Below are 118,265 nucleotides of genomic sequence, written 5' to 3'. Positions count from 1 at the left end.
GACAAAGACAGTGACAGAAAGACTTATATATAAGTGTGCACATTTTACAGTTTGTGTGTCTGCAAGAGCATATGTAAGTGTGCATGTGGTATAGGTACCATGATTGAGCTGGGTTGACAAGCCAGGGGTCCTCCTGCCCCTCCCTCCCTAGTGGTAGAATTGCAGGCTCCCATCTCCACGCCTGGCTCTACCAACTGGACTTAGCCCCGAATTCTGCTTTGTATACCTCTGTGTCTTGGATGAAGAAGACACGTGACTATGATTATTATTATTATTATTTGTCAAATAACCCCATGAAATGAGTAAATTTTGTCATCATCCTATGAGCGTAAAATATCAAGTGCCTTTCGACACACTTTCAGCAAAATTAAAAGCACTCGGCGTCCCTTTCCCACCCTGCGGGAAGAGAGACCCAGACTTTCAGTTCTCTGTCTGCACGTGCAGAGACTCCAGCTTTGTGCTTCAGGCCCCGCCTCATTTTCCAAGTACTAATACACTCTGCTGTTTATCTGCCTTAAGGTCCTGTGTGTTGTTGGTTTTTTTTTTTTTTTTTTTTTCTCACCTCTTCTATAGAGAGGGGATGGCAGCCCTCGGAGCATTACATAGTTCATAAATACTTCTTCGTCGGCACCATCGTCTGTTAACTGTTAACTTTATGATCTGTTCATAACGTGACCACGCATGGCTTTAAAAGGCAGTGCCCTTTAAAGTAGAAAATTGAAAAAGAATAGGGAGGGGTGACCCACATTTGCAGTGGACTTGGCTAATGGATCTGGCAGCCCTGCTAAAGCAATGTCAAGGATGATAATTATGCTGAGTGCTTGGGACAGGCAGGGATGCCTGTGGGACACAGCGGGCTACACCAGGCCAGCTATTTGGACCCAGCCCAGCTGGGTGTGAGACCCTTGTCTAGAGAAGTCCACTAGGCTTTTGAAGACCCAGCAGAGGCGAACTGGTTTGCAGTGGAAATAGAAAATGCTTGAGTCTAGAGAGAGAAGAATTTCCTCGGGGAGTGGGGGGAAGGACCATTTCAGAATCGTTTACAACAGTGAGGTATTTTTCCATCACAAAATCAAGCAAAAAGCAGTCACAAAGCACCTTGAAGTGGCTGATGGGAGAGGCAGATCCAGGTTGATGCAGAGACTCCTGGTGCCCCCTAGAGGTTGAAATGAGCATTCCATCCTCTCAAGGCTTTGTGGAGCCGGGATGCTTGTGGGCAGCCTCAGCCAGACACTAACTTTGGGTGTTTTGTGTGGGGGGCACCAGGTCAGAAACTCCTTCTTCTGGCCCTTCACTTCGCTTGCTCACGGGTTCTCCATGAAATACACCCCCAGGGGTCGGTCTTTTGTTGTGGTCTGCGCTGCAGCCCTGTGCCTTCCTAGGGTGACTTTAGATACAGTTTTATTTTAGCAGAATGTCCTTTTCTGAGGTTGCCTCATTCACCATCACCAGTACACTTAACATTAGATGGACTGAGAAGGATTGTTTAGGTGTGTGTGTGTGTGTGTGTGTGTGTGTGTAAAACAAGAGCTAAAGAAAAAGAGGCCGTGAATTTGAGGAAGAGCAAGGGGGTGCATGGGAGGTGCTGGTGAAAGGGAAAAAAAAGGGTTGGAAATGATGTAATTATTTCAAATAATTAGAAAATACATTAAAAAAGCATCTTCAACATAGCTAGGTCTTTCCAGATCTCTAAAGTGGGTAAAGAAAGCATCCAAGGTACAAGTTCCTGTCACTCCTGTGAGGCTTTGAATAGTGCTGTCCCTCCTGGTCCTCAAGTGTCACTTGTCAGTGGGAATGACAAGTAGTCCATAGTGTTCTAAGTGATGGAGAAGAGATGATGCAGATCCAGGTCCCAGACCTGACTGACAGCCAGCCTGGAGACACCTCAGGGCCTTTAGCAGCAGGTCACCTTGACTTCCTCTGGAGTAGCCTATGATGGGCCATGAGAGGTATGAGAGGTATCACGGCCGTTATCAGACCAACATCCTGCATGGGTCTCCTGCTGGTCCTGGGTAGTGTGGCCTTGGTTCCTTAGCATCCTCAGCATCCCACTTCTATACACAGCAAGTATGTGTACAGGGCCAATGCAGGTTTAGTCCCTAGCTGGTCCTGATGCTGAGTTAGCCATCATACTGGGACCAGCAGGCAAATGATCTCATTTCCCAAGTAGGCTGGAATCTCTGTTCTCTCTGCAGTGACCTGGGTTTCCAAGTGCCACTGCAACTTAACCACACTTCTTCAAGAAAAAGGCATGCCTCCTTTGTCCACCAGAACATGCTGAAACACCATCAGTACTAGTTTTAGAGGCTACGGGTTGTGTGTATTTTAGCATGAGGAGAAACTCTATCTTGGACATGAGTGATTCACTTCTAGTCCTGCCCATAGATCCTGAAGGCATTCTGATGGGGTCCCTGGCTCACACTGGTCATTAAGGAATGAGAGCCACATGGAGCAGGGGTCACTAGGGCCCACACAGCAAGTTCCCTATGCAGACAGAATCTCTGTGGATTATTTCCACTGGGTATCTCCCATAAAGGTGTGACCAAAACCATGCATCCTGGTTGCAACCTGAGGATCTTCTATTACCTCCCCCACTGCCCCACCCCATTGCTGCTCCACTGTTGCCTCTTCTCCTATGCTTCCCTCTCTCCCTCCCCTGCCTGTCCTTCCATCCTTCCCTCCCTTGCTGCCCTTTCACCCAGACACTTACAGACCTCTCATTTGAGGCCCTACTTTCTTGCCATCCCAGTGAAGGGAACTCTGAATTTTGTTACAAAGTAATAGGTCTACCTTAAGTGTATGGTAGGCCCTGCAAGGCCTGGGCCTGCCCCCATCTAGACCACATCACAAGTTTGATGTATGCAGAGAGGGCCAGTCTCTCTCCACCAGAATGAGGGGCAGGGCCAGGCAGGCCAACCCAGGGTTGGCAGGTTGTCAAGTCACCTTCTCTACAAGCAGTGTCCCTTTCTGTGGATCCACAGACCCCCGGTAAGCCACAGGTTCAAAAATATTAAATGGAGATTTCCAGAAATATACAATTTACAAACTTGTGAAGTTTAGAATAACTTTTATTATATTACTATAATTATTCAGTTTTCTTATTACTTGGTGTGATTTTTTTTCCTGGTCTTAATTAATCTCTGTTGTAGGTGAGTATGTACAGAAAAAAACCCACAAAATATATACATATATATTTATGCAAAAATGCTTTTAAAATCTGTGCATTTATCTCTGTTTTTTAAAATAAAGTTGTTTAAATTAAAAAAACATGGTAAATTTAAATTTCAGTACTATTTTGTGGCCTGTGGCATGTGAGTCTTGGACAATATTCTCTAGGGCTCAGGGCACATTCACTAGCCCAGGTTTATCTCTATAGTGTGATATTCACTAATCTAGGCTTATATGTGGTAGGCACTGTCTCTAACAGCTGTATTCAAGGCACTCTGTCACTGTATATAACAGGCAGAGGAGAACAATTGGGTTTGTTTGTGTTGGCCAGTGTGACCCAGTAAGATTTCATGGGAGAAAACTGATTTTCCTGCTGCCAGCAGTATTAATTACAGACAGCTTCTTGGTTAGGGCTGAGACCCCATGTCCATTTCCCCATCTCAGAGCTGAGACTCCATCTGGCTTGAACCTGTGTAGAAATTGTCTGTTCTGCCAGAGTTTTTGTGAGTTCATATGCACACCAGTTCTGTTGTATCTGGAAGACAGTCCCCTTGGAGTCACCCATTCCCTCTGGATCCTACGACCTTTCCACCTCCTCTTGAGCCTACATCCCTGAGCTCCCTATGTCCCATTTAGGACTGAGTGCTACAAAGTATCTCATTCTCGGAACAGGGGTTTAATAAAGATATCCCATTTAGGACTGAGTGCTACAAAGTATCTAGTTCTCTGTACATTGTCTCTCTGTTAACAATCATAGACTGCGGGATGAAGCTTCTCTGATATGGGCTGAGAATGGTGCTCATCTATGGGTATAGCAATATGCCATTAGGAGTCCTTTTACTGCTATGTCCCTTTAGCAGAACAATAATACTATTAGGTTTTTCTTCTACTGCCTGGGACCAATTTAGTCTCAGGTTTGTGGCCGCTTTGGCAGTGTTAGATCTGGATTCTGTCTCATGGACTGGGTCTTAAATCCAATTTCTTTTTAAAGTGGCTGGTTACTCCTGTAACATTTGTGCCACTATTTTACCAGAACACCTTGCAGGCAAGTCACTGGTGTTTCTGGGTTTGTCATTGGGTGATATTGATAACCTTTCTCCTCCCATAGTATGCAGAGTACGTACCTTTTGGTATCATGAATGATAGTCAGTAGGGGTGACTAGTTCAGCTTGACCTCTCCATGTTTGATGATGTATGTTATAAACGTCTTCAGAACAGGATTTACCATCAGGTTGTTGGGAGCAGCCAATAGGCTTGGCAAGTCTGTGATGTTTCGAGGAATGTGTAGGCATTCCTTGGGACCCTTGGACTTCTGTAACCAAGAAGCTGTCAACAATGATTCATCAAGATGTAACCCATTCCTAACACTACTTGGTGGTATAAAGATGTCTTGTTGGGGCATTGTCTCCCCTATTATATGGTGACTCAATTTAGAGTCTTTTCATATATGTATATATTTTAAGAAGTTTCCATAGTTGTCGGTTTCCATATACTTTTTTAAAAAAGAATTATGTATTTATTTAACATATATGAGTACACTCTAGCTGTCTTCAGACAGACCAGAAGAGGGTATCAGATCTCATTTCAGATGGTTGTGAGCCACTATGTGGTTGCTGGGAATTGAACTCAGGACCTCTGGAAGAGCAGTCAGTGCTCTTAACCACTGAGCCATCTCTCTAGCCCCTCCATATAAATTTTAAGTGGCCTTTGGTTCTAGTTTTCCCTCCTTTACCTTTCTCATCCACTCCATATGTAATCCCTCTATTCTAGCTTCCCCATTACCACTTCATTACACTATAACCTAATTCCTCTTTCTTGGGAGATCCTCTCTCCCTCTCTGGGGTTTTCCTGAGCATGTCGCTTCTGTGGTTATTTGGATTGAAGCACACATATTGAAAGCTTAAAGACCAACATCTCTATAGAAGAGAAGACATATAATATTTGTCTTTTGGGATGATTTTTTTTCTTGAGATCTATCCATTTACCAACAATTTTCATAATTTCATTAAAAAAAACTGGATGGATAATAAAAAATTCCATTGTGCAAATGGGGCACATTTTCATTAGCCACTTATTAGTCAGTGGACATCTAGGCTGTTTTCAATTTCGGCTACGATCATGGCTGAACAAGTCTCCTTGTAGTAGCACACAGAGTCCTTAGGGTAGATGCCCAGGAGCGGCAGCGCCGGATATTGGGGTAGATCTATTCCCAGCTTCCTGGAGCTGTCACGATGATTTTCACAGAGGCCGTACAAGTTTGCACTCCCGCCCGAAATAAATACATGTTCCCCTTGTTCCACACCCTTGCCAGCATGGGCGGTCACTTGTCTTACTCTTCTTGGCCATTCCCAAGAAGTCTCCAAGTTGTTTTAATTTTCATTTCCATGATGACTAAGGATGTCAAACATTTCCTTAAGTGTTTCTTGGCCATTTATGTCTTGTCTTATGAGAACTCTCTATTTCTGCGCCCCGTTTTTTAATTAGGTCATTTGTTTTCCTGATGCCTAGCTTCCTTAAGTTCTTTATATAGTATCGATGCCAGCCCTCTGTCTGATGTGTAATTGGCAAAGCTCTTCTTCTCCCATTCCGTAGGTTGCCACATTGCCTGATGGTGCCGCTCAGAAGCTTTTGTATGAAATTCCATTTATTGTTAGTCGTAGCGTCTGCGCTATTGGTGTTTTGTTCAGAAAGTCTTTTCTGGCATGAATGTTTTAGACAGTGGGATACTGGCATCTGGGAAGGAATCTTTAAAAGAACAGTCATCCAGGAGAGGTGATGAGCCATGGCAGAAAAAGGCCAGACACAGCCAGACCTGGGCCAGATGTTAGAGGACCGTAGCAGAGAACAGCCAGAGAGCAGGTCCACAGTGCTCACAGCACTTGGAGTTCTTTTCTAGATGTGACAAAAGCCACAAGGGGATGGAAATCAGGGGGTTGGCTTCAGTTGATATGCACCCAGAAGGTCCACGGTCAGGGTGCCAGGCTAGTACACTTAGGGGCAACTTTGGGACATAGTCTGAATCCAACTGGCTCATCTGCCTACCAAGAGGTAGTGAATAAATGGCTCCACAATCCTGAGCCTCAGTATTCTTGTCATTATAATGGAACCATAGAGTAAAAAGACTTTAAAGGTGCACGGAAGCTGCCACATGAAGACCCTTCCCTTCCTATCCTGTGCAGTACAGTGATGCTGTTTCCCTTGAAAGTACTCAGTCCCTGTTGCTATGGTGCATGCAGCTTCCTCTTGGAGCAGAGGTTTAAAGATGGCTAAAGAGGCCTCTTTAGAGCAAGTGAATGACAAGAAATTGTTCCAGGACCTGGAGATCTCAGCTGGTCTCTCCCCTCAAAGACCTTTCCAAATGCTGGCACCAGTATCCCGTGGGGCGGTAGGATGGCTTTGATCTTTACTGTCTCCACGGGCATGGAGCACCTCCTCAACCATGCCAGCTGCCAACTAGGCAGGAAGTAGGCTGATGACCAGCAGCCAGTGGAGGCTGGGTGTGTGACACCATTCCTTTCCCAAGGCTGTCTCCCTGGAGACCCATGATGTTTGCACAGGAGTTGCTCTGGGAAGCTCAGTGATGTGCAGGGCCCAGCTGTCATTGAAATAGAAATCTCCACTCCTCCTCAGAACCCATGGCAAGAGTGACGGTGACGATCACTTAAATGGACATCTGAGGGCCCGTTGCTCTTCAGCCGTGCATGGAACATGGACAAAGACCTAGCGTATTTGGCTGTTGCTTGCAGGGAAAATTTGGTACTGTGAAAAGAAAATAGGTTGGGACCATTTCCTCTGGGAGGTTCCCAGGCATGCTTTGACCTATTCGATGATGGCACCCAAATTTCTTTCCCTTCTAAGTCAGAGGGCCAGCTGAATTCTGCCCCATCTGAGGCGTAGCCCAATGCCTGGCAGCAAAAGATCACCCCAACTCTATAAACATGTGTACAGGCAGTCTTACTTTTAAAAGTCCAGGGGTGAGCTGGCTTCAGGTGCAATAGGACCTGAGGACACACTATGTCTCTGTCTGTTTGTCTGTGCCTTTCTCTCCACCCTGTGGAGTTTCCCATGTGGCCCGCATTACAATCCACTGACCGGATGTCCAGCTTCACATCTTTACCATCCTGATCACTCAAGAGAGAAGGGCGGAGCTTTCTGAAGATCTATGAGAAACGTCCTGAGGAGTGACTGAGTATGACGGGCCACATTTTAATGTCATAACCATGAGTCACAGGTTGCTTTGATAATTATATTTTTAAATAGGTTTTTTTAAAAAAAACGCTAGAACTATTTTAGACTTATAGAAAAATTGCTAAGCTAGAACACACAGTCCCCAGATGTCCCAGAGTGGTTCTCCTGACTGCTAACATCTTAGAATAGTAGGGCACATTTGTTAAACTAATGAGCTGACATCGGTACATTAGCACTAACAAGAGCCCATGTTTTATTCAGGCTCCTTGGGTTTGCCTTGTCTTTCCTTTGTGTCCCCAGATCCAGCGTGACACTTTTCATGTCTTCTCCTCGCAGCTGTGTGGCAGCTTCTCAGCCTTTCCCCATGTTTGATGACCTTGGCATCTCTGAGGAGGCCCAGTCAGCCCCTTTGTCAACTCTCCCTTAATTGGGATTTGTCTGGTACTTTTCTCCTGAGCAGCCTGGGGTTGCAGGGCTAAGGATAAGATAAAGAGTAGGTCCCCCGTGTTATATAAAAGACAAGGCCGTGTGTCAGGCTCATTCCTCTTGGCCCTGACCTTGATCAGCTGGCTGGAGGGAGCATTTGTCAAGCAAATTTTCCCGGTAGAATTATTCTTATTTATCTTTTAGTCCTTCCTGGAAGGAAGTGACTATGTGCTGACCATGCTCCACCTCCCGACTGAGCACACAGTGTGCCCACACAAACCTCTTCTCTCCCTCTATTTGTGTCTTCAACCTCTGATTAATATCATCCTGACCTCCTGGGAATTTGTCTTGTACACTGAGTTTAACGGCTGCTTCTTTTTTACGTTATTGCTCAGTTTGCTTCACTCTTCGCTCTTGGCCGTTCAGTTGGCTCTAAGCCTCTATGGTGGGTTTCGAGCAATGGATGGCACCTTCTTTTTCCCTTCTGTAAACAAACATCTCCTCATCCCAGATAGGAAACTGATGTTGGACCAAAGTAAAGACCCCATCAAAGTCCAAACTAGTTAAGTCAATAAGTGTTTGAGGGCTACTCATGGGAGCATGGATAACTCAAATGCAGTTGTATCATCAAAGCCCACTCCAATGTAGGTGAAAAGGCCATGAATCCCATCCCTGGGGTTCTCTGCATAGCCTGTGGGCAGCTCTGTGCTCAGAGAGTCTCCTCATCCCAATAGTTCTTACAGCTTAGATAGCTTTGGGGAAAGAGGAACCTTGTGAATCTGGTGAGTTTTAGAGACTTCCTGATACTTGTGAGTTGTTGACTTTCTGAATTTTAACAAGCTGCTCCTAGGGACAGAATATTTCGATTCAAGAAATTACTACACAGCAGGAGTATAGGGGTGTGTATGTGTGTGTGTGTGTGTGTGTGTGTGCATGTAACACTCAGAGGTCAATGTTGGATGTTAGTCATCCACATTGGTTTTTGAACCAGTTTCCCATAGAGACCTGGAACTCTCCAACTAAGTTAGGCTGGCCAGCCAGCAAGCCCCAGTGACCTTCCTGCCTCTGGTTTCTCTTTGTAACTCAAATAGAGTTTTAAAAATTATTTATTTTATGCATATGCATGCAGTTTACTGAGTTTATGTGTGCAGTGTATGTGTAAGCACTCTTGGAAATCCAAAGAAGGCATTTGGGGAAAGAGGAACCTTGTGAATCTGGTGAGTTTTAGAGACTCCTTTACAAGTGTACATGACCATGAAGGTGGTTTTATAGCAAAGACCTAGAGACTAGTGTAGTCTCTGAGATAGCACAGAAGTCAGCAGGCCATAAAGTACATGTGACATCTCCCATAAGGATGGGTAATGGTCTGGGGGTAGGGAGGAAGAGTCTGGGATAATTGTTTTGGGGAATTGGGGTGAGGTCTGCATCTACAGATAGCAGAAGAGTCACCAGGTCATTATCAAAACCCACTCCCAGCCTTCTGTTGATAAAATAGATATTTTAATCTATTAAAGATTCCACGCGGAAGAGGCCCCTGCATGTTGAAACATTGCCGGCTTCCTTAGTGATCCGTGGGCAAAAGGACCTTTGTGCCTACATCACACCTTTCTGGGGCATGGTGTGAGTATGGGTGCGTGGAAGCACTGTGTGTTCATCTGCGGTTCCCCCACCGTCTCAGACTCTTCCCCATTTCTTAGTGTGCGCCCACGTGCAATCTTCTCCCAGCTGCCTTTGACCTTCTGTATCTGGGTCACTGGGAAGAGATTCTATAATCAGAGACATGAGTCGCTGCGCTTATGCATGTGGGGGAAAATGCACACAACCCGTGCTCCCATCGAATGCCACAGCCTGTTCTGCTTCTCAAGACTTAAATTCTAGCTTCCGGTTCACTCTCCAGCCCTAGAGAGGAAAAGCACAACAGGAGACTTGGCGTCAGGTCGGAAGTCAAACCTCTTTGACAAATCCTATCTGGGATGAGGAGATGTTTGTTTACAGAAGGGAAAAAGAAGGTGCCATCCATTGCTCGAAACCCACCATAGAGGCTTAGAGCCAACTGAACGGCCAAGAGCGAAGAGTGAAGCAAACTGAGCAATAACGTAAAAAAGAAGCAGCCGTTAAACTCAGCGTACAAGACAAATGCCCAGGAGGTCAGGATGATATTAATCAGAGGTTGAAGACAAGCAGGCCAGCCTTGTCTAGAAAAGTCTCTCAGCTGTGGAGTTGAGGTGCCTGAGCAGTGTGGCTTAACAGGTTACACAGTGGTACCTGGCTGGGGAACAGTCTTGATTTGGGCAGACTGAGGACGTAACACTCTGGAGTACCAGGCTGGGTGGGTATCTGAGTGCATTTAAACCTCAAGGGTCTGCAGTTTTATTGCATTGTTTTTTAAAGTGACTTAGGAAGCAAATGCTGAGCTGTTAAGTAATCTAACTGACATCAGGTGTGCATGCTCTGAGGCCATCTGCTTTCTAACCACACAGCACCTCTGCCTCCTGAGTGAGAAATGTCCACTGTACCCCATTTGGTTATTTTGCAGTGGAGATGAGAGGCCACTGTCCCAGTTTGTTTCCTGTTGCTGTGATAAACACCATGACCAAAACCAAAACCAAACAAAAAAAAAAAAAAAAAACTCGAGGGGAGAAGGGTTTATTTGGCGTCCACTTTTACGTCACAGTCTGTCCATCAGAGATGTCAGGGCAGAAACTAAAGCAGAAAGCATGGAGGAATGCTGCTTACAGCCTTACTCTCCATAGTTTGCTCAGCCTGATTACTTATGATAGCCTAGGGTTGGTGCTGCCCACAGTGGGCTGTGCCCTCTCATAAGTCAATCTGAAGGAGGAGGTATTTTCTCAATCTTCCTCTTCTTGGGGGACCATGGCTTGTATCAAGCTTACAGGACCTAACTGGCACAGATGGACTGTCTTGCCTTTTAACAAAGGCAAGGCTATCCTCCCTCTGAGGTTCTGTCTCAGAAGCACTTAGTGATGCTGATGTTTTTTGTCATAGGCTTGTTTGGAATGATGCTGGTGCAGAGAGGAAAGGGGAGAGATATTTTGAAGATGAATGGATTGTGGACAGGCAGGTGAGTGAATGGATAGATGGTGGATAAATGGGTGGGCAGGTGAGTAGATGGATGGATTTGGATAGGTGGGCAGGTCATGAATATATGAGTGGATGGGTGATGTTTGGGTGCTGAATTGATGCATGGATCTGTGCATCTATGAATGGGTGGATGAATGGATACCTACATGCACACATGTAGATGTGGAGGAATGAGGAAATGAAGATGTTTGGTCTGAGTCAGGTAAATATCAGAGCCTTTGCTCACAGAAGCCCAGTGATAGGCAGACATGCGTGCACAGGGTACTTACTATGAGATAGATTTGCATTTAGGGGCTGGAGATTTCTGTCTGGATGAAGCATCCCTTTTAAGAGTTAAGGACCACTACCTCTGGTAAAGAACCAGCCAAACCACTGAGGAGGTGGCAACTGGCCTGAGCCAGAGCCAGGGGCTAGCTTTGCACGTGGCAGAATGCTACCCCAGAAAGAAGTTCTGAAAGATCATGATAGGACATCACCACCACGTAGAAGCCACAGAGCAAGTCCACAAGGGCCCCAGGAACACAGCACATGTTCAGATGCCTCCAATCCCACCTTCTACCTTCTCTATCCTCTGAGGCTTACCCACATGGAGTCACCAAACCACAATGGGCTCAGCCAATGGGGAGCCCCATCAAGAGCTAGGAGATGAGGTGAAAATCAAGTCCTCACCTCTGCCTGGTGACCAAGAGCCACCCACTGTTCAAAACAACCTCCTGCTTATGACTGGAGGCCTCCAGGGCTAGCTCTGGCCCCTTTGACTCAGAGTGGTTCCAGGTCCACTAGGCTTGACCCCTGGTGACCACACCATCCTCTGGACAGCTCTGATCCCCTGCCTGTGTCTTTACCACGGCCTCTTACAGAGAGCATACCTCAATTGTTTTAGTTCGAGCTTTGTGTTCCTTGAGGACAACTGAGTGATGGTCTACCATGACCTTGATCAGAAAAAGTCAGGTCCTCAATGTGGACTGAGGTGGGCTGTCATTTCTTGGAGCAGGGAAGGAGGATCCCCTTGCTGGAGCAATGTGATATAGGTAAACACGGGTATTTTAGCATCTTGATAACTAAGATCGTTACCAGTGTCAGCATGGAAGGAGGAGAGGGGAGGGTGGCGCCCTGGGGGATGCTGGTGTTGCTATGGCAATGGTACTTAAGAAGCCAAGGGACCGATGATCAAGCACTGATGGGATATGACAGTTGTCATGGCTGGGAGGGACACTCCCTGGTGGAGTGTTGCTAATCCTGCTGTGGTGCACAGGACAGACACACAGAGAATTGTTTAGCTCAGAGGTCAACAGTGCCCAGGTCAGGGCAGAGGGGGCAGCACATGGCATGGAGACCTTTGAGTGTGAGCTACTAGCCAAAGCTCCCTTGCCCCTGAGCCAGGATACTAGGGCTCTGGCTACCAAGCAGTTAATGTACATTGCTTTGTGTATCAATGTACCCAAACCTAACCAACAGGAAAGAAAGGCTAACTCTCTGTGCAGGGGTGGAGAGTGGAGACAGGATGGAGCAAAGGACCTCATCTCACTGTGGTGGCGGCGAGGGAGAAGAAAAGAAATAGAGGGAGCGAGAGAGAAAGCCTGTGGTAGTTGGCTCCCCGCTTCTACTCTTTGATGTGGTATCGCAAGACACACTCAGGGCAGGTCTTAGTTCATCTTCTCTGAAAAGGCTCCCTCACATCCAGAGGTGCACATCCGTCTCACAGGGGCTTCTAAACTCAGCCATGAAGATAGTAAAGAGGGGCTGTGGGGACCACAGCCTGGTCCTGAGGGATGGCAAACCTGCTCTGAGGAAGGCCATTTGTCTTGGCCGTGGTTTGTTATGAAGGAGAATTCCTGGAAGGCAGCTGAGTCTGCAGAGGCTGACTGACTGACAGATTTCAGTGACTATGGAGAGATTAGAATGATGCAGGTCCAGACCCTAATTATAATCGATTGCGGGCTAGCTTTAGCCCGCTAAATAGCCATTTCTCCATTCCTTGACTTCTCTGTGTCAGACCTAACACACTAACAAATAGATAAAAACCTTTTATAATGTTTTGATAATCAGAATCCCCTGTCCCCTTTTTAGTGTCTTCTTGACACTTAAAATGGCCTGGTAAAAGAACATTATTTGCTGGATGTAGTGGCTCACGCCAAAAGAAGGTGGATCTCTGTGAGTCTAAGGCCAGTGTGGTCCACAGAGTGAGTTCCAGGACAGCTAGGGGTTACACAGAGAAACCCTGTCTTGAAACAAACAAACAAACAACAACAAAAAAACCCACAAAAACCAGGCTGAAGAGATGGCTCCAAGGTTAAGATCACTGCTGTAGAAATTTTTAATCCCAATCCGGGGTTTCTACCTTGCCTTTGACCATTTAGTTCCCAGACAAAAGACACACACACACACACACACACACACACACACACACACACACACACACACCCTTTATATTTACAATAAGCCTTAAACAGCACTAGTGCTGGGGAGATTCCTACCCTCTATGCCATTAGAATCTACTTTTCTATTGATAACCCTGAGTTATTACTTACTATGTTTCATCTGGGCTGCTCTTAACTCCAATGGCCACCCCCAAGGCCACTTTTTCATGACTTGCCTAACCCATGGAGGCTTCTCTCTCTGACTTACTTCCTTTCCCCTGGTTTCTCCTCTGATTCCCAAGCCCAGGAATCCTAAACCCCACTTATGTCTCTTCTGCCCAACTATTGGCTATTGGCATCTTTATTTACCAATCAGAAATAACTTGGAGCAAGGTCACATAGCTTCCCTTGGGTCTATGTGTGGACTCCAGGTCTTGGGGACCCACACTTAGCATTACAATACACAGCAAGACCAAACCCCAACAGAGCACTGGCTGCTCTTGTATAGAAAGAGCCTCTCAATTCCCAGAAACCACAATGGTGGCTTGTAACCATCTATAGTGAGATCTGGTGCCCTCTTCTGGTGTGTAGGCATACATGTAGGAAGAAATATAACTCTTTAAACAAAACAACAACAGCAACAACAACAATAAAACCAACCAACCAAAGAAACAAACAAAAATAATAATGTTAAGATACTCATGGCAGGGCTGGGCCTCCGTGGCAGTGCCTGGGTTTTAGCTTCAGCACCAAAAAAGTAAAGTGAGCAGAGCTTAAGACACATGTAGAGGGTAAATTACCTACCTCTTTTTCCTCCTGCCCTATTGGGTCAGCTTGGAGGCTCATACGTAGGTGCAGGGCAAGGACATCCAGCCAGTGTTCTTGAGGGACACAGGGAAGGGTCTCTCGAGAACCTCTGCCATTGTGACTGTCCAAGGTTGGAATTTGGGTTGGAGAATAATTTAGGTTTTGCAAGTCCTGGGGCTCTGACAGCCTCTCCCATCTTCCTTGGCACAGCAGATTCTGGAAGGGACTTCCCAGATTGGCATCTTGGAGTAGCATTAGAATGCCACTGTGGCTGAGGCTTTAGGGACTTCGAGCACAGGTGCAGCTGCTTGTCAGATTCCATATGGGGCTTGGTGGGCCCCACAGCAAGTCACAATAGCCAGAGCCATGAAGGAGGGAGGCAGAAGGCATTTAATAAGAGCCTGAACAATGCTGTAGACTGAACAGCTTTCGGCTCTAAATCAATCCTTTGCTGAGTTCCTAGAGGTAGCATAAAATGTCTTCTTTCTGATTTTTATAAACTGCTCCCAGATGGCAGGTTGAAAAGGCAAGACAGCGACCTACTGTAGATGAGGCGGGTCTTGCCCCAGGAAGTCTGTGTAGATGGCCACAGGGAAAGTCAAACTTCCAGTTCTCCCAGGGCCCACTGCCACCCTGCAAGATGGGAACGGCCGGGGTCAGGGAAGATGGGAACCCTATAGTATGTTGAATTGTAGCCCCCTGTGTCCATCTGGCCCGAGACTGTGATGCTATTTGGAGAAAGGGGATGGGCAGATGTGGGTATGTTAGTGTCCTGGTTTCATTTCTGTCTCTGTGGGAAAAAGAGTTTGTTTCAGCTCACAGTATTGTGAGGAAGGCAAGGAGGCAGGAACTTGAAGCATCTGGTCAGGAGAGATCCACACTTCACCGAGTAGACAGAAGATTGTGCACACGTGTCTTATGTCCAGCTCCCCTGCTCTTTCTCCAGCCGGGACCTAGCTAGATTCAGGGAACAGTGCCTCCCACTTGCTGGCTAGCTTCCCCACAGAATTAAGACAATCCCCCACACATGCCTACAGACCAATCTGATCTAGACAACCCCTCACTGGGATGTTCTTGCCAGGTGATTCAAGGTTGCGTATTGTGTTAACTGTTTAAAACTAAGGATTGTAGGGACGAGACGATTCCAGGCTTAAATAAGACAGAAATCTAATTGACAAGTGTCCCTTAAGAAAGGAGAGGGCTCGAAGTCAAAGGGGGGAGGGATGTAGAGACAGGCGCTGTTATTAAAAGGCACTCTGTAGGGGGAGAAGCTAACGACAGTCAGCCCTTTTACTAGGGTCCTAGTGTTCTTCTGGGGGAGCCAGTGAGTTCCAAAGGCTTCCTTACAGAGTGATGGGATGGGGTCACAGTAGGAACATGAGTGGTCTTCAAGCTGGGAGGTCTACACTCAGCTGGGATGAGTCTTGCCTCAATGCTGTCTAGTGGAAACTCCTCCCCCAATTCTTTCCCACGGACACGCTCTATCTAGCCTTTCTCCCCAGGTTACAGCCGATCACGGCAGAATTGCACGCACCTGGGTAAGAGGGACAGCTGGATACTCAGGTGAGGGTCTAATGTCTGCCTTCCACACCTGCATCCTGTGCGTGATAGAAACAGGCGCAGCTGTAAGGAGCTTTTGTGAGCAGTTCCAGGAGAACCAAAGATGGCAGATGTTTGGTTTGGAGGATCGTCCTGTTCTATATAAGATGGAGAGCCTGGACCCATGTATCTACAAGCTCAGGGAATACTGAGGACTGTAGACTCTCCTCAGAGAGGGCCAGCCCTGCTGCCACTGTGCAAGGCGCCTGGCATTCTGTTGCCTGGCAAACATCTTTTGGCTCAGAATGCTTTGGTATGGAAGTCACTGGAAACACAGGCCGCTTCAAGAGGGGTAGCTTAAAAAAAAAAAAAAATCACGTTGAATGTCTAGTCCTGCCCTGAGGGTAGCGTCAACACTGCTCACACGCCTAACTGAAAGAACTTAAGGGAAAAGTGATCCATTTCTGCTTGAAGAGCCTCTCGTCTCTGGTCAGTTGGCTCTATGTTTGCAGGCCCGATGGGAGGTAGAAAGTATGACGCTGTGGAGGAAGAGCTTCCTTATGGAAGACAGGGATCGAGGACGAGGCCAGGAAACACCTTCCCAGCAACCTACTTCCTTCTAGGCCCCACCTTTGGTCACCGTTGACTATTGCTTTGTCACCTATCAAGGTGATCAATCCAGTAGTTCTAACAGTGATCTAGCTGGAAATGCCTTCAGAGACACACCCAGTGGTAGATCCCATTGATCCTATTGCCAGGGTGAACCAGTATAAATGGGAGGATTACGTGGAAGGGGCTCCGAAAGAGGGCCAGACCTGATGTGGGTCTTCGGGGGAGGGGCTGGTACTGAGCGTGTGTGCACTGTGTCCCCGTCACTGAGAGCGCCTGCAGTTCGGAGCCCCAGTGGATAAGCCTTGGGACTACATGGGACTGAGTAATTCCATGGCCGCTTCCTTTTCTACCTGTGGTTGAGGGAGATGCCTGCTGCTGTCTAGACAACACTCACAGGCTGACTTCTTTCCCGTCTCGATAAACCCCAGGCCTGTGCAGTTAAGATTTCTTGTTGTTGTTAAGTTTTTCAAGACGGGGTTTGTTTTGAGGCAGGATCTCTCTTTGTAACCCCGCTGCCCTGGAACTCACTTTGGAGATCAGGCTGGCCTTGAACTCAGTGCACACCACAACAGTTAGTTAGTCTCCTATAGCTTAGACTGGCCTTGAAGTTGTCATGTATCCTTAAACTTTGTCTAATCCTCTAGTCTCCATCTGTCTGCTCTTCCAGAGGTCCTGAGTTCAAATCCCAGCAACCACATGGGGGCTCATAACTATGTAATGGGATCTGATGCCCTCTTCCGGTGTGTCTGAAGACAGCTACAGTGTACTTATATATAATAAATAAATCTTTAAAAAATAAAATAAAATTCAAGATTTTCACTCAAGCATTGATATGTATAGGGTTATGCTATAGACTTGGGTAACAGGGTCTAGTATAGGCAGCTTCCAGGGTTCCGCATCCTTAGAACAGTTTTTCCAGCAGGAGAGTAGGATAATCACCTACAGGTGTCTGCTGGGGAACTTCAAACATGCTGAGGGCACTAGGCATGGTGGAGTGAGTCTTTAATTCAAATGCTTGAGAGGTAGAAGCAGGTGGTTCTGTACAAGTTTTAGGCTAGCCCAGCCTACAGAGTGAGTTCCTCAGTTATCCAACAGCTGCATAGTGAGATGCTTGTCTAAAACTATACTGTTACCTGGGTCTAACCTTGACCACAAGAATCAGAATTTGTATACAGGTGGAGGATCCTGAACTGTCTGTCAAGTGCACTTGAGTGACCTGGAGATCACATCTCTTTAATGCAAATCCAGAATCCAACGGATGCCAAAATTTTTGTGGCTGTGGTGAGGTTCCAGCTAAGGAGTGTAACCCCCTAGGAATGGGTCCCCAGGTCCCTCCGCTGAGGAGTGACACATTCGTTTTTGTCTCCTGATTAGGCAGATCTAGCCTCATGATGACCCCAATCCAGATTTCCCTAGAGAGAGTTATAAAGGTTTGAAGAGTACCAACTGGGTTGACCCATTTCTATAGCCTCTCCAAGCAGACAGCCTTTTACCGGCCCCTCCTCCACGTTAGTCACTTACCTCGGCCATCCCTAAGTTGGCACAAGCACACAGCCATATGTGTGTCAGTGAAGCGGTGACTGACAGCCTGTCCCAAAATGGAAATGCAGATGACAGACGTTGCCCCTAAAATAGTTCAGGAATTATATTTTGAAGCCCTCATGTGAGAAGCTCAGACTGGGCAGGAAAAGAAGCCTACTGGCCTTGACCCGGGCAAGCTGCAATGGGGTATCTTCGCAGCGCTGAGGGATGAGGTATCTCGCTGTTGGTACAGGGGTCTAGACACTACTGACCACACACACTGGACTGTGAGGTCCTTTGATCCTGTGACTGTTCCATACATCCCAGCAGTTGCCATGGCACCCAGATGGATGTAAGGTACAGAATTTAAATGGTCATCTCAGGAAAGATGATGGAACCGGCCATGGCTGGTCAGTTACTATAGAACTCGAGGCTCCTGAGAGGCATATGCCATTGACTATAAAGAGGCTCCTCCTGGGTCCTCACAAAGACTAGCGTGAGGGGTGAGGGCACTTGGCACTTCCAGGATGGTAACAAACTATCCTCTTTTGAGCCCAGCCACTGGGAGTTAGGATAGAGGGTGACGGAAGAAAGATGTGTTTTTCAGGTTCAGCTAGAGAAGATGACCGTGTTGAAAGTATGATCTTTGTGTAAAGCTTTTATGAAGGAAGCGAGCAGACATGCTGCCAAGGCCCCTTTGATTCAGGCATCTATCAGCAGCATGTTTGGAATGTCACCTGTATTGGGCAGAGTGTTGAGAACCTCTCTGGGTGACCTTGGCCTGCCCTGGTCGCTCATGAAGGCAGACTATCGGGTGAGAAACTCCAGCTTCGTGTAGTAGGTTAAGTCGGTTAAGCTTCGAGACTCAGAGGAGGTGTGCAGACCCTGCCCAAAGAAGGGAGCAGTCACATGGGGCCATCTCAGTCTAGGGGAGTCAGGGCAAGGGCAAAGGTAGCTTTCTGCTCTCTGATCATGGGGTTACTTTACTGTCTGCCCAAGTGGATTTGGCTTTAGAGAGCTAGGGAAAGCTCCTGGGTGGAAAGGGTGGAGGGCTGGACAAATTTATTGAAGAACACTGTGGTCTTAGTTCATGGAGGTAGACCCCTCTTCATGACTTCTGTGGAATAACATGTTCTTTGCTATTGCATGCTATTTGAATCTGGGGTACCACTGAGGATAGAGATCCAGTATTCACCGCTTCTAATACAGCTGTTTACGGCGATTCTCAGTTGAAGTACAGGCTATGGCCAGAAGAACCCCATCCCTCCAGCACACAGAACGGCGTGCTGTGCCCCGTGATGAGCAGCGACGTGCACAGGTCTCATAAATGTCTATAGTCTAGTGGTAGATGCTGTTCTTATTTTTAGCCTTGGGCTGTGATCATCAGACGACTAACACAGAAGGAGATGCTTTCAGTGTGGGATGTGTTCCTGCTCTTCCAGATGAGGATGGCTGCCGTGCCTGCTGCAGGTGTTCTACGGGGGTTTACGCTTGTTGCGGAAATCTGATCTCTCTGTCCGGTTCTCTTTGCCAGAGTCTGCCTTACCATCTTTCCGTGGCCGGGATTGAGCGTCACACATTCTTCATTTGCATCACGAGGAAGATAAAACTACACCAGAGAAAAAGGTTATTTGACTCAGACATCTTAGCTCCACACAAAGGCAGTGCTTACTCAGCCCAAATAGGTACTTTGTTCGGTGAATGGTGCTTACCCCACCCCACCCCCAGGTGACTGAGTTAAGATCGCTGGGGATGGTGGCATACATCTTTAATCCAGAAGGGCCAGGGCCACACAAAAAGGCCCTGTCACAAGGCCAAGCACAGAAACAAAAAGAGATTCCTCAAGGCCGGCTCTTGCCAGGTCATCTCACCGTGACAACAGGTCTGACCCGACCACCGCCCTAAGAGAACAACTGTGTGCTCCATTAGGTCTCAGATATAGTGCGAGAGTTCCATCTTCGTGGGGTTCGTGAAAAGATTCTCCACTAAGTGTGGGTGAAGGTAGTGGTTGGGGACGCCTGTTCATTGTTTATGAACGCTGTTAGCTTACAGGCTCCTCCCAGGGACCTAGCAACGTCTTACGTCATCACCTGCAGCGCGCAAGGTGCGCCAGGTTTCTCTTTCTCTCTTCCCCTCGCCCTCTAACTTCCCCATCTCTCCCCCCACCCCGTCCCTTCCCACGTTCTGTCTCTCCCCCTCCCATATTCTGTACTCTGCATACCCCTTTCTGCCCCCACCCCCGTCTGTCTACCTGTCTACTCATCCACCACTACCCCTTCCCAGACCTCACTCCTGTCCCCTAATAAACCCCCCTTATACCGGATCTGTTGCATGGCTTACTCAGAGACACACCTGGTATGGGCCTGCCAGATACAACCTTCGCCCATTTTATATGTCATAATATGCACCCTCATGAATTCTCTGCAAGAATCTGCTGGGAATGGGGCCCCAGCATTTTACACACAGCAAATCATCATACATTTAAATACTCCGCACCCTGGATGCACCTCAATGGGAAGGGACTCTAAAGAGTTTTTTTTTTTTTTGTTTTTGTTTTTGTTTTTTTTTTTCTTTTTTTTTTTCCCAGTTGACTTCTGTCTGAAACCCACTTCAAAGAGCTGTTAAAAAGTCCTTCAGTATTTTTTGCAAAAGTCTTTCAGGAAAATATTCATATTTTTGGAAAATATTTAAGGTGCTCCGGGAAAGTTATGCGCCGGGAGGGAGCCATTGGGGCTGAGCTGAGATACCCACGGTGATTCCTGCACGTGGGAAGCTGTCAAGGGCAGTTTTCCCTGAGCCCGGGACAGTGCTGCCTCCTCCAGATAAAGAGAATGATGGCAGTCCTGTGGAGGTCAGGAAACTAGAAGAAACTGAGAGCTAACCACTCAGCAGGTCGAATCTCTGTTCCTGCCTGGGAAGGAGTTACCTGCATGCTGTGACTTGGGGCAGTAGCTGCTTGTACCAGTCGGGAGTACCTGTTATGGTTTGTATATGCTGGGCCCAGGGAGTCACACAACTAGGTGTGGCCTCGGTGTGGTGGGCGTGGCCCTTAGAGTGGGCGTGGTCGTGTTGGAGGGGGTGTGTCACTATGGACATGGGCTTTAAAACCCTTATCCTAGCTGCCTGGAATTCAGTCTTCTCCTAGCAGCCTTCAGATGAAGACATAGATGCTGCCATGCTCCCACCTTGATGATAATGGACTGAACCTCTGAACCTGTGAGCCAGCCCCAATTAAATGTTGTCCTTATAAGACTTGCCATGGTCATGGTGTCTGTTCACAGCAGTAAAACCCTAAGACAGTATCTGTCAGGTATATTGTTGGGAAGATTCTGTCAGGTATACAATTGGGAGTACCTGCCAGGATCCCTCACAAAGAAGATTAGGATCACAAGAAATTCAAGAGGGATCACTCAGTCCTGCTAATATGACAGTAAGAAGGCACTGTCAAAATCTCCCACAGACTGACCATTGGTTAAGTGAGTAGCTTTCTGCCTCATATTATACGTATTGAGCTTAATGAGAAGTTACCTTCTCCACTGTCCTCGGTCACCACGGTCGAAGTGATTGCTGTGTTAATTAATCTTTACTCACAACTTGGAGTTTTGAATCAACACAAAAACACACTTTTGTGTGTGCATACAAAGGGGTTTCTGAAAAGGTCTCACTCCTGAGGGAAGACACACCCTACTTTGAGGACCACCATTCCACAGACTGGGACACCAACTTTACCCCTTTCTGCTTTCTAACTGCAGACACGGTGTGACCACCCTCATGACCCTGCCCCATCACTACCATGGGTTGTCTCCTGAAAACAAGCCAAAATAAATCTCTTCTTTACAATGCTTTTGTTAGAGTAAGGAGAAAAGCAATTAATACACTATTTCTCTCAGAATGTCAGCTAGGCAGGGGTCTATGAACAGAATAGCTGCAGGGAACCTACTACTGTCTACCCCAGAAAACCTTATAAGTCCTGGGGGTGGGGTTCCAGGACAACTGACTGTTTGATTATCACCAGGAGGGAGGAGTCCCACAGAGAGATGTATGCAGTCAGAAGATATGCTTTTATCTGCTCAGCCCCCTGGAATCCCTTCACACACACATGCATACTTATACATGAGCTTGCATGGGGGGGTTTTCTAGATTCGAACCCAGGGCCTCATGAATGCTAGGCAAGCACTCTACTAATTGAGCTACCTCCCCATTCCTATTCCGACTAGTTTTACCTGCAGGGCTGCCTCTGGTCCCTGCTATGGACAAGTTGAGGCTCACATGATGAAAACCCACCAAGTACCTTTGGCTCATGGCTAGGGGCCCATGGATTTTGGTCAATGGGTCTTCCTTCGTGGCTTGGACTCCTGGCTGCCGTGTGTTTGCCTACGTGTTTGCCTGCCATTCAGGGACTGTTTGGAGACTCGAGTGGGAACCACAGGGCAACACATCTCCATGTGCATGAAGAAGCATGGGTCTCATCTGCTATTTCAGATTCCAGTGATCTCAGCTGATGGATGAAAAGAAGATGAATTTTAAATATATATTATAATATAATTTATAAATATATATGTATACATATGCATATATATCTTAGGGTTTTGTTGCTGTGAACAAACACCATGACCAATGCAAGTTTTATAAGGGGCAACATTGAATTGGGGCTGGCTTCCAGGTTCAGAGGTGCAGTCCATTATCATCAAGGCAGCATCCAGGCAGGCGTGGTACAGGAGGAGCTGAGAGTTCTACATCTTCATCCAAAGGAAGCCAGAAACAGATAGACTGGGCATCCTCAGGCAGCTAGGAGGAGGGTCTCCAAGCCCAGCCTCAGAGTGACACACTTCTAATACAGCCACACCTCCTAATAGGGCCACTCCCTGGGCCAAGCATATACAAACCATCACAATACACACACACACACACACACACACACACACACACACACACATACACATTTTCCTTAAAAGTCATGGCAAGGTTTTCTCCATTCATGAATCAAATTCCTGCTATACTACTCTTAAAAACAGAGGTGTGTGTGTGTGTGTGTGTGTGTGTTTTCAGTCTCTGAAGCACTTGTCAACAGCGCTCAGTTGGAAAGTGAAGGACTATGGAAGAGCTTTTCCACATGGGTCATGGGAGATTTTCTTCAGGGCTTTGGTACACTGAGCTGGCTGCAGAAAGCATCATCCTTGGGGTTTCCTGCACCGAGTGCCTGGTGGCCATGGGCTGGGAGTTCCCATGGTCGTGGGAGTTCCCCTGCCCCATACCAGGAGACACAATTGCTGAAGCCCCATAAAGTTCCTTCTGTAGGCAGAGAACAGTGGGTTTTAAAGAACATATTCATTTAAAAAAAAGTTTTGCCAGGCAGTGGTGGTGCAAGCCTTTAGTTCCAGCACTCAGGGAGGCAGAGACAAACTCAGGATCTCTGCGTTTAGAGCTAGCCTGGTCTACAGAACAAGTTCTAGGACAGCCAAGGCGACAAGAGAAACCCTGTCCCAAACAAACACTTTATAACAGGGCAGTTGTGCATAGGAGCTCACAGCATGTTCAAGACCCTGGAAAGCTGGAGCCAGACAAAAGTCCATCCTGGAGGCTGAGAAGTGGACACAGAGGTTCTGGCACTGAGAACTGCCAGGGTGGAGGTGGAAAAATGTTCTTGGTGACTGATTCAGTCATTTTGGCATCCAAACCATGCCTAGACAGGCAGGCTTGCATACAGCCATGCCAGAGAGGTAAACGGAATCCTTAGTCCTTTAATGACTTGCCTTTTACTTTTTCTTTGTTTTCCTTCTTAAAGATTTACTTATTTGTTTTATGTGTATGAGTACACCGTCGCTGTCTTCAAACACACCAGAAGAGGGCATCAGATCCCATTACAGATGGTTGTGAGCCACCATGTGGTTGCTGGGATTTGAACTCAGGACCTTTGGAAGAGCAGGCAGTGCTCTCAACCACTGAGCCATCTCTCCAGCCCTGGCTTTTCTTCTAAAATCTTATACCCTAGTCCTTCCATTTGAATCCATTCTTAAATTCTTTTATCAATGAGACGAAACCGGAAAGGGGGACCCATCCTCTCCCCTGTATCACTAGGAGGGCAGGTGACCTCTGTGCAGAGAAAACTGACAATGAAGTCAGAGTTTGTAGAGATTTCATTTGCAGGGAAAAAAAATGCATACACGTGGAAATAACATTAAAAATAAAACAGCAAAGATTCCCCCCGCCCCCAATAATGATAACAACTAAGGAACCCAGTGATGGCAGCGGGCTTCAAGAACAGCCCTTCCACCAGCTGCTGGTCTGCAGGAGTTGGAGGGGCTCCACCTTATCTCTATGAGTCCATGGTCAGTAGCTATAGACACTGCAGCAGAGCTGCCTGAAAGCACAGCACCCCACCATTGAGACCATGCACCCCGAGAGCTGGGGCCACTGCAGATCCTGAGATGTGAATGTCTGAGCCCCTCCCCCAGTTTCAAGCTGCCGCACACTCACACACACTCACCAAGAACCATTTCACAGTCACGGACAAGTGTTGAGATATTTGTTAAATCCCACAACTTACCAGATATCCAGAGCTCGATCACCCTTGGGGGCCTGGCTCAGCCTCTGGGCGGAGCCCCTTTTTCTGTTGCAAAAAGTTAACAAAAATAGATATGGTAATGATTAATATTTTCAACTTGACCGAATCTAGAACCACCAAAGAAACAAACCTTTGGGCGTGCCTATGAAGAATATTCTAGAACTGAAGTAGGAAGGCCCACTTCAGTGGGCAGCACAATTCCATGGCCTGGGGACTGTATGTGAAGGAGAAGCCAGTGGGAGCAAGCATCTACCTCTACCTTCTTCCTGACCGCAGATGCGATGCGATCAGCTGCCTCCAGCTCCTGTCGGTGTCTGAAACCTTCCTTTCCTTTAAGAATCTTGTCATTTTGTCCCAGCAACTTAAAATAACTAATACGATCTTCTGTTGCGGTAAATATTAAAAGATGGCTTAACCTTTTATCCCGCGCTTTGCCAGCTCCTGCGTGGGGCATCTGCCACTACAGAGACCTCTAACTCGGTGGCCTTATGCTGTCTCTATGAACTCTCGGTTCATTCTACCACCCCTGCTGCTTCTGTCCTGGGTGGATACGACCGCCCTGGTGTGTTGTTTCCACTCACTTCCCCTTGGCATGTTGTTACCAATCCTTAGACACACACATCCCAACTCTGTGGCGGGCTTTATGCGGTCCTGACACCACACCCTTTGAACTTAAGTAGTCACATCAAAGAACACACCAAACTACTCTGACCCAATAGGTATAATTTGCCAACCTAGATAAGTCAAATGATCTTGTACAATTCCATCTCTTATAAAACATTCATAACAACCTTATTTATGAAGAGATGTACAGAGAGAAACATACATGTCTGCCTCCATCTTGTTTCTCCCAGAATCCCTCCTCCCTCAATCCCGCCTACTGCCTCCTCTTCCGCTTTCCTAGACCTTTCCCCGCCTACCTCTCCCCTGTTCAATCATATATCGCTTTAACATAAACCTACAGCCTTCGGTCCTAAGAAAACCAAAATCACATAGTTTGCCTGGAGTCTTTTGTTAGCAGAATGAAGACTTGGGTGGAAATCATCATTTGTATCATACATGGGCTTTTTTTTTTTTTTCCTAAGTAAAAATTCATTTATTTCAAAGAGCAGATACAATCAAGACAACAAATGGCCACAGAACAATCATAGTTTGTCTTAATAAATAATAAAATGCCATTTACGTCTCTTAAAATCTATATAACACATTATACACTTAAAATAAATAAATCCCTGTGGGTCTAGAAACAGCGCCAGTATCTGGGGTAAGTAGGATGGCTACATGAGACCCATTGCTCTTGGTAACCAATGGAGTCCTCTCCCCAGCAACTGTGCTCTCGGTTCTTCCGGGAACTGTAGCACACCCCGATGCTTTGGGACTGGCCTTCCTAGTGCCCCTGTCTTGTTAGGGGGTTTATTGCTTCGCAGACATTCACATCTTGATATGGCTGGTACTGAGCATGGGTCTTCGTGACGGCTGGGTGTGGACTCCACCTCAGTCTCTGACTGTGATTGGCTGTTGCATGCTCCTTGGAGGATGTTGATTGGTTGCCGAGGCATCTGTGACGTGTCTTATCCTTTCATCCTGAACATTCGGGGAAATGGCAGGGCAGGACAGCTGGGGCTCACGGGCTATATAACATTCTGCACTGGATACCTGAGGGGGGTGGGCTGCCTGGTTGCTGCAGGCCAGTCCTACCTGTCACTGTGCAGGCTAGAGTTCAGTGGCTAGAGGGCAGTGAGCATCTGCCAGGCTGGGGCTGGCTGGGCCACTGAGTCCTGGCCCATTAAGGCAGTGGGCCACAGCCAGCCAGACTCCCCACTGTCAGCTTGAGCTCCGTGTCTGTCAACACAGCAAGTCTCAAGGTAAGCTTCCGAGTTGCTCCGGGGTACATGTGGAAAGACGAGCCTTCCTTTTTATGACAGGATCCTTCATTTCACCTTCTCCAAACAGTGTGTGTAAGATGGGCCCAGGCCGTCCAGAGGGCTCTGTGGTCAGTGTTCCTTTAGCCTAAAAGCAAAGGACACAGTGACGGAGGGCCACACAGCGGATGCTGAGCACACACAAAATGCATACTCTACGCAGGGTCAGCCCTGTTCCCTCCCCACGGCTTCTCAGTGGCAGGAAGTGGGAATGGCTGGAGGACAGCTGCTGAAGAGACTTGGCTGGGAAGCTGCAGCTCACAAACTTCACAAATAAGGCATTTTCCTCACATTCCCCTCCCTGGGAGTCTGAGGAGTGATTCGCAGAATCACACCCACACAGAGGCACTTAGACAAGAAAGGAGAATGTCAAGACAGGGGTGACCACTATGCCTTCCTGTCAGGCTGCCTGGAGTTGGGTCATCTCTAGAGGCACCTCAGTGGGGACTTACGGAGCCTGGATCCCTGCCGCTGGCCCTGGACAGCTCAGTTCCTTGTGTATGAGGCGGATCAGGAACTGCATCCAAAACAGAGAAAAGACATTGTGACCATCTGAGGACACAAGCAGAGATACAAGTGTGGCCTGTTGAGGCTGGCTGGACTGCAAGGCCCCTCCTCTGAAGCACCCACAGCCTTATGCCCGTTGGAGGTACTGTCATTAGAACAGAGACCTGGCCTGAGGCTTAGGCTGCCCCTCAGTAAGTCCTCAGGATAATCCAGATGCCTGCCGGAAAGCAGGCTTTTAGCACAGACTTCAAAACCAGCCCAACCACAAGGGGCCTCAAGCAAGATAAAAAATGCAGGAGAGGTGGCCCATGATATGGAACTGCACAGGGGACTCTGGAGCCAAGTGAGCAGGTTGTGAGATGTACTGTGAGGCTGAAACAGTGTCTCAGGACTAGGAGTGTGTGTAGGTGTGCACGTGAGCGTGCATGCATGTGTGAGCGTCTTTATGTATACCTTTGGCTGCCTTCCAGGGAATGCTAACTGCCAGGCTAAGAGCCACTGGCTCACTGGTTAACTTCATGCCCTGCATGTGCTGAAAGGCTCAGAGTAATGCCTGGCTACCACCCAGAGCTCAGGTCTTTACCCTGCCTACAGGTGTGGAGCTAGGCTCTGTGACTGACAGCAGACCACAGTCAGGTTCTGGGGCTCGGTGAAACTGGTCTATTTTAAGGGGGGAAACAAAACAGAACAAACACAAAACACTAGAAAGAGAAAGGGCCAGCCTGAGCAGTCGGGCTTTTCTATGTTCATGCATAATTTGAGAAAGTCTCCTGCAGACAAGCTCGGTGTCTGCTCTAAACTGCTTGCAGTGCAGTGTTGGGAATGATCCCAGGGCCTTGTGCATGCTAGGAAAGCAAGCTCTACTGAGCCCTGACGTAGCCAAGGACGACCTTGCCCTTCCTCCCAAGTGCTGAGATTACAAGGGTAAGTCACCCTCCCCAGGTTAATAGACTGCTGGGGATTGAACCAGGGGTTCCGTGCACACTAGGCAAGCAACTGAGCAACGTCCCCAGCTTGTTTGCCCGTCTTCAAGACAGGGTCTCATTCTGTAGCCCAGGCTGGGGCTGGATCTTATTAAAGAGCTTGGGCTAGCCTCAAATATGTGGTGGTCATGTGCATTCTGAGTGCTGAGATTATGGGCCAGTGTCTGTAGGTGGCTAGGCATGCCTGAAAAGGATTGTGGGACCCCAACCCTCTTCTCTTTCTCCATTTTGACCCCTGGTCATTCAGTGAGTGGCTCCTTTGCAGAGGTTTGCCTTGTTACATGCTCAAGGCAATCCTGGGTTGAAGTATCCAAAGCTGTGGGCTGAACTGAACCTTTCAGAGCTATGTTAGGTGTTTGCTATAGTGATTGACACAGTAGGCACTAGATAGGGGCTCTCTTTGCTCACCATCTGCTTCAGTTCCCCAACAGGCCCACCATCACTATCAGCACATTCTTTCATAATGTGGCTGCTAGGGCTTGGGAGATGGTTCAGGGATCAAGAGCCTTGGCTGCTCTTCCAGAGGACCTGGGTTTGGTTTCACACATCAATGTCAGGAAGCCCACAACCATCTGTAACCTGGGCTTCAGGGGAGCAGGGTCTGATGCCCTCTTCTGGCCTCTGAACACTTGTGGTACAGATGTGTACACTCAGGCATACACACATACACATAAAACAATAAAAAAATTTAAATGTGAATGCTCCAGTTAACAGGGAGGCGCTGTTATCTGTCACGTGCTGACTTTGACTCTCAACATCCTACAAAGCGAGAGCTTCATTTGCTTCTCGATTCTTCCCCTCGGTGGAGAGAGAGAAAGCCTCAGTCTACGTGTACCTAGAGAAGGTGGCATGACACACAACTTTGCTAGGGGCGGTAGGGGTCCACAGGAAGACAGCCTGCTAGGGCAACATAGGTCATGACCCTCAACCTATGGGTCATGTCTCTATCACAGGGAAGACACAGATATTTACATTACTATTTATAACAGTAGCAAAATCACAGTTACAAAGTAGCAACATGAAGAACCATATTAAAAGGTTGCTACAGGGATGCTAACTGAAGATGCCTAGGTTACAAGCAAAGAGACCCACCAGTAAGGCACAGGCATCTGCAAACATCAGCATGTAGAACACATTGCTCCATCCTGAAGGGGAGATGAGTCCTGCCAGCAGGGGCCCCAAGGCAGCTCCTGAAATGGGAATAAAGATGCTGGTTAAGGAAGGCTAACAATGCGAGATGAACTCAGTGAGGAGGGAGTGGCTGGCAGAAACATCTTCTGAAACCCATTCTAAAAGTAGGTGTTGATCTTTGAGATGTCCACTCCATCCGACACACTGTCATTATAAATGAGCTTATGTAGCTGGGTGTGGTGGTGTATCCTTTTGATCCCAGCACTTGGGAGTCAGAGGCAGGAGGATTTCTGGAAGTTCGAGGTTAGTCTGGTTATATAGTGAGTACCAGGACTACGTAGATACCCTGTCTAAAAACCAAAACAAAATCAAACAATAAATAAAAGAGATCTAAACCCAAAAATATAGTTGCAGATACCCCTGTGCTCAAAGAAAATGTTCCTGAATAAATCTGTGTAAGACACACAAGACTTAGACCCAGCTGATGTCAACCACCTGATTCTGCAAGTCAGGGGGCTCCTTGTCTTTTGAGAGGGGTGCTGACAAGTTATTTGCAAAGGTTAGTGTAGCTGCATCTTACGTCAGTGGTTCAGAAAAATATGGCTGTACATGTGCAAAGTGTGTGCTAATAAGTGTGTATGCATTTTCATGTGTACGAGCATGTGTATGTATACAGTTACACATGTGCTATGTATGTACACATGTGCAAATATATACATGCATGTGTGTGTACATGGGAACAAGTGTGCACATGCATAAATGTGTGTACACTCATGCATGTGTATTCAGCTGCCCAAGTGCTATGTATGCCCATGCGTGCACAAGTATGTATATGTATACACGGGCATAGGTACATGTGTATGCATTGTGTGCACACTAGCATGCATGTGTATGCAGCTGCACAAGTGCTGTGTACGCTGGTGTGTACACAAGTGTGTATATGTATTTAAGTGTTTACATGGGCACAGTTGTACATGTGCATGCATTATGTGTGCATATGTATGCATGTGTGTATAAAAGCTGCATGTGTATGCACCTGCACAAGTGCTGTGTATACATATGTGTGTACAAAGGTACATATGAATGTATTGTGTGCATAAGTATACACATTTGTACATGGGCAGAAGTGTGCATGTGTATGTATATGTACAAGTATGTGTATGCATGTGTGTGTGAGTGCAGTGTGGGTTAAAGCAACTTCAAGATGCCTGTGAACTCTGCATTATGTCTATGAGGGGTTTTTTTCACGTTTTTTTAAAAATTGTTTATGTATTTATTTATTTATTCATTTATTCATTTATTTAGGTACATTGTAGCTGTCTTCTGACACACCAGAAGAGGGGATCAGATCTCACTACAGATGGTTGTGAGCCACCATTTGGTTGCTGGGATTTGAACTCAGGACCTCTGGAAGAGCAGTCAATGCTCTTAACCACTGAGCCATCTCTCCAGCCCTTTTTTTCAAGTTTTAAATTATGTCAAATAAACTTTGAAGGCTACACAAACAAAAGGTATCTGCAGGGGAAGGCTTGCTCCAGCATCCTGAGCACTTCCCTCACAGCGGGTGGGTGACTCTGACAAGAAGATGTCGTGTCCAGCATGCTAAGGAGTTCGGAGAAGTGCCTGCAGGTGACTGATTACATTATAGTAGCCAAGAGCTGGGCTCTCTGCTCTTTACCCACACTGACTGTTCCAAGTGTGTATACAGCACACACACCACTCTGCTTAATAAGCTCTTCCCATGCCTCAGGGAAGCTGCAGGAAAATGGCACTACTCTTGTGAATTTACTCTGCACATCCTGAAGACCATGGTGTGGACCATGCCTGAGTTTTAAAATTGTAAAACCACAAAGTAGAGAGCAGATGAGAGAAAAATGTCATTTTTAAAAGAAGACATTCGTGGGGGCACAACCTGGGGACATCTCCCCATAGCCGAGCTGGCTGAGCATGTGGCACAGTGAAAGGGCAGCAATGGTAGAAGGCCTTCAGTTGTTCCCTCTGCCACCTCAGGGTCCAGGTCACTCCTCATCAGCGACTCAATGACACCCCACAGCAGAGCAATTGTTAGACCTCTGGGGATAGCAGACTTTATGAGGGGTATAGGGAAGGCACCCAACACAGAACAGGGATCCGATCCAGGGGACAACACCAGCCCCTAAGCAGCCATTCCTGTGCAACAATGGCAAGAACTCCAGCCCTGATCTCCCTGTGGCAGGCCGACTCCAGGCTCATCTGTAAAAACCACCAGAGGGCGCTCTCCAAGAGAAAGGGCTCCCCTTACACCCTGCCCTGATACCGCCACCTTCTGGCAGCTTTAAATACAAAGATACAATCTGACAGTACAAAGATACAGTGTGGCAGCTTTGGAGGACCTATGGCTGAGAAAAAGACCAGCTGTGACCATACAGGCATCTCGAGGAGGGAAACCCAGGGCCAGTTAACAAGACGGATGAAAACCCCCAGCAATTATTTCTCACCTAACACGGTGTTTGAGGCACTAAAAGGACAGCTAAAATAAGAACACAGCGGTTGAAAGATAAAAGTCAAGGGCACTATCAGGAGAACAAGAGAGGCAGGAAGGACAAGCGATCTGGAAACCTGACATCTGACTAACACTTTCCAGAAAACAAGAAAGAAAACCGTAGGCAAACCATATTAAAGAAAACTACAGTGCCCAACCCCCAAGATGCTGGCCCTGCTTCCAGGTGGGTGGAGAAGGGCCTCTGGGTAAGGGGGAGACCCCCGCCCCAAGCCCCAGAGGAGGATCAGGTCTGTGTGAAGAGCACCCAAGAGTAACAGCTGATGCCTATCGCCAACAATGGAGACTGAGAGACACTGGGGTTCTGGAAGAGGTGCTGATGGAACCCCAGTATCACAGCCATGCAAGCCCCAGGGATCTTAGGAAGATGCTAGGTAACAGTCTCTGTTGGAATCCTGTAAACCCCACAGTTACCTGGCAACAGCCAGATATACTCCACCCCACAGTTACTTGGCAACAGCCAGGTATGCTCCACCCCAGTTACCTGGTACTATAAAAGGGGCTGCTTGCCCCCTCCTCTCTCTCTTGCTCTCTTCTCTTGTTCTTCTCTCTTCCTCTCCTACACCTTTGTCCCTCCTCTCTTCATTCCCTCCCCCACTCCATGTGCTCATGGCCGGCCTCTACTTCTCTACTCCTCTTCTCTCTCTCTCTCTCTCTCTCTCTCTCTCTCTCTCTCTCTCTCTCTCTCTGCCTCTACTATCCTCTTAACTCCCCTCCCCATACCCTGAATAAACTCTATTCTATACCACACTGTCATGTGGCTGGTCCCTTAGGGGGAAGAGATTCCCAACATGGGTCTGTCAGAGGCATCCCCCTTGCCCCCATGCCTCACCATTCCTCCACAGACCATACCCCCCCCCCTTTATTTTTTTCTAACAGTCCCACCCACAGGAGAGCAATGAGCAAGAATCTGGCAAACAGGGATCTGATGTCAGAGGGAGGAGAAGGCGGTGTGAGGGATGAGGAGGAAGCAGGAAGCAAGGTTTATGTAGCTTAGTAGGCAGCTGTGTGGCCTGTAACCAGGCTGCCTGAAGGTGGTGGTATCAGGGCAGGGACAACCAGGACAGAAACAAAAAGCAACTGGGAGAGGGATGACATGTCTGAGGACCTTTGAGGCTGACTTCCTGGCTGGAAGAAGGGCAGAGTAACAGCAGGTTCAGTGAGACTGGGGGTAGGGGGTGGTTGCAGGTCAGGCAGTGTGACAAGAGCCATGTCTAGTTTTCTTGGTTAACAGAGAGTCCAGGAAATTCACGTATGTGAGGAAGTGACTAGTAGCAGCTGGGAAGGACCATCTCTAAGAAGAGGACCTGGGCAGGCAGAGCCAGGGCCTGTCACATTGTATCATGAAAGTTTGTAGAACTAGCTAGCCAACTGTGGCTACAATGTGTATCACTTCCATAAAATGAAACCCTGTGAGCAGGCATGGCTACATTTAGCTGTTCTGCACCCACATGTAGGAAGGACAGCCTAGGTTCCCACTGTCCCTCTGGGCACTGCAATCACACCAAGCACAGGAGCCGTAAGGAACTCCCAAGGTGGGAGGAGGTCCTGGCTGGTTTGGGATCAGCTGAGCTGTGCCTTTGCCCAAGCCTGCACTGACTCATGGGCATGAACACTTGACAAACCCGTGGGGCAAACGCTTCTCAGTGTGATGCTTTGCTGAAGTGGTGTGCCATCCCTCAGGCCTTCTTCTGCTTCATCTGGTGAGAAGTGTGCATGAGTGGCACAAAGCTGGGACTTGGTGGAGGACCAGCGTTCATGCCGTTTCCATGGTGACTAGCTGCTGAGTCCCTGCGCACTTGAGTAGTCAGGGAAGCGTGGGGGCTGGGGTCTAGGAGTCCATCCCATCAGGTCCAAATGTCACTGCGGTAGAAACCCAGGTGGTCTCGAGCTTTGAAGCTCACATGATGCCAAGGGCAGAGAGGGCCCACGGGCCTGCTGCCCTTCTGTGTTGAGCATGGGTCTTTCCCCCTTCACAGCTCAGTATGCTGTGACAAGGTCTACCTCTTCACAGAGACAGCCTCTCTCCCCTCCTTCAGCCTCATGTTTGAGACAAATGTCAAGAAAGAAGTGTTCTCCCACCTCCTTCCTGACTTTTCTTTCTCCTCTGATCCTCGGTTTTACGGTAGCGCCAAGGCTGCTGACAGGACTCCTGTGTCAGCATTAAGCATGCACCCTGGGGTCAGCAGAGTCACTCACAGAGACTTCCTGGGACAGAGCAGAGGGGAGGGGTAGAGAGACACACACACAGAGAGGCAGAGACACAGAGACACAGAGACAGAAACAGAAACACACACACATATATATGATAGATAGATGACAGTTATAGATGATAGATAGATGATAAGTAGATGATAGACAGACAGACAGGAAGCTAGGTAGACAGTTCGCTGGGTAAACTGGGGGAGTGTGGACCACTCCTCTCAGGAAGGGTTCTGCTGATTCTGAGACCCACCACCAGATACAGAAACCCTCCCCCACCACCTCCCATGTCCCGAATACATACCCAGGTCTAGGAGGGACCAAACCAAATCATTTCCTCTATTGAAGTTGACCATCTGTGGTGTTCTTGTTACAGTAACACAGAGCTGACTAAGGCAGGGACAAGCTGCTTACATTGTCACTCCAGAGTGTGCTAACAAATCTCAGCAAGATGAAGGATCTTATATACCTTGGGATTCAGTGTTTTTGTTTTTCCCCAATAACTTAAACTGAAATATAATCCCGTCTTTTCCTCGAGGAATGGTCATGAAAAGTTGGAGCCTGAAGTCTACCAACCCCTGGGTCAAACTAGAGCCTGGACGAACATTCTCTCCCATTAAGGAAACAGAGTCAGCTAGCCACAACTGTCTTCTTTGAAGCCACATGCTATAGTCCCCAGGGCCAACTCCCCTGAGCTTCTAGGAGCAGCCAGTCCTGGCAATGGCCTTGGAGCCTCAGGCACTGGTTAGTCAGGAACAGAGCTCTTGGGGAAAGAGAAAGAGTGTTCTCTGCAGGGCTGAGTGGTTAAGAGCACTGACTGCTCCTCCAGAGGTCCTGAGTTCAATTCTAGCAACCACATGGTGGCTCACAACCATCTGTAATGGGATCTGATGCCCCTTTCTGGTGTGTCTGAAGACAGTGACAGTGTACTCACATACATAAAAAAAAATAAATTAAAAAAAAAAGTGTTCTGCATACCTACAGACCCAGTGCCGTCGATGATGGCTGTCACGGTGGACAGGGCATGGGAGTTCCCCTTCAGACTCTTGTGAGTCCCCTGTGGGAGTGGAGGAGAATGACATAAAACACAGGCAGCTAAAAAGTGAGACATCATGGGCTGGAGACATGGCTCTGGGTAAGAGCACTGGCTGCTCTTCCAGAGGTCCTGAGATCAATTCCCAGCGACCACATGGTGGTTCACAACCATATGTCATGGGATCTGCTGCCCTCTTCTGGCTGCAGACATACAGAACACTGTATACATAATAAATGAATAAATCAAAAAAAAAAAAAGTGAGATATCGATTCACTCCGGACACACTCAATACACAGAACACTCTCCTTAGGAAGTCTACACCCTGCACCACTCTGAGTGAAGCTCCGTGGGTTTCTACATGACCGAAATCCTTCAAAATACTGGCCCGAGCCTATTTAGTTATTTGTGACTCTCTTATTTAGCCCCCACCAAATACAGTTAGGATCCCCCCTTGCACATTTTGTTTAGTCCGGTGTGGATCCTTCAAGTCTATTTCGTGGGCACAAAGCTGAGTCTGAACTCTCATGTCTATCCAAGGATAAGCTTCCTATGGGTAGGTTCAGAAACACACCTAACATCAGGGCCCAGCCAGGGCCAATCTGCTCTGCTGTCTTGCGTAGATGCCATGGGGTGGAAAGTACTGGTCAAAGCTCCATCCCTGTGCCTCTTAACTTGGCACCCTCTGTTGAGCACTCAGGGATAGGATTTATGGGAGGAGAGCCGAGGGAGGGTGGCTAGGGACAGGAGTTAGAAAACTCTCACACAGGCTCTCTGTGAACAAACTGAATGGCGTTTCACCCACAGAGGCAGTGCTGGCCCTGAGTGGGGGAAGCAGTGTGTGACTTACCAGGTCTGCAGAGACGGCTGTGGTGATCAGTGCGTAGGGCCCGCTGACCAGGGCTCCGCTGAGGAGCAACATGGCTGTGGAAAACAGGGAGCTCAGAACAACGAAGCCTGCTTGGCCCAGCAGTCCACAGGGAAGGGGCCTGTCTCACCTCACGGGGGCTATCTCCAGGGCACAGGACAGATGGCTTCTGTACATGTCCCTTCCCCTCAGCTGGCTCAGCTCATTTTCCTCTGGGTCACTGGCAGTGTTTTCTAGGTCACTTGTGACAAGACCCTCCCCCACCCTGTTCCCTCCAGTCTCCTTGGCTGGCTCTCTACCTTAAACGATGGCTTCCAGGGCTGTGGCCAATGCCCCCATGGCCCAGCTGAACAGCTCCTCCCCTAGGCCCTGGAGCACAGCATTGCCAGCCAGGTGGCCACTTAACTGCCACACCCATGCTAACTGTCACACCTGCAATGTTTAGGTTCATGCCCCGAAACAGGAGCCTGGCCTCCCCCAAAGACGGCCATGGGGCCATGTAGCAGCTTGTGTTCTCATGCTGGGTTACCCCAAAAACCTGTCTGCAGTGTCCTTCCCGTAGGACTAAAGGAAGCCTGTCCCCACTTGGTTTTTGACTAGTCAGTAAAGTTACCAGAGTCTTGTGTGTAGGTGTGTGTATGTATGTATGTGTGTATGTATGTGTGTATGTGTGTATGTATGTGTGTGGGGGTGTATGTGTGTGTATGTGTGTATATATGTGTGTATGTGTGTGGGGGTGTATATGTGTGTATGTGTATATGTATGTGTGTATGTGTGTATGTATGTGTGTGGGGGTGTATGTGTGTGTATGTGTGTATATATGTGTGTATGTGTGTATGTATGTGTGTGGGGGTGTATGTGTGTGTGTATGTATGTGTGTATATGTGTGTATGTATGTGTGTGTGTCTTTCTTTCAGGAATCTAGAACACTGGGTGATATCGAGAAGCCCCTGCCCACCCTTCCAGACCTTTAGAGCAGATTAACACTACCACAACAGGACCACATGGCTCACCCCAGTTTAAAGTCTCTAGATTAGCTGTGTGGGGAGGCTTCCTGTACTCACCTATGGTGGCTTCTAGGCCCATTTTGCTGACGGAGGAGAAGACATAGAGCTGCAGGGGTTAAGAACAAGGAAGGAGCAGCTCAGCACAGGCAACGGCAGGGCTGCCAGGAGCCTGTGGTTCAGAAACAGCCAAGGGGAACCTGACTGTCCAGCAGGCAGCTCTGGACCTTGGGAGAAAACCACAGGGTGGGACTCCCAAGTGCCCCGGGCTGGTGGCAGGACACTGAACAGTTCCCAACTCCTCATCTAAGGTCTGCAGTGACCTGCTTAAACACTGTACCCCAAGATGCCGACCTTCGAGCAATGAGGCCACGTTGCTAGTCATTTCAAAGATTTCTTTATAAAGCCTTAGGCCCAAGAAAACTCAGAACTAGGCCATGTTCTGGGGACAGTCACAGCCTTGGGAGGAGAGGTATGTGGACAAATATAATATGGTAACGGAATGGCCCCTCATCTCCAAACAGCAACGGCAGGCCACTACCACACTGGCTCCACACAGCCACACTGTGGGGTGATGCTGCTGCTACTCATGACCAGATGAGGAATCTGAGGCAGGGGAATTGCCTGGCCAAGGCTGTGAGCTTCTAAATGCTTGAAGAAGGATGGGCCTGGTATGACAGGGATTATTGAGCCTAGAATCGAGGGATGGCTCAGAGATCCTAAGGGACAGGCAGGAGTGTAACTGGAAAGGGGGCTAGAGATGGGTGTGAAGGGCACCCCATAAAGACAAACCCAGAGTGAGGGAGAAGCGTGGCACGTGCAGCCCAGGGGCTGAGGCAGGCAAGCACAGAGGCTCTAGCCAGGGAACCAGCTGGGTTTCTAGGGATGTGAATCTCAGGCACGGGACAGCAGTGGCTAGTGGAGACAGAAGTGACCGGCTGTAACCACCGGCAGAGCCGGGGCTCACCGTGGGCGCCGCGAGCAACAGCATCAGACCACAGGTGGAGGCTCGTTTCTCCAGACGGTCGGAGATCACGCCTGCCAGAATCCCACCTGTAACAGAGGGGGGGTGGGGTGGCTTCAGGAGCCGATGTCGGGCATGAGCTCCCCAAGGGAAACCAAGTCTCAGGGGCAAGAACAACAGCAACTGTCCCTGAGCCCATCCCTACTGGACATCCGAAATGGATTGGAGTCTGGCCTAGCAGGATGCGTCTAGTAAGGGCCATGGGAGTGACAGGCTGTCTAGGGGCAGGTTTTAGGGCCACCACAAAGCCCCTTCACCTGGTGGGTACTAATGTCATGGCCACCTGCCTGGGAGACCCATGTGTTGTTTCTGAGGGCAGCTGGCTCAAGGTCAGAGGTCAGAGGTGAGCTTCTTTCAAAGCAATGGCCAAAGTGCTCTTCCAGCATAAAAACTAACTTGTTGTTGTTGTTGTTTTTGTTTTTTTGAGACAAGGTCTTAGCCTCAAACTTGCCATCCTGCTGCCTCAGCTTCAGAGTGCTAAGTCACAGGAATGTCAGTCACCCAGCCTTAAAGTGAAGTTCTCCACAGAGCAAAGCAAACGGCCTTGAACTCACCGAAGATCCCACCCACGTCGAACAATGTGGACAGCTCCCCGGCTTTCTTGGCGTCCAGGTGATCTGTTGAATGACCAGCATGTGAGCCCATGAGGACATGTCGTGAGTGATTATCCATTCCACAGGGACCCATGGGGGACCCTGCTTCATGACCAGGATTTTACCACAAGTAATCACCTAAACTCAGATTTTAAAGGGATGTTGGCTGACACACCTTCTCCAAGTCTGGCACTGCCTGGCCTTCCACAGATGGCCTGTACTTGGCCACCATGTGTGTGTGTGTGTGTGTGTGTGTGTGTGTGTGTGTGTGTGAGCAATGTTCTTCTTGAGGGCAGGTAGTTCAAGGCCCTAGCAGGGATCCCGCAGAACAATGGTTCAGATGACTCAAGACAGTGGTGTCATGTGCTACCTGACCCAGTGGGGACCAGAGCCTTCTCATGCCTCAGTGGCAGGGCACTGCTACTTTATGTCTCTTTGTTTCCAGCTGGCTGGATGCTGGCCAGTCTGAGGAGACAACCGGGAAGCGCTTTGGCTGGCCTGACCCATCTTCCTCACCCTGAATGCTCCCTGCAAGGAACTGGGGTTGACTCAAACCAAGACTCAGACTGGGCATCCTGCAGTTTCGAGCTCTGGCCAAGACTGTTCTCTTGTGAAAGGGTGCATAGCCACTCACTCCCACAGACTAGACCCTGTTAGGAGTACTATGCACCTGTCAAGATGAGGTGGGGGTTGTTAGGCAGTGGGCCCTGAGGTCGCTCCTTGCAGCCTGCTCACCCACCCTCTTTCTTTCTGCAGCCTGTCCTTGTTAGTCATGTCCCAAGAAAGTCTCCCCCACCCACAACCCCGTTGCTGCCCCAGCTTCCGAAGCTGAGGTAACATTCCCTCAGGCTTTGGGTTTTGGTCAGCCTTGATGTGGCTTTATGACACCCCTTGGAATCAGAGTCTCTCATTCTCAAAGCCTTCTTTCCTATGCTGCCCCTGAAGGCCATGTGCTGGCCCAAAGCTGCGTCTACAAACCCTGCTCTTTTCCTTCCTTCCCCTGACTCACTGGCTCCTAAGGCCAAGGTGTCACCATGCGCACAGAACTTGCAATGGCCCTACTTGGTTCCCAAAAGCCACCAAGCCCCTTATCGATCTACACAGCAACAAAGCACAGTTATGTAGAACTATTTTTCTAGAAAATTCTATCACGAGCCACAGCTCCAGACATTCTTAGACTCTGGGAACCTGAGAGACTGTCAGCCCTCCCACAAATCAGAACACATCCCCGGACACAGTTTGTAGGTCAGATCTCAGCCCCCAGTGGCTGTGTTCCTGCTTGCTGGCTGACACGTTCTAAAACCCAACACGGCCCAGATTTAAACACAAGCAGGCTCCGAGAACAGCAGATGGACGATTACAACCAGAGCCACAAACTGTGTTCACCTTCACACTCTTTCCTATCTGCTGAGCCACACTGTCCCTCTCCAGTTACCATGTGTGGTCCCTGTGAGGTCTCTGGCCCAGCCAGAGGAAGGGAGTTCTGAGCAGTTAGTGCCCAGAATTGAACCTCCGTTCTGGCAAGCACTCACCTACGCTGGTGATGTACAGCGGGAGCCAGAACAGGAATGTGTAGCTGACCAGCTTAGCAAACAGCAGGCACAGAGAGAACTCGATCACACCCTGGAAGAGAGAGGCGTTGTCAACCCCGGCGTGGGGTTGGCAGTGGTGTTTCCAAGGTGTGACCCAGGACAAAGGGCTATCCCCCTGCAGTCGCCCTGTGTTTCTACAAGGTTCAGCCTCGCTCAGGGGAGACCATGAGAGGGAAGCAAGACCTAGGTGATCCAGAGCAGACTCCCCTGGCCTGACTACCTGGAAGGCAGAAACTCAATGTCCAACAAGAGCCACCGAGGATCCATATTGGTGAGGGAGCCATGCCGAATGATCGCTAGTGATTCCCTCCCAGAGGGACGCTCTTAAGACTCGGTTGGGGAGATGGCTCAGTACCTAGGAATACGGGCCCTACAAGTGTGGTCTGAGTTTAAATCCCCGGTTCCCACATAAAAAGCCAGGCACCGTTGTGTGTGTCTGTAACTCCAGCCCCGTGGAGTGAGACGGGCAGATCCCCAGGAGCTCACCGGTCAGCTAACTAGCCAAATCGGCAAGCCAGAGACACTGTTTCAAGGTAATAAGGTGGAGAGCAATAGATGAAGATACATTGGCTTTTTCCTCAGGCCTCCAAATGTGTGTACATATGCATAGTCATGTGTATACACCACACACACACATATACACACACTGAACCCTGCCCCCACCTTGGTATTTTTCTGGTTGTTACCGTGGAGGTATGGCAGCAGGGGAGGAGCCCAGGGATGGGTAAATAGAAGCTCGTTGTAGATGCTTATGCCAACCTGGGTAGGGGCAGGGGCAGGGCAAGGAGAAGGTTGGGTCAGGTCTCCAAAGCCTGTTTTGTCCACATTGCCCTGTGACTCGAACTTACATACTAGTCTGCTCCCCAACCAATGCTAGCAGAAGAATCTGAGGCAGCCATCTATAGCAGTAAGGTACCACAGCCATCTATAGCAGTAAGGTATCACAGCCATCTATAGCAGTAAGGTACCACAGCCATCTATAGCAGTAAGGTATCACAGAAGGGCTGCTGGCCAGTAGTAAAAACACATCTTTAGAAGTGACTTCCATCGAAAACTGCCATCTGCTGGTTGGCATGAAGCCTGCCCAGGAACCCAGGTCCCATACCTGTAAACTGTGTGATTGCTACCGAGAGCTAGGAAGCCCCAAATGCCAAAGCATAATCAGGTCCTGCCGTTTAAGACCTTAACATATTGCTGGTTAATCTGCAGCCTCTATTCCTTCATGCCTCTCCCTTCCTGTGGAATCACATCACCCTGGGAACTCAGACCCTCACTGTGCTATGAAATGGAGCAGGCTCAGTAGAGCCACACAGAACGGCGAGCGAGCACAGGTTGCCTCCCGTGTAGCACCCCACACCCTCAGAGAGCAAGTGGCTGGAGGACAGAGAGCCGAGAGGGACAGAAGGCATCATGGGTGTGGGCCCAGAGCAGCCAGCTTCCTATTTTTTTCAAGTGAGAAACATTTGTCAGATCTCATTTGTCTGTGAACGGAGCCACATTCTCCCCAGAGTGACCAGCCACACTGCCCATACAGGATGGGAAGACCTGGCCACAAACGCCACAGCCACACACTCCCCTTCCCATGGAAGTGTTCTCTTTATGACTGGCAGACTCACCGGGATCCTCAGGGCTCCTGTGAAGCTGATGGCGGCCATGCTGCCAGTCCCATCACCAGGGAGGACAACGATGTGGCTCGGGTGGAGGGGGCTCTTCCCGTCGGACAGCAGTAAGCACTGAAGCTCTGGGTCCTGGTCATGAAAGCAAAAGGGACAGACGTTACCAGGGGCATCTGGCTGAAGTGAGGCCGGAATTTTAAGGAAGTAAGATAGTGGGTTTCCTACACAAAGCCTTAGGAACATGTACTGGCTGGTTTTGTGTCAACTTGACACAAGCTGGAGTTATCACAGAGAAAGGAAACTCCCTTGAGGAAATGCCTCCATGAGATCCAGCTGTAAGGCATTTTCTCAACTAGTGATCAAGGAGGGAGGGCCTAGCCCATTGTGTGGTGCCATCCCTGGGCTGGTAGACCTGGGTTCTATAAGAAGGCAGGCTAGGGCAAGCTGAGGACTGGAGAGGTGGCTCAGTGGTTAAGAACACTGGCTGCTCTTCCAGAGGTCCTGAGTTCAATTCCCAGCAACCACATGGTGGCTCACAACCATCTGTCATGGGATCCAATGCCCTCTTCTGGCATGTGAAGGCATATGCAGCAGAGCACGCATACATTAAACTAAAACATTTTAAAAAATGGGATCTGATGCCCTCTTCTGGCACATGGATGTACATGCAGAAAGAGCAACTTTCAAGATTTAAAATAAACTTTTTTTTTTCTAAGCACACCTGTGTAGATATTGTATCTTGTACCCAAACATCTGGAAGATTCTGGTAATAGGAGAAGATGCCTATGCTAGGCATCGTCTTAGATATAATCAGATTAGATTCCCATTATGATCATTAATAGCAGATGTGTCTAGCCTGCTGCCCTGGGCTGACATATGGCCAAAGATAATTCAGAAACACGTCCAACACCACATATAGATATACTTAAAACACTGGTGGGTTTGCATGTGTGTGTGTGTGTGTGTGTGTGTGTGTGTGTGTGTGTGTGTGTGTGGTTTTGTGTGCTTGTTTGTTTGAACTCAATTACACAGTTCTCTGGCACAAACCTGGTTGATAAGAACATAGTTGAGCAGCCTAAAGGGACTGTTTACATATTCATCCGCATCTGAAGGATGCTTTCCTGGAAAGTGCGACGCTAAGGTCTAACCCAGTAGCATGGTCGCTGTCCTGAAGAACGATGTCATTTCATGGACTTGCTATGGAGGAATTCTCCCAGGGACGCTGGACCTTGCAAGGCGGTCCCAGCCTACAAACGCTCCCAGAAGCGGTGTTATTTTAAAATTTACACGCCAGTTCTGAGATTTGTGCCTTCTGAGACTGGGGACATCCCCAAGGGACAGACTTTGTGCTTACTGGAGCACAGCAGAGAAATCCCAGCTCTGCATGGAGTTCTAAGTCAGAGCAAGGGTGATGTAAGGAGGCTTCTCCTGAACGAACCGTGAATCCCGAGGGCTTAAAGAGAAGTGCTCCTAAATGCTTCAGGCGTGATGTGGGATCTAACAGCCACGGATGTATTTTGTTTCACTGTAATCCATGCAGGGTGAATTCAAACTACAGTACTTTTTTTTTTTTTTTTTTTTTTTTTTTAAGACAATGGGGTTGGAGAGAAGGCTCAGCGGTTAAGAGCCCTTGCCGCTTTAGCAGGTTCAGTTTCCAGCACTCAAATCGGACCCTCAAAAAATGCCGGTGACTTCAGCTCTAGGAATCCAACGCCCCCTCCTGGCCAAAGATTTGTGAACCGGAGAGCTATAAGAACTGGTCAACCAGAGAAAACTCTCCTGCAGGGACCACCTGGGAGTATCAAGTGCTCTAGGGTGCCACCTGCTGGGATGGGTTAAAACTGCAGACTCAAAAGGCTCTGACAGCAGTCAGGAGTCTACCCAAGCCTTTGGGGAAGGTTTATTCCCTTTGTAGGTTGCAAAGTTAGGTAGTGGTAGGTCTCCCAAAGCAAGCAAAGGGAGATGCTGTTTCCTTTTGGATTAACAAGGAACCACTGTATTTTGTTTTATTGTAACCCATGCAAGGTGAATTCAAACTACAGTACAATTTTTTTTTAAGATGATGGCTCAGCAGTTAAGAGCACTGACTGCTCTTCCAGAGGTCCTGAGTTCAATTCCCAGCAACCACATGGTGGCTCACAGCCATCTGTAATGGGATCTGATGCCCTCTTCTGTTGTGTCTGAAAACAGCTACAGTGTACTCATGAACATAAAATAAATACATCTTTGAAAAAGAAAGTTAAAACAAAATAACAAAACCAAGAAACCACTGAATGAGAGAAATCCTGGGGGCAGGGCAGAAGGGGGGCTACTGTCTCAGATTCTATATTAACTCGGTCACTTTACACACCCCTCACTGCCCCACTCTTGGTCACCCCCTCCCACCATCCTTCCCCCGCCTTCCCTCCCCTTCTCCTCTGAGCAAATGGGGGTCCACTGGGAATCCACCCACCCTGACACATGAAGTCTCTGTGAAGCCAGACGCATCCTCTCCCACTGAGGCCAGACATGGCAGCCCGGTTAGAAGAACATATCCCACGGATAGGCAGCAGCTGTTGGGATAGCCTTTGTTCCAGTTGTTCAGGACCCACATGAACAATTGGCACATCTGCATGCACATATGTGCACATGCACACAACATAAATACACACACACACACACACACACACACTTAAGTGAAAAGCCTCACTATGTTCACTTGGATGTGCCTATAGCACACTGTGGCCATGGGGATGGGAATGATGGCCAGCTCAAGGCAAGCATCACAAGCCCATGGGGACCAAAGGGGTTTCCCCTGCAGCTACACGTGGTCTCTGCATAAAGCCTCGAATCTGGCATGAGCAGCAGACAGGAGCACCTGGGGTCAGACTGGAAGACTCTGAGAAAGGGGACAACCAGGGGCTTCTGCCAAGCTCAGGGGACACCCTCCCACACACGTATGCTAACCCACGGCAGAGGCAAGGGCCCGGTCAAGACACCATGTGAGCAGGGTCTGTCCCTGACTGGTCAGTCCCCACTGTAGTCAGCTTAAATAAAGCTCCTGGGCTGCTGCGAACATGGCTTCTGAGAGGCAGCAAACAGACTTGCAGGGGGAAAAGAACGGGAAGAGGTCAGCGATACGCTACAGCCAGAGAGAGCCCTTTTCAGGTTAATCACCACGAGGGACAGAATGTCATCCTTCACGGTCACCACAGAGAAGCGCCACAGAGGCGCGAACATTAATCAGGATGTGGTCTTTAAAAATACAACTCGAGTAAGAGCAGAGATCCGTGCAGGCATGACCACCCTTTTGACATTGAAACACTACCCTGCCATCCACAAAGTCCACGTTCAAAAACCCATGCACCGAGCTGTATTTGTAACTATCCTGGGGTACGGTACAAACAGCTTCTGGGGTGCAGGGTGGACAGATAGATCGTCCTTGGCATCTCTGACTGGCCAGGGCTCAGATACTGCTGAGACCCATGTAAGCCTCAGCAAGCATTTGCCTGTGCCTTGCTTGCTAGATGGGAAATATGGACCTCAGCAAAGGTAGGCTTCCTGCAGTGTGGCTGCAGACATATCTAAGTGACTACCCACAGCCCCGACTCTCCGTAAAGTGCAAAGGCCAGGATGTATGGCGTATCATGCGTCTTTCTTCCCACACTCCAGATACCGCAAGTAAGTGTCTCTGGGTAATAAAGAAATGATATCGTACTTAATGCGCAGGTCCTTCTGGCAACCCGACTCCAAGATGAAATAAAACGGCTGTAACTTCAATGACTAAGACGGAGTCTACAATGCTCCAGGGGGTTCAGCCCAGGAACTCAGTGAATTATCTAAGAAACTGAAGCCAGAAAGGTTTCATAAGAGAAGAACATGGAGAAGGGCCAGGCATGGAGAAGGCATCTGGGCTTGTTCTAGGGGAGTACGAATCAGGAACCTAACACATTTGTGCCTCGGTTTCTTCATCTAGACAGTGGGAGAAAGCTGAGAGATGACCTTTTATGACATCTGCCACCTTTTCTTGGGCCTGTGATATAAATTCTTGTTATCACTTTGTACCCCCAGCTCTCTGTGTGCTGCTCCTCTTTCCCTGGGTACCCACACCTGCAATACCCACCTGTCATACAGCTGTGTTGCAGTGACACCTGCTGAAGCCAGCTGGAACAGCACCTGGAGTGCCAGGTGGCTGAGGTCTCTGCTCACTTCCTATCTGCATTGTTTCTTCAGCCCCTAACAACCCTGAGCAGCACTTTCTTCTAGTAAACAACTATAGGATGGATTATAATTAATTATTAATTAATTAATTAATGGATAATTTTCAGAGTTGATTTGAAGACCTATGAGTTTAGCTCATAGGTCCAGAGAAAGTCAACAAGGCTGATTCAAATACCCTTTAGGAATACAAGGAAACTCAATGGCTTAAAGATCCTGGATGTCTGAGACATGACTGAGGCCCAGGGACAGCCACTTGGCCCACAGGACTTAGAGATGAGTTTTGGATCTCCGAGGACATCCCAGTGGGTGGAAGCTGTGTGTTACTCACCAGAGGCCCGTTCTTTTCACTCTGTATGGTTTGCTTTTGTAGTCTAAATCTGTTTATGCCATTCTCAGAGGCTCTGGGATGCTGGAAAAAAAACCAAAAAACCACATTTAATTAGAGTTCTACAAGAATGCCTATACTGGGGCTGAAGAGATGGCTCAGCTAAGGACACTGGCTGTTCTTCCAGAGGACCTGGGTTCTATTCCCAGCAACCACCTAGTGGTTCACAACTATCTTAACTCTAGTTCCAGGGTATTCGATGTACTCTGCTACCATGAACGCTCATGAACACACACACACACACACACACACACACACACAGAGTGCATATGCATCCACAGAGGCAAATGTTTACACACTAAAAACCATATTGGTTTTGCGTATGTGAGCACACCATCTATGCCTTGAGACACACCAGAAGAGGGCATCATATCCCATTACAGATGGTTGTGAGCCACCATGTGGCTCCTGAGACTTGAATTCAGAAGAGCAGTCAGTGGTCTTAACCACCAAGCCAACTCTCCAACTCGTCAATACATTTTTTTTTTTAAATGAATAGCTCTTTCATCTCAGAAAAAAATTCTCAGGGGAAAAAAAATGTGGCAAACTACCAGAAATATGGTGCTGTTTCATGACTTTGAGAAAAGTGAGCTACTTCATTTAAAGCTGGCTGTTCAGGGGTCTGTGAGTCAGAGCCTTGTATCCGACGCTGACCTCAAACCCAGAATGTTCCTCACCTTCAGAGACAGCCCCCTCCAGGATACACACACACACACACACACACACACACACACACACATACAGAGAGAGAGAGAGAGAGAGAGAGAGAGAGAGAGATCTACTTGTCTTCGTGGATTTTTCCTCTTCTGGATGCTTTGCAGAGGGGTCAGGCTAGAGCTCAGCCGTCAAGCATTCATATAAATGGAACTATATTCACGCCTCGGCTTTCTGTGAATCGCTTCTTTAGTTCAGTAAAATGGCTTCCACAGAGCTTAATCTCTTCTATGGCCTGTTGATATTCCATGATTCTCTGGGTACGTTTCTAGTACACCCCCCTCCCCCGGGAGGTGTGTGAGCTCTGATCCCTCCACATTCACACCACCACCCTGTGGGTTTGGCCAAGTCCCCTGATGCCCGCTCACACCAAGTGTCGAGACACCTACATCCTGCCCATCCTGCGCGCCTTTTTCAGAACAAATATCTGCTCTGGTCCTCTGACCCTGCGTGTCCTTGGCCGTCTAGTTAGTAGTCTAGATGTGTGTGTGTGTGGGGGGGGGTCTTGCCCATACACAATCTGTAAATATTTGCCCCCATCCTGTGGGACTGCCTCATTTGAAACCCTAAAGTCTTGATTTCTGATGAAGCCTAGTTGACATGTTTTCCCCCTTTGGCTCTATGTTATGGCTGTGCACAGCCCCACCCCCCATGTGTTGAAGATGAACCCTACTGTGAAACATTAAGAGAACAGAAATAGCAGCTGTTCTGTTTATGGTTCCTTCCCAGCTTGCCACAGAGCCCTCAGGGCAGCTGAGCTCTGTGAGACCCTGGTGACTTGCTCAGAGATCTGAAAAGGAGAAAATGAAGATGTGCTTTGGCCTTTTTAGTCAAGATTGTGTATAGCAAGAGGATCAGTGAGACTCAGTCCTACCTCACACACATGCCAGCAGGAGACACGGGACCTTGTGCCTGGCCTGGTCCCCTGTCTGTCTGGAGCTGGCTATGAGGAAGAAGCCACTTTCTGAAGCCACTTCTGAAGGCGTGGCTACAGCTGTCCAAAGAGACAGGTGTTCTCATGTGCAAGTGAGTATCCAGGTTCTTCTGTGTCTAGAGCTTGGCCCCTACCATGTGACTCACGGAGGCCTCAGATCACCATGGAAACATCACCTGCTCTGTGAACTTGAAATCTACGCTTCATCGTGGAAATGTCTTTGAGAACACTTCCGTATACCATCCGCGGTTACTTCTCCACAATGTAGTTAGTTTTGTTTTTGGTTAATAAAGTGTCAGAATGCTCCCCCACCATACATACACATGAAGCCTGTGGGCTGTTAAGCCTCACTAGGAAGAGGCTCTGGTGCCCCCTGCTGCACAATCCTGGGACTGTCCCTAAAGCAAGGAGCTGCTTGATACTCTAACACTTGATAGGGCAGAGGGTAAACAGGTAGAGGGGATTTTGTGGGAGCCACCGAGGGATGTCAGGCCAGGCTGTGGTGACATATTTCAGGCAGCCTCTGCAGGTAGAGCTGAGACTTAGGAGCTGGAAGGGCTGAGTGGGTGGTGACAGCTGAGACAGACTGTTGTCATATGTGAGGCCGAAGCCAGCCTTTCCTTGCTGGCAGTGTGGGCTGTGTAGAGGACCAGGCTGTACTGGGAGGTAACAGGAAATACAGGAGTTCTCACCGTGGGGAGGGTGGAGGAGCACTTGATGTCCTTTGGGTCTGAAAGAGCAAACAGGAGACGGGTAACTGAGCATTGCTGCCACAGCAAAGGAACCTGACAATGGAGCCCTCAGCAGCCCTCAGGGTGCGGCTAGCCACGGACCGTTCTCCACCCGGCCGGTCGGTGTTCCTGCTAAGGTTTAGGGCCTCTTCCCACAAAGATGGTGACAGAGGAGGAAGCTGTGGGACTTGCTGTGTGTGCTTCCTTACTGCAGCTTTTATGGGCTGTATGTCCTTGAATGCACGTCATAAGGTCCATTTGAAGAGAACAAGATGCCATCTGGAGCTCCCCTTACTAACTAAACAGAGGCTTAAGGAAAAAAGACGGCCCAGGCCAAGGGGCTGGCGAGGGGAATGGCTCTCCTCCCATTCTCCCACCGACCTCCGATGGGCGCCTGGCAGCCCGAGGGTATGAACACGTCAGGACCTCAATAGCATGGGGAGTCGGCTTGAGCCGAGGGCACGGTGGACCCTTGGAGTGGGGAGACAGACGCAAAAGTATGAGAAGGGCACTGGAGCACCGTCAGAACAGCCTTTGTAACGGATGATGAATTTCTCAGAAATAAAAGCGAGCGGAGATCAGATGCCTTCCTGGAGGAAACGGGAAGCTGGTGTCGCTTCCGATGCCACGAAAAGACTCTCCCCTGTCTGTCCTGTCACCTGAAACTTACCTGGTGTTCTTCATTCAGCTCCCCTAACAAACAGCAGCTTGTCCCTGAACCCCGTGAACTTGAGCGTATGCGGGAGAATGGCCCTGGGGTCAGGCATGGTATCAGGGAGGCAGGCAGCATTCTACCTGGGACAGTCCCTGCCTGCCACCCAGGAAAGTGCCCCAGTTATGACAGATGAAGGAAAAGGGAGAAAGAGGGTCTTAACCCCAAGGCAGGGAGCAGGGCCAAGCTCAGATCTTTATGTTAGAGAGAGATGACCTCAGGCATGGGTGGGACAATACAGAGGTTGAGGGGAGCTGTTCTAAACAGCAAAGTTGAGACCGAGCACCAGGCCCTGGAGACAGCCTTGCAGAGTTCAGGGGAAAAGGAGCCACCGGGCGCTTCACAGGTCTGTGGCCTGGGTCACGAATGGGGACAGGCCACATACTTCAGTGAGGTGCGCAAAAGAAGCAGAAGTGGGAACCAGGGGCGGGAGATGGCTAATAAGGCAGAGCCGCTGGTGTGGACAGAGTTTGGGGGCATCCCTCACATCAGGAGAGCAAAGTGTGGAAGGAGGCATGGAAATGATCAGAACAGAAAGCTTGGCAGCAACCACCAAAGGCTTACCTATCTAATAAGAAAACCCGGGAACTGGGAGGGAGGCGTGAACACAGTACAGGGGCCAATGCTGAGACCAGGCTTGGGTTCCAGTTTTGTCTCTCTGCCCTAGCACTAGGGTACCTAACTATCGCCAGCAACCATGTTCCTGAACAAAGCCAAGAAGGACCGGGTAGGCGGGAGGCACAGGCCAGCTTGTGAGGATCCGTCCTGACCGTGTCTGCTCTGGGAAGACTTCTCAGAGAAACAAGCAATGCCGGGCGGGTCTGTGGCTTCCAGGCCTAGTCAGCTGGCTGGAAGGCTATGTGGGCCTAAGCGGAGCTGTCTACTCTAGGGCAAAAGAGGAAGAACAGCACAAAGGGGACGGGGTTGGGCCTCACAGGAAGGAGGTCAGTAAAGAAAAGGTGAGAACACAGAGTCTCTGTTACCGATAATCCTGCTCTGAGTGGGGATAACACGCTGTCCCGGATGACCAACCGTAAATGACAACATCTACCCTCTCCAGCCACCACCATGCCCTCTGCTCTCCCCCTTCCCCTCCTTACCCAGAACCAGCTCCCCCCATCAGTTAGTGTGGAGAACATGTTCCCTGGGGACTCTGGAAGTGGGACAGGGTGGACACGGGGCCTGGAGCCTCAGTGAGGAAGCACTGTCACTCTCCAGGTGTGTGGTATCAGATCAATGCCTGGGGAAGGGGAAGGGACAAGGCCCAGGAAGGCAGCTGGTACAATGGCCTTTCTGAGAACTCCAGTGACATACCAGTTAGTTAACCAGTTGCCTAAGTACAGAAGCCACGAGGCCCTGCCTGTCCCACAGTGTATCTGCCTGCCAGCCGGCATGCCATTTCCTGGGCCTCCGGAGGTCACTGTGAAATGGGTTTAACTAACAAGTTCTTTTCCTGGGCAAAGAACAACTCTGGACAGTGTGGAAGCTGAGGGCTTGAGGCAAGGTCAGTGGATACAGAGTAGAGAGAACTGAGGGTACCAGAGCCGTGGGCTTTGGTCTTGCTTCAAGGGAAAAAAAAGGGCCAGCCTCATTTATGAGACCAGGATGAAGGTCTTAAGGGCCTGGCTCCTCAACCGCAGCATGGCTGCTGAAACCTTTCGCTTGCAGGTCCTTTGCTTTTTTAAAGAAAAAAAAAAAATCACTTTCAAAATTTGTTAAGTCAGAAGTCCGGGACTGACCGGAATAGAACACGGACTTCATTTTTCCTGTGGACCCTTTACCTAGTAAGATATCAGTCTTTAAGCCACACCACGGTTTTATGACACTGTCTGAGACAGGGCTGGTTGCTGTACACAAGCTGGCAAAGTCCACGTCGCCGTGTGGAGGTGGCGGGTTGCGCAGGTGCAGGCACCAAGGGTTGGGCCTGTGCCCTCCGGTGGGTTCTGAGGGGGATCTGAGAGTCTTTGGCGGTGCTAAGTGAAGGGTGGGGGCAGGAAGATGAGGGGAAGGAATTTCGACAGGAAGCTGGGAAAGAGCAGAAAACTGAGCAAGACCAAGAGTGAACGGGCTGTCGGGGAACTCTGTACAGGGCCTGGCTACCCAGGGTGGATACCGGACACGCACCCACAGCACTGGAGTCCACATTAACAAACCCGCTGGCAAGACTCAGGCGGCCATGTCTACGGCCACGTATACTTACGTTCGATGAGAAAGAGAAAGCACATTATCCCCATGGCTGCGACGATGGCTCCGGGCACGATAAATGACAGGCCCCAGCACGTAGACACCCAGTAGCCGGCAATCAAGGACCCCAGAATGTTTCCCACGGAGGTGTGGGAGTTCCAAATCCCCATGATCAGGCCACGCCTACAACACAGCATGATGGGACAGTGAGCAGTGTGGGAGCGCCAAAATGAGACCGGCTTGCAGGGCAAGAGCGAGTACCGACCTAGGGTGCAATAGTGGGTGGAGCTGGGGGGGGGGGGACAGGAGGACGTACAGAGGAACCAGCGTGACCCTGAGGAGCAAGACTGCCGATGCTCCGTGGAGAACCACGTCTCGGCCTGCATCAGTACGCAGCTCAACGCTACTCAGAGATCCTTGAGTTTACGCCGCAAAGAGGCGCAAGGGTTTTCCTTACAATTCTTGGAAGGTAGAGGATTTCAAGCGGTGCCTCCACAAACACGGTAGTCGGCTGACTATCTCGGTGACAGAAGCTCACACTGGTGCCCGTGCCAAATGACTAAAACGAGCGTTCTAAAATTGGGCTTCTGAGTCCATCTCCCATTTTAGCCTCTCCATCTCGGGTGGCGTCTCTATGGTTACTTAACCTCAGCTAAGCAAGGCCAGGACTACAAGTGACTGCACCATTGTACTTAGATCACCAGAACCGGCTCAGGCCTGCTAATTATGGACTGGGTGACCTCTGCCAGAATCTCTCAAACTCCACGGCCAGATTCAGGCTCCAACTCAAGTGGGGTCCCCAGACTCTCTCTGTCCCACAAGTGTGAGGGAAACTGAGGCCACACAGCTCTCAGGTGTGGAGTCTGGGGTCACACACTACCTGCCTAAGTGGCCAAGGGGAAGGGCTGGGTTCTGTGGGGACAGAGGCTGTAGCCCCATGGCAACGATGGTGGCTCCATCTTGAAGATTTCAGTACATTGCTTCCAAGAAGAGCCTCATTAAAGTTCCTGAAATAGGCTGAAAGAAAACTTGAACATAATGTGGTCTAGTTCCCATCTGAATCTGTTGTGTGTGTGTTGGGGGGAGGGGGGAGGCAGGGAGAAATGTTGGAAATGGGCCATCATTTTCCTCACCTTCCTTTTCCAAACCAGTTGCTGAGGCAGGTGACGACACTGGGCCAGCCCGTGGTCTGCACCAGTCCGTTAATGATCTGTGGGGAGAAAAGGAAGCTCACGAAGGGGAGAGGCTAGTCCCACCCCATCCTCCCTGTGCGGGGGCTCCCACTTTCTCTCACCACCAGTGGTGAGATGTAAGGTTTATATTTACATAGAGCTCAAGCTATGAAATGTAATATATATATATATATATATATATATATATATATATATATATAGTTCATGGATATAAAACATGTAGAAACATGGATATACTATAAAGTATAGATAAACCAGGCATAGCAGTGCAAGGACCATCATCTCTGCCGCTGGGGAGGGGCGTCTGACATCTGTCTGGGTAATATAAGAAGATCCCATCTCAAAAAATTGTGGAGAGCTTTGGGCCCGCTTGGCAGGAATTTGACATTGGGTCAGGACAGGGAAATAAGCTCAGGCAGGAATCTGATTTTAGGCTAAAACAAAGAAGCAGGCTTGAGACAAGAACAGGATTTTGGGCTAGAACAGGGAAGTAGGCTCAGATACTGATAAACCCTTAGAAAAATGATCCCGGGACTTTGTTCATTGTCTTGCTTGTTCCCTTAACCTAGGACTGACCTTATTACTTGCATGTAATTAAAATGGTATAAAAGCAGATTGGGACAAAATAAACCCGGCTCAGCCTCAGAACTTGCTGGAGTTGTGCTACAAAGTTGTCTGATTGTCCTTTTTTAATCCTTGCTCCTGCGCTGGAGAACCTGTTGACTGGCTGGGCTGGCTTGGTCAAAAAATAAAATAACACATGCTTGAGTGTGCGTGTATGTGCACACATACAGGTATGCACACCCAAATGCACATGTACACATGTAAAAAACCAACTCAAACCTTACATGGTGGCTCACACCTATAACCCCAGTACTAAAGGGGGATGACACATATCAGACTTTGCCCCCCCTCCCACAAAATTAAAAATAAAGCCAACCCAACCAGGACGCACAGCCAGGAATGTTCTGCTGATAGACAGGTGGGGTTCAAACATCCCAGATTCCTTAGAATCTAAACATTCTGTAAAGACAAGAACTTTTCTTCTTATAGACAGGTTTATAAACTGCTACAGATTCAGTCTGGAATTGGCACGTGTTCCCCTGACTGCCCATGAAGAATATTTCTCCTCAGACGCCAACGCAGCCTTGACCCAGCCCTGGCATGCGTTCCCACCCTCTCCAGGATGTTTGTTGGAGAGCAGGTGTTAGGCCTGCATTTAACAGAGGAACCAGTACCAGGAGGCTCACTCTGGTGTCATTAGAACTTTTTGTCATAGCAAAAAGCCCAGCCCAGTGCCCAGCTGTCTCACTGGAGAAATAGGTCCTTCAGGAGGCGCGCACAGGGCAGCACGTGCCCTCCTACTGCCGTTCCTGGATCTGCAGCTCAGTCTTTATTCAAGGAGCATGATGGGACTCTGGAATCTTTCTTTCCCTTCTAACTTTGCATACCATTACAGTCTGAGGCTTCTGCAACCAGGGAGTCAAGGCAGAAGGACCTAATGCAGTGTTGGGCCTACAATGGCTGCACCCATACCAGATAGTCAATGGCCTCTAGGCAGCGTAACAACAGGAGATACTAGAAACAATCTAGAGGTGGCTGGCAGGCTACAGGAAGGTGTGCACTGGATGGATGTGAGACCTAGGCCACAAATGCAAGGGACTTGAATGGCTGAGGACACTGGCAACCGGGGGTAAATGCGAGTTTGTAATAAAGCGGCTGGACTTTTATTGAGCTCCGTGGCACAGTCGTGAAAACCAAAAATCAAACAAGAGTCGCTTTGGTTTCCTATCACACCTCCCCACCCTTGGCCCCACGGAGCAGTTAGTTGGCCAGCCCCATTTCTCTTACGAGTCAATATTTGCCCACAGGATTGAGGGCAGAAGCTAAGAGGTGCCACAAAGGCTGGGCCCTCAAGGAGGGCAAGGCTGGGCTTCTGGGAGCACTTTTACACACGGCACCTCTCCTTTCTCCCTGGCTCTGCAGCGAAGGAAGGCTTCATACCCCTACTCTACCGGCAGTGGCTCCAAGCCAACCCTTCCTTCTACTCTGGCCACCCCCATGGCCACTTTGGTGTGATCGTTAGTGCTTCCTACTCACTGACCTGCCAGGATGACAGCTCCTAAAACAGGAAATAAGCATCCAGGAGCTAAAGAACAAGGAGGAGGACCTTCCAATGCCAACCTTGATGGTGGAGGGGCGCTGTCCGGCCCCTCATTAGCCATCTGTTCTCTTAGTAGGCTTTGGGATCTGAACTTGCCTTCCTGGAACAGGCCCTTACCTGGGTCACCACGTAGAATCCCAGGCTGTGGATGTCGTAGAAATAGCCCAAACCGAACAGGGCTGTGAAGGCGCCACTGGCCAGCATCCCAAAAGTCAGGTAATACCTAATCGGCAGGCGTTCCCCTATTATACCACTGAGGTGACAAGGAAAGAGACAGACGTGAGAAAACAGCGTAGCACACAACCAACAGCCAACAGCTCCGGCCACGTCTCCCGGACGTCCGGCCATCTATTCTGCCTGCTTCTAGACCGCTGAGCCCCACCACAGAAGACTGGGCAGGAATGTCGCCCTGTGGAGCTCACTTAGTACCAGGGGACCCCCTTCAGTCTTATTTTTCATTAAAACAAACAAATAAAATTCTCATTTATTTCTCATTAAAAAACAGAAAAACCACTAACTGTCCAACAATAAAGTCTGAAATTCACACCAATGCTGCCTCTTAGAGCGGGACTTGGCCTGCTCGTGAAGCCTTTTCTACCGACAACACAGAGTTAGTGCACAGAGCTGTTTAAAAAGGTCAGTGTGCAGGCTGGAGAGATGGCTCAGTGGTTAAGAACACTGACTGCTCTTCCAGAGGTCCTGAGTTCAAATCCCAGCAACCACATGGTGGCGCACAGCCATCTGTAATGGGATCTGATGCCCTCTCTGGTGTGTCTGAAGACAGATACAGTGTGCTTATATACAATAAATAAATAATTATTAAAAAAAAAAAAAAAGGTCAGCATGTAGCTGCAACCTGGCAAGGGGACAACTGTGAACCAGAGCAAGCTGCCCATCCACTGAGTGGTAACCTAGAAACCTGCGTGGACACACCCATTGGGTGGGTCCGCAAAGACAACACTTCCCTGCAAGGCCAACCAGTTCCTGCCACAATCAGCGCTGCCAGCCTGAAAGGTGCATTCTCTTGTTTGGTATGTAAGGCCCATCAGGTGGGACGGAGCCTGAGCCCTAGGACAGCAGGGAAATTCAGGGAGCTACGGACAGACGGACAGACGTGTGTTAGGTCGGCTGTCAAACTGCAGCGATGTTGAGGAGTGTGGCAAGGCCCCAACTTCACGACGGGGTAGATGCAAAACAGGTGGCTATTTATCACCACCAGACCAGAGTCTACCGCTTTACCAAGGAGAGACACTGATCTCAGCGGTACCAGAGACTCTCCATGAGAGCCCTTTGTGTTCTTTCCGAACTCCATGGGGGCTACAGAGACAGAAACAGCTCACTGGTTAAGAGCACTTGTGTTCTGGAGGATGTGAGATTTGGTTCCCTGTGCCCACATCAGGAGGCTTACAACTGCCTGTAACTCCAGCTCCAGGGGACCAGATGCTCTGTTCTGGCCTCCATGGATTCCTTTGCAAGCGCACGCCGCTCGCGCGCGCGCACGCGCGCACGCGCACACGCACACACACACACACACACTCAGAAATAAATAAATCTTTAGAAAATCCATGAGCCACATTGGCTTCCACTCCAGGAATCTGACCACTAGAGACACCTGCCTGTCTGAGGGCGGCACCCTGAAGCAAGTGACACTGCTCCCAAGTCATCTCCAGAACCTGCTTGCTAGCATGCTTTCTCCTCTGCGCTCACCAAACAGGAAGGATCTACCTAGAGCCACTCAAATGACCCGTGAACACGATTAAGTGAGAATTGTCCAATGACAAGACGCTTCGCTAATAGGTTCAGCTGAGCAGAACCTGATCTGAGGCTAGAGAGCAGTTAGAGTTAAGGCGTCTCCACTCAACCGTGCACACTTTAGAGATCAGGAGACTGCTGACCTGCCTAGGCACAGGACAAGGCACCCAGTCACATGGGCTCCCCAGAGCGGCTACCATTGGCTACCACTGGGAGGTGTCCCCTACTATGGCTGCCTGGTGCCAGCCCTCATCTCCTCTGTTTGTGAGATTAAGGAACAATTCTGATGGAATGGACACCACCCCACATCATATCTGATTCACACCCACGCCACACCTGCTGATCCTGCCAGGCAAGACCTGGGTGCACCCACCTCCCATGTGTGCATTCGGTCTACAGAGCCATGTGATACTCCTGTCAAGCCCTCAGTGGTAACTCACAGAGGTCTGAGGGATGTCCTGCCTTCATGTCACAGCACCAGGCCCATCAGTGACGAGGCAGATGCTCTCACCGCCCTTTTGAGACTTTTCTGTGGACCTCATGTCCAACAGAATCCCACTTTGGTAAACTTGATGGTGAGCTGCAGGGGAAGCTACCTTTGCCAATAAAGAGGAAATAAGAAGCCTGCTTTATTGGGCTGGATATCTGGCTAGCAGGAAGATGGAGACCAGGCCCCATAGCTTGTTGCTCTTTGGCCTCATACATTGTAGACTTGTGCATCCAGTGTACCACACACACATGGGCACTCTCCTACCCTACTCTTATCCACACTCGCTCTGAGCTCCGTGTGGCATTTACATCTGAGGAAGTGGGCTATATCTACCGCTGGTAGATGCCACTTGTCAGAATGTCACCACTATAGGGCCCCTGGGATGGGAAGGGCCCTGGATCTTGAGTCCACATGTTGGGAGGCTCTGAGAGAAACAGTTAAACATTTATAAGGATACCCTGAGACTACCAGGCTCCAAAGATCAGCGTCTAAAACAAAGGAATGAGGGTTGGTAGTCTCTACAATGTTTTTCCTTTTTTCCCCCTCATTACTGGGGCTTGAACCCGGGTCTCTTATATTCCATGTATGCTAGGCAAGCACCCTATCCCCCAGTGATCTCTTTAACCCTTCCATGATGTTATTTTAAAATATGGTGGAGCTGGTAACAGCAACAAGGATTTAAATCAGCCATCCGTCTCCTGACCCTAAGAACAACTCCTAGCTCCTAGGTCTATCCTATGACAGAAAGGCACCTTTCTGTGCTGAAGGGCCCACAAGACTGAAAAGGGTCCAAGCACAGGTGCTCCTACCTCAAGTACATCCCAACGGCGTAGGCGCACAGGAAGGCATAATCCAGGGCTCCAAGCAGCTGCTGGTAGTTGCTCTTATCTGTGTGGGGTTTGAGAACCAACAGAAAGGCTCAGGATTATTTGGTATGTTTGTCAAGCTGGGCTGTAAAATACAAAACTATATTCTGTAAATCCTTTTGAAAGGATCTAACACTTAAAACAAAATAAAACACACGACCTCACAACCTGGCTAATGGCCAGCTTCCTATGCAGCAAAATAATGCCACCTCTTTTTTAAGTTGTCCTTGGACATATCCTTCAGATTGGAGGCAAACCACACCGAGTGTGGCGGGTTTGACTTTCCGTGTGACAGCTCACACAGTGCAGGCCATCTTCTAGAGACTTCCCCAGCACAGACACACCTCACATAGCCAGGTGGCCCTTTAGCACGTAGGCATGGTTACTGAGTAATGTTGGCTAGGGGACAGTCGTCACTGAAACACATTCCCAGCCGAGGATGGCATCACTGTCCCGAGACTAGCCCGGCTGTAGAAACTCCAGTGGATGGATGCCAAGATCCCTGGGTGACCGAGGGTTTGACCCAGACTCACCGAAGGGGGCCCAGCCACAGTCGGTCTCAGTCTCGTTGTTCAGAAGCCAGTGGGTGGGGCCATGCCTGGTACTGCTACTCGGGCCACTGAATCTGGGCTCAGCCTCATCCCCTGCAGCACATTGCTTATGGAGCTCACCCTGTGGCAGACAAAGATGGGGGGCGGGGAGAGAGTGCTTACTTGGGATGTCTAGGCTAGGACAGCCTGAGTGGCCTCTCCTCCTCAGTGAGCAACAGCTCTTTGAGCAGAAGGAGACCTCTGAGGTCCACAGGAGTTCCTGCTGCCCACAGGAGTTTCTGGCAGCATTTTGTAGTAACTCCAGCTCCTGCCCACACAGCAGCCAAGCCTAGCACCAGCAGCCTCTGAAGGCCCAGCATGGAGGTAGCATTAGGCAGCAAGAGAGTGTCAAGCTGAGGACCAACTGCCAGTCATCCTTGAGGGGCTGCCCCTGGGGGAAGAACAGGGTTAACTGCTGCATTTCAACAGCAGAATGCTACAGAGGAATGGAAGAATGAGAATCTAACACACACGCGCGCACACACACACACAGCCAAAGGAACCCGGAACCTGCCTGGGCTGTGCAATTTCATTTCCACCAGGTCAAGCACAGACAAGACGCCCTAGTGGCAGGAGAAATTATCGCTACTTAGACGTAGAAAATCTTATTGCTACTTAGATGAAGATGGTAGGGTCTGGCACAGGGGGTTGGAAAAGCCTTAACCGAGATCCTAGGTACCCAGGTGTATGGCAAAGACCTGTCAAACAGATGCTTAAGACTAATGTACCTTTCTGTGTATAGATCATTCTCCAGTTTAAGAAAAAAAAATATATACATACACATCTATCTATCTATCTATCTATCTATCTATCTATCTATCTATCTATCTATACGTGCACACAAACACACACACCCCACTAGCCCTGGCAGGGATGCTAAATTTTGTGTGTGTGTGTGTGTGTGTGTGTGTGTGTGTATGTGTGTGTGTCTCCCATTTCTACCTCCAAGACCTCAGTTTTCTGACTACCTTAATAAGCAAGAGTTTCGGCCCTCCCTACACTGATCTTTCTCAAGACTACCACTCCCAAGGAGGCTTTTCTCTTGCTGCTCACCTAGGACAGCCACAGGCCAGGAGGGACTCATCTACCAGACTAAGCAAGTTTCTAATGTTAGCCTTGCATGGAAGTGAGGGATATGGATTCTCTACGGGATGTGCTCAGAATAGAATTATCCGCGTCATCTCCAGTGGCTTAACCTATCTGGGCCACATCACCCATAGAAGTCAGAACAGGTTAGAGATGATCCCAAATCTTCCATAAGTCTCCGGAAGGGTTTTCAAGTCCTGCCCCTGGTGAGCAGCATCGAGTACTCTGTTTAGTTAGGGTCGCAGGCTCTTGGTTATAGACAAGCATAGGCCAGGACCATGGACTACTGTGGCTGCTTGTAACAAATTGACCTCAGTCACACTCCCTGGCCATCAGCTCTGAAGCCAGCACAACAAAGAATGAAGTCATGGGGCGGCTGAAGGATGAAGTTCATACAGAGAGCACCACCCAGGTCCTTACCCTCCAATGGGGCCAGCCCCTAGAGGTTGACCCCACTGTGCTTGGGCAAGGCTCCTACAGTTAACCTCTAGTCTCAATGGACATCATGTTTTCACACCCCTCTCCAGCCTTTCCTGTCAGAAATGTCATCTTTGCCTCTCTTGTAGCCCTGCCTCCAAAGGATGAAGAACTCTGAGGATATTTAAGTAAGCACATTAGTTGTCAATAACATGGCTCTGTTTTAATATTTCAGTGATGTCTGTTCTGAAACCTGGCGTTTGTGGGAGAACAAGCTCTCACGTTGGACTGCAGTGAAACACACTAGGCTCCCACAGACTGGTTGCCAAGGAGACATGTGGAGGAGGGGCGTGTCCCAGTGAGAAACATAGCTCACGTCAAGGCAGTATCCTTCACAAAAAAATTCTACAGGATTACCTTTCAACAAGCTACACCGAAAATCGATCAGCCTGCTACAGCAGCTGGTTAATGAAAACAGATCGGGGAGACTAACCTGGCCAGTTAAAAGTGTTCCCCCTGCAAGAGAGAAGACCTCAGTTAGGTCTCTGGAACCCATGTGGGGGAGGGCATCTGGGTGTGGCAGTGGGTGAGATTAGTCCTATCCCTGGGAAGGTGGAGACAGGCAGTTATCTAAGCATAGCTGGCTAGCCAGGTTAGCCTACGTGTCAAGCTCCAGGCCAACGACTCAAACAAAACAAAGAAACAAGGTGGAATCTGACTGAAGAATGATTCCTAAAGTTGACCTCTGGCTTCTACATGCATGTATATACGTGCACACCTGCATACACATAAGCATGCACGCACACAGAAGATCTGATCTGACTCAAGACACGAGAGAGTCTGGGCTAGTGAAATGGCTCAGCAGGCACAGGTGCTTGCTGCTAAGCCTGAGGACCTGAGTTCAATCCCCAGGACAGGTACAAGGAAAGACCTAACTACCACAGGACATCATTCGACTTCCTAATGCACCCTCTCCACATATACATACATACATGCATACATACATACATACATACATACATGTAAGTTTAAAAGTTTAGAAAAATAGTGGATCCTCTCTTAGGTGACCTACATTTTTACTCAAAATGTCATAGTCTTTCAAACTTCCACCTATTGACTACGTTCATGCACGTTGCTTTCCCTCTGGATGGTGCAATAAAGGTATTTTTACTAGTTGGGTGTGGTGGGACATGCTGTACTCAGATGTCTGAGTGAGACAGGATCTCTGCAGAGTGCTCAAGGCCAGCCTGGTTTTCAGAGTAAAACCCTGTCAGAACAACAGAAGATGTTTCTGTGTTAATTGAGGATGCTTGTTTTGATAGCTGTGGCCAAACGCCTAAGAAAATAACTTCTAAGAGGGTGTATTTTGGCTCTTGGTTTACTAGCTCAGCAGGCTGTCCTTAGCCTCACATTTCTGAGCTGTGGAAAAGCAGGGGGGATGGTGGGGAAGAATCAGTGGTGGGAGGGGCCTAGGCAGGATATGCACCTCTAAGACCCACCCCCAAGTGATCCATCTCCTCTGGCTAGAGGATCTTCTAGCAGGTTCCTACTGTCTATTCAAATCTGAATCCAGTGGTGTTTCCCCTACTGACAGGTCAGAACCTGTGTGATCTGCTGGGATTTTTCTCACTCCCTGGGCATCACTCAGCCTTTAGGTTGACAAGAAGATTACCCACCCCAGGTGGTAGTCCTGAAGTTAAAATGCATTTTTTAAAATTTTGTTTTCTTTAAAAGTTATTTTTGAATGCTTTTCCTGGAGATTCTTTTTCATCCTTCCTCTCTCTCTCTCTCTCTCTCTCTCTCTCTCTCTCTCTCTCTCTCTCTCTCTCTCTCTCTCTCTCTCTCTTTCTTCGTTGTTGAAATAGGCTTTCTCTAGCCCTGGTTGTCCTGGAACTCCCTGTGTAGGTAAACCAGGCTGGCTTCAAACTCTTAGAGAAGTTCCTGCCTCTGCCTCCAGAGTGCCAGGATTAGCAAAGTACTCTACAATGCCCATCTTTTGGCATGTTCCTAAGGAGCATCTTTTCATATAAACTTCAGGGTTCCTTTATTTTATTAAAAAATTTGGCTGGGTGTGACAGTCCAGGCACACCTTTGATCTCAGCACTGGGGTTGTGGGGTGAGGGTGGACAGAGGTAGGCGGATCTCTGTGAGTTTGAAGCCCTGAGTTCTCTACTTGGGGAGTCCCCAGCCAGCTAGGGGCATGTAGAGAGACCTTGTCTGATCTGGAAATCTCAGCTGAGGTTTTCCCATGACCATAGAAAGCACTGGAACTTGCCAGAAAACAGTTTTCCTCGACAGCTCTGGACTTTTTAACTTTTGCTTTTCCAGTGGTACTACTGTTTTCAATTCTGTGTGCAAAGAGGGCTGTCAACAATAGTCCTCAGGCCAGGCAGCCTCCTCCCCCTTTTTCTCCCTCTCTTCCCCCCTCCCTCTCTCCAGGGACCATGCAACATAATTTCTGAAAAAGCATCTATTTACAGATTCTGCTCTGGCCCAGCCTGCAGGAGAGTCCCCCAAAGTTTCCCCTCCATTGGGACATAGACCCCATCTGTCTGTGGGTCAGGGAAGACATCTGCCTCAAATAAAGATGTCTGGCTGCAGGCGGAGGATCATGAGGGGGGACAGCATTGTCCTCCCAGCTCAAGGTTTATCGGAGTGTTTTTAAAAGTACTTTTTTTTTTTAATCAGAAAAATAAAAGCAATCAGTGATGGCTGAGGCAGGTGTCACCCCGATTGACCCGGCACCACTAGACAAATGAGTCATGGTTATTGGGCGAAGCACGGCCTATTCCCGGTCGGGGTCCAGTAACCAAATGTATTCCAGTTTTGTTTATAATCTTCTGGGAAACACAGGCTGCAGATGGTGACTCACGGGGTCCGTGATCGAATCATCCCCGTTCCTGAACTCATCTGTGTCATTTACTGCGGGAGCTATAACAGTGCATACTTCCTGAGGCTCTGCCAAGTCTAAATTATAGGTGGAAACAGCCATGTCTGGATCAAGAGGCAAAGCAGCAGGTGGGACTCTGGCTGAGGTTATCTCGTACACAGGTGCCCTGGAGAGTTAGTCTAGGTGTTAGATGCTGATCATATGCAAGCAATGAGCTGCCCTGGAGACTCCTGGGCAGCCCTGTTTAGAGCCCAGCGGCCAGAGTGATGGCTCAGCAGTTCTGAGCACTGGCTGCTCTTCACAGGACCCTGGCTCCATTCCCAGCATCCTTTAGGGCAGCTCACAGTTGTTCATAATTCTCGGTTTAGGCTATCTGGTACCCTCTTCTGACCTCTGAAGTCAGGCATGCATGCAATGTGTATACATACACGTAGGCAAAACACTAGATAAATCTTTAAAATATATATATAAGAGGGTTGGAGAGGTGGCTCAGTGGTTAAGGGCACTGACTGCTCTTCCAGAGGTCCTGAGTTCAATTCCCAGCAACCACATGGTGGCTCACAACCATCTGTAATGAGATCTGAGGTCCTCTTCTGGTGTATCTGAAAACAGCTACATACACATACATAGTCATATACATAAAATAAGTAATTCTTTAAAAAAAATAGAAGTGAGACCCTGGAGTCAGAGGACCAATGTAGAAGGCACCAAGATGAGCTCCCTTACTCCTAACGACACCCGCTGGGCCACTGTGAGGACTGAATTAGAGAGCAAACACAAGCACTAACAACTGGGTATGAGACTCTGACTCAATCCAAGGCGTCTCCTCAAGAAACCTAGAGGTCCCGATGGTCACTTCTGCATACCTAAGGCAAGGAGAGTTTGACCTTGACCCATGTTCATCAGAGTCCAAGGGCAAAGTCCTGTCCCACAGACCCTCCAGTGGCCAGGCCCACCTCACCCACCATACCTGTCCCACGGTGGTAATTCCATGGTGACACCCTTCTCTCTACCTGGTACTGGACGTGGTCCCTCCCTCACCACCTCGACCCTACCTTTCCAGGTCAGTCCTGGAAGCCCCAGCCAGGCTCCCTGACTATTGCTTGATGTCAAATCTTCAGTGCTCACACAGGACCCCCTATTGGGGTGACCTGATGTTTGCTTTCTGTGATATCCCTCGGCCAAGAGCGAAGTGTGAATTCTCTAAGAGGAAAGGGTCACAGAGACAGCATCCCAATTTTCAGGGCTGGTCTCTGGTGCTGATGTCAGAGCCCTTGTCACATGCTTTCCACAGTAACCCCTGGCTACCATTTACTAACACCTTCTTAGTGAATGAATATGCCGGAGAAGGCACACAGGACCCCAGAGCCAGAGGCAATCCCTTTTCACATTGTCTCCAGTGCCAGAAGCCTTTCCGGGGCAGCTAGCCCAGCTCAACTGAAAAGTTCATAACTCCAGAGTCAGGACCAGGTCTCTGCCAACTGTTGGAAAGCAAGCAGGAAACAGAGCCATAAATAGGCTCATCTTGGCACTGGACAGCAACTTTGGTTCTTCTACAGTAGTCAAAAACTATTCACTCCTGTAGTCAGCCTACAAACATACCCGCTCCCCTCCCTGTTCTGACGTAAATACAGCTGGCTTATAGGACACTTGTTCCTTAACTGTTACCTGCCCTCATGGGTACATCCAGTGTCTGCACTAGAGACTGCTCCAAAGCCAGGAGAGGGGTCAAACCGCCCTAACAATAGAAGCCACCTGGGGGAAGCATTTAAGACTGAATCCAGTAGGAAAGAAAACCCAGACAACAACATTAATATTTAACTAAATTTGGGGATTCTAGAACTGTAGTCTGATGGAGTCAGGGCCTCTATCAGGGCTGCCTCGGAGGGGGCAAAGCATGGGACATTGTAAGGATTTGAGTTGAAGGAGAGCAAGAACAAGATGTAACAAAAAGTCCCCAGACTAAGAGGCTAGAGTAACTTGTCCCTAGCAATCCCCGCCCACTTCCTTCTGCTTCCCCCCCCCACCTCCGGCAGATGGCGGGCAGAGCCAGATGTGTGAAGATCTCTTACCTTCACTATGCTGATGGGCTTTCGGGATAAGTGGAAGCTTGCATAGAGCAGGAACGTCAGCATAAAAATGAAAGCCCGATACCTGGAACACACGTGAGTACTGGGTGTGAGAGGTGTCACACTCTGGCCCATTTACAATCTCACAAGGACAGACAACCTTAAGCCCTGAGCCCCCCACTCCAGTCAAGGTGCTAACAGTGGGTTGGTTATCTTAAGAGCTGTTTTCTCTCAACTCTAACCCTTCCCCATAGAAGGGACCTCAAAAAGCCAGTGAGGGGCTGTTCTCTGAAACCCTGACTTAGGGGAAGGCAGTTGTCTGGCCCAGTCAGTCCCTTGTATACTTCTAAACACAGCTTGCTTTATTTAATCAGACATTGATGGTTACATATTGGGTTTTCTCTCTGTAGCCCTGCAGGAGCGGTGGGGGTGGGGAAGCCAACATCTTTTGCTCCTCAAGCCCCACAACAAACAGCTCCCTAGTGAATTCCGCCTGGGGGTTTTACAATTCAAGCTGTTTGACACCAATCTACATGGTAATAGTGTGAGACCCCAGGGCTGAGGGTCCCATCCCACACACAGCCCCCACTAATAAACTTACAACCAATAAAGTGGGGTTCATCATTTGCTATAAAGCCCACAGAGCCCTGTCAGCTCAGCAAGAATGAAAAGGACCAGCTGAAGACAAAGAGGACCAGCTGAAGAGACACTCCTCTCCCCTGGCTATGAGACTTCTGAAACCATGAACTGCACAAAGTAACCATCTCTGCAGGATGCTCCTGACTGGAGAAGAGAAGGTCTGAAGCCTGGGCCAGCCAGAGTGGGGAGATCTCCGAGGAAGAGTTGGCTCAGTGAGTTCAAGTGCTTGACCACCTCAGCTTGAGCCCCAGAACCCGCCGAGTTGAAGCTGAGACCCCATCCCAAGAGTCACACTCTGACCCCTACAACTCACCAGTGCAGGTGTGAGTTCACACTCATGCACACAGAAACAGAACAAATAAAAGACGTTAAAAAAAAAACAAAACAAAACTGGAGGTCAACCCCCCTTCCCCCCATTTTCAGACTTTACTAAAGATCCCATTTGAAGTGAAGAAGGCAGGGGGCTGATCCTGTGAAAGGAAAAAAAGAAAAAAAAAAAAAAAAAAAAAAAAAAGAGCCAAATTCACGTGAAGAAATTTGCTTCTGAATAAGGAGCCTTATGAGTTCTCTTCTCTCTGAGGAAGCCCGAGTTCCTCCAAGCCCACAAGGTGACCAAAAGACAAGCAAGCACTTAATGTTAGCACTTAGGAGACAGATCTGGGCCTGCCCCGCCAGGGACATGCTGTCTCTGCCTCCCTTCCTCTGTCCCTCTCTCCTTCTCCCTCTCTCCCTCTCTCTCTCTCTCTCTCTCTCTCTCTCTGTCTCTGAATGCCTCCCTAGAACTGAACAGAAACAGAAGGTACATTCTTTGGCTGAAGCTGCACTGTGGTCCATCACCCCCTGAGCCTGAGGCTGGGTGTGAGACTCCACCCAGTGACACCCCCCCCCCAAACTAACCCATTTCCAGCTCACAGCCTGACTCTAGATCCTCTCCGGTTACTCAGGCTGGGCATGGCTATCCCTCCAGAGCCTCTCAGTTTGACTCAGGAGGCTGGGATATCTTCCAGTGGCCCCTGCCCAGGGCTACATGATTCTACCTTGTAGGAAGATGACTCATGGCTTTAGACTCTCCAGCTATCTATTCCACTGCAGGAACTGAAACTCTCCTATAGTGAGTGGTAAGGGCCAAGAAGAGCCCAGCCCAGACAGACTGCATTCCTCAGTCTCAGTAGATTTCAGTCAAGGAGACTTGAGGATGAGGAGGAGATAGTAGCTCTGAGCCCCAGTTTCCACCAGGGCCTTCTGTAGGTGGCTCTGGGAAGGTGGTGTAGAGGAGCGCGCACGCAGGCCAAGTGGCTCCTCAAGACAAACCCTCATTCATGCTGGTGAAGCCATGAATGGACCCTTTAGGAAGAGAGAGCCTTACTGAGTCAGGGCTCCTCCAGAGGTCAAAGGTCAATGACAGGCAGGATTTCCCTGGGGCAGAAAAGAAAGCCTTATCTTCAAGGAGCAGTTACAGAGGCCCAGCCTACTTCCTTCATTTCCAAAGTCATTCTTTCTTTTTCCTCAGCTCCTTAGGGTATCTGGGGTGTGGGGCTGCAAATAGTCCTCCGCTTTCCAGGAGGGTCTGCAGGTAATAGCTGTTCTCAGATGGCAGCCATCCCGTCCAATCTGCCCTCGGGGAGAAGAGGCTCCTGTGCTTTCACAGAGTTAGGATCACAGTTGGATTCCTCAGGATTCTTCTGGAATTCCCTCATTCCACTTAGTAGCTTTATGGCCATCCTGGTCACCATTTGTGAAGCAGGAGTCTGAGGTCGTCCCTTCTGCTGGACCATGGACAGGGACAGGGTTTCCGGGCATCACTTTATTTAGAAATAAGCTCCTGAAGTTGTAATGAGTTAGAGCCTGAGGTCTTGTCAGGTTAGGATAGCCTTGAACCAACAAGGACTAGGGTCCTCCTCGGAAAAGATGTTGGGCACGGTGGTACATGCCTTTAATCCCACAATTCAGAGGACAGAGGCAGATGAATCTCTGTGAGTTTGAGACTAGCCTGGATTATATATTTAAAGTTCCAGGATAGTCAGGGCTAGCGAGAGCGAGAGAGAGAGAGAGAGAGAGAGAGAGAGAGAGAGAGAGAGAGAGAGAGAGAGAGAAACCCTGTCTCAAAAAAGCAAAAATCCTTGCAGAGACACCAAAGAGGGAGTGTAGCCATAGGGACAGAAACCTGTGTGCTGCAGCTGGTCACCAGAGATACTGTAGCACTAAGACCTGAAGGAGAAAGGGGATGTCACCTGAAACCACCACATGGCCATGACCCTGCAGCACTTGGAGCTTGGTCCCTGACTTAGGGTTTCTATCCCTGCACAAAACACCATGAACAAGAAGTTGGGGAGGAAAGGGTTTATTCAGCTTACACTTCCACACTGCTGTTCATCACCAAAGGAAGTCGGGACAGGAACTCAAGCAGGTCAGGAAGCAGGAGCTGATGCAGAGGCCATGGAGGGATGTTACTTACTGGCTTGCTTCTCCTGGCTTGCTCAGCCTGCTTTCTAATAGAACCTGAGCCTACCAGCCCAGAGATGGCACCGCCCACAAGACACTCTCCCTGCTTGATCACTGAGAAAATGCCTTACAGTTGGATTTCACGGAGGCCTTTCCTCAAGGGAGGCTCCTTTCTCTGTGGTAACTCCAGATTGGGTCAAAACTGCCAGTACAGCCCGTCAGCCGTCCAAGCTGTGATGGACCCAGTCCATGGTGTTTTGTTCCAGGAGAGGACCAAGTCTTTGGTTTTATGTGATGCTACAGGTGGGCTTGGAAGACGAAGCAAATGAGGAGAAGCCAACGGGCTCCGAGTTTTCTCTCCACGCCCTGCTTATGCACATATGACTGTCAGTACAGGACAATGCAAGAATCGAGCCTGGGTTAGCCCGAGTTTCTAGCAAAAAGCTCACATCCCATTAGCCAGCACAGGACCTGGATATACCCCAGACTCTCCTCAGGGGTATTGACACTGTAACGTAACACTACCATTAATGTCACTTGAGGACCAGTAAAGTTACAACAATAACCAAAAATAAATAAATAAATTAATTAATTAAATCTCCCTGCACCCCAATCACCATCAAAATATTTTAAGACATGACTTTTGTTGGGCTGTACCAATTGCCATCTGGTTACTGAGAAGGAGATCTCTGGGGAGTGGGCTGTGAGGCTTCAGACTGGCCCTACTTCCTGTACCACTGAGATCCGAGCAAGCAGCCTCATGCCCCTGTCTTAGCAGCTGACAGCATCTTTCCTAGCTGAACCTTCCCTACCATGATGGGGGGGTCTGGCTAACGGGATAGACTGTACCCTCAAGCATGCAGAATGAGCCCTTCCTATTTAAGCGGCTTTCCCCCAGGTACTTGGTTACAAAGAGGAAACAAGTAGCTAATAGTATCCTGGGGTGTCAGGATCCTCAGAGAAGCAGCAGCAGGGGGCGGGGCTGGCAAGCCTCCTCCAGTGGATTGGAGTCAAAGGTCAACAAAAGGCAGGTGACAGACACTGTGACATCAACCAGTCTTGGCTCAGTGTCAACTTGGTTGTCATACAGGGATCCAACACACACACTTCTTAGAGGAATAACTTGTCAATATGGCTGGTTTAGAAATGAATCCAAACCGTTTCTGAACTCAGAAGCCTTTTAACAAACACAGAAGGGAGGTCCTGCTTTTGTCAGAGCCTTGGTCAAGAGAGACTGACGCCATTGAGACTGTTATCGCTCACTTAAGATCCCACCGACCTTGGCAACAGGTCTGTTTTCCACAATAAGGAGGGAATATGAATCTTGTAGGAGCACACTATGAGATGATGGGGCTGGTCCTAGGACCCAGCTTCCAGCCCCCCAGATCCTGGAGGCTGGCTTCCTAGGGAAGGAAGTATGGTTCTGCTCCAATGGCTCACAGATTGTGACATTTGTGAGGAGACATCAGTGCTGTTCTTAGTCGACGGGCCACCATCTACTCCTCGGATCAATTATTTGAAGTCTCCAGTTGTTCTACACCTGGCCAGCAAGCAATAGTTCCTCTGGGTTTCACTCATGGCTTTGTTTCCTGGTACCACAAAGCATATAGCCCATCTTCTGCAGTCCCCGCCCATCTTCTGCAGTCCCCGCCCATCTTCTGCAGTCCCCGCCCATCTTCTGTGCTTCTTGCCAATAGAGGCAAGCATAAGTGTGTCTGAGGTTCTCGCTCCTGTCAGCGAGAGGAGTCAGACAAAGCAGAACAGGAGCCAGATGTGCAAAACTGTTCTGGACTTCTGGGGTCCGTTCTCATCACACCACCACATGCTCAGTCCTGTCTCTCCCTTACTATCTTTAGTCCCTCCCCTCTCAGACCCACCTGCCAAAAAGGCACTGTCTGACTTCGAAGCTCAACAAACATCTGCTTATCCAAAACAAGAGATAATCCATAAAATATGCGTTTGAACCTTTCAATGACTCAGGGTCACAAAAGACAGGGACAAGGGACATTTCTGGACGAAAGGAGGCAAAACCACAAGATGACAAGGTGCAGTGTCTCAGCCCCGTGTCAGATCCTGGATGGAAGAGGAACTGCCAGAGAGCTCTTGCTGGACACTAGATGTGGCAGTTAACGTGACCACTGAGTAGAGGCTTGGACCCAGGGCTTCAGGCTTGCAAGCAGTCTACCCACTGAGCTACACGTGACCAGCAAAAGGCAAAATCTGCATAGGAATATTTTAAAACAAAAGCCTTAGGATGCCTGCCACACACACAGAGCAGGAGAAACAGATGCAGATACAACCAGTGATTTAGAAAACAAGCTAAATATCTCCCTGTACAAGTGTCTGAAGAGGTGTGGCTAGAGTCTCAGCAGGCATCACAGGAAAGCCACCCTGTGACCTTTGGGAGCCCAGTGAGTGGATTGGGATGAATCTAGCTAGATAGAACACTAGCATGCTGGGCAGAGGGCTGATGAGCTCCTGAAGTCTCTTAGGAACCTAGGAACCACAAAGCAAAGCGTCCAAAGATTCCAAAAACAAACAAACAAACAAACAAACAAACAAAACCACTGTCTCCCAGAAGCAACCGGAAAGACTAGGAGACTTCTACATCGGCAGCAATAGGCAGTATCAGTTCCCAATACGTGTGCTCTTAAGGACTTTTTATTTTCTTCCCAAAAACCCATGTGTCTTCCTACTAAGTGGCATTTGCCACATCTTCTATTAAAGATGGGACTGGAGAGATGGCTCAGTGGTTAGGAGCACTGGCTGCTCTTCCAGAGGTCCTGAGTTCAAGTCCCAGCAACCACATGGTGGCTCACAACCATCTGTAATGGGATCCGATGCCCTCTTCTGGTGTCTGAAAATAAAATAAGTAAATCTTAAATAAAAAAAAGATGATTATGAGCCCCAGGTTCTAAATACCCCTGGGGTGCACCTTTCTTTTTGAACCTCCTTGAACATATGATGCAAACTTTTTTCCCCTCATGCACCTGTCTCATCAATTTAACTTGCTCTTGCCCAAGCACTCAGAACAGGAGAAGGGCTGAGGCCTCAGCTCAGCGCCAGAGTGCTTGTCTAGCATGCACAAGGCCCTGGATTCGAACCCAGCACCACAAAAACAAAGCATGAGGGGGCAGGGCATGTTTTTCCCTTCCCAACAGAGTGGGAGGAGGGTGGACTGAAGGCTGGGGAGCCCCACCCTGTGTCCGTCACCACCTGCTCCCTTGAGGAGGATGGCAAGACCGGGTCCACCTGTGAGAAATGTCCCTTTCGAGGCTCTGGCATCTGAACACTCGGTCCACGGTTGGGGTTGGCATTTGGGGAGGTTTGGGTGGCACAGGCTTGCTGGAAGAAGTATGCCACTGGGTGGGGGGGGGGGCTTTGGGTTTAGAGACCTCTCCACCCCTGTCCTGCCCCCACCCCCATTACTAGTTTCTCAGCTTCCTCCTCCAGCTGCCACACTTGCCAATTGCTTCAGTGCCTCCCGCCTCTGATGGTCTCTAACGCTTTGGAACCATACATAAGCTAAGACAAACCCTACCTTCTCCAAGTAGCCTTGGGCCATTGTGTTCTATTGTAATGGGAGAGTAACAGATCCCTCTCTTTCCCTTTCTCTCTCTCTCTTTCTCTCTCTCTCCCTCTCTGCAAGAAAGGTACTTATTCAAAAAGTCACCAAAACCACCCAGTAGTCCAAATGCTGTCTGTCATGTCACCTCCAAAGCACAGGACTCCTGAGGACTGCAGGTCACACTCGCTAGCTATGGGAAAGACAGTCACCCGATGCCCACGATTGCTCTGTTCCCAACACACACATCACCACTCCAGATTGTCACCAGAGCTTACCACTGATCCCTGGAGAAGGAGATGATGAAGCGGATGCCCACGGGGATTGGAGCCATTTATGTTGTCCCCTGACCTTGGTGCTCTAGTCCCGAAATCAGTTGTTCTGACAGCCCTGCAATTCACACAGCCTGGGAAGCAACCTCAATGGGTTCTACTGGGTCCTGTCCCCTCCTCCTTCCATCAGGGAGCTGAGCTCTATGGGAGAAAGAGAGGCATTAAGAGTCTGTAGTCCTGACAAGTGTGCCTTGCAGACACTGGTAAGCAGATGGGGAGATGCTACCCATGCCTAACCAAAGCCACACGCTGCTGACACCAAAGGAAGTTCCCACCACAGGTGCCTTGGGGAAGTTTTCGCATATTGGAGGTCACATGGTGCTCTAATGATTCCTGCAGGGAAGTGGGCATTCATCTCTCTCTGCCTTTAGGGCTTCCAAAGATGAGTCTGGCTCCAAAACATATGTCTATGTACAGTCATGTGGACATCTATCAGAGCACAGGGTGGGGGCAGGCACTGGGTTTATTCACTTCATTACTACCCGGCAGGCTTCCTGTGAGCCTGGCTGGGCGGGATGGCAGAAGGGATCAATCATCAGTTGCTTAGGCTGTGGGTCTACAATTGAGTCTGACATGCCTAACATAGAGTGGAGCATTTCCCATCTGCCGCTGTGGTTCCCTCTCCCGTGGGCATGTCATTAACCTCGGAAAATGAGCCTATTCTGAGAGCTGGGCTGAAGAGGGGCAATTTTGAAAGGGGCAGACAGAACAAACCCTGTGCACTAATAAGGGGTCCAGCCCTCCAGAAGGCAACGGCTCCTATCCTGAGCCCCAAGCTGCCCTCAGGACATATATCCTAAAGTGCTGTATTCTTCCAAAGTGGAATCTACTTGCTCACCTATCTCCTCCCTTCCTCTGAGCTTTCCACAGACATGTATCTTGGTTTCGGAGTGTAGTTTGGTAGTGAAACAGCAGGGTGGAGACTCTGGGTCCCCACAACCAATAACCTCCAAGAGATCAGCCCCAGAACCATCATGGAGGTGTGAAGGTCCTTTCCACCTCAGCTAGGAGAACTCCATCTTTCCCGGGTCCCCATGGGGCCTGAGGAGGGTCACTCGTTCCTGACCCTACACAGATACGCAGTGATGGGTCGCTAGTCCACCTGCTCCCTTAATTTCTCCAGATAGGATAAAAGATGAGGAACTAATGGTACCAACAATGTCATCCAAAGACATGATCTCAGAAAGGCCATGGCAAAGTAGATAGTCCATCAGTACCAGTGTGGGCGGCTCTGAAGGTGAGCTTCAGGGAGGACAGGGTTTCCCTGCCCATATCCTAGCGGAGAACAAAAGAACTCAGTGGGCGTCAGCCTGGTGGCTCAGGCCTGTACTCTCAGCACTCAGGAGGCTGAGATGGAAGGTCCATTTTGAGTTGGAGGCCAGCCAGGGTTACCTAGTGAGCTTCAGAGCCGGAGCTATGGAGCAAGATCCTGCCTCCAGACTAAAGTCTCGGGACTTTGGCTCAAACCTCCGTATTTAAATGGTATCTTTCACAACAGGTTTGCTCAAAAATGAGTTTGTTGGGCTTGGTCCTACGTGTGCTTCCAATGCACCTGTGAAGTAGTTTTTTGGTTTGATAGTTTTGACTAAAGGATTTGTTTTCAATTGCATAAGGCTTAAAAATAGAAAGCCAGGGTCCATTTTTATTTATTTATTTTTTGCCTTCACTAAAATGCTGAAAATTCACCCCCGGGACCAGTGAAATCAATTTGTCATTCTGCCATGCAAAACAGTCCAACAACAAAGTGCCGGAAGGCCCTAGAGAGTTATCAGGGAAAAAAGCTCCTGCCTTCTATAAATAATTTTAGCGATTTCACTGAGATGATGATGTAGCCGGATGGGGGTTGGGGATTCATCCTTGAAGGAAGTGCACTGGAGGAAGGACAGATGTCAATTCTGCATTTGGGGTGTTGAGAACTCCACTTAACAAAGTCCTTTTCTTGCTGACCTGGACAGCTTCTCTAAAACTTGTTCCCTCAAAATTCCAGGTCATGGGGCTGGAGAGATGGCTCAGCGGTTAAGAGCACTGACTGCTCTTCCAGAGGTCCTGAGTTCAATTCCCAGCAACCACATAGTGGCTCATAACCATCTGTCATGGGATCTGATGCCCTCTTCTGGTGTGTCTGAAGACAGGGACAGTGTGCTCACATACATAAGATAAATAAATAAAACCCCTGGGGGGTGCTTTCTCAGGTACAGGGTACTTCTTCCAGCCTATTCCTGAACAGCAAGGAGCACATGGCTAGGCTGACAGGCTTTGGCATATATCCCAAGCACAAGAAAGTAGTTAAAGTAGTTTTTAAATGTCATCTCTTAGAAGCTCCCCGTGAACTTCAGCCCATTAGAGAAAAGGATAAAAGGGCCATATTATCCTTGGACAGGGAAAGGAGGGCAATTAGGAGCTTTTCCTTGGTGAGGCAGCACCCCTACCTCTCTCAGGAGCTCACAGAGAGCTTGGCCAAGAGCTGAGGGACAGACACACCCACGATCCTCCCAGCGAGCAAGCTCTGAGCTACCGAGAACCCATCAACTCTTCAAGGAGACTCAGGAGTGGGTGGAAGTCAGCAAAAGCAAGAGTAATGCCCCAAGGGAGTTTTCCAGGTTTTAGCACGCTGGCAAAATCACAGCAGTCTAAGGCAACATGTCACAATTATGGCACTTTTTAAAGGGCACACTTAAGAACCAAACTCCCTCCCAAACCTTCACGAGTTTTGTTTTCACCCTAGACAAACTCTAACTCCTCCAAGCAAGCACTTTCTAAGCTTTTAAAGGCTCCATTTCCCAAGGGAGATAAACAGAAATGGTTATTTTTACTTGTCCTGGACTTAAATCCAAGGAGTCGGAATTCCATCCACCTTCGCTCTTACTTAGCTCACTCACAACAAACAAGGCATCCCGGAACCCGCCCTGTAAGATCACAGGGTGCAAACGGGACCCTCAAGAGAGGGAATTCTGTGTAAAGCTGAATAATACATTTACCAACTCGCCCAACTTCATGCAATTTAAGTTCCAGGACGAACAGGCGGGCAGGGAGACAGGCAGCCGCCACCAGGCAGGCGCAGAGAGCTCTGAAGACCAGGGAAAGGCACCTAAGGGAATTTAAACCTAGAGCTAGGGAAAGGTCTTCTGTTTAAATGCAAATCTTTACCTGCGGGCCACCAAGATCCCTGGGTGGACCTTAAGGGCTGGAAGAGTAGTGCGCGCAGCTGGGGACTTTTCCGGTGGTTTAAACCCTTTTTTACTGCCAGACGGTGGCTGTCACTGTGTTGGCCACAGAGCCGGGGCTCCGGGAAGCAGTTCTTTAGCAAACAAACAACCCGAGAGCTCAGAGTGCTGGCTGAGAGCTTTCCCAAGGGCTTTGCGAGCCGGCTCCTCCCAGGTCGTACAGCCGCTTGGCCCGGTGGTGAAGGCTACAGGCACGCCCACGTCCCCAAAGCGCGGCTGCAGACAAAGCGCTGGGTCTCCGGCAGGCGTCTTCCCACAGCTGTCACTCGCGGCCTGGGACCGGGAGGGGACCGGGCATCACAGCTAGGCGACCCCAACCCCCGATCCTCGGGGAACCTTCTGCTTCCACTTTCCCCGGGAACTCGGCGTTGCCAGCACGGGATCGCCCCCGCACTGTCGCTCAAGGCCACTCTAGGAGCCCTTACTTCAAAGACGTCCCGCTCTAGTTAAAGCGCTTGGTTAGTCCCCGGCTCTCCAGCCACACAGCAGAGGGAGACAAACGGCGGAGAGGCCGAAGCGGGGGCGCAGGGCGCGGGCCCGCGGCAGGTGCGTGGCGGCTGGCAGGTGCGCGCAGCTGGGGAGGGTCCTCCGTTGTCCCCGCGCCTACCTGCGCTCCGCAGTCCTTGTCGCGCGCTTCCTGCAGTCGACTTCCTGGAGCGGCCGCCCTTTCACTTTCCCGGCCCTGCGAACGCCGGCCCAGAGCGGCTCCTCCCTCTCCCGCGCGCCCCCTGACCCCGGCCCCGCGCGCGCCCAGGGGATGCTCAGATCGCACACAGCCGGGGATGCTCAGCTGGGGCATCCTCTAGCTGTTTCTGGGTCCCCACACCTGCCTGCCATGCCCTCCTAGGCCCAACAGGACGCCGTGCTCTTACTGGCCTAGTGCTCAGCAGCCAAACGCCGGCTCCTAGGGGACTTCAGCACCACCAGGCTTTTATCCCCAAGGCGGACCTTACTAATGCCAGGGAAATAGACAAGTTCCGGGGTAAAGACGTGCTGCCTCGGAGTCCTGGACTGAGGACAGCCTCTCTCGGCCTACCACATCAAGTGTCAGAATCAAGAGCACTAGCATGCTACAAATGGAGCGGGCACACGCCTGGCACCGCACCTGTGCCAGTGTGATAAATTGCTTGAATGGTTAGATCCTGAAGACCAGCCACCCGGGTCATGGGGAGGTGCCTGCTTTCTAGTCAGTTCCGGATAATTATCTTTCAAACCCCTCACCTCCTGCCAAGAATTGATCCAGGAAAGTCCGGAGAGGCCCTGATTACTTCTAAAGAGCACCTGCCTCACACCTCCTCCACCTTTCGGCCTGGCCTGGCACCCAAGACCAACCATGCAGCTCAGCCGCGGGCTCCGCTATCAGCAGCACCTGCCTGGAACGGCAAAACCAGGCAGGAAACCAACTTCCTAGAACCCCCACTGGGTAAAACCGTGCTTAAACCAGAACCAACCAGAATTCCCTCTGTAAACGTCCAGTACGTGGACAAAGCCGGGGTGAGGGTGAGGAGTGTTGGGGGGGTCTAACGCCCTCTTCAGACTGGTTGGTGTATAGCCGGCTCACAGCTCCACTCTCCTCCCCACACCCCACCTCTGCCACAAACGCGCACGCAGTTCTCTGAACTGGGTAAGGCCAAACCATACTCTACCTACAGGCTTTTGAGAAGTGTTCTGTACCCTGGAAGCACAGTTGACTTCCTGTTTGAGCCACCTGCACCCACATTTCACTAGGAAGTGGCCCCGGGGAACTCTGGCTGGTCTATCCTGTTCCTTTGGCTAGACGTCTCCTATTTTTCTTTTCCTGACTAACTCTCCATTCCTTGTCAGCAGTATAGCCACTCAGGTGGACGCTTACATCTTCTCCTGCCACCTCCCCGTGTCACTGTTTCTCAGGCCTGCCACCAGCAGGCTTGCTCAAGAGACCCTTGCCCTTTTACCAGTGTTCCGTTTTTTGTTTGTTTGTCTTTTGTTTATTTTGTAACTGCTCCCCCACCCCCACCCCAAAGCAAAACTTGAGCTCCCCAACTTGACTGACCACTTTCAGAAGGCCTTTCCCTCACTTCTAAGAACAAAAACTCCCTAGGAAGCTGAGGCAGGGCCCTGAGGCCATTTGCTCAGCCGAAGTGCCTCACAAAAACTTCCGGGTAGTTTTTCAGTTTCTGAGAGTGGGACTTTTCACATTAGTGTGTTGGGATGTCTTTCCTGCATCTGTGGTTTTTGAGTGAGCTCAGCTTTTGAGAATTGTTGAAATCATCTCTAGATTCTGTTTAAAATGCCCATGTCCTAGTGACGCCAGTCTACCTCCCGGCCCCTAGGGGCCGCAGGAGGGAGTCCTAGGTCAGAAGATCTCAAAGACAGCGAGAGACAGTTTTGGATTTTTTTTTTCTTACACAAATAAAGAAAAAGTAAAATGACAATTTTTGCACAGATACTGGAGTCATCCAGAGAGAATCTGGTGACCAATTTGCTAACAATGTCAATCTTAGGATCTTAGTTAATGTTTCATAATATATATTTAAATTGATCTTTACAGGATTATAAGAAACACTCAGGCGTGTTGAGGTGGGATGAGTGTGTGTAAAACTTCAATAAACTTAAATAAACAAAAACTTCTGAGATGGAGATTTGTGATTGCGGCCACAAGTTTTATACTTCAGAGGTTATAAGAAAGGACTAGATTTCCCCACCATGATTTGTGATCCACGGTCCTCTTGCCTCGGCCTCCTGAGTTCTGAGATCCATGACTGGCTCCCCCTGCTCTCTCCCTGCTCTGAATATCCAGAGGCTTTCACATGGTAGGTGCGTGCTCTGTCACTGAGCAACACCCCAGCCCTAAGAGTCATTTTAAAACCAAAGTTTTTTTAAAAAAAAAATGAATGAAAAGACAGAGAAAGTGAAGGAAAGAAAGGAGTTTGCATTAGCCCCAGACAGTGGCTTTTTAGCAATGGCCCTGTAAGCACTAATACTTGAATTAGGGACGTACTGAGAGAGAGGAGCTTCACCAATGTCTTGATCTGTCTGTCTGTCTGTCTGTCTGTCTGTCTCTATGTTCCTCAGACAGGGCTTTTCTGTGTAGCCCTGGCTGCCTTGGAACTCACTTTGTAGACCAGGCTGGTCACGAACTCACAGAGATTCTGGGATTAAAGGTGCATACCACCATGCCTGGCTTGAACGGCACATTTAACCAGTGGCTTTGTTAGTAGCCTGTAGAAGACAGATTGGGCAAATGATCTTGTTTCTAAGACTCCTTGGCAATGTCTTCCAGTAGAACATCTTTACGACCTTTCCTCCTTTCTGTAGGATATAGGAAGTGGTCACACAGAATCTAACTTGGATCCTGACTGGAGCAGGGCTTGTATAAAGTCTGGAATCAAATTTGGGGGCTGGCACAGCTCTGCAGCTGAAATCTACTCCAGGACGAGCCTGTCGCTGCATCTGTCTGCCATGGGTCTCTGCATTTTAAGCTCATGGTTAGCACAAGACACATGGAAACAGAACAAAAAACAAACAAACAAACAAACAAACAAAAAATCCAAAAAACAAAACAAAATAAATAGTCATTCCTGCCAAAGCAGCTACTGGAGATAAATGTGACAAGCAAATTGGACAATTTTTACAAGGATCAATAACTTTCAACTGTGGTTTGGGAAACCATCTAGTTCAAATCAAGAGGTTGTACTTTTAGAGCTCCCTACGGGCCCGTGTGTGTGATGATTTACGAAGAGAGTGCACACAATATGCTAATGTCTCGGTGGGAAAGTACAAGGGACTCTTGCCTTCTTCCTCAAACCCAAGCGGTCTCACTAGGATTTCCCATCGCCTGGCCTGGGGAAAGTTGGTTTCAGAGGAAGCTCTGTGTGGGCCCTTCCTGAAGCTGCCCTGTTCAACTGTGTTGACCACGAGTTTCACGAGCCTGCACATCACCCTCTGTGCATCCTGACTGTGGTCATCGGAGGGTTTGGGCCCTGGGCTCATCCGGGTACACACTCCTTCCTACTTTGCTTATTGCTTCAGCTTCTGCAACTGAGAGACTTCCTTTTTAACCCTTCTGCAGCCCCTCCCAAAACTAGACTGGTATAACTCACTAACAAATTCAACCTTTTACTACCATCCAAAGTCACTCTTATTGTGAACATCGCTTTATGATTCCAGTGGGTAGTGGCCAAGCCAGAGGAGACGCAGGATTTGAGATCTGATTGTGTCTCCAACTCAAACCTTGACTACAAACTTTCTGGGACCCTGTGGAGGCCACTTGACTCTGATGAACTCCCCACTGTGATCATGGGGTTGATGGGGTGAGGGGTGGAGGAAGGGATGGGCCTGGGAGCAGGGGAGTTAGAGGTGGGAGAGTGAGGGGTGAATAGTGGGGGGAGGGGGAGGGGTGGAATGGAGGGTAAGAGGTGGGGATGTGGAAGGAATGGAGATGAGGGTAGGGGAGGGGAGGTGTCTGGAAACACCAAGTTTAACTTGTTCCATTCACCTGTGGACCCTCATTTAGCACTGTGCTTGGCACACTCTAGAAGTTTATCGAGGTAATACTTCCAAGGTTTCTATGGAAACAGTAAATCCACTTTAAATGTCTATGGCCATCCTAATGACTGGGAAACAGGCATCTAAGATGAACCCAGGGCGCATGACTAACCAGGATGGCGGGGGTGGAGGTGGGGTGTGTGTGTGTGTGTGTGTGTGTGTGTGGAGGGGCACTCCAAAGTGTCAGTTTATGTTGTTAAATTGTCTACAAGATAGAGTTTGAGACCTTCAATAAATCCTGTTCAAACGTGGTTCTTTGCATGGTTACCATGTGCCGATCACAGCTCCCTAAGACAAGTGGAGGAACTTCTGTCCAGGGTTTACATCTATCATCCCGGCATTCAGGAAAGCTGAGGCAGGAAAACTGCCATGCACTTGGGGTCATCCTGGGCTAAGATGTGGGACCCTGCCTCAGAAGGCTGCTTTCCATGGAGGTCTAGCTACACTGAGCCAGCCAAGGAGGCCGGCACACACGTCACTCCCTTCGTGCACGCTCAAAGTCTCTGTTGTGTGCACACCAGCACTTACGGATCGAGTCACCAGGGGCATCTTTAGCCCGTGCCAGACCCCGTTAGCTCTGTTTACCTTATGCTCATGCCCCCTGCCTGCCGCTGTGCCATCTGCCATGGTGGCCACCGACACCAACTCCCTGGACCCGTTAGCCTCCCACATTAAATGCTTGGTCGAGTCTGTGTTTTCTTTTGTTCTGTTACGCCAATAGAAAAGTAATTAAGATACAAGCTGAGCTCATTACGAGCTGCCTTCTAACCTATTAGATCAGCAAAGAAGAAAAATGACCTCTCAGATGCCCCAAAACAGTGAGTCACATCCTGCTGGCGGGGGTTTGCCGTCCCAGGAGCCAAAGTAGCAGCCGGCCATATTTGTAGCCGTGGTACTTGCTCTTCATCAGCTTGGTTGGGTTTTGAATCATCTATAAGGCGTGCCACTAGGCTGTGAGGTTGTTTCCAGACAGGATTAAGCCTGGTTATGGGGTAGCATCAGCTCATGGACTGGGGACCCAGATGGAATAAAAGGAGACCCCAACACCTCCTGCTCCCAGGCACCAGCATTTCCTCCATGATGGACTCCTTCTTCCTACAATAGCCTGGACCAGATGTTTCCTCCTGGCGATTAGAGAAGCAAGCAAGCCTGAAACACCCATCACCACCGGCTCCTCGACCGACACTCAGTTCTGTAAGTCAGGATTCTACAGCGTGAACCGGGGATGAGGACAAGACTTGGGCATTCAGATGCTCACAGGGACGCACACACTAGCTCATTTACTGGGACAGTGGGTGTGTAAGTGCTCACTGCCTTGCTTTGCCGAATCATCGGCATGCAAGGGTATCTCTTCCCCTCTCGTTTTAAATTAAATTTCCATCTAGCAGAATAATGTGAGCTCCCTAACCATGGATTTCTATTTTAATTAATTAATTAACTTTAAAATAATTTTTTATTTGCTTTTCTTTTCTTTTTCTTTCTTTCTTCTCTCTCTCTCTCTCTCTCTCTCTCTCCCTCTCTCTCTTTTGAGACAGGGTTTCTCTGTGTAGCCCTCATTGTCCTGGAACTCACTTGCTCTGTAGACCAGGATGGCCTCACACTCAGAGATCTGCCTACCTCTGCCTCCCAGGTGCTGAGATTAAAGGCATGTGCCCCACCACTGGGCGTTAACCATGGATTTTAGGTCAGATTTATAGTATCTACATTCATTTTCTCCTAGGAAGTGGAAGAGTGGGCCTTAACTTCAATCAGAAATTGGTTGGTTACCCCAAAACCAGCCATGCCACTAAGCATCATAGGCGTATCTTGCCACATTGGTCATTCCTGTAGATCATAGGGTTCACAGCTGTAAGGGTATTAAGGACCCCTTCCCTTCCCCCAGCAACCTGTGTAACACCTATCAGTATGCTGAAAGCTAGCTAGCAGGGAGGAAGCTTCCTGGGCACTTGATTTCTCCCTGTCCTGTGACCAGTGAACATCTCTTCCTTTGTCTATATCAAATACCACAGAAAGACAACTTAAATCCTGGTGCGTTTATGTAAGGAGAGGTGCTGATGCTAAGGTCTACTTCCCTAAATGGCTCTTGATTTGTTAAAAAGAAGGCCGGGAGCCAGTTGCTGGGCGGGAGGTACAGGTGGGACTTCCGGGTCCCAAGAGGAAAAGGCAGACACAAGGAAGGAGAGGGGCCTTTCTGCCATGCTTTGGAACAAGAAGAGAGCAGCAGTCTTGTAAGGTGTCGGGGCAGCTAGTACCTGCATCCCTTGCTACGAGACGAGGAAGTTGTGGGTGGAGTAGGCGATACAGGCCACTGAGTTTGGGCCAGAGGAGAAACAGATAGTTTCTGACAAGGGCGTGTGCGCCTTTTCAGGCGGGAGATTCTGCGTCCAGCAATTGCACCTAGCGGACAAGTTCTAAAATAATAAAGCTGTCGGTCTGTCCTTTACCCAAGGATTCTACGACCTCAGGTTGGGGCTGATTGCCATCCACCCCGGAGCTAAGCTTGGTAGAACCAAAGGGAGCTGGGAGGGGCCAGAGCGCAGCAGCTCTGCAAAGGCTACACTCTCCACACACATATGTGTACACGATCCCTTTCTGTAGAACCACATTTCTGTAGGAACTTTGGATCATCTTAATCCTCAGTATCTTGCTCACTCAACTTACTTACCACCTTCCTGAAGGCAAATAATGGACCAGCCTTTCAGTGTGTTGCTTCCTTCTCTGGCCCTCTGTCAGAGGATCTAATTTATTCTTAGGTACCAGAGGAGTCAGCCTTATGTACCACGTGACTCTGCACCATCGCTGTAGGCCACAGTAAGGTTATTTATATGTGGTATCAGAATCAGGAGCCAGTGAAAGGTTGCTTGAGTTTTGTGTTCAGCAACACACACACACACACACACACACACCCCAAAAGCAGAACCCATTCTAAATTTCCAGTTAGTACGTGGCACATTTTAAAGAGAAAGAATAACACACAGCCATAAGCATGGGGTTCTGCTAATGCTTTAAGGGTGCAAATCACTATTATAGCAATCAGCTATTGCCACATGGAAAATCAGTCTCTTTCTCATTTCCTTTTGCCCTTGGTCTAGGACTCGGCAGACGCTCAGATGCTGTTAAGCAAGAGCAAACTCCTAGAAAAGAAGTCTGACATAAGAAAATGAGATCACAAACTGGGAGAAGAGGAGATGAAACATTGCTGTGTTCCAAAGGGCTGTTAGGTATAGTTTTGACACAAAATATCTGAAATTCTATTTGACATATGTGCGTTGATGACTTCCTAAATGGCAGGCACCTGCCATGTGGCATGTGGCCAAAGCTGCTGCCTGTGGCATCTCCTGTCTCTACCCTGCTTACTCGGGCCAAGCTGGTCCCCCCACCCTCCCCACTGTGAGCTGTGATGTTACTGAACAATCTCATTTCCTGGGAAGAAGAGATTTTGTTATTTCTCTTTTGACAACTGTACTTTAACGTCATTAGACCATCTGCCTCAGGGAGAAAGAGGGGGAGAGGAAGATAGAGGCAGAGATAGATAGATAGATAGATAGATAGATGATAGATAGATAGATAGAAAGATTGATTGATTTGGGGCTATTGCTCCATTGTTTCCATATGATTAACATTGTTTCTAATGTTAAAAAAATCTTTTTTTAAAATGTCTTTTTTTAAAAGATTTATTTATTTAGTTTATGTATATGGGTACACTGTAGCTGTCTTCAGACACACCAGAAGAGGGCATCAGATCCCATTACAGATGGTCATGAGGCACCATGTGGTCGCTGGGAATTGAACTCAGGACCTCTGGTTAAGAGCAGTCAGTGCTCTTAACCACTGAGCCATCCCTCCAGCCCATGTTAAAAAAATCTAATGCTAAACAGTTAACATGTGCATGTTCATATATATATGTATGTATGTGTATATATGTATATGTATGTATATATATTCCCCCCCTAGACACTTTGGTTTCCCCCCTTTGTAAATCTTGGTGCTAGCATGGGCCAAAACAACTATCTGCTCATTACGGACTAACTTCTGACTGTCACGGTTACCTGTGCCAAGGATTTTTGTCATGAAAGAAACCCATCCAAAGGCAATGAAAGGTTCCCCAGAGACCTGTTGACAGACCAAATGTCTTTACCCCACTGTGAGGGAGACAGCAGTTGGGCTGGGGTGCAGCCCAATGAGAATGCTAACAGTTTGTGTGTGTGGGGGGGGGGCTGGGTTCCATCCCACAGGACAGACAGACAGACAAAAACCCAAAGGAGATCGGTGTGCTGTTTTGAATGAAAAATGTCTTGGGCAGTTGAACACTTGGTTAGGTTAGTGTTGCTGTTTGGGGAGGTTTAGGTGGTGCAGGGTTACTGGGGGAAGTCACTAAAAATGGCTTTGAGATGACAAGCCATAGGACACTTTTGGTTTGCTGTCTCTGCTTTGTGTTTGGGGTTGAGATTGGACCTCTCAGTTTTCTGCTTTTAAGACCATGCCTGCTAAATGCCACCGTGGTTCCTGTCATTGAGGACTCTTACCCTGAGCTACCATAAGCCAAATAAACCCTTTCTCCTGTAAGTGAGCTTGTCTGTAGTGTTTTATGAAAACAACAGGAAAGAAACCAATACAGTCAGCAACATTGGCATAATTAATGAGAGGTGTGCTGGGTTGGCTGTGTGCTCAACACGGTGGTGTGTTCATTACAACTGAGGAGGTGAGACCACTCACTTCATCTTACCATTGCCTATACAGACTTCAGGGGACCCAACCCTGGACTGGATTCCTGTTACAGGCCAAATGTGTGGTGCTATTAAAAACAACAACAAGCAAACAAACAAAAAAACCCACTTTTTACGACAGAATTTACAAGAATTTTCTGTCGCTACACGCTTCTAGCCAATAAAGCGTTGTTATGTGCCTTGCTAAATTTACAGGACCTCAACAGTCACCAGAAACAACGGTATACTTCCATACTTCTGGCAGACCTGAACGGACTTTCTGGAAAACCTGCTTTTTGTCTAAGCAATTGCACTTTCCTGACTTCCTGGGTTCTTAAGACCCTTTTTTTTTCCTACTTGAAAGCCCAGAAGGGACACATGCAGGGCCTTGGTCAGTCACCATGGCAACTGACAGGCTGACAGAGCCTCCTGTTGGGTGGAGCCCTGGTAAGTGGCCTTGTGACCAGTTCGTTTCCTTGGCAATCTCTTCTAGAGAGACAAGGTACTTTTGGAAGCACCCCATCTCCACCCACGCATCCACCTACCTCACACCGAGCTTGGTCAGTAGGGATGTTTCTCCTCCCTTTCCTCTTTTTCTTTTCTTTTTCAGTGAAAAGGGAGCCAGGTAAACAGACAAGAAGGTTTCAGTTGGGGACGTGGAGCAGAGGGAGTGAGAAGCTCTCTCTCCTCTCTCAGCACATGGCTGGCCATCTGGGCATATTCCTGGTGGACTGTGTACTTCTGGCTGGGGCTGATGGTACAGTAAGGACCCATGGAGCTTGCTAGGAAGCGCTGCGCAATGGGCGCACCCTAGTGGTGCATGCTGGAAATTCTCTTCAGGGGCCGGATGTGGAAAAAGCTCTTACCTGGCCAACTGTTAAGACTCGAATCCTGATTTCTAGGAGCTTTTGCCTAAGTGTCTGCGCCTTTGTCCCTGTCATGTCTGTCAACTATTTGGATAATTGCTACACATGCAGTTGAGAGAGATTTGTGTAAGTTGCCAAAAGGCTCCGAGAAGATGACTCACACTTTAGGACTCTGTCGCTCTGCTGACAACCTCTGCTCGTTGGAGAGAGCTTGTCATAGCTTAAGCCGGTTAACCCTGTGGGTGGTTTAAGTCGCTTTCAAGCGTTTCAGTGGGAGCCTCTCAGAGCTAGTGGGTCCCTGCTTAGGGGGCCGATGAACGTCACTCTAAAGGAACCACAGCTGCCTTTAAATCAAAGATGGGGGGTGGGTAGCAGAAGTTGCTCTCCAGTCAGATAGCTCATTCTGAACGCAGCAAGTGGTCAGTCTTCTGCGCTATCTCAGCCCTCCTGGAGCTGAGACTGTACTTCATTGGACAAGCTGTTTGTACTTAGCTACCCAGCGGTGAAGTGACAGCCAGGGCTTCTAAGATACTGCATGCTACAGGTCGCTTACACAGAGCCAGCCCACCCTCAGAATCTAGCCCAGGTGTTCTCCTGTCCTTGTGAGCACCAACACAAAAGCTGAAATCCTGGTGCTTTTATGGTCCAAGAAGCCAACATTCATTTTTCACCTACTTGATTACATTTCCGTTTCTACCATTTGAAGTGTTTTTTTTTTTTTTTTTTTTTTTTTTTTTTTTTTTTTTTTTTTCCACCATAGAAATAAGACAGACGCAATTGAAACAATTGTGGAAACTTCCAACAAATATAGACACAGTGATGTCCCCCCTGGTATCCTCATACCTAGCTTTCTCCTCACTGGAGAAGCTGCTAACATGTGTTTATAATCTCTTTGGAAGGAAAAAAAACACCTGTAATTTCAGGCCTTGCCTGTTAGTTGCTTGTGGCTCGTTTGGGCCTGAGGGTTTGGCCTTCTGGAGGAGCAATCATGTTTGATGGGAGGGTAGGCATTGTGTGCTCTGGAAAGTCTATGGGTGATCACGTTGGCAGAGTCCCAGCACTAAGGGGACCAGACTGCTGTGAAGATCTTTGTCTGTCTTAATCAGTCTTAGCCCCCAGTTGTTACAATAAACAACACAGTAACCAGGCATCATCTCTAACCCCCCCCCCAAAGCTTATTATCTCTAGTTCACAAAGTGGGAAACTGAGGCTGGAGAGCAGAGGAGTTTCAGAAGTTTGCTTCAAAGTAAAATCAGCAGCAGGAGCCCAGAATTCTAAGGCGACTTTCAGTCCTTAGCGTTTTCATTGGATGAAAACCTTGTAGTCTGCTTTCTTCCAGTTAGACTAAACTTTTAGATTAAGTTAGATTAATAGGATTAGATGGTTGTGTTGCCATTGCTTAAAGTGTTGCCTTTCAAAAGCAACAAAGAGCACCAGTAAACTATTTTGAGTTCATACAAATTATGATTTGCAAAACCACATAAGAGCCTGGATGCAGAAATGGACAAGGGCCGGACAGACAGCAATCACAGAGCTTGGAGGATGAAGGCAGAAAGATGGAGTTCAAGGTCAACTGCAGAGCAAGCTTTTGGTCAGCTTGGCTACCCTATCTCAAAAACCAAACAAACCGGGCACTGCCTGTCTGTATGGATTGGCTGCTGTCTCTAAGCCAGGCTTGGAGGGTGCCACCAAACACATAGCAAGACAAACAATAACTCTTATGACAACCAAAATGATCCTCACTTGATTAATAGTGGGCAGATTTCCTCATTTTTATCCTCGTTTTAAACTAGGACCAACTGGGAGCTGCAGAAATGGCTCAGCAGTTGGGAGCACTCCCGAGTTCGAATCCCAGCACCCACGTGGCTGCTCACAGCTGTCTGATGCTGTCTCGTGGTGTGCAGATGTACATGCAGACAAAAATAATAACACATATTAAATAAGTAAACAAATAAATCTTAGAAACAAAACCTAGGACCAACCAAGAAAGCCAAATACATACCCTGGCCAGTATGTAACCTCCTGCTTCAGAAACCTAAGACCAAAGCCACCCTTTCTCCTCTGACTCTGTTCTTGTCAGCCCCCAAAATACAGACAATGGCCACTGATTCCTTTACCGCAGCAGACTCGGAATAAATGAGCCTTTGCTCATTCTAGTTAGGCTGGTTTAAGTTCCTCATAAAAATGAATATTCTGTCTTGAAACTGAAAGATTCTACCCCACCCTATTTCTCTCTCGGTCTTCCCAAGGTGGTCTTCTTGCTGTCTTCACATGGTGAAAGATACAAGAGCAGGGGACAAATCATATGTTCTCTGATGTCCTCTGATGGCAGAGAGCAGATTAATAGGAGGTTTGCTTTAGGGAGCCCCCTGAATGATGTCTGGGTGCCCCTGTCTGGGTAAGCAACAGTATCTGGTAAGAGGCCAAATTTTTTAAATTCAGACTCCACTTTAGAAAACCTGACCTAGGTTTAAACTCAGGTAAACTAACAGGCTGGTACCTAGCATTAGTTTCTCAGTCGCCCCCCCCTCAACAAAACCCAAGCCTAGCTGCAGTCTCCAGGCTAATCCCCAACAAGACCAGCATCTCCAGGTTATTCCTCCAACAAACCTGTACCCCTAGGTTACAAGCCCACCCCCTGCCTAAGGACCACCAAGTAGAGGCGAGCAGAAATTAAGTTTATGATATAACTCCCAGCACCAGCCAACTATGTTAAAGGCCATAGTAGCTTTCCAATTAGATGCTTACACACTCCTCCCTGCTTGCTGCTTACTATAAAACCTTGCCCCAATGGACATTCCGGGTCCCCCTTCCCTAAATCTGTCCTGTGTGATGGAAGGGCCCGAGATACTTAGCTCAAATAGAATAGAGACCCTGCTGTGAGTTGCATCAGATCGGCTTCTGTCTGTTTTTTGGGGGAACCACTAACATTTCTCTGGCACTCCCTTGGCATTCTGAAGGAGCTATTTAAACCCCAGTTGCTGTGGGATGTAACAGGTCAAACTTCCGGGGATGCTCTGATGAGATGAACCCTTATGGCCTAGTTACTTTGCAAAGGCCTCACCTCAGCATCACTGGCGTGGTTTGGAAGGGTTTCGAAACCCTTCCAAGGGCTCACATACCAGGTCACCAACCTGTGGCATGAGTAGGGAATGAAGGAAGTCAGCTCCTGTGTCACTCCTTCCCGTTGTGACATGGCCCTGGATATGAGGGTTGGAGTTTCTCCAGCACATCCTATGCTGGGTGAGGACAGAGCCTGCTCTAGAGCCCTGGTGCTAGAGTAGGAAAAGCGCTCATCTTACAGTTCTAGAAACATGGACCAGTGGCCATATCTACAGACACAGATTTTCTTGCCTGTTTTGGAGACGGGAACTCTGTCATGGGGAGATGCAGAGAAATTGAGGATTTCTCGCTCCACAGTTCAGGATGCAAAATTTTCATTCCTTCATTTCCCCAAGGTCTCTGTATACACACTATGTGTTTTCTCTTAAGGCAAGTAAGTGTTCAGACCCACAGGCAGTACTCATGAACAGGGTTTTCATAATGCTGGCAAAAGTCTCAAAGTGGCAGAGCCAGTTACCCATGGACTAAAACCTCTGTAACCGTGAGCTAAGCCTTGAGTTGTGTTTTCACAGTGGTGGAAAAGTCGCTGGTGTATATCAACAGCACCTGCATTTCATAGGATACATTTAAACCTCAGCTGCTGTGGGATCTGACAGGTCAAACTTACAGGGCGCACAGGCTCACGTATAAAACCTGGTGAGGACACTGTGGTGACCTACCATACATACATCATGGTAACTGTTTTACTTTACCTTCCTTTTGCTATGGTAAAATAAGCATGGGCCAAAACAACTCAGAGGCAGGGATGTCTTATTTGGCTTACAGGCTGCAGACCATAATTGATCTTGAGGGAAGCCAAAGTAAGGATCAAAGCTGAGACCCAGGAGGAGCGCCACCTACTGGCTCATTCTCTTTGGCTACCTTCTTACCGAGCCTAGAGATGGTACCGCCCACAGTGGGCTGGGCTCTCCTCCAACACCTAGCAATTAAGAAAATACCCCCACCCCCAGACATTCTCACAGACCTGGATACAATTCCTCAATTGAGATCCCTTCTTCCCGGGTGTGTCAGGTTGACAACTAAAATTAGCTGTCACAGTGACAAGGACAGTTCGCTAGGAGTGTGAAGAGCATGATTGTAAAGGTTGCAACATCCGCACCGGATGTGCGTGTCAATCACAACACTGCATGCACATCACAGCACATTAGCATTTTTAATTGTCCCAAGTTACGTTTTACATTTTATCACGTGGGGAGATAGCTCTTTAGCTAATATTTTGGGGGAGGGGGGACCAAAACAAACAAACAAACAAACAAACAAACAAAAAACCCCAGCAAAAGTGTGTTGGTGTGCTTTCAAGTGTGGAGCTGGTTGGGCTGGACCAGGCAGAAGCCAGAGTAGGGATTGGAGGGTTGGGAGGTTTGGTTTGTTTGCAATATAGCTATCTAGGGGGAGGAAGGGGAGGGAGAGCTTGGGGACATAGAGGGAGCCTGTGTGCACTTGGGTTTCTTCATGAGAAAACTGTGAGACTGTCAGGAGGCCAGATACTGGGACAGAAAGTCTGGCTCAGTGGGAGAACAGGAAAGTCTGAGCAGGGGATGACAGTATTGGGGGGGGGACCCAGAGGGGCCTTGCAGGGTGGGATGTGGCACTAGAGGGGACCCCAAGAGGAGAAGCCTATCTGTAAGAGACAGGGTGAATGAGCCTGCCTATATGTGTGGCACGACAGACTGGGCTTTTGAGAGGAAGCCTGCAGTCACCAGAGAAAAGAATGAATGTGGGTCCCCTGCGAGTGAGAGCCCAGAAGTAACCTGAGTTGGTTGAGATGCTAAACCCTGACCCCAGTCATCGTGCAAGAACGTCTGCTTAAGTGGTCAGAGTTCATCGCTCCAGTGCATACGTGCTGACAGGAAACAGAAAAGACTCAAGAGGACACGCATCTAGAGACCACAAACATCTCAGTGTAGAAGAACCTGGGAGGGTCCTTGCTGCATCCACCGAGGACCCAAGGGACTGAAAAGCGAGGCCCAGAGTTGAGATGCACCTCTCGTCCTAATGGGGGGGGGGTGCTTTTTAGGTGGTTCCTTGTAGAGTCCACAAACCAGATCACTAAAGACATTCCAGAGGCCAGTGACACCGGCCAGGTTAGACGGTCAGGTCTGCGTGGATACCAAGTCTGCCAAGGCCCCGCCCCCCCAGTCCCGGGCGGCGATTGGCAGATACCCTTTCCAGTTGCTAGGACACTATTCCAGCCCTTGGCTCCTCCCACGTTTCTCTCGAGGCCCATTCCCGCCACCCTTCCAGGCGGAGAGCCAAGTGGGGCGGGCAGCGTCTCCATGGCGACGCGGGACGCGGGTAGGGGTGGCTGGTACCTGCTTGATAGAGACGCTGCTCCGGAGATCTTGTCTGAGACCAGATCATGTCGGACCTGGGCTCTGAGGAGTTAGAGGAGGAGGGAGAGAACGATCTTGGGGTGAGAGCTCCTGATCAGGGAGGGACTTCTGGGGTGCGTCGCAGCTCCGGAGTGGGAGGCGTGGGGACCAGAGGGCCGAGAGGACGGGGACAGGACCACGCCGGCCACACTGGCAGCGCTGCGTCCAGGAAGTCGCTCTGAAAGGTGAAACGCCGTGACGTCTTGTTCCCACTCCCCCCTCCCGCTCCCATCCCGCCTCCCATTAAAGGCGAAGATTTCTAGGCAGAGGGCGTGGGGAAAAGGATAGAAAGGGCTGCTTCTCAGCTACTCCCGCACGGTGCTGAGGTGCCTAGGGCTCTCAAGATCTCACCATGTGGGTCTGGAATCAGTTTCTTTGAACCATCTGAAGTCATTGGAATCACTTCCCTAGTGTAGACAACAGAGGAGAGTCGAGGGACTCACATCCAGTTAGGTGCTCCTCTGTTGAGTGCATTGTGGGCCGGTTGTTTATCCTTAAAGCAGAGGATGACCACGCCCTGGGTGACAGAGTGGGGAATAGGCTGCTGTGTGTGAGTACCTGCTCAGACCTCTTTGCACACCCTGAGCATCCCCTCTTAGCGTCTTCATCTATGTGCTGGAGCATCCTGGTAAGTGTGAAGATGCAGGAATGCCAGGGACACCAAGGAGCTAGTGCAAAGAAGCAGGACATTCTCAAGTGTGAAATCTGGACCTATGGTCTCCACGCAATTAGCTGGAGGCTGGTACTGCACCTAAAATTGCAACAAGCACCCTGGCTTAGCTGCCTCTTTTCCAGTCTGGCAGACCTTCTCATTGCCTTCTTAGGGGTCCGTTTGTAAAAGTTCCTGGGGGAGAGGGCTCAGTCAGTCACGTGTTTGAGGAGCAGCGTGAGGACCTGGGTTCAGATACCTCTATGTAAAAGCCGGGCACTGGGGGATCCCTGGAGCTCACTGACGAGCCAGCATCAAGGAATCGGTGGGCTCCCGCTTCAATGAGAGACCCTGTTTCAGTAAATAAGGTGGAGAGAATTGAGGAAGACACTGAATATCAATCTCTAGCCCCTAGGAATGGGCATGAATGTGCACATGAGCAACACACACAGACATGGACATATCTACCTTATTACACATACCACACACACACACACCACACAAAACACACACACATCACACATACCACACAGAACACACACACCACACAAAACACACACACACAACACACACCACACCCCCCACACCACACACACCCCCACACCACACACAAACACCACACACACACACAACACACACCACACACACTACATATACCACACACACACAACACATACCACACACACCACACACATACCACAGACCACACACACACCGCACAAAACACACACACACAACACACACCACACACACCCCCACCACACACACCCCCACACCACACACAAACACCACACACACAACACACACCACACACACACTACGTATACCACACACACACAACACATACCACACATACCACACACACTACAATACCACACACACACCACACACATACACAAACACCACACACACATACCACACAACACACACACAAACACCACACACACACTCACACACACCACACAACACACACACACTCACCCAGAGAGACAGAGGTCACTAATTACAGTCGGCTTCTGCTCATATTTGATTTACACACAGTCCTGTCCATCAGGGTTTCCAGTCTGTTCCCTGCCCGCGCCTACTGACATGTAACATGTCTAAGCCTGCAGTTATGATGTCAAACCACCTTTAGGTCAACTTGAAGAATCTCTCTGTTAGTCACCCATACAGCTCAGTCAGTTTTGGGCATACTGGGAGGTCCCTGAGATGGGAGCAGGGATCCACTTTGGCCATAGGGGGATGGGAGCAGGGACTCTGAACATTGTATTACTAACTTTTCTATTGCTGTGATCAAGCACCAAGGCTCATGGAAGGAAGAGTTTATTTGGACTTATGGTTCCAGGGGGGTAGGAGTTCATTGTGGTGAGGAAGTCTCTGGGTCAAATTTGTCTGCAAACAGCAGACAGTCTAGGAAACCTGTGAAGGGCATTTGCTCTTTAAGTCCCGAATGACTGGAGAAAGTGACCGGGGAGGTGTCTGTGCAGGCTGGGGACATGTTTCAACTGCACGTGCTCTCTACGCGTATTCCTGTGACAACACAGTTCAAGAAGTGTTTTCCGCACAGTGGCTCATGCTTACAACGTCAGAATTAGTGCCACAAATCACACTCTCTCAGATGCTGAAGGGAGCAAGGCTCCTACCATGGACACCCGCCCTAACTGTGAGACCTTAGACCAGGGCTCTGCCTACAAGGCTTGGTTACCGGTCTCTGCAGTATGCAGCATCACCGGGGCATACAGTGCCCGAGGTTGGGAGGCTTCAGTGGGACAATGGCTGTAGGCTGCTTGGTATGACAAACAGCAGTCACCGTTAGCTTGACTTCCTTTGTCCAGGAATATGAGGGGGATCGCAATGAAGCCGGGGAGCGGCACGGACACGGGAAAGCAAGGTTGCCCAACGGGGACACGTACGAAGGAAACTATGAGTTTGGAAAAAGACACGGCCAGGTCAGCCATGGTGACCGATGGGGGCTGGTTTTCTCTATCTCACATTGTCTTAGTGCACGTGAGACTCAGGACCGATGTGAACTGTGCCCTCGATGTGTTTCAGGGGACCTACAAATTTAAGAATGGGGCCCGGTACATCGGAGAGTATGTTAAAAATAAAAAGCACGGCCAAGGCACCTTTATCTATCCAGATGGATCCAAATATGAAGGTAACACGAAGCCTTTTGATCTCGTTTTCCCGTACAGGCTGTTTCTGCCGTCGAACTTGTCTGATCACGATACTAAAGTGTGTAAGAACACACCAAGTTCATTGGGTCTATCAGCCAATGGGAAAAAAAATGTTCTCCTTCCTAATATTGTTACAGAGGCTAGGAAGTCTTTTCAGTAATGAAACCTCTAACTAACCAACCTACACCGCCGGTCCTGTGGGCAGCACAAGGCCTCCCGTGAACCAGAGACTTGGAGTTAAGTTAAGGAGCCTTGCTGGGTGGCTACAGACTCTGGGTGTGGCTTAGAACCATGGCAGCCTGTCACATCCTCCCTCTGAAGGGGTCTTTGTTGTTTTCTGGTTTTGCTCAATCCCTCTTCGGATTGTCATGATTCTTTAGACCTTTGGGAGCCCCTTCATCTGGGCAGTTTGCCTTACTAGGGTGTCTTCCCAGGTCTCTGATGTGCCGCAGGAAGACTCTTGGTTTATTTCTAAGAACCTCAGGGCCCTATGTACCGCTGCCACCTGCTGGGTGCAAGTCTAATCCCAGAGCCCAGAAGGGAGAATTGCTGATTTGTATGTCTGGGTTCTTCTTTACCCCCGGTTCCTCCTATTTCTGAAAAGGTTTTTCTGGTTTCTATCTGATTTCCAAAAACATGTGTACCTTTGGCCTCTAACTAGGGGACAGTCGGTGTGACTCTGTGCGTCCCTTTTCTTGTCTTAGCTTTCTTGCTGGTAGCATGAAAATAGGATAGATTGAGATGTGTGTAATTCCTATAGACTTTCTTGCCTCGAGGGAAGATCTTCTTGGCTAGGACCGTGGCATACTTGGTGTGGTAACATCATTTTCTAATGAGAATGACATATCCTTAAGATGCAAGCCATATTCCCATGACTAACACCCGGTACGTTCATCTTTAAGGAAAGGAAGGCTTAATTTGATTTTCGAGGTCTTAAGATGGCTTATTTTATTTTATGTGTGTGGGTGTTTTACACGCATGGATATTTTACCTGCCTGTATGCCGGTGAAATACGTTCATAATAAAGTGCTCTCAGAAGCCAGAAGAGAGGACATTGGAGCCTCTGGCACTGGAGTTATAGATGGTGCTGGGTTCTGGTAACTGAATCAGGTCCTCTGCAAGAGCAGCAAGTGCTCTGAAACCCTGAACTGTCTCTTCAAAACCTGATTTTAGTCTGTAGATATTTGGTCATGTTGCATGTAAGCCTGTGACAAGGCGGAGCATTATGGGGGAGTCTTTGATAGACACAGCCGCTCACTTCCTAGTGGCCAGAAAGCATTGGGAATAGGGATGGGCATGTCCCCAGCAACCTGATGGCTTTCACCAGCATTTATCTCTCAAAGGCCCCACACCTCCCAACAGCACTATAGTCGAGCACCAAGCCTACACACACGGCCTTTGGAAGACACCTAGCCAAACCACAGCCGTCACCTGCCTCACTTCAAGATAAAACAAAACCTAAAAATAACAGATAACCAAGTAAGAGAATTTGGCCAGACTCTGAGATGGGGGAAGGGACATTCACACCCTCTGTATTACAGACATGAAACTTCAGTTGTTTTGTTCTTAAGCCTTAACAGGCTTGGTCGACCAGAAGCACCATCTGCTTTCTAATGAGTTTTGAACAATTTGATTTAGGGCTTAATTCGATTCTTCCCAGATCCCTGTGAGCACAATCTTGTCACTTTTGATCTTAGTGTAGATGTTAATATAATTTAGGTTACATATAAAGTATATTAAGGGGGGGGGTTGGGAATTCTTATTTTGAAGCAGAGTTGGGGGTTTTATTAAAGATATTTTAATATAGACTTAGGCGTGAAGATTAGGTGAAAAAGAGGTGCTCTGCTGTAAGACACACCCAAGTGTGAGAACAGTCTCAGCGCAAGAGAAAAATATTAGGAACTCAGTTCCACCCCCCCCCCCCCCGCAGCATTCCACTCCCCCCACCCCCTGCAGTATCCCCCTCCCCCAGGGTTTCTCTGTGTGGTCTTGGCTGTCCTGAAACTCTCTCTGTAGACCAGGTTGGCCTAGAACTCACAGAGATCCACCTGTCTCTGCTTCTGTCTCCCAAGTGCTGGCATTAAAGGCATGGCCACTGCCCAGCACATTAGGAATTTATAACATGGAACTAACCGAAAAGAAAAGTCTATCAGTAAGACTCATGAGCTCAAGTGTGGGTGTCCACACCAAGCAGGCTCTGCAGGCAACAGCTTTCCAAGAAGTCAGTAGTTCATGGTATCAGCCACCAGAGCCTCAAGAAGACTTGTAAGACACCTCCCACCCCCAACTTGGATGCAGAGGTCATGGTGGGTGTTTCTACTTCTGTCCAGCTCAGTGCCAATTAGGCATGCCCATAACACTGTCCTGTGTCTGATGATGTCCTTTAGAGCTTGAAGAACTCTCAGAAAGTGTCGTTCTTTATAAAGGATGCTCCAAAGCGTGCCGATAAACAGTCGGATGAAAGAGTGGGCAGTATGAGTTCTAGAAGGGTCTGGTGCTGGGGAGCCTCTGCTCCTACAAAGCTGGTACACATGGTCATGTTGGCGTACAAATGCCTTCCCAACCTGAAGCCTTGTCAAATCTCACGAAAGGGATTTTAACCCTCTCCCTTCAGTGCTCCAGGTCTGGTGACAAGACCAAGAGTGGTGGGAATAGGAGAGAACTGTCCAGGATTAAAAAAAAAAAAAAAGGTTACATGCAAATTTAAAGCAGGAACGTTTCCAAATAGCATTCAGGAAGCCTTGAGTCCTGGTCATTGAAGCCTGCAGCAGGTCTGGGCTGTCTTCCTCTGAGAAACCCCACCTGGGCTGGGCGGAGACTCCCACAAGTTTCTCAAGGGTTGTAGCATGTGCTCATGAGTCCTCACCAACATGAAAAACCTCTGCAGAATACACAGCGTTTTTCTTGTCTCGATAGCCTGAGCCCACCTCCCAGGGTCAGGAGGAGAGAGATGGGCTCGTTTCTTTTTCTTTCTTTCTTTCTTTCTTTCTTTCTTTCTTTCTTTCTTTCTTTCTTTCTTCCTTTCTTTCTTCTTTCTTTCTTTCTTTCTTTTTTTGTTGTTATGGTTGTTTTGGGGAAAAGGAAACCAGATGAAGTAACTGTTCCAGTTGTTGCCACTTTGTCCCAGGGTGTGCTGGAGCAGCTCCAAGAAGCTCCCAGAAGCCAATTTTGCACTTTTGCAGCTCCATGAATAGCTCCAAATTGGCCTCAGTGGGAATATTCCACCACAGAAACTGGCAGATGCTGCAGATGCAGCCACAATCTGCCACCGAATGCCCACTAGATCTTTGTCCATGGTTACTACACACCTGGTCTCATGGTTACTGCACACCTGGTCTCATGGTTACTGCACACCTGGTCTCATGGGTCATACACATCTGGTCTCATGGGTCATACACATCTGGTCTCATAGGTCATACACATCTGGTCTCATGGGTCATACACATCTGGTCTCGTGGTTACTGCACACCTGGTCTTACGGATACTACACACCAGGCACTAAATGTATACTTTAGTGAATTATCTTAATTTGGGGGTTTTCCATGTGTCCCTGTCTCGAATCTTATCATGGGACCTAGTGTCTTCTGACGCTGTAGCAATGACCATCTCTTGGACTCTTAATATTTATGTCTGTGCTGAGTTGTCATTCACCTTTGAGAGCCTGTTCTTGCCTCTGCCCCAAGCTGCTGACCACACCCTTGTTGGCTCTTGCCTTCATCTGGTGAAAGCATCATGGGGGATGTGTGCCGTCCATTTGTACAGACATTCTCCAGGCTCACGAGACGGCCAGGATGTTGTCCTATCGGAGAAGTGAGGAAAGTTCTATAAAATCCCCAGTTTTTCTTTTCCTTTTGGATAAACTTGGGGATTGTTCATGAAACAGTTCGGGTAATTAACATTTTGTTAGCACAGTGTCTGTGCAAATGTTTCTAGTGTTTGTGTAAGCCAGAAGTTTACACACATTCTAGGGTTCTCTTTGAGGAAAAGGATATAAAGTTGCTGTAGAAATGAATTTTTATTTGTCATGGCAAATTGAAGTAAACCAGGCATTTTTAAATTAAAAAAAAAATTAAGTACCATAAACAACACAGTATTGAAGAAGGCATCCCTGATATATTTTTCATTAATGACAGACATCCTTGTAGAATTCCAGAACAGCTTTCTTCCATCACTATTTTGGCTTTTCTTCTGCACTGGGATCGAATCCAGGGCCTCCCACATGTGAGGCAGGCATCTTCCATGTTAGCCAACACTCTTTCTAAACGAAAACAGCATGCATTGTTTGCTATAGAGACAATAGAAGATAGAATCGTCCTTTTCCCCCTCTTTAAACAAACGGATCTCCATTGGTTTTTGTTATTTGTAGCTCCATTTTAGAAAGTTCTACCCAGGGAATTGTCTAGAAAGTAGTATTCTAGAAAGTTCCATCTGGGTGCTGGTCTGCCATTGCTCATATGTGACCTTTTAGGTAATGTCCACCTTAGGGATCCACTGATTAGTTTCTTCCCTGTGTGAACTGTGAAAGTTGAGTTCTTGAGAGACTGATTTCAAATCCCCTTTGGCTGACAACACGGTGTGCTGCTGACCTTGTCACGAAGCCTCATTCCATGCTCCATGCTGGTTTCCCATCGATGTGATTTCCTGTCAAGTGCACGAGGGATAATCAGGAGTCATCCACTTGGGGGAGGGCTGTGCAGGGCCACCCAGGCCATAGGAGGGAGTGTGTGAGGTGGGTTGAAGGAGCTGGCAAGAGGGCAGCCTTGGAACCGAGTGCCCAGGTGGGAGACAGTGAAGGCCGAGGCTAGACCATCAAGCAGCTCATTTGAAGCTTGCGGAATGTGGCCAGGATCACTAGCAGCCGGTTAGACAAGCTTGTTTGAACCCTCACCACATGCCCACCAGCCGGTGAAAGATTGAAGATGCTTGGAGCTCACATGACATGTGTCCACCTTCCAGATCTGTGTCCCCAGACTCCTAACTAGGCCCTCCTCAGCCAGCTGTCATGGGAAACTGGCACAAGAGGAAGGGAGGAAATGGCAGGAAGTTAGGAGGTTAGCCCTTATGGTTATGGAAGCTTGGATCCTGCTGGGCTAGCAGGGGCCATCATGACAAGTCAGTCTGTACTTTCCAACTCGCTTTTAACGAGTGTGTGTTGTCCTTCGTAGGGGAGTGGGCCAATGACCAGAGGCATGGCCAAGGCGTGTACTACTACATCAACAATGACACATACACAGGGGAGTGGTTCAACCATCAAAGGTTTGGCTTCTTCCTGCAGTCTTGGGGGGTCTGTGTGTGGTGTAAGCACAGGATGATGCCCGCCGAAGGCAGCTCGGAGCTGTGGGGCAGGTGTGTAGGGGAGACATTGATAGAAGGGAAGAGGGAGGATTCTTGTCTCCTGTGAGTGGCATCCTCTGTCCATAAGCCCCAGAGAGTGAAGGCACAGAGGGTCTAGCTAGTGGCGACCAAACATGGGAAAAGCAGTGTGTGTGTGTGTGTGTGTGTGTGTGTGCAGACAGTGGGCCTCTGTGCATTCATTAGATGATGCTGGCCCCATGCTTCTCTTAATGTCTCATGTGTGGGTGGCATATACCAAGCCTTTGAGTGGAAACACATTGCCTGTGAGCTGGCCTTTACTTAGCTCCCTGTCTGTCCTAGGGTCAGTTCTCCACCCTGGACAGTGACCAGATGGTCTTGTCTTCCCCAGGCATGGGCAAGGCACCTACTTCTACTCGGAGACTGGCAGTAAGTACGTCGGTACTTGGGTGCACGGGCAGCAGGAGGGGGCCGCCGAGCTCATCCACCTGAACCACAGGTACCAGGGCAAGTTCGTAAACAAAAACGTAAGTCAGCCTGCCGCGTGCTAACACTAAACACTCAGAGCAGCTCCCTGTTCCCACCAGCTGAGGCTGACTGCTCCACTCCAAACTGTTCTGATGCCCACCGAGCAGAGTGGGGTGGGGGTGGAAGGCAGGACCCTGGGCCTGTTTCCTGGTACCTCAGAAACCTGGTGCCTCTAATTAAAGCCAGTGCTTAGATACCGGAGCATCTTCCACTGGCTGGGTGTGCTGTCTGCTCTCTGGTAACTCATGTCGAATAGGAGGGGCATCCCAGGACTCCCCACATGCCAGAGGACAGCCTGCCTCTCCTGACTGGGGAGGTCTGGAGACCCCCACATTTTGACCCACTGCTCCTGTTTGGTGGGCTTGGCTTTGGTTGCTGTTTTGTGCAGAGAGGAGAGTCTGTAACTATGAGCCTTCTACCCAGGCATTCATGGGAGCCTTGGGCTGGGCTGGAGGAAGACTCCCTAAAAGAGAGAGTTTGCTGAGTGCACCCGGCGTAGAAGCCGATGTGGGGTATGGTTAGCTACTTTCATCATGCCCGGAAGCTCCGGGTCCTTTATGTGGATGGAACTTGAGACTTAACTGTTGGAGAAATCAGTATGCTAGACTAGCCGGCCCGAAAAAGGGACAGTAAACCTGGAGCCTTCGTTCTGCCCGGTTAAGTATAAAAAAGCTTACAGTTATATAAACTATGCAAGAACAGCCGAATTATAAAGTGTCTTGTGCTAGGATCCTCCTCCCCCCCTGTGGCTACCCCTCTCAGGCCCCTCCCTCCAGGACCTCTGAACAGTGTGTGCACACACGTACTTACACATCAGCTTATGCAGAATCAGTTTTCTGAGTTTATGAGGTACCAAGACACAAAGGAACATCTGCTATCATCTTGCACGTCTGACCATGTGGAATAAAATGCAGATGAGCCCCTCCTGTCCCCCTCCCGCCCCCACCAACCCCCAGTCTAGACAGAGCTCCTGCCCTGGCTCGGCGGGCCATTTAATCATTTATTTCTACCTCACAAGTGAGCCATCTGCCCAGAGAAAGAGAACCCACTCCGCAGATCTCCCAGGTGCAGGGTGAGGGCACCCCTCTGCTCTGACCCTCACAGGGCAGGGAACTTTGAATGGGCCTAATCTACACTTGGTTCCATGTTTCTGCTTTTGTTGGCTCCCCTGTTAATCACACTCCCCACTCCCTCACCTGGAAACAGTGGCCATTTTAGACAGATGGTACCCACATCCAGAAGGAAAGCCAGGAAGACCTTTCTACTTAAGTTTGTTGTTCAGTCTTCTGATAAACGCATATAAGTAGTCTAGAGTCCTAGTTACTTTTCTGTTTCTGGTGTGTTAAATACCATGACCAAGTGTAATTTTATTTCAACTTAAAAGGTCACAGTTCCTCTTTGAGGGAAATCAGCTCAGGAACTGAAGGAGGGAGGGAGGGGACTCCGGTAGGGCAGGAAAGCAGGGCTTACTTCCTGCCTTGTTCTCAAGCCAGACTTACCACCTTTGTTTCTCTCTTTGTTTCTTTCTTTTTTCCTTTCTATTTTTTAGAATTTAGGTTTTATTTATTTATTTTTTAAAATCTATTTGTTATATATAAGTACACTGTAGCTGTCTTCAGACACACCAGAAGAGGGCATCAGATCCCATTACAGATGGTTGTGAGCCACTATGTGGTTGCTGGGAATTCAACTCAGGATCTGGAGGAGCAGTCAGTGCTCTTAACCGCTGAGCCATCTCTCCAGCCCACCCCTTTTCTTATACAGCTCTGGCCCATCTGCCTGGGGATGGTTCTGCCTACAGTGGATTCAGACTGCTCTTACATCCACTAACAATTAAGAACACAGTCCACAGTTCCATCTGATGGAAGTAGGCTCTTCTTTAGTCAAGGCTCCTGCATCACAGGTGTGTCGAGTTGACAACCAGGATGAGCCATCACAGCTAGACAACTGGGAGGCTGAGTCTAAAGGGCTGATGCTTTGAAACACCAAAGACAGCGCCCATTGTCTGGAAAAGCTACACACATGTACTCCCTCGCCGACAACAGAACTTGAGTCTCCATCAGTTTCTCCTGACATTGGGTTGATTGGCTACATCCTTCATTTTTTCCCTCCCCCCCCCTAATCTCATGTGCAGTCATGTCTCCCACCCCCGCCCCGCCCCAAACTGTGTTTCCATGGTTACAGGTGGAGTCAGGCATCTTTCACCCTCTTAGGACTGGTTAGTGTTTCTTTCTCAGATGTTTTCCCCATCCCTTCGAACAGAGGAAGCAGAATGGGGATGGGAGGCAGGCTAGAAGGAGAGGAAGCCCTTGAGCATCTCGCCAGGACATCCCCGATGATTAATGAAGGAATGCGGGGTAATAACAAACTGAGAAACTCGATAACTAGATAAACCCAAATCACAGAGCCCGGAAGGATCCAGATGATATAGATTCCCTGTCAACTCCCGGCTAAGGGCACTGCTAAAGTTGCATTTTTAAAAGTCTTCGCTGTGCTTAACTGCTTTATAAAAGGACCAGGGAGTACTAAAATTGGTTTGCCCTTCAGCAAAGGGAGAGAGGGATTCTCTGGAAGAAATATTTAGCTTGTGTCCAGGAACCTTCTGAAACGCATCAAAATAGGTGACTGTCTGCCAAAGCAGAAAGGAGGGAAAGAGCCCCTCAACTGACTTGGAAAGAAAAAAAAATTGATTTAATTTCATAAGAAGCGGCATGACTAGAAAATCGAAAGTGTGTCGGTGTAGGTCCACAGGCACCTGGAGCAGAAGCCAGCCGGAGCTGTGGAGTGAGACATGGGGTCAAAACGCAAGAGTGTTGGCATAGCAACGGTCAACAGCAGTAACCAAGTCAGGCCCGTTATAATTCACCATCCAAGGTGAAATCTAACAGGTTGACAGCTGGTGACAGGGGAAAAAATTTGTAAATCGAAGGAGGCAGGGTTCACACTGGGTTTCTAAGTCAAAGTGGAGTCGAAGTGCATGTAACTGTGGCGAGTTCCTTTTTTTTTTTTTTTATCTCGTGGGGGCTGGTAAAATGGATCAGTGGGCAGGTGGAAGGAGCGAACAGATTCCTGCAAGATGTCCTCTAACTGATGCACATATGCTGTGACACATGCTCCCTGCCCGCCACCACTAAGTAAACAGTTTTTAAAAGATGCTAAATCTAGCTACCAATGCACTGGTAGCCAGCCCCTCTGTATCGAGCCTGCCCACAGGCACCGCTTTCTTCCGGGTTCTAGAGTGAATATATTTCTCATTCCTTGTATAATAAAGCAGTAAAACATTGCTGGGACCCGAAAGACCCAAACTTTTTAGCACCCTCATTAGCTGTCAGGCTGACAAAAACATCCCGTAACCCCTCTCGGACTCAGCACAGGGAGGTCACTCGGGGTGGGCTTTTTGGGCATGGTGCTTGGGAACTGTCTGGTACTTTCTGTTCAGAAGCATTCCCGAAGAATGAAGCGCGTTGTGTTCCTCTCTCCCCATAGCCCGTGGGCCCTGGGAAGTACGTATTCGATGTTGGATGCGAACAGCATGGTGAATATCGCCTCACAGATGTGGTAAGTCGACCTGTCACTTCTGATTCCAAGGGCTAAGTAAATATCTCGGTCACGTGGACCCCACCGGGCAGCCCGAAGCGATCAGTGTCCTTTCACAACGCCTGCAGGAGTCAGAGTTCGGTTCTGTGGCTGGGAACGGTCTAACCCTGAGTTCCGGCAGGTGCTGAGTCCCAGAATGGCATCTGAATGCTGAAACCGTCTGTGCCGAGGTCAGGTGGCAGTTCATGGCCCAAGGGTGGCCTGCTCTTAAAGCCTGCTTAGTGAATATGTTCCTTTGCTACACTGAGGATGGATATTCATAGCAGATTGCTCTTCTCTGCCTGGCACCCACATCATCATTTTCGGGCAAAGGATTGTGCGAAGGGGTGTGAGCTCCTGATGTGTTAATATTAGCCGGACTATTGTCTGGGGATAATGAGGTTTAGTAAAACTTTCCTGGTCTTAGTATTAGCGTTGAGCCTTTGATTTATTTATCCCTGCTGTAAATGGTTTTAATTTTTTTTTAATTATTAAAGACAACTTTATTAGAGTTTAAAACAAAAAGCAAAACCACCCCAGAGCAGGCAAACTGTAAACCTCAGCCATTTTCCCGGAGAAGCAGAACATGAAAAAAAGTAGGAGAGAAAAATAAAAACCCAAAACAATGACAAAAATTTGCACTAAGCTGGCATAAAGGTCCGCCATGATAAGGAAGGGGTGCTTTAAAGAAAGGGCAAGGAGCATGCTTAGGTTCTGGCTAGAATTTAGAGCCCCAGCTCTCAAGATGGAGATCGAGACCCCTTTAGGAGTCCAACAAAACTTTCACAGGGGCCGTACATCGGCTAGCCTACAAGTCGGGTATCTTCATTTACGATTCCCGACCGGCGGAGTTATCGGCCTGTGTGTTTCAGAGATCCTTCTGCGTGGCTCTGATGCAGGATGAGCTCGGCCACCTCTGTCCCCGAATGCTTGTGTTACCCTACAGGTGAAGGAGCTCAGAAGCTTGGGAACGAAAATAGAAGAATTGGTTTCCGAGTGGATGTTTGGAATTCCGTCTACCGGTTCCCCTGTTGTCATTTACCCAATTTTCTGGACCAAATGACGGCAATGCTGATGGCTTTGTGTCTTTTGGGCTTAAAATAGGAAAGAGGAGAAGAGGAGGAGGAGGAAGAGACATTAGTGAATATCATTCCAAAATGGAAGGCTCTCAAGATCACAGAATTGGCCCTGTGGACTCCCACCCTCTCCGAGGAACACCCTCCCGCGGAGGGACAAGGCCAGGAAGAAGCACAGGGAGCTACTGGTATAGAACACCCCACAGTTGTCAGGGTTGCCCTGGGGCTGTCAGAGCAAGCATCATGCATACCTGTTCCCAGACCTGGTGTAAGACTCTGGGAAATGGCCAGTGGCTCAGTTTGGGTGCAGGATATTATAAGGGCAAGGGTTTGGGATGGGAATCTCCCAGGGAGTGGAGGAGAGCAAAAATCAACTGTATGGGAGAAATGTTCTGCTATGAAGCAGGCCCCAGGAACCCTGGGTGATTCTCCAATAGCCCGAGTTCACTTGGTATCGCCTCGCTCTGGGCGTGACTTGGGATCAGATGTCACTGTTGAAGGAAGGATCGAGGTAGTATTTCTCTGTATCCATTTTACGGTGGTCTTGCCAAGAAAGTTGGGAGATGGGCCAGGGTGATCTGATGGCCAGGTTTGGGCTAGAGCTTGGGGGTTGGGAAAGGAGGCCATGCTCACAAGAACAGGAGACGTTGCTGGACAGACCAGAAGGGCCACTTGACACACAGACCCGAGCTCATATTTCCTGGTGATCTCATTCTATTCGCCACCGCTGTGTTCATCACAGGCACCGGTGATCCTTCAGATGACACCCCGGCAGAAGGTTTTGAGGGCGACTTGGAGTCGAGGCCTGGTGATGAAGACATAGACACGTTCAGGCAGGAGAGCCAGGATAACAGTTACGACATAGACCAGGGTAAGAATACACGACCCTTGGGGTGGGCGGGGCTGGTGTGAGGCCAGAGAGGCACCCTAGGAGGAGCAGGCTTCTCCCTCCTCCACTGAGCTATCAGGTCTGAGGGACCTGAGCGAGCCTGGAGAGACCAGCATGGGATTCACACGAAGTCCAGCTTGTCTGCACTTGAGCCTGACCTTTGCAGGAACTGGCCTGGTGTGTACTGGCCCTTCACACTCCCTAGAGGGTGAAAACTAGACGTGATTGGGAATAGTTCTGTCAAAATGGTTTAGAGGGACAATCTGGAAAACACAGTTGCACAACCCACAGAGGGCAGGAATCCTACCTGATGCTACTGAAGTCTTTGAAAACTCTTTCCCCACAGGGGCGCCTTTGATTTGGTCAGGTGGGGCTCTCATCTTCTGAAGTAAATCTGACCTTTTTCTTAGGGAGAAAGCTTAGGGATGGCCTGGTTACCAAAGGCTGCCTGCTCCCCTGGCACGGGCTTAGGGCCTGTTTTAGTTGGATTTTTATTGCTGTGAAGAGATATCATGACCATGGTAACTCTTATAAAGGGAAGCAGCATTTAACTGAGGCTGGCATAAGATTTTGAGATTTAGCCCTTGGCATCACAGTGGTGACACACAAGCAGGCGTGGTGCTGGAGAAGGAGCCAGGAGTTCTACACCCAGCTTAGCAGGCAGCAGGAAGAGAGAGACACTGAGACCAATGAGAGCTTCTGAAACCTCAAAGCCCGCCCCAGTGACGCACTTCCTCCAACAAGGCCACACCTCCTAATAATACCACTCTCAATGAGCCTACGAGGCGGGGCGGGGGTCTTCATTCGAACAGGGCCCCCTCCAAACTAGATTTTGGTTATAAATTAAAAACGAATCTATTTTCTATTCTTAAAGAAAATGACCCGAAACAATAAAACCAGGCAAAACTCGTTTCCTATGTAGATGGTAGGAGCCAGTTGATTAAAAAGTTGTAATCATGTGGTTTTGTTTTGTTTTTGTTTTGGGTTTTTGTTTGCTTGTTTACATCATTAACTTTTATGTTTTTATGGTGTTTTCTTTTCCCAGGAAACCCGAACTTTGATGAAGAACAGACAGACCTCCAGGAGTAAGATGGAGAAGGTGGAAGACCACAGACATACCAGGCGTGCCTTAGTTAGCACCAGTCAGCTGGGGCTGGTACCCACTGCCTGTCAAATCTTTCTCTCTCAGTTGTTTCGTGGCTGGCAATAAATCTTGGGGTGTTCAGTGTTTGCGAATGAGCCTCCGGGTCGCTTCTGTAAACTGTTCTCATGGAGAGGTTCAGTAAAGGGGTGTGGACTTGTGGGCTGCACTTCTCACAAAACACTGCAACTGGAGTGTGTGCTCCAGGCTCTGTAAGAAACCATCTGCTAGCGTTCTCTACCCTCTGGCAGACTCCCACGTGCTCCCGACCACACAGGCCGAGCAAGGCCAGTCACAGGCGTCGTTGAGTAGGTAGAGGGCTCCCCCTTCAGGTTCCTTGGTAAACTGCAGGTTCCTGCCTCACAGTTAAGTATTCAATGGAGTCACACTTGGTGTCTCCTTTGCTCCCCCTACTCGTTCCCTACCCCAGCATTGTTCCTGGGGGCTAAAGCAGAAGCCCTTAAACTTTACCCCACACAGCTCCGCCTCCTCTTACCTTGAGCTGTCCAGAAGGGAGGGGCTGAGCCCCGACTCCACCTACCTCCCAAGCACAGGCTCAGAGCATTCTTCCCATTGTTCCCTGTACTCACCTCCTCCTCGACCCTGGTGCTAGGGAGTGGCCATGTCCGCTGCAAACGATCCATTCATTTCCCCATCTCTCCTTTCCTAGAGAGGCTGCAGCAGGAATTTCAAGCATCTCTGTTTTCTTAGGACTGATTGTTAGCACTGTTAGCAAAATGAATGATTGCAAATGTCTTAACGTCTGAGTCCCACAGTTAGTCGTAAGTCCCAGATGAGGACACCCTATCAGAATAGCCCACCCCCTAGCTCCTCTTTCCTCCGCCCTTAGAACCCCTCTCTTCAATCCCTCCCAGCCTCCTTACACAATCTCTCACGGAAATGCAGCTCCCCCACCCCTTCCCCATTGACACTCACCAAGAATGGCCGCTGGGTCATAGGTCACACTTTCCATAGTATGCCGTGGTCTAGAAAACAGCTGAGAAGGTCCAGACTGCAGATTCAGGTCCCCAATGTGCCGGAAGCCAGCTGGGGATCTCTGTGTTTTATCTGCTTTTTTCCTTATGACCGCGAGGGCTGCATGAAGTGATGCAGGGGAAGGGCTCAGAACACCACGCAGAGGGAGATGTGGACATTTATTGATATTGTGTGACTCCATCTAACTCCTCATGGTGATCCATGGAGCATCTGAGAAATCAAAGATTTATTGGTGAGGGATTTTCTGCAATCTGGGTTATTAAGGGTGTATAAGAACAGGATACACAAATTGCCAGATTTTTATGACCTTTTGGAAAAAAAAAACACAAATGTTTTTCATAAATACAAGAAAGTTCTGGACCTTTCAAGTTGCAGGCTGTGTCACCATCGTGAAGAAGCCCACTGTAACCGGGTTACAGCAATTCCGCCACAGCAGCCGAGACCGCATGAGTTGCAATTATACTCCAGGATCATCTTATTTGCTTATTATATGAACACAGTGGGAAAGGGCTGTCGCCAGGACACCGTGTTTGGAGTTGGGGTGGAGGACAGAAGACGCAACTTAGTCAGCTGTGTGCATCCCGAGACAGTGGCTGCGTATCTAAGACTCAATAACAGTAAACCTCAGCTAAAGGGGGCGTGGCAGAGGGCTGGGAGAATGGAGTTGGGCGTGGCCCTGGAGTTGCAGTCTAGGAATGGAGAAGCGGGGGTGGGGGGGTAGGGGGGGTGGGGGGATGGGGGATGGGAGGTTAGGGAGTGGGGGGATGGGGGCCGGGAGGTGGGGGGGATGGTTCCCTGGAGCTCCCAGAGTGACAGCCTGGACTTCCAGTGTCATGGCGGAACCTGGCTCCTTTGTAGGAACCTGCTAACAGTGTTCCCAACTGTTTCTACAAATAGCTCCAAAGTAGCAAGCTAGCCATTCAAATCCTGCAACAGTCACAGACACACATAAGGGGCTCCACCATCATCTGTTTCTCAGAAGTCTTCTCCAAGTGGGAGGAGGCATGGAGCACGTCAGAAAGCTGGACCTGAGGGCCGCCTTGGGGGCAGTTACTCTTGGCTCTTCCCCTCCGGTTTCACAAAAGCATCCCTCTTTACCCACGATGGTACCTCTCAAGACCCCTGGTGGAGATCTGAAACCTTAGGTGCCAAACCCTCCTACACCATGCTGTGTCTAACACACACATCTCTGACAAAGCTGGCTTGAAAAATGAGGTGCGATGCGTTTAACAGTAGCTCCCACAGAGCAGAACAATCTCCTCCTTAATTCAGTGGATTCGACAGACCACCCTTTCCAGCCTCTTCTACTATAGTGTATCTTTTGGCCAGGAAGGATGACAGGTAAACCCGCGGACACTGACGCCGCAGATAAAGCACAGCCACCTTCTATGAGGAGTTACCTCGGCAAGATTTACCGATGAAGTCACTCAGGTCTGTCATTCTTTGTAGGGTGCTTTCTGCTAATTGATGTAAGGTGTTTCGATGTGTTTTTTCCAGTGCAGACAGTGGAACCCATGCCCTTGAGCATGCTGGGAAAGGGTTCTACACCGCTGATTTCTTCAGATCCCTCTCCTCTTCTCCCTTGCCTTTCCCTCCTCTTTCTGCCTTCCCTCCCCTCTCCTCTTCTCCCCTCCCTTCCTCGCCTCTCTTTCCTTCCTCCCTCCCTTTCCTCCTCCCCTCCCTTCTCTCCCCCCTTTCCTTCTTCCTTTTCTTTTTGGTGGCGGGGCTGTGCAGCCCTCACCTGGAACTGTGTAGACCTGCCTGGCTTCCCTCATACCTCTTAGGCCTTGATTGGCAGGCATGTGGTGGTGCATGCCTGACCTCCAGGTATTTTCCCCTGTGAACTCCTGCTGTGTGTCCTTAGGGGACTGACCGTCTCATTCAAGTAGCCACTTTGTTGGTATCATGGTTTCTGTTGGGTATGATATTTCCTACCTGCCAACCCTGAGGCGATGCCCCTCCCTGCTTCTGATGATTTAGGGCAGTCTCTCTTTTGCTCTGGTTAGTCTGGGCGGGGTCTCTAAGTTTAATTGGTCTTTTTAACCACCAGCCTGTGTGTTGTTAAAATTTTTTTTTCTGTTTTCTTTTTGTTGTTTGTTTTATTGCTTGTTTTGTTTTGTTTTCTAGACAGAGTTTCTCTGTATAGTCCTCCTGGCTGTCCTGGAACTCACTCTGTAAACCACGGTGGTTTTGAAGATCCACCTGCCTCTGCCTCCCAAGTTCTGGGGATTAGAGGCATGCGCAGCCTGCTCTTTCTGTTTTCAATTGCACTGATTTCTGCTCTGGTCTTGGGGAATCCCTTTCTTTTGCTCACATTGAGTTGAGGAGCTCGGTTTTCATATCCCATTCAGAAACTAAGCCATGGACCACTTCTTAGAGCATTTGCCATCCATCCTGGGTGGAAGACAATCTGCTTCTGCAGTTCTGCAGCTGTTCCTGACCTAGAGGCTCTAAGGCTGGCTTCTGCAGCCTCCAGTTAGCATCTCAAAGAGACACAAGGCTCGGTAAAAGCTGAGCAGGGAATTGCCCTTCTCCAGGTTAAAGTCTTTGTTGGGAGAAAAGAAGAGCTCCGCCCTTTGTTCTCAGTACTAGTAGAACTCTCAGAGCACAAGGATCAGGGGTAAAAAAACTCACTGCAGGTCTGTTGGGGGTGGGAGGTGGAAATAAAATGAATCTGCAACTGCCAGTTCCCGAACTTCTCATCTGTAAGGTGCTGCGTGGTTCGCAGGCCACAGAGCCAGATCTGTGCACTCCGGCTGCTTCTCTGCCATTCCATCCACAAACCACCTTCTCCCAGCTGTCTCCCTTCCAGCCAAGAACTTAGCTCACATTCTTCACAGCTCGGGAAGATCATGACTCAATAATCAACAATTTATCAATCAGATTTATATGTTAAATTCTCAATCCACAATACATCCACATAGTAAGCTTACAATCATCTGACAAAGATGTAAACCACCCACCTAGATAAAACAAACTGACCCATAGAAACCCTTAGAAATAATTATATCCACTTATTGTCAATTAAGATCACCTGGATCTAAATTCTCTTTCTCCGGTTCCATGTTGATTTTTCTCTTACTCCTCTCTCCCACCTTACAAAATCTTTGTTCCCGCCCAACTCTCTACTGTCCAATCATATATCGCCTTTGCACCAACCTACACAGGCCTGCCCATAAATTCAGTTATAAACTGAGTAAGAGGTTCAGAGAGTGCCTAGATGCATATATACTAGGAGCAACTATATGGCTTAACTTTCACCATTTGTTACTGGCTTGCAGGGTCATGGGAAGTTTAAAACTGTAACCAAACCATCCTTGAAGTTTTGTTTAGACAAACTCAATCAGAACCCTATCTCCTGTTTTTGTACCTGGGGTCCTGTGGTGTAGATCTTCTTTATGACCTTCTGTTAATGGTTTCCGTAACCCCTTGGATTGGCGTGCCCTGAGTTTTAGAAGTCTGCTGTTATCTCAGAAGTAATTAATCAGTCCTGTTATAAAAGGAACTTGAATGCCTCTGGGGTGGGGGTGGGGGCTTGCCATTTGGCAACAGTGGTAACTCTTGCATAATAGATGTTTGTGTAGAATAAATATTCAGCGGTTTTTTTTTTTTTTTTTTTTTGCATACTCTCTGAGGCTGGGGTCTTCCTTCATCAATATTGGACCCTCACAGAGTCACTGTATTTTGCTTGTTACTCATAGTTAGGATGCTAAGACCATGTATTTTAGGTTTCTCTTCCAATAATGACTTTTTTAAAAAATGTATTTATTTTATGTATGGGTACAATGTAACTGTTTTCAGACACACCAGAAGAGGGCATTGGATCCCACTGCAAATGGTTATGAGCCATCATGCGGTTGCTGGGAATTGAACTCAGGATCTCTGGAAGAGCAGTCAGTGCTCTTAACCTCTGAGCCATCTCGCCTGCCCCAGTAATGACTTTTAATGTGGTATTAATTTCTCTCTAATCTTGCCGTAATGACATCCCACAGAGTCTGATAGGTTCTATTCCCATTCTTGAACAAAGCTGAATTTTTTTTTCAGATTAAAAGAATTATGGTGTGTGTGTGTGTGTGTGTGTGTGTATGTGTGTATGTGTGCAAATGTGTGGTTCACACCATGGCAAGCACTTGGAGGTCAGAGGACAACTTGTGCGAGTTGGTTCTCTCCTTCCACCAGGTGGGGGTCTAAGAATCAAACTCAGGTTTTTAGACTTTTTTGAACACACCTCTCATGTCCTATTTTGCCTTTTTGGCTTTGTATTATTAACTTACAAATATGTGGATTTTCTTTTAAAGTTTACTGTCACCCTTCCTAATCTAGCTCTTTTATAAATAGTTCACAGGCTGGAAAGATGGCTCAGTGGTTAGGAGCACTGACTGCTCTTCCAGAGGTCCTGAGTTCAAATCCCAGAAACCACATGGTGGCTCACAACCATCTGTAATGAGATCTGATGCCCTCTGCTGGTATATCTGAAGACAGCTACAGTGTACTTACATATAATAAATAAATAAATCTTTTTAAAAAATGTATACTTCACGATTCACATACTTTTACATTTATTACAATTTGCTTTATAGCCTAGAATGTGGTCCTTTTTGACAAATAGGCCATGCTGTATTGGAAAAGAAAATGAATTATATACTGCTGTGTGCTGAGGTGCTCTATAAGTATTGGTTAAATCAAGTTGATTGGTAGTGCTGTCGGGTCTTTTATGTATTTATTGATTTTTCTTTCTGTGTCTAGTGACTACTGAGAGATATTAAAACCCATGGAACATAACTGCAGATTTTCCTACAGGTGGCTACAGGGTTTAGTGCCTACTGTTGGTCTGTTGCCCATTTCTTGACGACCGTGAGGGATGCCCTGCTCAGCATTAACTGTCAACTTGACGCAGCTCAGAATCACCTGGAAAAGGTGTCTTAGTTGAGTCACTGACGTCATCAGGTGTTGCAGTAAACATCTATAGGCTGCTTTTGTGGCTCTGCACCTGCCCAAGAGCTCTGGATTCACAAATGAAAGACACACCAGCTTCACTTTTCTCATGCCTTAACAATACCAACAGCTGCGCTTCCCCCAACTCCACGTGGCTAACCCACGTTCCCCTCCAATATTCCCGAGTTGTCCTTGCTGAATCTGTGTTTCATCTCTGCTACCCCAGACCCAATCGGGGGAGTGGCCCCTGGGTCAACTTTTCCGGATTCTTACTTGTAGGCAGGCTCTTAAGTCTGATCTCTCTGCTTCCCAGTCAAGGTGATTCTGCCCCTTCTCCCCTCAGTGTTTCTTGCCCAGGAATCCCAAAGGTCCCACCTCTGTCCTCCTGCTCAGCCATTGGCCTCTGGCTCTTCATTAACCCATCAAAAAACCAACTGTTGGCAAGGACCTGCGGCAGACTTGTGAATTCCCTTGTAAACACAATCAAATCCCTAACATTGGCCTGTGGGCGTGTCTTGGGTTGGAGACTGTCTTGATTACTAACTGATATAAGAGGGCACACTCCACTGTCTCTGGTACCATCACAGACAGCTCCTGGGCTGTATCAGAAAGCTGAGTAAGTACGAACCTGAGAGTGAGCCAGCAAGCAGCGTTCTTCCAGGTTTCTGCCTCTAGTTCTAGCCCTGACTTCCCCCAGGAAATGGGCTATGACCCGGGAGTGTAAGTCCAATACCATTTTCCCCCCTCCGGGAGGCGGAGGTAACAGACCACAAGCTGGGGTCCAAGTGTTCAGACACACAGCCTGTAGGGATGTAGATTCAAATCTTTCAGCATGCGTGAAGGGTAAGGGCTTACATACTAGATCATGGAAGAGGGAGGGCATTGGTGTGGAATGTGAGGATCCAAAAATTCTAAGTATCTGAACAAGGGCAGAGAAATGAGAACAGAACGGGATTTGGACAAATATCTCAGAATCCAAAACACCAAGGGTTAGAGTGTTTCCTCACAGCAACAGAAAGGTAACTACAGCATGGAACATACCTTGTTTTCTTTCCTTTATCCCTGCCTGTAGAACATTGTGGGGGTTTTCTTTATGGCTTTTTCTTTTCCTCTCAGTTTGTGGCGATCTCACAACAGGCAAATCCATTAAAATCTTAACATTTCCCCAATAGCTAAGATGTTTGTTACTGGCTTCCTTTTAATGTTTTAAATTAAGGTCTATACATTGTGTTTTTAAAACATCTCCCTACCACACACTTAGCAGAGAGCTGTGTGGCTTAACTTTTATGCTCAGCAGGAGACCAGAGAGTCCTTGTGGTTCACTTAATAGTAGCATCTGCTTTACTGTGGAATGAGCCTGTAAGGGCGGGAGGTGTGCCTGTGGATCAGGGAGGAGAGAAAGACCCAGCAGCTTTCTGTGCCCTAGAGCTAAAGTCTCTGCCTGGTGTTGCTGCTTTGATACTTGGTGCTACATTGTATCATTTTGAAACAAGTTGGAGGCTTTGTTGTTGTCTTCGCACTGTTTTCTAGACTGGGTAGTTACTTGAAGATCAGCTTGACATTTGAGTCTTAGGCTGGTGTGTGTGTGTACATTGCTGGCATTCATGCCCGTTGTGCATGGCAGGTTTAAAGAACATGTTGCTTCCGGATGACTTTGTCCTTAAGATAATAGCTCGTCCCGATCATCAGTTTCTTGGCATTTATCTCCTTACCTGCCATTCCCATTGTCCCAGCAGGGAAGCCTCAGCCTTTCTCTTCAGTGACACATTAGTAGAGAAGAAGTGTGTTCTAGGAGGCGGGGTGTCTCTCTCTGGGTCTGGTCTGGCAGCTGCTATCTTCAGTTCTTCCTGCACTGTGGTGGGACTCTACCTGGCCTGATTGACAATCACCTAGCTGTGGCCATTTGGGGAGAGATGCCATACCCCCAGGTTTCATGCCTTGCAGGAACATCCAGCATTTGAATTGTGCCTGGCTAGTCTCAGCCCACCTGCTTCCTGTAAGACTGGGGGACCAGCTCCACCTCGGAGGCTGTGGGTGTGGCTATTTCCCTGGAGTGGCAAGCTCATTCTCCAGTAAAATCAGCCCAGGAAAGAACAGGAAATGATACCCTTTCCAGTTTGTCCTTTCTGGGACATTCTTTTCAGCCTTAGGAGTTCTGTGTATGCATCCTCATGGTCACCCCTCTGTTAAAGTCAAACATTTTTGTGTGGGACCTTTTATTATCACATAGCTGGGTGGCCTGGGCCTGTGGGTAGATGGAGCCAAGGTATAGCCCACTACCTCACTGAATGCCTTGCTTGTTGGGTGAGCTACAGGCAGCATGTGCCTTACCATAGTGGTGAACCCCAGGAACAGCTCATGGGTCCCCTTTGCCCAAGTGGTGGTTCCATCTGCTTGAGCTCCAGGAGAAAGCTGAAGGAAGCACACAACTCCCTTCCCTTCAGAAGCTGCCATCTTGCATTGACTATTGTTTGTCTCAGCAATTCGACCATGCTTTGGGGCTGTGTTCCTTTCAGTCTCCAGAATAATGGGTTCCTTCGTGACATTTTCTTTTCTTTTTTTAAAAATATTTTTTAAAAAAATATTTCTTTTTTTCTCTCTTTTTAAAAAAATTGGTTATGCTCTGTATTTATATTTCTGGTGTTATCTTCTTTCCACCAGTTTCCTCCCCCCTCCCCCTCCCATTGCCTCCATAAAGGTGCTTCCTGACGTTTCATTTCCATATATCATTATGTCAGGAAACCAGGGTCCATAAAAGCCATTCTTGGAGTCTGTGTCTTTCAGGAGACATTTCTGAATGTCTCTTTTCTTTCTTTCTTTCTTTCTTTCTTTCTTTCTTTCTTTCTTTCTTTCTTTCTTTTTTTAAAAAATACCCTGGATTTCTCTGACTCCAACAAAATTGCTAATATACGTTTTTGTTAATGCTATTTTCTTGCATTCCAGGATATAGAAAAAAAATCTATTTTAGTCAATTTTTTTTCTTCAAATTCCAGGTGGTTATAGCCTTCTCTCTCCAGAGAATTGATACTGTGTACTGGCATTTGGTTTGTCACGCTAGACTTGACACACCAGTCCCCAGGGCCAAGAGGCACTCTAGAAACCCCTGGCTAACCCAGCTGCCACATGAGCAGTACCGGAACTGTCACTGCAGCTGGAGAAGACGGTGCCATCCCTGGCTGGGCTGATCTCTGCTCAACAACCCACAGAAACACTTCTGATGGTCGTCCATCTCACAGACAAGGAAGTAGAGCTCAGAGGATCAACAGGTCTGGGTAAGAGCCAGGCTCTGGGCCTCTGAGCTTGACTTAGAGTTTTCTGACGTTGACATGCCTATTCTAAGTGATAGTAGAAGCCCACGCGGTCAGATTCAACCACTTCCTGTTCTCGGAATAACCTTTACTCCAGTCGGGAGCCCTACATATTTCTCTGACTCGAGTGTCTGCTCTGTGCCCTCTGTAATCACTCCCTGGTATTCCCCATGGATGGGTTCCTGGGTCCTTGTAGAAACAAAGATCTTGGGAAACACAGAACCTTTACAAAGAACGGCGTCATCTTTGCACACAACTGGCATCTATCCTCCATGCCTACGGATCGTTTCTGCAGTGTTTATGATGTGTGCTGTGTAGACCGGTCCAGCTGTCGGTACTTCATATGGAACTGTAGAACCTGCCTAGTGTCCAGCTCCTGGGTGGAGTCCTGGTGCTCTTGCATGCACTGTAGCAGTTCTTCATGACTGCTAGCCGATGTACATGAACTAGATGCTTAATCTAAAGGAAATCCTCCATGGAGGTGTCACCTAGCCTGCTTCCTCCTGAGGCCTCCCTCTCTCCTTGACTTGTAGAAGGAGTCTCCTAATATGTCGTCACAGGTTTGCCTCTCTGTATGTGTGTCTTAAGTGTCCTATTGCTGGGAAGGGAGATAATGATCATGGCAACTTAAAAAAAAAAAAAAAAAAAGAAAGAAAGAAAGCATTTAATTGGGACTTGCTTACAGTCTCAGGTCCATTATCCTCATGGTGGGAAGCATGGTGGTACACAGGCAGACGTGGTGCTGAGAGTTCTACCTCTGGATCTAAAGACAGCAGGAAGAGAGAAAGCCACTGGGCCTGGCTTCAGCTTCTGAGACCCTAAAGCCCATACCTAGGGTCACACCTACTCCAACAAGGCCACACCTCCTAATCCCTCTCAAGTAGTGCTGTTCCCAGACGACCAACCATTTAAATACATGTAGCAACTAGGGTCATTTTTATTCAAATCACTACAATGCGTCTGTATTTGTGTCTTGACTTCCTTTTCTTATAAGGACAGTGTACTGGCTGGTTTTGTGTCAACTTGACACAAGCTGGAGTTATCACAGAGAGAGGAGCCTTCATTGAGGAAATGCCTCCATGAGATCCAGCTGTAAGGCATTTTCTCAACTAGTGATCAAGGGGGGAGGGCCCAGCCCATTGTGGGTGGTGCCATCCCTTGGCTGGTAGACCTGGGTTTTATAAGAAAGCAGGCTGAGCAAGCCAGGGGAAGAAAGCCAGTAAGTGACATCCCTTTATGGCCTCTGCATCAGATCCTGCTTCCTGACCTGCTTGAGTTCCAGTCCTGACTGCCTTTGGTGATAAACAGCAATGTGGAAGTGTAAGCTGAATAAACCCTTTCCTCCCCAACTTGCTTCTTGGTCATGATATTTGTGTAGGAATAGAAACCCTGAGTAAGACAGACAGTCAGATTGGATTGGACCCATCCTGACGACCTCATTTAATTCAGGTACCTTTTTCAAGATCTTGACTCCAGGCCAGCAAGATAGCTCAGAAGATAAAGACACTTGGTGCTCAAGGCTAGTCACCTGACTTCAATATCCAGAACCTAAGTATCTTAGTTAGGGTTTCATTGCTGTGAAGAGACACTGTGACCATGGCAGCTCTTATAAAGGACATTTAATTGGGGCTGGCTTACTGACTCAGAGGTTCAGTCTATTATCATCAAGGCAGCATCCAGGCAGGTATGGTATTGGAGGAGCTGAGAGTTCTACCTCTTGTTCCAAAAGCAGCTAGGAGAAGACTGGCTCCCACATGGTTAGAAGGAGGGTCTCATTGTCACCCCCACAGTGACACACTTCCTCCAACAAGGCCATACCTCCTAATAGTGCCATTCCCTGGGCAAAGCATATTCAAACCACACTAAATGTAGTGGTTTGGATAAGAATTCTACCCCTTGGCCCCAGACTCATATGTTTGAACACTTGATTTGTAGTTGGTGGAGCAATTTGGGAGGGCCTAGGAGATTGATGATTCGTGCCACCCTGGGTGGACTGAGACATGAGCTCTCAACTGTCCCAGCTGTGATGCCTTCACTCTCCCATCACGGACTCTCACCCTCTGAAACTGGATGCCCAATTAAATGCTTTCTAAACTGCCTTGGTCATTGTGTTTTGTCACAGCAAGAGAAATGTAGCTAAGATACTTTGTAATGGTGGGTAGTGTCTGACATCCGCATATTCCCTGAAGCCTGCACACACACAGAGTGCTTACATGTTGTCTGTCTGTCTGTCTCTCTCTGTGTCTCACACATGCTTTTTCTAACAATCCTATCTCCAAATATAGTCTCACACGGAAGGACTGGGACAAAGACTTCTGTGTGACTGATCAACTGATTCAGCCTACCACAGTGACTCTCAATAGCTTTTCAGGTGGTCCAGCCCCCAAGTTGCTTTCCAGACTTCCCCAGGGACTGGCGTGGTAGGGTGCCTTGAGCTTTTGACCTGTCTGCTCACAGGGTCATTTTTCTTTGTTTGCACCTTTGACCCCTGCAGAACTGTCTACTGGTTGAACTTGAAAGAGCACAGCTCTGTCCAGGACACGCGTCCATCTAAATCCTATTTTAAAAACTCAAGTGAAAAGGTGAGTTGGGAGGCAGGCCAGAGGAAGGTGTCCTTCCAGATGTTGCCAGCAGGGGTCAGATGAGCTCAGAAACACCAAAGGGCCATCCCAGAGAGAGGAAGGAAAAATAATCAAGGAGACTCCCTCCCTTAATCCCTCCCTTCCTCCCTCCTCGCCCTCCTCCCTCCTCCATTCCAGATCCTTCCTGCCTTCGACAGAACAGTAAAAAATAACCAGAATTTTGCAACAGGGGGCTGGCAAAGAAGAACTTTTTTTTTTTTTTTAGCATCACGGTATAGGAATGACTGAAGTGTAAGTCATTGGTGCAGTGCAATCCATTTGTGCATGGGTTTTGGGGACAGAATGGTCTCTCTCTGTAGGGTGAGATGGGAGGACACTGTACTGAGAATCCCACTTACCACTGGATCAACAATTTCCAAGCCAGAGCTTCTGCTGAGTTTACATACAGTGCTTACACACCGCAGCCTATGCCCCAGGAATGCCTTCTCCGCTGTGCTGGCACCCCTTCCTGTTAAGGCAAGGGGCTCACTCCTTCCACTCACAAAGCTCCTGCCCCTCCCTTCTTGTTGAGAAGAGAGAGGCCAGAAACAACCCACATAAAGTGTGTGTAGGAGGCTCAG

The 118,265-nt window shown here is 48.7% G+C and overlaps 2 protein-coding genes across 4 annotated transcripts; one reads left to right on the top strand and one right to left on the bottom strand.

The window, feature by feature from the left end:
* Positions 1-26,140: 26,140 nt before the first annotated feature.
* SLC37A1 (solute carrier family 37 member 1) lies at positions 26,141-90,521 on the bottom strand. Of its 3 annotated transcripts, none has more exons than XM_080937576.1 (20): positions 90,416-90,521; positions 71,604-71,798; positions 64,683-64,764; positions 58,161-58,299; positions 57,571-57,649; positions 54,637-54,772; positions 52,296-52,372; positions 51,179-51,345; positions 48,228-48,265; positions 45,831-45,911; positions 41,303-41,434; positions 39,627-39,717; positions 38,056-38,118; positions 37,445-37,530; positions 36,538-36,586; positions 35,456-35,529; positions 34,551-34,629; positions 28,793-28,890; positions 26,663-26,727; positions 26,141-26,298 (listed from the first exon to the last, which is right to left on the bottom strand). In XM_080937576.1, exons 2-20 carry the CDS (start codon positions 71,657-71,659, stop codon positions 26,283-26,285), a joined length of 1,608 nt encoding a protein of 535 aa, XP_080793702.1. In that variant the 5' UTR covers positions 71,660-71,798; positions 90,416-90,521; the 3' UTR covers positions 26,141-26,282. The 3 variants fall into 3 exon arrangements, with proteins under 3 accessions (XP_080793702.1, XP_080793701.1, XP_080793700.1); XM_080937575.1 differs by lacking the exon at positions 90,416-90,521 and adding an exon at positions 82,074-82,129; XM_080937574.1 differs by lacking the exon at positions 90,416-90,521 and adding an exon at positions 74,805-75,090.
* On the top strand, positions 90,463-105,845 carry RSPH1 (radial spoke head component 1; the record flags this gene model as incomplete). Its single annotated transcript, XM_080937577.1, has 9 exons — positions 90,463-90,516; positions 92,960-93,073; positions 93,177-93,282; positions 98,467-98,557; positions 99,006-99,141; positions 102,629-102,700; positions 103,823-103,982; positions 104,537-104,665; positions 105,729-105,845. The coding sequence occupies 9 exons, from the start codon at positions 90,463-90,465 to the stop codon at positions 105,770-105,772; spliced, it is 906 nt and encodes a 301-aa protein (XP_080793703.1). The 3' UTR covers positions 105,773-105,845.
* Positions 105,846-118,265: the final 12,420 nt, after the last annotated feature.

Source organism: Micromys minutus (assembly GCF_963924665.1).
Source record: "Micromys minutus genome assembly, chromosome: 25".
Taxonomy (NCBI): Eukaryota; Metazoa; Chordata; class Mammalia; order Rodentia; family Muridae; genus Micromys; species Micromys minutus.
This window is presented reverse-complemented; position numbering and strand designations above follow the sequence as displayed.

What these genes read in the sequence shown, in the direction of transcription:
- SLC37A1 (XM_080937576.1), bottom strand. Translation starts at nt 71,659, where the DNA reads ATGGCTCCAATCCCCGTGGGCATCCGCTTCATCATCTCCTTCTCCAGG. An exon ending in CTTTCTCTTTCTCATCGAAC is followed by an intron (nt 48,266 to 51,178) that starts GTAAGTATACGT and finishes TTGCTCTTTCAG; the next exon opens with ACCCAAAGGACATCAAGTGC. An exon ending in GCTCCTCCACCCTCCCCACG is followed by an intron (nt 45,912 to 48,227) that starts GTGAGAACTCCT and finishes TTTTTTTTCCAG; the next exon opens with CATCCCAGAGCCTCTGAGAA.